Source organism: Dermacentor albipictus, chromosome 5 (genome assembly GCF_038994185.2).
Source record: "Dermacentor albipictus isolate Rhodes 1998 colony chromosome 5, USDA_Dalb.pri_finalv2, whole genome shotgun sequence".
Taxonomy (NCBI): domain Eukaryota; kingdom Metazoa; phylum Arthropoda; class Arachnida; order Ixodida; family Ixodidae; genus Dermacentor; species Dermacentor albipictus.
Genome location: NC_091825.1, coordinates 102,822,767 through 102,966,619, shown reverse-complemented (window position 1 = coordinate 102,966,619; position 143,853 = coordinate 102,822,767). Strand labels below are relative to the sequence as shown.

The 143,853-nt window shown below is 45.8% G+C and overlaps 5 protein-coding genes across 5 annotated transcripts; 2 read left to right on the top strand and 3 right to left on the bottom strand.

Moving 5' to 3' along the window:
- Positions 1–26,765: 26,765 nt before the first annotated feature.
- On the bottom strand, positions 26,766–44,078 carry Mpcp2 (Mitochondrial phosphate carrier protein 2). The gene is made up of 7 exons (XM_065437081.2): positions 43,800–44,078; positions 43,041–43,159; positions 42,757–42,936; positions 40,780–40,961; positions 35,927–36,099; positions 30,792–30,902; positions 26,766–27,068 (listed from the first exon to the last, which is right to left on the bottom strand). The coding sequence occupies exons 1-7, from the start codon at positions 43,942–43,944 to the stop codon at positions 26,905–26,907; spliced, it is 1,074 nt and encodes a 357-aa protein (XP_065293153.1). The 5' UTR covers positions 43,945–44,078; the 3' UTR covers positions 26,766–26,904.
- Positions 44,079–44,417: 339 nt separating this feature from the next.
- Positions 44,418–51,237, top strand: LOC135905940 (vesicle transport protein SFT2A). Its single transcript, XM_065437082.2, has 5 exons — positions 44,418–44,746; positions 44,828–45,079; positions 45,390–45,425; positions 48,665–48,753; positions 50,925–51,237. The coding sequence occupies exons 1-5, from the start codon at positions 44,675–44,677 to the stop codon at positions 50,962–50,964; spliced, it is 489 nt and encodes a 162-aa protein (XP_065293154.1). The 5' UTR covers positions 44,418–44,674; the 3' UTR covers positions 50,965–51,237.
- Positions 51,238–55,591: 4,354 nt separating this feature from the next.
- Positions 55,592–77,667, bottom strand: LOC135905941 (importin subunit alpha-5-like). Its single transcript, XM_065437083.1, has 9 exons — positions 77,478–77,667; positions 77,123–77,183; positions 76,930–77,058; positions 72,773–72,954; positions 70,540–70,795; positions 67,289–67,412; positions 63,443–63,897; positions 56,387–56,647; positions 55,592–55,805 (listed from the first exon to the last, which is right to left on the bottom strand). The coding sequence occupies exons 2-9, from the start codon at positions 77,174–77,176 to the stop codon at positions 55,716–55,718; spliced, it is 1,551 nt and encodes a 516-aa protein (XP_065293155.1). The 5' UTR covers positions 77,177–77,183; positions 77,478–77,667; the 3' UTR covers positions 55,592–55,715.
- Positions 77,668–78,552: 885 nt separating this feature from the next.
- LOC135905942 (protein phosphatase 1H) lies at positions 78,553–108,296 on the top strand. The gene is made up of 9 exons (XM_065437085.2): positions 78,553–79,353; positions 79,465–79,648; positions 79,709–79,968; positions 84,769–84,853; positions 91,577–91,695; positions 92,451–92,514; positions 98,315–98,422; positions 99,169–99,332; positions 107,253–108,296. Exons 1-9 carry the CDS (start codon positions 79,109–79,111, stop codon positions 107,575–107,577), a joined length of 1,554 nt encoding a protein of 517 aa, XP_065293157.1. The 5' UTR covers positions 78,553–79,108; the 3' UTR covers positions 107,578–108,296.
- Positions 107,682–132,132, bottom strand: LOC135905959 (uncharacterized). The gene is made up of 11 exons (XM_065437103.1): positions 131,939–132,132; positions 131,759–131,873; positions 129,287–131,670; positions 128,994–129,202; positions 121,459–121,838; positions 117,587–117,891; positions 115,910–115,962; positions 112,920–113,019; positions 111,777–111,845; positions 109,383–109,466; positions 107,682–107,819 (listed from the first exon to the last, which is right to left on the bottom strand). The coding sequence occupies exons 1-11, from the start codon at positions 132,130–132,132 to the stop codon at positions 107,720–107,722; spliced, it is 3,993 nt and encodes a 1,330-aa protein (XP_065293175.1). The 3' UTR covers positions 107,682–107,719.
- Between the last annotated feature and the right edge of the window lie 11,721 nt (positions 132,133–143,853).

The window sequence follows — 143,853 nt, the reverse complement described above, 5'->3', positions numbered from 1 at the left end:
CGTGAAAAGGACGTTCGGCTTCGGGCTCCCGCTGGTTAATTACCTCGTGTCAGTGACACGACGCCACCGCTCAATCGCTTCGCCCGTTCACCGCAGACTTCGTTAACACGTGAAAACGCAAAGGCTCACTGTGATCCAGTTTGACTTGTTCTGGTCTCGATGGGGGCGAAATGCGAAAACACCCGTGCACTTAGATTTAGGTGCACGTTAAAGAGCCCCAGGTGGTCGAAATTTCCGGAGTCCTCCACTACGGCGTGCCCCATAATCAGAAAGTGGTTTTGGCACGTAAAACCCCATAATTTAATTATTTTTTTTACTTGTTCTGGTTTCGGTATACATCAAGAGCACAGCGTTCGTCGAAACAAAACCATGCCGCTGCCTGCGTGACTATACAGCTGACGCTGGCACTCCTGCTGCACGCGCTCTATACTCGAATACTATATGTAAATGGTTGCAAACCATCATCCCCACCTTTCAGAGATTTTAATGCGATTAGTATTGTTCGCATTGCCAGACTAGTTTTCTTTCCAGCTATCAAAACATTCAGCTACGTACAGCCATATTAATGCAGGCCAATCCTGAAGGTAGTACAGCCTAAGATATGCGTCGTTCATGCGGGTGTACGCCATGGGTGTGCGCCGCTTGATTTCTTCCCCACTGTCGGAAGTAGGAGGGAGGGACCAAGCAAGCGATTTGCTCCTCCCCGCCCCCCCTTTCGAAAGCGGAGCACTGTCGGTTTCAGACTGGAGAAGCCAACGAAACAACAGCTGATTGTCTTTCAGACTACGGACCAGGTAAGCATCGTTCTTTTACTACGTATTCCCTGCTTGCGCAGTAAGGGTTTTCTTTCGGGCCTCGCCGCCACGCGCTGTAGTAGATGACGCTCGGCTGGCGCCACTAGCAGGGTGCAATTTTTCGGGGTGCGAGCCGCCTGCGGGACGCGCCTTGCACGCCTGCATTGCAGTGGAGACTGTCGCCGGGCGATCCGAGCACGTACCTTCCGCCGCTTGCACCATCCCGTGTTTGTTGGAGCCGTCTAACCAAACCATCACGGAAAACACAATATCAGCTTTGATTTTTTATAACTTACAAGCTGTAATCAGTGTTGCCATTTTAGCAATTTTCTCGCTAAATATAGCGATTTTCTTGTCTGTTTGAGACTAAGTTTTTGATTTAGCGACCGGCGACTTTTTAGCGACTTCCAAGTCAGGAAAGATGCGTCAAATATGGCCTTCTAGATCGCAGTTCAACATTCAAAAGCTGCATGTAAGTGGCCGAAAATCGCTGTACGAGGCGTAGGCTACGCGACCATGATGAAGCAACGGTTTCCTTCATGTCGGTAGCCTTCACATTTTAGTTATGCTCACAGAATTGATGTTCTTATTATCTGCAAAACGAATTTGAATGGGTTGAAATGCTGCGGGTCTGCGGTATCACTAAATGCATTCGATTGGCGGATGTTCGCAAGACTAGCAATAAATTAATTTACCAAAGCCAATTGGAATAAACTGCATTTTCAGGTTCAGAACACAGCAGGCGAATAATACAGACCGACTGTTTAGAAAAGATTAGATATCTAAGCGCCTGAGCTTGTTCACGTGAGTCTGAAAACGCTTCCGTTTCTTGCGCCTTTCAGACCAAACATTTTCTCACGGCGACTCTCGGGTAGATCAAGGGCGGAAGCGTAATATTTTACCTGCGTAAAGCACGGGCGATTGTGATCCCCGTTTTAACAATATGCGGCGAAGAACTTGGTTCTGCTATCGCGAATGTCGAGAACGAGAAAAATTTAGGGAAAATGTGGACAAAGTGTCTTTTCGCGCTATGAAAACTAGGTTATTTGTGTTATTTAGATTAGTGTTCTATTTGCAGTCTTACAAGCTGAAACTAAGCTGAGAATTTAATCTGTCGTCATCCATCATGTCAATGCATAAGTATGATACCACACATAGGTCTAAAAAAATTTTATTCTAAATCTACTCAGATAATTAATGCTGTTCATAATTTTCAAGTAACAATTAATAGTGGTAACCAAACTGACGCAATCTTTATGAAATTTAGCAAAACATTTAACAACGTTTCTCACAAAAGTGCTTCATAAATTAAATGATGTCCTCAAAAACACGTACGCGATTGATAACCTGGTTGTTGGCCAAACTAATAAACCCGGCAGCCATTATGTTGTTTACAAAAATCACTCTTCACGACTTTCTGTATACTCTGGCAACCCACGGGTATCCGTGCTTGGGCCGCTTTTATTTCTCATATTCATTAACGAGATAGTAACAGATACTACAGTTAGAATTTAACTGCACACTGATGATTGGGTTATTTACTCGGAGACCAAAAATGCTTCTGACCAATACAGATATAATCAGAACTTCCGGGAGAATTTTGAATGGTGTCAGTTTAGGCAAATGAAAATCAATTTTGAAAATACTGTTTATGACCATTAGTCAGAAACAAAAACTTTTAAAACGTAGCCATTGTGCAAATAATTTGTTTCTGATTGAAACAGCTCACTTTAAATAATTAAGACACTGGATGAATAATACATTTATCAGTGAAAGAACTTTGACCACGTTCCAGCTAACCCAAGCCGGGAACTGCTCTTTCTCCAGAGCTTTAAAATTATTAACCCCTGCTGTTCTGTTGCCAGCTTATGAGACTGTTGTCGTGCTACTAGTAAGTAGATTATGCTAGTATGCTGCTGGACTCTGGAACCCTTTTACTAAATGTGATATTGACGAAATAGATAAAATAAAAAAAAAACAAGATTCTGTCCACTTTTCATATGACAGTTTTAGACACTCTTCAATAACAGAACTTTTGGCCAAGTCTTATTTACCTACCTTCTCGGTGACGAATCGCTGTTCTCGTCTTATTTTTTTACAAGCTAATTAACGAGCGCTACAACATTGATACATCTGTCATTCGCACATGCACACGTGTTACTTACTTCAAGTACTCCTTATTTCCGAAAGTTGTTAACGTGGAGGGTCCAACTAATGACGAAGTTTGTCAACGAAACTAGTGTCGAGAAATAGTGTCATCTTTTTTTTTGCATGCTGTAATTGGTTGGTAACAACTTTATTTAGAGTCCTGCAGAGCTTTCGCCTACGGGGCCTTAGGTCTCCCACGTGGGTACGTCGAGGTGTTGCCTCGCGGGCCTGCTGGACGGCCCAGAGTTGGTCACCGAGGCTGGAGCTGTGCAAGGCAGCGGCCCCACCCTGCCAAAATATCCAGTGTGGACTGCATAACGATATTAAAAATTACATAAATAATAAATAAAGAAAAACCAACTACACCTTGTTGGTAAGTTCCCTGTTTATCGGTCACCTGCACGGACATTCGGCAAACGTGAAAGGTCTAAGTATATGATTTACACCCCTTAGCTTATAATATAGTGTTTTAAAACGCCTTCGTTATTTAAAATGCACTCGACAGTTTTAGCGGAAATTTTAGCGACGTTTCTGTCTGACTTCAGCGACACGCTTCAAAAAAATTTGGCCACACCGGTTTGTAATAGTTAATTGTCTGATTGATGACCAAGTCTGTCAATGACAATAACTCTCAATGACAATAATAATGAGGGAGAGAGATGGGGGAGTGTGAAATAAAAAAATGGAACGAATAGCTCCCCTCTGAATATGAAGAACAGGTATAGGCAAGTAATAAGAGGGACACTAAAAGAAAATATTATATCAAGCGGGAATGAAAAATTAGGCTTGTGTAATAATGAAATTATCATTCGATCGTAGCGTGAAGAGCGTTTTTGTAAGCAAAGAAAAATGACGAAAATGAAAAATCGAAGTCACGGCTACGATACCACTCAGCATTGACCGATTCAAAGTGAGCGTCAGAGTGGTAGCTCACGTAGAGATTACGTCAATCGTCCGCTTTGGCGTGGGCGATTCAAATTTAAGAGTAGTAGCGAGACCTTCAACGGCAATTTTATTTGTAACAAAGATTGATTGATTGACTGATTTATTTATTTGCTTCGTCACAGTACAGTGTAACAGGAGGTGGAGGGAAAAGCCGTTCAAATGACAGCTTGAGGGATCCTCCGCTCCCTTTCTGAACAATGGTAGCAGCTGAAGGACGTCGCAATATCACAGCACTTTTTTTTTTTAGTGACACATTGTTTTACGTAAAGATCAAGACATAAAGTAAAACTGAAAACATAGTTTATACACAGCTTATACAACGAAGAAAATTGCTGCAATCTTCCGCACTTAAATAAATTGCTACATAGTTTATACAACAAAAAGATTCGCTATAATTCTGCGACACTTAAATGAGACATACCTTTGCTAGTGTAATTATTTAGAATTCGCGGAAGAGTACATCGAAGATTCTGAAAGCCATAATTAGTACGAAAGTAAGGAACGTTCTACATTTCTGTATTTCTTGTTTCATAGGCCTTTTCCTTTAAGCAAAGATTCGCCATCTCCATGAACAAAAAGTTTGAGCGTTTGCAGCTAAGACAGTACTCTCTTAGTAGTCTGTATTGATATAGGTAATTCACTTTGATTATCCCATACTTTTTTAAATAGTGGGTAGCTAGGTGCTAGAACTATAGCGTTGTCTATCTGCCTCAGTATTTTCTTCTGTATTCTCAGTAATTTCGTCAAGTTTGTCCCACAGATATTGTCCCACAGAAAGCAATGACAGACCTTTAGATGAGTAATCCACCAATCTCACTCGGCTTAATATATTCCTATAGTGTCCCTCTGAGAAATAACTTCCCAGAAAAAAGGCGCAGTAACGCGACAACTAAAAAAAAAAGCAGTGCCTTCCACTCTGTGAAGAATGATGACCAGTGAAGCTGTGTATGTGGGCCCCTTAATGGCGGATTGCACCTCCACTGAAGGTCCGCCCGGCATTGCACTATCTTGCATTGCACGTAACATAATCCACAAACACATAGGTTGGTTGGTATGTAGGGTTTAATGGCGCAAAACGACTACGGCTATGATGCGCCAACCACAAGGTTGTGATCAATCAATAGTTTTGTGAAACGGACGAAAGAAATAAGGCCTTTTTTTACAGTTTATTTAAAATACGTGTGGCCTCCAAAAACCTAAAAACGTGATGGATAGGTACTAGTGCATGCTCTGATAGTAATAAATGTGGTTGAAATGTTGTTAGTGTTTTGCATGTAGTTCATAAAAATAATTTTGTCGTTCTTTCTCGACATGTGACAAAATGTGATTCACAGTGAGAGGTTCCTTGCAATGTTCACACTCCGCTGCTTTCTCCTCTTAGTAAAACATTGTAAGTGTGTGTGTCCTATACGACGACGACATAAAATCACTTCAACAAAGCGTTCTTGGTGGTGACACGACTTCCATTCTTGTAGAATAGGCCTAACGGTTTGGAGTTTGTTGTATACCCTGTAGTCCCATTGCTCCTGCCATGTTGAGCCGAATGCTGTGCGACATTTGTGTATACAATCTTTGAAAGGTACCTTCATACTTCGTAATGTTTTGTGTGTCGGCATTGCTGCTAATTTATCGGCTCTTTCATTTCGTGGAGCACCAGTATGGCTTAGTAGCCAGGCCAAGCGCATCATTTTGCCGTGTTCTTCTCTTCGCAGCATCCGCAAAATGTCTCCTAGAGAAGGTTCAAATTCGGATTTTAGATTTAGGGCCTTTATTGCAGTTAAGGAATCTGTGTATATAGCTGCATTTTTGTAATTCCCTGGTACTATTTCTTTTACTGCTGTAAACAAGGCGTATACTTCCGCTGTAAAAACGGAAGCAAACTGTGGTAGTCTAATGCCAGATTCCTAGTGTTTGGGTACTACGGCACTTCCAGTATGTTTTTGTGTTTTTGAGCCATCCGTATATAAGTCGATATGATCATTATATCTTTCTTGTAGTGCTAGGAAATCCTGCATAATGTTCTTGCGTGATGTTTCTTTTTGTGATGTGTCAGGGTAAAGTAACAGAAACGTGCGAAATCACATCCTTGGAGCTATTCTGTTCGGTGCTTGGGCATCGTTGAGAGCCTCGTTTGTTACCTTATATTCTTGGTATATTTCTTCAAACCGGAGAAAAAGTGGTGTTATGGTGTGCGGTTTATTTGTGTAGTGTACTCTGTTCGTGATATGAGAAACAATCGTGGGGGCATATGTGATTCAGTTGAGCTCTAGTTTTTAGGATAGGAGACTGTGAGCAAGGATCTTTGGTATTCCAGGCAAGGCTCATTGCTCTCGGCATATAAACTTTCGACGGGAGAAGTTCTGTACGCACCAGTTGCCGAGCGTATTTCGTGGTTACGTACGTGATCGAGATGTTTGTAATAGGACTGCCTTGCTGGCCCGTAAACTTTGAATCTGTAGTCAACTATACTGCGCACGACAGAGCAGTAAATACTTAAAATTAAGGCACATTCGGGCGGCACCCCAATGTTTCCGTGATAGAAGTTTCATGATGTTAAGCGGCTTGTTCACCTTCTTTTCTATGTTGTTAATGTGGGCAATAAAGTTTAATTTACAGTCAAAAACCAGTCCCAGAAACTTATGTTCTGGTTTAAGTGGTAGTGAGCTTTCATTTAACTTAAGAACAGGATCTGAGTACAAGCCGCGCTTCTGCGAAAACAAAACGGTGATGGTTTTTTGAGTAGAAAAATGAAAACCATTTTGACCTGTCCATTTTGTCAGTTTGTTCATCGTTAATTGGAGCTGCCTTTCACACGTGGGTATACTTGAGGCACGGCATGCAATTTGAAGGTCGTCAACATACAATGAATGTATGATGGAAGGCGGGATCACTGTGTTTACTGAATTCATTTTCACCACGAAAAGAGTTGTGCTTAAAATGCAACTGTGGCACGCCATTTTCTTGCATGAATGCGCGCGAGAGTACGGAGCCCAAACGTACCTGAAAACTTCGCTTTGGAAGAAAATCCGACAAACAGTTAAGCATCCTTACGCGACATCCCAGGTCAAAAAATACCGCTAGGCAGTGTTGTCTATGTAAGAATGCTTCACGTATTGTCTGCTCAAGACGCACGAGATTATCTGTTGAATGACCTTTCCTATAACCACACTGGTGAACATCCGGTAAGTTATCTGCTTCTAGGATGTGTGTTAATCTAATGGTTATTACGCTCTCGAATGATGTTGCCGTACATCTTGTAAGTGCTATAGGCTTATAGCTGCTTGGTGATGTTGTTGGTTTTACAGTTTTTACAAAGGGAACTATAATAGCTGTCTTCCATTTGGCTGGCATTCTTCTTGTTTCCCGAATCATATTAAAGAATAAGAATAATCCTTCTACGGCGGCCTGGGATAGGTGGGCGAGCATTGTGTGACGGATTCTGTCCGGACCAACCACTGTCTTCTTTCCTGCTCAAGATATTCTATTTATATCGTGGAGCGTTAAAGGGATATTGTATGGTTCCTCTGATCCTCCGGTCATCGGTAGTTTTTTGTTTTTCTGTCGCCTGTTTGTACTTTAAAGAGGATTGCTTGGAATTGTCAGAGCTGGATATCGTGTAAAAATGGTGTCCTAATATGTCAGCCTGTTCTTGTAGGGATTTCTCGGTGCCTGAATCTGAGAGCATAGGAACTGTGTATCTAAGAGCATAGGAACTTCCGAACCTGATCCCACATTTTTTTCGACGTGGTTGAGCTGCAGTTATTAATGTTATTTTATTTCTGCCAGGATGCTTTCTCTGCTTGCCTACGGGTATACCTTGCTTTAGCTTTAGCTTGTTTGAAGGTGAGCAGGCTAGATTGCGTTGGGTATCTCCTGAAAATACACCATGCCTTGTTTTGCTGTTTTTTAGCTATTGTGCATTCGTTAGTCCACCACATTTTAAGCTTTTTTCCTGCTAGTCCCGTGGACTGAGGAATAGCTTGTTCTGCTACAGAAAGTATGCATGAAATGAACCTGTCATTTATTTCATCTATTGTTAACTGGTCAGAAAGTTCGTTCTGAAGGGTAGCTTTCTCTGTGAATAGAGACCAGTTTGCTAGATGTAATTTCCAACGCGGCGGTCGAGAGGGTACGATTGCAAGTGGAGAGGTTAGTTTCACGACGGCAGGCAGATGGTCGCTACCATGAGGATTGTTTATTACTTGCCACGTAAAATCAACAAACACACAGCTAGAACACAGCTCCAAGTCTAGACAACTCATAGTTTCTGTGCTTAGGGAGCACTACGTGGCAGCCCCAGTGTTTAGAAGATATAGATTGTTAGTTAGAACTCTAGGGTCAGTCTTTCTACTTCCCCACAGTGTATTATGTGCATTAAAATCACCTACTATTACAAAGGGTTCGGGCAGCCATTCCACAATGCTCTCTAGATCTTTTACAGTGAACTGCGTATGTGGTGGGATATATATCGAGCACATGGTGATAGTTTTGTGCGACAGAATGGTGACAGCAGCGGCTTCTAAAGAACTATTAATCGTTACTTCTCTGGCAGCGATACCACATTGAACAACAATTGCAACACCACCCAATAGCCTGTTAGCCTGGGCGCGGTCGCGACGTATTACCGTGTAGCCTTTTAATATTTTTGTGTTTTTTGAACCTAAATTGGTTTCCTGTAGGCATAAAGCCGCAGGAGAGAAGTTGGTTAGAATGTCCTTAATGTCGCCTAAGTTGCGTATCAGGCCTCTGCTGTTCCACTGTATGATGTATGCCATGCTGAGAGACAAAACAAACGATCACTTTAGTTCACTAGCCGTGTACTAGAAGGCGACGAATGTGTTTCTCAAGTACCTTTTTTGGGGCCCGAAACTAGGTTTTGACCCTTTTTTCCTCCTCCGTGGGAAGGGAAGACGGTTTGCCTGGGTGGCCTGCTAACGAAAGCAGGGTCCCCCATGCCTTCAGTGTCCAATGGACACGCTTCCATCGATCGACACCGCTAGGGTGCTCATCACTACTGGTGTCCAGTGAGGCTGCTGGCCTCTTAAGAAGAGGCTGGCTCCTCAGCACCGTCGTTAAGGTCTGCTTTACCTTGATCTTGTGTTGGTTGCCACCAACGCTTGTCGAGGCTTGTAAACCTCTCTGGGAAGAGGCACTTTGTGCCTCTTTTGTGTGCTTGCATGGTTGAGGGATGGACTCGGCCACCATGTCCTGGAGTTGGACCTGTGTGCCCACAGAAACCATTTCCGGTGCCTGCCCCCTCTGCACCGCTTGAGTGTAGCTGCCCTTCTGGGTGAATGCCGTACGTTTGCATGCTTCTTGGTAAGAGACGTTTCCTTTTGTCTTGAGTGTTATCTCTTTTTCTTTTTTTCTATTCAGGACAGGAACGAGAGTGTGCAGCATGGGGACCCTTACAATTGGTGCATTGCAAAGGGTTCGTGCATTGTTCATCATCGTGATCGCTCTGGCCACACTTAATTTACACATGTTAGATTTCCACGGTATGACTGTGACCCGTGCCCGTACCTCTGGCACCGGAAGCACCTGCGAGGGTTGGGTATGTAGGGCCTAACACGTAGGTACAAGTATGCAGCTTTAATTGCTGCAGGAAGAGTTGTGCTGGCAAACTTTAGCACTACATTCTTTGTACGGATTTCTTTGTTGTCTCTACGGGTGATAATCTTTCGTGCAGCGAGTACACCTTGATCTGCCACAGCCTCCTTAATTTCCTCGTCAGTTCTTTTAAGTAGTTTTCTGTCGGATATGACACCTCGTGTGTTGTTCAGTGATCTTTGTGCGGTTACTGAGATTTCGTGTTGTCCGATTTTCTCTAAATTCTTTATCGTGTTGCTTTGCTCTTTGGTTTCTAACTTCGATGAGTAGGTCTCCAGAATTCATCTTTTTTTTTTGCGTTGTAGTTGCCACCGATGCATTGTCGGATTACATTACCTATCGGGAAAGGCGATATATCCTGGATCTTGGTTTCACTCATAGATGTGATTACGAAGAACTTCGTAAATTCATTCTTTTTATTGAAAAACTATTTAGTTGCTTCGGTGCGTCCCCTTTTCAGGGGCCGATCATTTCTGGAGGAGGGGGGGGGGGGGTCCTGATTCCATAACAACAAAATTCTATTCGGTAGCTGTGCTGGCCACCCGCCACGGAGTCTAACTAGGAAACGTGTACTGACGTTAGCCATATATCGCTACTATAACCCTGTAGTACTGACCAAGAGAGTTCATGTCCACAGGGTTAACCCTTGCCTCCAGGAAATTCGGAAATAAAAGAAGACATCAGACGACAGGACAGATGTGAAAGATAAAGGAAAGAAAAGGTGAGAAAGAGAAGGATAGGAAAAGGCGACTACCGATTTCTCATGGGTGGGTCAGCCCGCGAGTGCCGTCTACGTGAAGCCGAGACCAGAGAGATGTGTTGCCGCCGCCGAGGGGCCGTAAAGTTCCCAACACCCGGCATTGGCACAACCCCCAGGATCCCCTTTTCTCCGGACGCGACTAAGCCGCGTACGGTTAGACGCGGGAGGTTCCAAACCTCGTGTGCTCGGGTACTTGGTATCGCAACACACCAAACGCCTGCTCGCGCAGACGCCCCTGCGGGGCCACAAACACATACATACATACATACATACATACATACATACATACATACATACATACATACATACATACATACATACATACATACATACATACATACATACATACATACATACATACATACATACATACATACATACATACATACATACATACATACATACATACATACATACATACATACATACATACGTACGTACATACATACATACATACATACATACATACATACATACATACATACATACATACATACATACATACATACATACATACATACATACATACATACATACATACATACATACATACATACATACATCATCGCGGAAAGCGGTTATATATATACCCAGATAGATAGAAACATACACAGATAGCTAAATAGATACTTGGACCCCGGAAAGTGAGTGAAGTAGCCTAAGAATGGTAACGCATTAATGTGGAGAAGCCTGAACCTGAAAGCGAACAGAACCCGAAAACTTTTCGGTTGGACACCTTGCTCGTTGCAGTTCAGCCATTTCACAGTCGTCTGTGGAATGAATCGTTGATCCGTCCCATCGTGTGGCTCCAGGGGCGGCAATTCTCGGGCGATCACTTTCGGAGATACTTTGACAATTTATTTCTCTATTCTTTCGTTTTCGCGAAACCTGCATTGGACGCGTCGACGTCTACGAGCGACGGCGTTCCTGGCATGCTCGCTCGGCACACTGCCAGAATGCTGTGGCCTGCAGTTGACGGACGCTTCCGGCTCTAGTCTTGTGAAACCTCGCGAAATATAAAGCATCTCCCAAAGTTATCTCCCGAGAACAACCAACCTGCACCCCCTAGCTTAAAGTGCTTTTCTTTCTTTTTTTATTTTTTTGCATTAACAGAAACACTGCACAGCAAGCGACTTATGCCTGAGGTTGACCGTTTTATTTGCTCGCGTAGCTCGCTTTTCGTGGCTCGCTTTTCTTCTTCAAAGAATGTCGCCTTCCTACCCCGTAACCTCCTTTTAAGTGCGGAGTACAATCTCGCTTTCTGTCCTACTCGGGTGAACCCCTCCGCTTTTCCAACACGCACCAGTTCACTTCTTTCCTTCCGGCCCGACTGCCTCTCCCACGGGAGAAGCTGAGGATTGGCGACACTACAGTGAAGACGTCTCGGCCGACAGCTCTTGGAGGTCGTCCCGCCGAACGCGACCTCCAAATTTGCGTTCTTTTTTTTTCACTTTCCCAGCGACCTTAAACTGCCAAATTATGCGCGGTAAACAAGACGCCGCGTGCCCCAAACACGGAACACGACGCCCTGCGATGGTTCGTGTTCCCGAAGTTCGCGTTCGCCGAACCGAGTGCGCCGTCTCCACGCCTCAGAACCACTTCCTTGTGCGCCCAGGGAAGACGCGGCCATGACGAAAGTGTGCACGGCGAAGTGTTAAAAACAAAAAGGCCTTTCGACTGTGTGGCTTGTGAGGCAGTATTGGTGGTGGTGGGCGGGAACCTAATGCTCGCTCCACGTTGATCGCCGGATAAGCGTAATTATATGAGCCCCCTTGTAGGTATGGCATCTTCGTCTTTGCTGTAGCACAGACGGAACGATAAGGACAGAGAGAGGCACATTAGATAAAACAAAAATGATTCCCGTAGTGTCTACAGGTGGCGCAAACCCCCGCCTTGTAATGTCTCGCCAGCATGCTTGCGGAAATACGCCCGATCGCGCTGTGGAATTCGCACAATTTTTGCTTATGGCATTTATTAGCGCGTCCGTACAACTAAATTCTATATCACTTTTCTTTCAATCCCTAATTCTCATGTCCCACTTAAAGGGTTACCCAAGCGGACGTTCGTCTCGTTAATCTTCTTGGCTTAATTTGCTTCTTTCTACCTCTCTAGCTCAGGGGCGGTATTCTATAAGAGTTCATCTAGCGGACATGTCCATTTCGTCTGCTGCTGAAGTGCTGATTGGCTGCCTGGCTGCTGCGGACGCGCAGCGCAGACCCGCCAATCAGAACTTCAACAGCAGACGAAATGGACAGGTCCACTAGATGGACTCTTATAGAATACCGCCCCTGAGAAGCAAATTAAGCCAAGATCAGGCAGCTGAAGCCAATCAGCCAGGCAGCTGATTGGCTGTCTGGCTGCTGCAGACGCGCAGCCCAGACCAGACAATCAGGACTTCAACAGCACATGAAATGGACATGCCCACTAGATGAACTCTTACAGAATACCTCTCCAGCTGTATATTGAGGTCAGCCAACATGCTTCCAGTGGTAGCTGGAAACTTGCGAGTGTAAACCATTTCTGAGTGTAAACCATGCGTAAACATAAATCTCACCAGGACTGCGTCTTGTCTAAAGCTCGTGAATTATGTGGACTCTTGCCTCTTCCCCATCCCCATTCTTTACGTGTACGGCAGTCAACTGGAGAATGTGATCGGCATGTTTGCATGCTTATAAGTACAAATTGTTAGTAGTAACGCATGCTTGTAAGCTGTATTTACGCTGTTAACTGGGAAGTATCGAGTGTGAGAATCAAAGGGCAAACCGTCAACACTGAGGATGATTTGCAACGAATATTCGAGGACTTCAACGAGAAAAGTATGAGGGTAAGTTTAAGAACTAATATGTAAAAAAAGACAAAACTCCGATAGCATGGCAAGAGAACGAAGCCTCGTGGCTGGTAACCAGCCTCTTGAACCTGCGTAGGAATTTGTAGGTCAAGTATAGTCGCAGTGTGTAGGGAACATGAGAAGGAAAGTTTCTGATGAATTTCAGATTAATTAAAATATAGCATGTACTGAATGGCAATTTACTGTTATCTCTGAAAAGGGTGCAATTACTACATTGTGAGTACTAACAAACAAGCACGAGAACCTATAAAGGGCCGCCGAGCGAATGACGGAATTAGAGTTATGGACATAACGTTAAAAGGCTAGAATACAGCTGTATGGATAAACTTTTCCGTACCGTGCCCATTGGGCATCGTTAGCCCGTTATGGTGGTTTGTAACGCCGCTTTCGAGACCTTCTGCGCCGCTCACGGACACTGCGCTATTGGCGGCGAGGAGTTACGGAGTCGCCATCTATCGGAAGCGCCTCGCTGGCGTAGTATGAGAGATCACGCGGCGCGCTCCTCATAGGTTTTGCTGTCAGCGCTCACTGAAAACACCATGCGGAAGCTCTCCCGGACATTTCTGTAAGTACTTTCGAAACGAGAGAAGTTTTTTTTTTACTATCTAAGTAATAATATTGGGCAAACTGAAAGCACAGAATCATTTACGGACTATCTTTTTACCGAATACGTACAGTGAACGCCACTGCGCGCGGTCGCCGCGATGGAGTCTCCCGAACCTGCTTCTTGCGTGAAAGGTAGGTAAACGCTGAGAGCAAACTATGTGAAATATGTTCTTATAGTGTTCTTGTATAACTAAATGGAGCGTAATAGAATGAAGCCTCAATGCAGCGATCACACAGATTCGCAGCGACCGACTGCGCGTCTGCATGCTTGTCCGCGCACTGTTTCGCTTTCGCCGCGTGCGCGTTTTCCCACCGTGCCATGAGCTTTAGGCCGCAGAATATGAGCATTTGACAGTATACAAACAACCATTGGTGCGTGGGCGCTATCAGAGCTGTTCAAAAATATTTTCATTGTAGAGACTTCGACGCCTACGGGGACTGTGTGCCGTCGCGACGATTCAATCCTCTTTTTTTCTTCTAAATTCTTGGACGTTTCAATATTATTTCTCGAGTTGCGTCGCACTGTATGTTTATCGATGTTCTTAGCGTGCGATTTCCCGCTGCTTATTCTTGTGATCCAGTGCATTAATTCATAACACAAACATGACCATATGCCATGCCTTTTTTTAATGTGCTTCTTACCGCTCCCTTTCCACTCCAGTGAACTTGCCAGTATCTATAGCATCGACAAGTTCATAGACCAAACCGTCATTACATTAATCGGGCAGTGGACTCAGGCGAGCGTCTCAGTGCGCGTTTCCGAACATCGCAGACCCGGCGCCGTAGCAAAAATCTTCCTCGCGTCTGTGCTTGCTGCATACCCGTGTTGTAGCCGATGACTGTTTGCCGGTTTTATGTTTCGCGAGCCAAGCTTCACGCAGCTTCTTGTCCTGCGGCTACATGTGAATAAGGCTGACACCAGGCTCCGTTGTGTACGTCCGGCACTGCGGCACCGAGCAGTATAGTCTACCATGTTGCGCGCCTTCGAAGGCAGCCACTACCTATTGTAGTGCTTTCAAGCGTTCTAAAGGAGTCACTCGAGGCGAGAAAATCTCGGCACTAAATGCATGAGGACCGCAGCGAACGAGCGAACCGTTTTCAGCTCGCTTCGGCGCTCCCGAAGCAGCCGACGCGGCCGCTATGTCCACGTGATCCCTAATAGCACGTCACGCCGACGGTGGCACCAGCTTTTTTAGTGGTGGAGCTCGAGGCCAATAGGACTTGAAGGAGGACAACTATATTTTTTCGTTCCTAAGCAGTTCGTTTTCCCCTCACCCCCTCCTCCTAGGCGGTAATTTTAACGCAACAGCGTTAAGGAGCTGCGTCGAAAAGCCGGTGTCGTCGCCGTCGTTGGCCGTGAGCGAAAAACCCCGGAAGGCAATTCATAAATAAAAACAACTTGCAAGATTGGCTGGGTGAGAATCGAACCAGGGCCTCGGGAGTATGAGGCGGAGACGCTACCACTCAGCCACGAGTTCGATGGTTCAAAGCTGGACAAAAGCGCCTCTAGTGAATGCGGTGTTGCCTTAGAAACGTACCGTAGCAAGTTATACTGCGGTGTATATCGGTAATTATGAGCATGTAAATTACAGAAGTGGCAGTTACATCGAGTAGCGCAGTACGTTTCCGCTACATTCCTTCTGCGCACACGCAGATCCATCTTGCGGCAAACACAGAAGACCCCCTCCTCGCAATTTACGGCGCTGCCCCCACACGTGGCGCGCCACTCGCCCCATGATCACGTCCGCCTTCATGGCGCGTCGCGGCCCGGCTGTCCGTGTCGTCCGCGACGTTTGGCTCGCGTAGATCGTTTGAGTGGGCGGTGCGAACGGGGTGCGATAACGCTATCGCGTTCCACTCTTGAAGGCGAAGCTTAAGCGTCCTCCAATTTTTTTAACGCACTCCGAAGTTTTCGCGATCGTCAAAGTAGAAAGCAAAAATGGCTACCCGCAATCGATGGTTTGAAAGGCCGCTTTCGAGACCTTCTGCGCCACTCACGGTCACTCTAAGCCATAGGACGTGAAGGAGGAAAACTATATTTTTGTTTTCTAGGCAGTTCGCTTTTTCCCCGTCAGGCATTAATTTTTAAAAGCACTCTGAAGTTTCATCATCAGCCTATTTTATGTCCACTGCAGGACGAAGGTCTCTCCCTGCGATCCCCAATTACCTTTGTCCTGCACCAACCGATTCCAATTTGCGCCTGCGAATTTCCTAATTTCAGCACCCCACCTATTCCTCTGCCGTCCTCGACTGCGCGTCCCTTATTTTGGCATCCATTCTGTAACCCTAATGGTCCACCGGTTATCTAACCTACGCATTACATGGCCTGCCCAGCTCCATTTTTTTTCTCTTAATGTAAATTAGAACATCGACTATCCTCGGCCGTTTGGTCTCTGATCCACACCGCTGTATTACTGTTCCTTAACGTTACGCCTAACATTCTTCGTTCCATCGCTCTTTGCGTGGTCCTTGTTCTCGAACTTCTTTGTCTATCACAAAGTTTTTGCTCCGTATACTTCAACACTGGTAGAATGCATTGATGTGCACGTTTTTTTTTTTTTAATGATAGCGGTAAGCTTCCAGTCAGGATCTGACAATGCCTGCCATATGCACTCCAACCCATTTTTATTGTTATGTAAGTTTCCTTCTCATGCAGGGTCCCTTCTCAGTAATTGACCTAGGTAAACGTACTCCTTCACAGATTCTAGAGGCCCACTGGCGATGCTGAACTCTTGTTCCCTAGCCAGTCCATAGATCATTATCTTTGTCTTCTGCATATTAATCTTCAACTCTGTACTGTTACACTCTCTCTGTTAAGGTCCTCAGTCATTTGCTGTAACTCGTCGTCAGTGTTGCTGAACAGGACATATATCATCTGCAAAGCGAAGGTTGCTTAGATATTCGCCGTTGATTCTCACTACTAAGCCTTCCCAGTTTAATAGCTTGAATACTTATTCCAAGCATGCAGTAAATACCATTGGAGATTGTTCTCCGTGCGCCCGCTGCGGCGCCACTGTTAGGGGACGGCTGCTGATAGAGAGCGCCTTCACAGCTGCGTCAGCACGTGAAGATCTCTGCTTCAATCAAGGTGGACATAATGCGTTTTATATTTGGAAATTGCAGATAAAATCTCTAAGTCGTCATTAGAAACGCTGATTACGCCACAAACACCAACAGATCGTCACAGGGGTGCAAATCTGTTCTAGAATACGCCTGAACGCTATCCGTGACGATTGCCTGTACGATGCATGACTGGCTAACGCACTTCCATAGACAGGTTTTGCTTGAAGCAATCTATCAGTACTTTTATACACTTCTCGTAAACACATGTGCAAAGTAAAAACTTTACATAGGGAGAACTTGTACCGAGTTTCCCCAAGTAATGTAAACTAACTTAGATGAAATAAAAATGCTTATCGCGAATAATTATCAGTAGATTGTATTTCATCAGAACGAAGCCTACTGAATGCTGGAGCTTATCTAAAGAGTGCGCCCCTTTTAACGAAGTTTAACTTTTCCTCTTTCTTGCCAGTGTTCCTGACAAGTATGACTCGCGCAACAGCGCCTTCCCGCTCCCCATCCTGCTTGGCATCAAAATGACCTCAGGCTCTGTCCAACAACAAAAAAATTCTGGCTACATGCCTGCATGTCCACATTTAAGTCATTCATTAAAACAAACAATTCAATACAGGTGAAGTTGTCGGAAGTTTACAAGTGCAGCTGCAGCCAAGAAAAGTGCAGCCAGCACTTCAGCCAGCTGCTTGATACTTTTATTGCGCTGTCATAAGCAAGGTAGAATATATTCACAGGTATTCACAAACGGAGAACCTTTCTTGAGAGAGATTCATGCAACACCCTCAAGAATTTTTTGCAATGTTCCTCAGTGTGAACATGGTCCTTTCTCCCACATTAACTGCCGACACTGTGTGAAATGTGGCAGTAATGCCGACATCAGCAGGTGGCACAGATTGCTGCTTTTTTTAATCTCATGCTTTCATGACCCACTGAACAAAGATGCAAGTCATCTGGCAACGCTTAACAACTTCCATTTTAGGGTATGTCAAGCCTCCATTGTCTATATTTGCTATCAGTCCGTAGAGTGGCCCGGTTGCATGGTTCTAGTGCTTCCAGTAGGGTCTTGCACAATTCGCATGGCACCTGAAAACCAGTGTCAAATGTTTCATAAATCAACAACTTCATTGTGGTAAGGAAAGGTTCTACTCAGGGTGTCGTAACAGTATAAAGTTATGCAGCGCAAAGTTATGCACAGGCTTCGGAACCTCCAAAAACACTCACATTAAGGTCAATTAAAAGGTCAAAGCATTAAGGTCACAAACATTAGGTTCAATTTAAAACAAGATTTGTCTCCACTAGAAAAAAAAATAAGAAACTATTCATACCTTTTCTTCAGAAGCTCGTACAATGTACCCAGCCAGAAAAGCTACTGATGCTAGTTCAAGATCTGCTTCTGCATCAGACCATAGCGTTTGAAATTCCAGCTCACTGGAAAGCTCCCTCATAGCCAGTTCAATGGCAGCTGGCAGGGTACATGTTTGAGCATGTGAAATGACCAAACTCAGAGTGTCTTCATTTCATAAGAAGTGGGCGCATTTCCATTCCTTGCGGCTTGGAGAATGCCAACCTGAAAAAAAAAGGAAGTGCGCGTTTTAGATTAATGAAATTCAACATATGTTTTAGACAGTACCTTCAGCAGTTTTTCCGCTGTGAAAGGTGTAGTCCTGGTATCCACCTTATCGTTGTCGCCGTTAAACTGCCGAAAACAGCGAAATCACTGATTCTACAGGGTCGCTGTTTAGACCGCGTGTCAAGATGTAGCGGTAACTGCAATTAGAAAAGTGACCTGTGAAACACATTGATGTAAACAGCTGAAAACTGAGAAAAGAAATAAAATGACCTACTTCACACGGTCAAGGAGAAATTCAATCAGTGCCACTGTTGATAATGTTGTGAGCAGCGTCGCTTTATAGGTTTCTTTGGTCATTAGACTTGATCTGCCGCCTTGCATCTGGAGGTCTTCTAGATAACAGACGAAATCTAGTTCCAGTCAGAAGAGTCGTTCATTGTCTGTTGTGAAAAATGGTTCTTCATGCTGTCCGCCTGCCTTTACTGCTCCGATATCATGAAGGGCGTACCATTTCGCTATCATCTTCACAAAAGCGATTGTTGCCGAGCAATTTTTGAACTGGCATGCATCAGGATGGCATCATGGGTTTTCATGAAGAAACTGAAGTGTTCCTATTACTGGCGAAGAAAATATTTGAACGGCCCTGCGCACATTCATTTTTCCTTAAGTTGGATTCAATGTGTGCACGGGTAAGAAATCTGACTGGCTTAACCAACAACTGTGACTGATTTCAAGGAGTTTCTTTAAGTATGTATAAGCCACCTTGAATTTGTCCTTTGACGTCCATCATTTCTCGCTCAAGAAAGTTAGTACGAAGGTTTTTTATGAGGCGATTGGGGTTGAAAGACAAAAAGAGCGGGTAGCCTTTTCGCAGAGGGTGAGGCACGGCATCAACAAGGGTGCCATCTTCTGCGAGAACCTTGAAAAAAGCAACATTTGTTTGGTGGTTGTCGGTGACAATTCTCAACGCACGAAAACCCACATCTTCGGCTGCTTTCATGACTACTAGTGCCATTGCAGAAAGCTGGTCGCTCTTGAGGCACCGCGTGAAGAAATGACCAACTGGTATGACGTAGGCTGTTGACTGCCCTAGTAAGATGAAGCATAACAAGCAGTTTAGTCTCTTGAGGTACTGCACCTGACTGTTCTTGCGGCCCATGTCAACGAGACCAAATATTTCGTCCACCTGACGGTCATACACAACTTTTTTGAGCAATGGCGATTTCATCAATAATGAGTTAGCAGTAAGTAAACTTCCTGCTCCACAGAAAGCCCTTCATGCTCCACACGCAGCCGCTCCTTTATCAGTGTTATCACACCAATTTCACCAGGCGAGTGTCCTACATACCGTTGAAGTGTAGCATGACATGGAAGCTTCAAAAGGCCTCTGCTTCGAACATGCTCATACCCTTTATTTGAGCACGCTTTCCATAAAACACATTCCCGTAAGATACTTTCGTTGTAGGCGGGCTTTTCTTCCCTGAAGTGGCCACTTGGTTGCTGATAAAGACATCAGCTTTGTCTCCTTTTTCCGATCTTTGTGATACCTGAACAAAGGAATGAATTTCATTGTTGTTTTCATAAACTAAGAGTTTTTTTCATTTCGTCCCATTCAGACTGCAATTTTTTCAATTCTTCTCCTTGACGGGCAACTTTTTTTCTCAATCTCTTGACTGCTTTCTTTGACTGTTCCAGGACGTCCACAAGATCTAATGTAGTTTGGCAGGCCTGGTCAACAGAAAAACTACGTTCAGAGCATGATTTTAAGGCAGTCTCTGAAACTAGAGCTTCCACCTCGTCGCTGAGAAAGTGCAAGCCACTTTCAGTGTCGGGGCTTTCTCCTGAGCTGCCGCAATCATCGCCTGCCTCAACTACTGTGTCATCAGTAAAGTTTCTTCAACAGTGTTTCTTGGGCTGCACATTCTCTTCTTGCAGGTACTGTGGATATTTGCAAAACAGTCGGTACTGCAGTCAGAAGCAGGAGCCTAAGCTTCGTGTTCTTTTTATGGTCATTTTCTGTAAAGTGCAGGGAACATACCAAAGACCTGTCGCTCGGTTCCCACTTGCTTCCTTTTCCTGACACTCCTTGGCGAGAGATATTTTTCAGCCACGCTTCTCGACACTCCAAGTCGCAGGGGAACCCGTGATACTTCACAGTCTGGCCCTTTTTGGCATTTGTGTCGCAGAGTGGCACACAACAGTTGCGTGGCATCGCGCCACATGAGCGAGGCTGGCTACGGCACACACGCACACCGAAGAGCCTTAACAAAGCACAGCAAACACGGGCAAACTTGCTCACGCACAGGCACGTGAAAAGGCATGAGATGAATGCATATCGCACGAAGCAAACATGTTCTGACGCGAACTGATTTTCTCACACACACGCAAGCGAAAAAGCACAATGAATGCATATCGCATGAGGCAAACACCTTGTGACGCAAACCAACTTGCTCACACACACGCACGCGAAAAAGCACGAGATGAATGCATAGAGCACAAGGCAAACACATTCTGACGTGAGAACCAACGCCCGCTTAGCCCCTGCGCGAAGTCGCGAAAGTATCCCCGAGCAGTGGCGCCCTCACCAAGAAAAGCGGTCACAACTGTAAGCTTGGCTGAGACGCGCCTGCCTATTGTCCGCGGTGTGCCCCAGCTCTGCTCCGTCGAGGCCCGAGTCGGCAAAAGCGAGTCAGCGTTACGTGACGTGGCGTCGCAGTCAATGGGAATCTAGGCACCATTTTGCTGCTACAGACGCCGCCGGCTTTTTCGCTCGATGGGTCTTTGACGCTTTCACGTAGAAAAAGGGCAGTTTAGCCCTAATGTCGAAGCACTGAAAGCAACAGGAAGGCATCAGACTGAGTTTAAAGAATTCGCGAGGGCTATATGCTGACACATCACGGCATGCGAGAAAACAGCACCTGGGTAGTTTTTAGGCATTTCGGGGCACTGACGTGATTAAGAGCATTACCATCAGCATTGCAGGAGCCGGACCACAATGGTGTGCGGAAGTAGGCAGGAGGAAAACCCTCCGCTATGGTAACTTGAAGTGTGTCGTCCATTCCACTCAGACAAATGCAAATGTGTGGTATACACACAGCTGCCATAGGTCAGCGCACTCACTCACAGCTCCACTACTTGGCTCCACTACAGAGCCAACTCAGCGAACCACGAGGGTGCGTCCACTCAGCTTCCTTTGTAGTTTCACGTTTTGGGAGAGCACGAGTGTGCCGTGCATGCACCATCCATAGCTTGACAGAGTTGCTGTTAAGCCAGCACGTGCCATCGAACATCCACACAGTTGCTATTGCCATAAAACAGTATTAAAAAAATTACGTTCATCAAATGACTTATTTGTTCTTCAGCATAACAGCTTGTTCACACAAGCAACTTGAGGAGGTCTCGCAACCAATTGGGACCTGGGACCAAAAAGAGACTTATGACAGACATATGTAAACTGGCCTGGTCTGATGGAAACATCTCTGGTTGTAGGGTAAAGGATGAAACTGCTACATGGCTAGACTAAACACTACGCTACTACACACAAAAATCGGATTGTCATGTAGATGTCTGCTGTGAAACTGAAAACAAAGCTTGCGTTACCCATCTTGTTTCTGCATTACCTCAACATGTCATTTTTTGAACTCTGGTAACTTGTGGTACGTTTAGCAGATGAGCACAGCAGCTGGGTGTTGCAAAATATTTGGCAAGTTTCAATTTTTCAATACACCAAACAAAAACAAAAAAATTAAGTTATGGGGTTTTACGTGCCAAAACCACTTTCTGATTATGAGGCACGCCGTAGTGGAGGACTCCGGAAATTTCGACCACCTGGGGTTCTTTAACGTGCACCTAAATCTAAGTACATGGGTGTTTTCACATTTCGCCCCCATCGAAATGCAGCCGCCGTGGCCGGGATTCGATCCCGCGACCTCGTGCTCAGCAGCCTAACACCATAGCCACTGAGCAACCGCGGCGGGTGATACACCAAACAGTTCATTTTCAAATATGAATAGTTAGTGTGTAATACTTTATTCAAACCTTCGAATATTGGCCTACCTCTACACTCACGTACAACTTTCTGTGGCTATGAAGGAAAAGGTACGGGGACAAAGCTTTTGCACATGTGCTACCGCGCCAAGTAGTCACGACAGCATTTGACAGTACTTTTGGTTGCTCAGAACAGTGAAACGACACAGCTTCCACATGCAACAGTCTCACGTTTGTCCACATGCGGAAGGGAAAGGCTGCAAAATGAGTAAACTTTTACGTTCAGTGGGGTGTTTTGTCTTATTTAACTGTTGCTAATAAGGTGTTTATGTTTTCTCTTCCCCAGCTTAAACTAATGTGGATGAAAATGTGGGACTCTCTTCAGAAGTGCTCTCACTTGTGTGTGCTTTGCCTCTGTAGCTTTCCCTTCATAGCCAGAGAAAGTTGTCTGCAAGTTTAGTATAAACTTTACATTTTACCCATATATTTCCAAAATTTCCCATTTTTCTTGTAAAAGAACATGCGCAGCTAGCACTAGTGGTGCAAGGCGGGAGTCAACAGCAGAGCTTGTGATCACCTAGCTTTTCCGTGGTTTGCCTAAGTTGTTTGTAGGTTTCATGAGGTTATGCTAGGTTTTGCTAAGTTGTTTGTAGGCTTGTCTAAGTCGTTTCTAGGTTTTGCAAGCTTATGCTAGGTTTTGCCAACTTGTCTCGGCGGGCTTGACACTGGAAGTTTTCAAGCAGTTGCAGGCCGAGATTACTTTCTTGGCGAAGTCAAGCATTCAGGTGCCGACTCTCGTGTTCCCTGGACTGAAACTCGAGATGCTCGACTCGGTGTCGCCTCTTCTCAGCTGCAGCTTCGGCGCGGTGTTCGGGATCAGCTCGGCGGTGACGCATCGCTTCTCGCTTGGCAGTACAGCTCTCTTCCTGGTAAGCCGCTCCTTTTTCGGGCGTCTGGACTCTCTTTGGTCTTCTCATGGCAGCAGCATGTATACACGGAGTAGAAGGGGCAAGAGGTGCGTCACCACACTGGCTGTTCCGAGCTTTTACTCGCCTGCGACGTCACGGCTCCACTCTACGCACATGGGGTGCGAGGTTACCCGACTCAGTGCTCTCACAGGAGGTTGCTAGGCAACATGAGGCGGCACACAGCTGGGCTGAGTTTTCTGGTAATGCTCCACAGCAGAACTAAAAGCTTTAACAGCTCCGTTGTTAAAAAAAAAATTGCCACACCACTCAAAATTTTAGGAATAATTGCATGCATTCACAACTGAAACTAAATGCTCGCTACCTAGCGGCCGTACCAAGGAACAGCCGATCCAGGTTCAGGTCTGAAGCGAAAGAGGGTGTCCCATCATAGCATGCACTGAATGCCTTGTAGTTCTTAAATCATTGCAATGCCACTACGCCCAAGACAGAAAATGAAAAAGGATGGATGTCACAAGATTTTTGTTGTGTAGTATTATGCATGTCATTGTGGTGGAAAGACCACAACGTACGATTGCATCATTTATAGAAAGAATCGGAGAACACGCATCAGAGAGTGACTTGGATAAGAAACTTCCGCATTGGGAAAAGGTGACCGCTACCATACCAGTATCGAAACACTCACTCGGGTCGACTTCTTTATTTCCAGTGAGTAGACTATTGCTTTCCTTTTATTTCAAATATCTTGCTGGCATTTCAAGTTGCGAAGTACACTTTGTTCAGACAGGCACTTTGATAAATATGTCTGCTTAACCTTCATTTGGTTTTTGTTCCTTTATAATTTTCTGCTAAAGCATTAGTGCGACTAATGCATTAAGTAGCAGGAATATTCTCGCTCATGTACTTTTGTCTGCAGGCACAGTAGCAGGAATTATAATGGACTCGGAAGGTCTGAAGTCGATCATGACATGTTATTCTGCAAAGTGATATCGTTTTCATAGCATGCTCTAGTTTAGCAGCGCAAGCAGAAGGTGTGGTTTTCTCATTCAACACAGCGAGTTGCCCGTTTATTTGCCTGCAAGAAATTTAGAAGCAACTGCAAACAACCCTTGTTCCAGCGTTGGAGCGTTCGACCAGCACACATTACCGCTAGTTTGCATTCTGACACTGTGCACACAGCTAAATTCCATTACAACTGGTTCAATACCTTTCCAAGTCATGCATTTACACTAATACAACTGACTTTGCCAAAAGAAAACCCCCGCAACAATTTTGGAACCCTGTTTGAACAAAGTTGCTCCGATTGGTTGTTATTTCATTTCATTTATTTATTTTTCCCTTAAAGGCCCGAAGGCATTACATATTATATATTTACTTATCTTCATCTTTCACCAGGTTCGTAAATTTCTATAGGCGGCGTTCGCTATGTTCCCAAGGCCGGGCCCTACCTCGAACATTGCATACTGCGAGCGCAAACAGGAGGCAGTCATCGGACGCAGGCGACCTCATCACGCATCAGCGAACTATAGAAAGAAGATGCACCCCAACTCATAAATTGAACTGTTTTTATACCAAGACGCACTAACCAGGTAACATTAGCTTTCAGCCTCGGTCTATCAATGCAGAATATCCTTATACAGCTTCTGAAAACCCGATGGCCATTACTGCCTATATATTGAGATGCTCTATGCTGCAACACGAGTCACAATGTGGAGCTGCCTATGAAGGCCGACACCAGTCAAGTATCCCACCTGTAGCAGTGGAGCAACCTTGCGAACAAGTGCTTGCATCTTTCGGAGGCCCATTATGCACAAACACTCCCCTCTTTTTTATGCGAAGCATATTACGAGAGCTCAACCCAGCTCCTCAGGCGCGGCGGTGTCGCCTTCAATACCACGTGACACCGTGACATCACGACAGAGGAGAAGTGGCTTTGGCTCAACTCTTGCAAGGTGGGCTGGGTGGGAATCGAACCAGGGTCTCCGGAGTGTGAGACGGAGACGCTACCATTGAGCCACGAGTAAGATGCTTCAAAGCGGTACAAAAGCGCCTCTAGTGAATGCGGTGTTGCCTTAGAAACGAGCTGTTTCTAAGGCTCAGGCGTGCGTCGCTTGTTCAGGCGCACATTTCGTTGCCGCGCCGAACGCTGCGTTGCTCGACGCTCACCGCGTCCAATGTGGGGCGCGTAGTCGCTGCGCTGTAGCCCATTGTCGTACACCCCTTGGCGGGTCGACGGGAAAGCTGTCGCGTTCCACTCTTGAAGGCGAAGCAGAGTAACGCATGAGTTGTTTCTTCGTCTAGCCGAACCAAATATAGCCAAGCAACAGCAGTTCACCAGGCTAAACAGTGGTTCAACTAAAATAAAGGCTAGTATGCTTCGCATCCTGGGCTTAAGCTTAGCTAAGCCACAGCCATTTTTAACCTCCGGTTAGCTTGAAAGGCTGTCTTTAAAAATATTTAAAATTATGGGGTTTTACGTGCCAAAACCACTGATTATGAGGCACGCCGTAGTGGAGGACTCCGGATATTTCGGCCACCTGGGGTTCTTTACCGTGCACCTAAATTTAAGTACACGGGTGTTTTCGCATTTAGCCCCCATCGAAATGCGGCCACCGTGGCCGGGATTCGACCCCGCGACCTCGTGCTCAGTAGCCCAACACCACTTTAAAAATATTCGATGCGGCTCACTGGGCAGGTCATACGTTCGCATGCACAGTGTAACTATATCTGCATTTTCGTCACTCAAATCCATGAGACCAATCAAAATAAGGCGATGGGCAGCATGGACTCTCTCAGCTTCCATGAAATACTTTGATTCGACGCCACAAAAGAGAAACTTAACCACAGCACCAAGCGGAACAGCCGCCGTGAACCTGGATGTTGTAGCCATCTTTATTTTATTTGGAGAGTGCTGCCAGCTCAAGTAGCAGTTTCTGGAGTTTCCAATCCCCATCCCCTGTCCCCTAAAAAAATCTGAGTCGCCGTTCTTTCCTTCAGTGGGAAAATACAATTCTCATGTACTTTGGAGAGCATGCCAGATAGCATGGAGGATGGAAAAAAGTGTGGATTGGGAAGAAACATGGATTGTCGGACATACGACAATCACCTGCCAGCTTTTTTTTTTTTTTTTTTGTAGGAAAGACGCATGCAAACGTAGCATTTCACAAAAGTACTTTCTAGTTTGTTTCACTTTATTTTCAATGAAGTAGGTTAAACAAGCCTTTGCCAAAAATAACTCATTAGGTGGACTGATATAAAAAAAAGGCACCCTCTGCGATCAGTGCACATGAAATGGTAAAGTCCACATGTATAGACTTCGAAGCTTCAAATAATGCGGTGCGAAATCGCAAAGTGCACCGTAACCATCCAACGCCACATCAGCACAAACTATGCAAAGTGCCCCTAGTACTGCTACTGCTTTAACAGAAGGCTACCACTGACCACTGTAAGGAAGGTACAGTGGTTGATGTAAATAACGAGACAGAAGAGTCAGCAGTGTGGGAGCCATCCAGAGTTCTTTTCTCCGTCGAAGGGCAAATGTGATCTGTACAAGGGCAGCCAACAAACTACAAGTAGCAGCTGGGAATAATAACAATGGCAACTGGGCAGCCCCACTGGCCTAGTACACCTCGGTATCACTGCTGAGCCTTGGCCAGCTTGTCCTTCAGCGACTGGGGCATCTCCGGGGGCGGGGGTCGTGGCAGGCGCAGCCACACCTTTACACCGTCATAGATGAACCACTGCAGCGCTGTAAGCGTACCAATCATGATGATACGCGGCGTCAGGCCTTTCCAGAGACCTGCAAATGTGGTGAAACACCAAAGCGTCGGTTAGCAGGTGCTTGTGGTGGAGCGTACTTACTAATGCTACGTTTGGCTGATTCCGTAGCCTGCTCAGACGTGGTCTGCAACTATGAAGAGCCCTTTTGAGATTGGAGCGGCAAGTGCAGAGAAAGCACAGGTGCCGAAGCAAAACATTGAGCTACTCCCAAAGCAATTGGAGCAGCCACATGACCGAAATTATTTTGAATTTCAGTTGCACTCCCAGCTTGACGGGATGAAGCAAACGTATTCCCAGCACTTGATTTTGACCAGCTGAATCTAAAGCGTACCCACCAGAGCACACTAAATATACCAGTTGAATGTACCATTAATGTGCGTTTGCATAAGGTCAAAAAGCAAGAACACCAGATTCAACAAGCCCAATCAGCCCTACACGACAGGATACATGCGGCTGCTTTAAGTACATGTGGCTTGGTACAAGTTTGTAGAGGCCACAAATATGGAGTGGCAGCACAGTACAGTGCTGCCCTGCCAGCTCGTCCCGTTTCCTCACTGCTTTGCTCCTACAACAGTGTCATGCGAAGGCAACATAAGCTGGCACACATACAAGTGTGCAGTCCTAGAGACATCTTTGCAAGCGATGCGAGGGTGATTGCATGTGAACAAGGCTGATTGCAAAGCACCATGGGATAGAGAACCTTAGAGGTTGGGGACAAATGATGGGGTCCGTGCCAGTAAGTTTGGATCCTGCTAGCGTTTGATGCTTTGCGAAAGGTATGCGTACATGACAGACAATGTTGCGATGACCACATACCAACAGATAAATGTCACTATATCACTGATTATATTATCAACAGCCATATTATCTGTGGTGCAAGTAGCACTGGTGTCATAATGTAATGGCTGAGATGCTGCCATTTCTTTCCACGAGACTCATACACCCCCCACAAAAGTCACGGTTATTTTCTTTGAAGGTAAGCTTTATTAGGCTCTTTCTCCCCCATTATGTGCAGATGACTGTCTGATCAAGCTAAGTAGACCAATCGCGGAGACAGTACAATCAAAGGTGGCAACGTGGTGCGCTGATCCTGATACCAGAGTGCAATGTGTTCTCACGAGCGTTATAATGCAGCTTCCCAACTACGGTGGCGCTCTAAAAACCCCATGTGGTAGAAAAGACAAACAAAAACGATAAAATAGTTTCTTTTAACCCATTAGATGGCGCTAGCTGTCCAGAAGAGCAGCAATTGGAAGATTGGTGGAAGTAGGGAAACGACAAACAGAGGCGAGCAAAAACAAAGTTTACATAAGGGGTTCAAAAGTTTGGGTATAGAAATACAAGTGTTTTTTTTTTCTTTCCTTCTTTTACTTTTTTAATATAGATAGGACATTAGGCTATATAATAAGAGCTTGCTGGTGCAACCCACCATCCCGTTCCAAAGAGGATGCTCATGGCATCCATCCATCCATGCTCGGAGAGCGGCAAAAATTAGAATTTGTAGTTGTCTATAATGTGCTACCAATGTGAATAGACGCGTTACAAAAGTGTTATTGTGAGCGGCCTGCACAGTGCGACCACCCGGTGCTGCAGATCCCAACCAGCTAAACAAAGAGATAGTATTGCTGTAACCAAGTGCAAAACATTCAACATTTAAAAAGATACGTTCCCGATTATGCTGCTGCCAAAAATTTACACAAGCAGGAAAGTAGAATACAGTCGCCGACCAATTTTCCGGACTCCAAAAATTCGGACATGCCCGATTATTCGGTCAGCTTCGCGGCACCGCCATTCTCCCCATAGACCATAATTTTTAACAACTGCCGAAAGTTCGGACACCTTGCAACCTCTCGTCCGATTTTTCGGACACTCCTTGAGCCAACTCGGTCGACAGCACCATGCACCGACTCTGACCGGTGCATGGTTCGACTCGCTGAACGCCATTTTTGTTTTGAATGGAGCTTCCTTGCTGCCCCACGAAGTGGCGCTACTGGAAATCCCCGCTCATCATCATTGTTTCTGCTTGGTTCGATAGAGTGGCTCTGCAGCAGTTCCGGTTTCAGCTTAGTAAGCCATGTCAAGACAATCCAGCAGCTGATTTGTTTGTTAGCGCAAGACGCTGCGAGGGCTGCGTTTTTCGTTTGAGCGACTGGTGTCGGCATGGTGGTGTTTGCTTTGTCTGCTGTGTCGAGGTTTCGGTAATCCAACGCGGCATACGTAAACATCGCGTCAAGTGTCTAATGGCGCCGACAGTGCCCGCGCAGACTTCGCTGGGGAATGCCGGCAAGCGGGTACCAGGAGGCCTAAGATTTGTCGCCTTCCGATGTGCTCCCTACTGACGCACAAAATGTTCTGCCGAGACCTGCGCAGTGGTTGCATTGCGATTCCGGACACTGTCTCATTTGACAGTTTCATAGGTACTGACACTGCTGTATTGACATGTGCAGAACTCGACGACGGCAAGATCATTCGTCAGGTTTCTGCTGCACCGCCGGACGATGACCGAGTCGGAAGATGACGCACCATGTGCTACGCTGCTGTCGCATGCGGAGCGTGTACAAGCAGTGACTGAGTTTTCCGCCGCTTATAGTGACCGTACGACCCCCTCCGAGATTCAGGCTTATCTGATTGCGCGTAAACGGAACAGTGTGCAACGGCGCATTCACGATTTCTTCCAAGCCTACTGCCGAGCCCGAATAAGTGCGTGGAGATAAAGGATTTCATTTTTTTTTCTTAATCTGCTTTTTCGGACACCTGTTTATGCGGACATTTTCGCAGTCCCCGTGAGGTCCGAATAAACGGTCGGCGACTGTACACTCGGTTGCTGCTATATTAGCTCTGTATTTGTCTGGTTGCGCTCTCTGCCACCAGGTGGCTGCACCCTACGGGTCGCTCACACTGCCTCCACCCATTTGGCAAAACAACCAGTCCACCAGCCTTTACTTTAATACTGGGACAAGCTTAAGCTACTATGGTAGTAATCCTCTGGCGTGAAGTCATGGCCGCGAATGCGTAGATACTGGCTCCAATAAAATATCGACAGCCTGGTGCGCTGCAGTCACTCTGCTTGGTTGCTGCATTGCAGAGGGACACAATGTCGCAGCTCGACATGTCACCCGTCAGTGTATTTGCAGCCTAGAATGCAACAAGGGCGATTCAAGGTCCTCGCGAGAAGAAACCCTCAAGACCAACACTGACTGTCCAGCTAGCATCAACACAGCTAGTTGTAACAGAAGCCGACGACCTTGCTGTGTGCCAGGAGTGCTTGAGTGTAGCGACAAATAGTGTATTCTCTGTTACATTTTTTTACAGAAACAAATTAACCAACATTCCAACTATTATGAACATTTGTTCACCATAAAGTTTAAAAAATTATCAGTCACGCAACGTGAGCAGCCAATTGGGTTGCTTGCACGATTGACGTCAAGCATGCCCGCTACGTAGATGGTGTTGAGGCAGATGAAAGTTCAGGGGAGCGGTGCCGCTGCAATTGGTAGCAATGCACATGTTTAAAACCTTACAATCAAACTACATGCCTTACGCAGAGTGTTTAAATGTGTCAATGATCAGAAGGACCTAACCTAACGACTCATCGCATTTGTGCTACAAAATCGTCAAAATCGTTCCAGGGTCCCTTTAAAAGCATGCCCCTCTAAATAGTGCTTCAAACTACAACATCGTGTCAATGTGAGACCCACAAAGTATGTCTCCAACGTGCGCAGCTGTAAACGCGCAAACTCACCGGCCATGCCGAGTTTCTTCGCAGCCTCAATAGCAGTGCTGCCCTTCTCCTGGTTCAGCTTGGACACTACAGTGTCAGCAGGGTGGGACACAATGGCACAGAACACACCGGCTGCAAGACAAGGTGTAAACGGAGGTCATCAAACAAGCCAAAGCAGTATGCAGTATATTTGGTGCTTCTTAGCAATGCATGTATTGAAGCTGCTATTAGGAGTGCTACAAGTACAGTAATATACCTCGTTAACTCAAAGCAGTAAAAACAGGAAAAAGATTCAAGATAAGCAGATTTTCAAGATAAGCAAAGTTGCGGAAACTGCAGTGAAAAGTAGAGTTCTTTACAAAGAATTCACCCCTACTGAACAGCCTTTCAACAAGGGCTTATAAAATGGCTCTTCGTAAACGTTTCAAAGAAAGAAAAAATCATACCAGAGATATCAACCAGCTCCAATTTTAGGCACTGCCATTTTATTCGGAGCATAAAAACTGTGCAAGGATGGTCTGCTTCGCGGTAGCACTTGGACCTAGAACATCCTTGACACCTTGAGCTCTTGGACATCCTTGAGCTGCTTCACACATTGCATAAGTGGATCGTTCCTGCTACTGCACTCAACTTTACTTTGCAGCAAGCGAAGCTCGTTTCTTGCTTCGGCTTCAGCGTTTCTTGCACCGTTTGTAGCCATCCCAGCGACTTCAGTGCCAGTAAATTCACCCGGTACAACCTGCCCGCACATCACATACTCCTGAATGCTCATGTCGCTTTCTGTGGCCCTGTTTGCGGTAAGTCCGTGCCGTGTGTGTTGCATATGCAAGCAATATGAGCATTTATGAGTATGCACTATACAGGCAGGATTTATAAGAACGTACGCGAAACGTGCATTCTTATTCTAAGTTACGTAGAATAAAAAATCTGTACCGCATGCATTGCATGCAATAAAATTGTGCATAGAATAGAATAAAGTTAATGCAGAAACTACACCTCCGATGGTAAATCACGTGCATTGCATAAAGCAAACAAAACAAACTGCATCAAGTGTGCTATTTTGCATAGCTTGCCCCTGCAAGCCCAGAGCTTGCCCCTGCAAGTCTCTTCCATCACATGACGTAACACAACATGGTTGCCTGACATGGTTGTTATGCTGCTAGGTTATGACTTGACATTCAGGGAGAACGCCCACTTTGTGGTAGGTGCGGCAGCCTCACGCTAAGCTTGTTAAACGTTCCGGCAGCGGAGTTTCTCTTCCGCTCTCAGACAAGATTTCGATACAGCCACAATATGGCCCAGAAATACTTCCACATAAAGGGCAATAAATACGTGGCATGTATGAGAAATGGTTCGGTGTCGCGGAAAATTTCGACTTGGCCAATTTTTCGATATGCGAGTTCAAGTTAACAAGGTATTATTGTACATTTACTAAGGCTGTAGGCTGGGCAGGTTGGCATAACATACTTGCAGACAGACAGCGCAATAACCCCAGAACATGTAAGAGGTGCTCACACACACACACACACACACACACACACACACACACACACACACCAAATGCTGTGTGTGTACGAGCCATCCGTGTTGTGTAGTTATTTGACTACCTGTTGGCAAGTGCACTATGAGTACAGTTGAACCTCAACATAACAAATTCATGTTCGGAACAAATTTCCGCAACAAATCTACAGCCGGACCATGCAACAGAATTGGGCAAACCAAACAAGGCCAAGCCATGCTTTCAGCAGAGACTAGCTCTGTGTGCTTTTCATTGATCGTGACAGTGATCAAAGAATGTTTTATGCCTAATGATGTCCAGAGGAGCACATTTGTGACCTTTTTGGCTGCTCATTCACACAGCATACAAGCAAAAAAAAAAAATCTGCTTTCCTGTAGCTGATACGATGTCACATACTGCATTCTCAGTTTTGTCACACCGCAGCAGTAGAACACTCATAAAAATGAAACATGGCCATAAATTTTATGATTACTTTGTTATATCCATGTTATATCAAGGTTTGACTGTAGTGCAACAGGCCTGATCTTTGCAAGTGTGACTTAAGTTTTCATGAATGGCTTACACTTGGCAAATAATTAATCCTGCTAAACAGCCAGCAAACATGTTGCAATGCACACATAATCCTTCCATTCGGCAGAAGTTACCTTGACTCTTAGCAGCAGGCCTTAAACAGCTTGGATTAATATGTTCTTTATACTATGTACTTACCTAGTGCCTTTGGCCACAGAAGCAAGAAACATACACGACTAATCATTGAAGATGCATGCACGGTGACCAGTTACCAAGAGGACTAAGGCCGCATTGTTACTGATAATAAGCAGTAGCAGATAATTCCCCAATATGCAAGGACTAGTCAGCGGCTGAATGCATTTAAAAAAGCATTCTATTCAGGATCCGCTACCATAAATGCTCGCTCAGCATGGGATTTGGACACCACCCTCTATGGATGTGTCACTTCCCCCGACGCTCTCTTTTCGTCCAAAGCGATCGTTTAAAAGCGAACAAGTTGTCGAACAAGTTGTGAGACCTATGGAAGTTGTTAGTGTGAACGGACCGCAAGAAAGTGGTTTTCCCGACTTGACTCGCTTGATTGACGAATACCCCGACAATTTACCAACTTTTCGCGGTGGCTCAAAATTCCCAGACTTTTCCAGTTTTCCCCATTGCTAGACACCATGGGCTTGCGAAGAGATTCTTACCAGTACCAACACTGGTTAACAAGCGAGCAGCTCTTTTCAGTGCCTAAAGGAACTGTTACAAGCAAGAGGGTGTTGCTGCTCCCTAAACATGTCGAGCAGCTATCCTTTCTTCACGACAACATTAAATAGAGAGTTTTAGAATAGGGGCCCCAAACGTTTTGGGGCCCCAAAGAAATAGCGTCGAAGCCACTGCGCATGCGCGAGACGCAAACTGCGTTTGGGTTTTGCGTTGGGAACGCTATTTCACCGATTTAGCGAGAGCTCAAATACAGTGAAATCTCGGTACAACGAACTTCAGGGGACCGCGGGAAAATGTTCGTTATTCTGAAAGGTCGTTATAGTGAAAGCCCAAAAATTAGCCACAACAATAGCATTTCAGTAACGCAAGCGTCCTACCTTTGAAACGGTACCTCCTTGAACTCGTTTCTCACACAATGCACACGTGATCGTCAGACAAGGCACATTTATTTGAAATAGTCCGTGATCGTCTTCTGACGGGTGCAGCACAGACTCTGCAGCACGAACGATTCCAGACCGTCCGCATTCTTATGCACGCCTTCGGTCGCTGTGCCGCTTTTGGCTATAAATATGCGGAGTTTTCGCAAGCAGTCCAACGCATCTGTGGCCGACACGGACTCGTCGCGGTCTTCGGGTGCTGCCGTAACGTGCAGCAAGATTCTTGCTGGTGCTTAAAGATTTTCTCCTTATCTTTGAGAATCGTGGCGATCGTCGACCGCGCCACTCCACGTTCTTTAGCCACGACGGATTGTTTCTTCCCGTCTTCTATCTCGCGAAGAATCTCTACTCTCTCGCTCAAAGAAAACTGCTTTCGCTTCTTCGCCGTGGTTAGAGTTGTTGAGCTCATGGCAATGCGAACGCCGGCACGCACTTCTAACACAATAATATAACCAGAAGAAAAACAAGACTGACAGGCCTGATACGGATGACAGCACGCGAACAACTGAGAAAACAAGCAAGAAAAACGTGATGCGTCGTCACCTCCGCAACAGGAAAAAAAAAAAAAGGCCCACTTCAGCGTTAATTACTACTTTTTTTTTTTCTTCTGCCGCACCGTCTCAGGTTTTACAAGCCCATGCTCCCCTCCTCTCCACTCACAAAACCTGGTGCGTCGTTGCCTCCACAACGGAGAAAGAAAAAAAAGTCTCCGCCCGCATCTTTCTCCTTCCGCGCCATCTCAGGTTTTTGGGGAAGCAAGTTGCAAGGCGGCCCGCTCTTCGCGCTGCGTCGTCTGCTAGCTTAGAGCTCCGACTGCCGTGACGGATACACTGAAATCTAAGAATCCTCGCATTTCGGGATATGAGTTCGTAGTACTGAGGTGTTGTTAAGATGACACGGAAATTAAATAACGATCGTTATTCTGAAATGTTCGTTATTCTGAAGTTCGTAGTAGTGAAATATTTTTACATTGAAACTATAAGCAGTCGGCACGGGATTTCATAAACGTTCGTTAATCTGAAATGTTCGTTAATGTGGTGTTCGCTGTAACGGGGTTTGACTGTAGCGTTCCCAAAAGCTTTGCGTCAACAAACATGGCGGCACCCATCGAAGCGACGGCTCTCACCTAGCACCAAACTGGGTTCGATTCGCGATAACGCGTTAAGTTCGCAAGCTGGGGGAAGTGACTGCAGTTATCGCTTTCTCTCAACTAGCGTATGTTATGAAGATTGATTCATTAGACGCCGCTGATTCCGAATTCGAGTGTGGATTTTATGGCTCGTAGGCCTAACACGGCTAAGCTTGGCTGGTGAAGGCACGTAAAGTTGGTTTTGTTGCTCAAAACTAAGCACAGCTAATTGTTTGCTGCTTGAAGAATAACCTCTAAATTGTAAGTAAACGGGAATACACGCAAGTAAAAATTACTACTCATATCATAAAATGGAATATTCTATTTAATTATTTTTAATCGTTTTTCTTAGACGCCGTAGTGGCGCTGTCAGCGCAAGACGCTATCCGCAAACGCAAAGCCCTATTCTAAAACTCTTCACTCCTGCGTGCCCCAACGCTAACACCCGCAAAGCTCTTTGGGGCCCCAAAATATTGGGGCCCCTATCCTAAAACTCGCTAATAACTGCAGTTATGGTACTGCCAAGCAAAAGCGTCACACTAGAGAATTTTGTTCACAAAGCATGTTTCCTGTACGTTATGTGCTGTGCGATAAGCTTGAGTTTTGCTTTCGTACCTCTGGTTGCTGGAAAAAGAAACTGAATTTTTGCAAAAGTAATGATATTTGTATTCGAAGAATGTTCTATTCGATTCACACTCGGTTTTCAATATTTGTATTCATTTCGAAATTGAAAATTTGATATTTACACACCCCAACCAAAATGCTTTTTTTTTTTTTTAAGAGCCGATACGTATGTCAAGGTGTGACTGTTCCATAATTTCCCATAAACCCAACATGCAACATTGTTCCGTACCAATATATCCAGCAACGAAGGTGACCACCAGTTGCTCTGGCTTGGAACACTGGTCCCGTGGCTTGGGCACCACATGCTTGTAGAGGAGCTCAACGGTGCGCTCGAAGCAGGCAAACTTCATCATAGTGTATGGGATCTGTCGCATCCACAGTGGGCTTATACCCTTATAGAACCTGAAATGTTGCAGTGCATTTGTGTCAGAAAGAACACTGTGATAACAGTGTGATGTAATAAACAGCAGCATTTAGAATAAACTTTAGTGCAAATGAAGCAATTCATTGCAACCGCAATAACATAATTGCGCACTTGGCAGCGCTGCCACGCAACTTCTTTGCATTCCAAATGCCACACACCGTAGTCAACGGTAAATCCCCATCGCATGCCAGCGCCGACCTCATGTCACGTTCAATAACACGAACGATTTACAATTTTTCTTCTATGCTGAGCACCCGGAGTTTCTCTATCTGAGCTTCGGCATGACGCAAGTCCTAGCTTGCATGACGCCACAACGCTCTCTGGCATGGCACCGAAATGATGTGGCTTCATGCGCAAATGCACAGGGCACTTGGAGGCAGTTGTTCTGATCTCTGAGGCTTGTCCTGCCGGGCCGCCCGATGGGGATGACGCACTGCTGTGATTGGGCGATGAAGAATGGAAACGCTACGTGTTAACCAGTATGTACGCATTAAACTGGTATGGTTTATGCGGATACAAAATGCATTATGTTCAATGGCTGCCGAGTCGGGGGTTTGACTTTACTACTTTTAAAACAAAACTACTGTTTAAGCAGGTACAGTTTAACGAGGTTTTATGGTACTTCCCATAATTCCCCTGCTCATACAACCACTCCCATTGCAGCTCCCGTAAACACTAGCGCCTTAGTTCCCTCCAGCAATTACCGTATTTACCTGCATAATGATCGCACTGGCGTAATGATCGCACCCATGAATTTTTCCAAAATTCTATTTTCTTTTCTTTCTCATGTAATGATCATACCCTGAACTTGCCGCAGCGACATGTCGTGCGCCAACTCTAGCTAATGACGATCATGCTTGCCATCTGTCGAATGCTACGTGAACGACTCTTGACATACCAAGAGGTCGGCAGGCACCAAACATTCAGACGCTCCATTTCATTCTTTTCGTCACTTTCCACACTTCCCACGAAAAAAAAAAAGCTACAACCAAATTTGCCTTGGCTTTCTTTATAATGGTTGTGGTCAACAACAAAAAAGGGCGCCTTTCGATTCCTCTCGTCTGCACTCGTGGGCACGCAACAAATTGTGAGCGGCAACGATAGTAGCCACGTTCACACTGATACGTTAGAAGTGTACCGTATTCCTATGCTGATGCTTGCAACACAGCTAAGATATTCACCCTCCCTTAGCTGAAACGTGCCGTATTAGGATAGTAGTGAAGACAAACGCCGCACGTTTCGCAGCATGCCCGCCGTGTGTTTCTATGTCACTGGCAAGTAAGTGCACCCATCTCTGTTTTTGTCCCGTCAAAGTGGACATGGCTACGCTACTGCCACAGAATTGCCGATATTATTAATTACCGATGCCGAAGAAACTGTTTCAATGCATGTAATGTACTCACAAGAAGAAAAAAAAATCGCATTCGGCGCAATCGGCTTGCTCTGCCGGCTTGCCATTTTTGTTTTGGTGTCCCGCATACAGCAGCAGCCCCCCCATCTGTTGACCTGTTATCTCACAGCAAATGCGGGAGGAAATATTTTGTTTTTCATTTCACGGCAAATTTAACCAGCATAATGATCGCACCCCTGAAAATGCGTCAATTTTTTTTTACAAAAAAGTGTGATCATTATGCGAGTAAATATGGTATTGTATAAAACTCTATGGTACTAGCTATGCATACGGTGAAATGCAACATCCGTACATGCCACATGGTCACACTTTACACTTTCCAGATGGTGTCGTTTACATGGTATTGCGTCTTCACATAGTTCAGGTGTCTGCCTTAAGCAAGACAGTTGTGTCCACGGCAACAAATGTGAAAAATAAGCGAAAAGCAACAAACATGGCACTTTGGAGGTGGCTTGAGCCACCTTTTTGTCAGTAGTTTTCTCGGCATCAGCGTTTGTCTTGTGCGTGTCACTCTTATTATACGGTGCTTCGATGCTGCGTGGCGGTGGAGTCTATGGAATATAGCAACAGTGCATGTTATGCACCAACAGCGATGTTTTCATGGGTAGCTCATATGGTGAAAACTTATGAACTGATGGGTTGATGGGCGGAATGGTTAATTTTGGGGCTTTCACTATCCCAGTCTTTCAGAATGAACAATTTACCACGGTCCCCTGAAGATTGTTATATCATGATTTCACTGTATATGTGATATTGCCACAGCGTGCTTTCATTACATTGATTCCAGCAAGCAAACCCCTTTGAGCCTTTTTTTAATACGTTTCACATCAAGGAACATATTTGTGTGTGGTTAAGTACACAAGTGTTTTTTCAATTTTTCCACCACCACTGCTTCCAGGATTCGAACCCAAGACCTCACGCTCAGCAAGAGAATGCAGGTGGCTCAGTGGCTATGGTACAGTAAACCCTCGTTAACTCGAAGTTGTAAAATCCAGGAAAAATTTCGAGATAAGCAGAGTTTCGAGTTAAGCAAAGTGCCAAAAATTTCAGTGACCGGGTCACTGAAAGAGCCAGTAACAACCAGCACTGCTAACAAACGCCCCACAGCACGAGGGGAGCTTTTGCAAAAAACGCAGAATTCCCAGGAAAAAACTGAATTTTATTGTTTTGAAAAGAACTGGGTGATGCTTGCCTGCTTGGCGTTGGCATTCGGCGCGAGAAAAGCGTCCTCGAGCTGCTGAACACACCGCATGAGCCGTTGTTCGCCGCCGCTGCATTCAACTTTGTTGCGGAGCAAACGTAGCAGGTTTCTTGTTTCTGCAGTTGTCGGCACTTCTCGAGGTGGTTCTTGGTCAGCGTGATCACCGTCGTTCACTGCCAATTCAACAATGTCGGCGTCAGACAACATTCCGGTAACGGGCACGTCCGACTCGTAGAGCGCGTACTCTTCAAAAGTGAGTTCGCCGTCTTCGGCATCGCTGGTGCAGCCGGCAGCTTTGCGGACTTCGTCGCAAAGTTCATCGCAATCACTAAACTCGTCAGTGTCTGGCTCGAGCGATTCTCGCCGCGCGAAAATCCTGCGTGCGCGAAACAATTGGCAATCGTCAATGGACGCACTTGTCGCCAGGCTTCGGCGATCAGGTGGACTGCACCCAGCAAATCTATTTCGTACTTCTTACCACTGTCGTAAGAACACAAAATGCGGCGCAGCAGACTCTTCCTGTAGTACTTGCGAGCAACCTCAATGACTCCTTGGTCCATCGGCTGGAGCACGGACGTCATATTAGCAGGCAGGAACTCCAGCGTGACAGCCTCCAAGTTGTTGATTTTTCCGTGGCCGGGGCAGTTGTCCACGACGAACAACACTTTCCGGCCGTCCCTTGCCATTTTGCGGTCAAGAGCACGTACGTACTCTTCAAAGAGCGCTGCAGTCATCCAGGCCGTTTTATTGGCGCGGTAAGTCGCATCTCTCGAGAGCCGTGCATTTCGGAAGCACCTTGGATTGAGCGACTTACCGATAACAAGCAGCGGCAGTTTTTCATCGCCGGTGGAGTTGGCTCCGAAAAGTATCGTCACTCGGTCTTTGTGCTGCTTAGCGCCTGAGCACGCTTCTCCCTTCGGCGTGTATGTGCGGCTGGGCAGCATCTTATAGAACAGTGCTGCTTCGTCGAGGTTGAAAATGTCCTTGTCCGCGTAAGCCTTTTGCAGCTCAGCGAGGCGGTGGTTGCGCCAGGTGTCTGCAGCCCCTTCATCAACAGTGCCGCTTTCGCCGTGGATAGGCTTCGAGGCCACGTTATTTCTTTTTTTAAATCGTTCAAACCAGCCATTGCTGCAACTGAAGTCTGTGTGGCCCATCTGCAACGCCAGCGCGTCTGCCTTCTCCATCATCAATTGGGTTGTCACGGGAAGGTTGGCTGCCCTGACATTCCGGAGCCACAGCATGAGCGCTGCTTCGACGTCCGGGAATTTCGAGGCCCGAATCCGCTTCCGCTCACTGGAAAAACTTTGCTCGAAGCCATCGAAGACCTTCTGTCGATTTTTTACAACTGTCGAAAGCGTCGACAAGGGGATGCCGAATTCTTTGGCGATGCTTGTTTTGGATCTTCCCCCTTTCTCCACTTCCTTGATCAACGCGACTTTTTTCTCCAGCGTCAGAGACTTGCACTGCTTGGGGCGGGACATCGTCGTCGTCCGTTGACCACACACCACGCACACAACAAAAAAAAAATCGCAGTCAACGCGTCGTGCGCACAGCGCGACGAAACAAAGAACAGCAGAATCGCACACGCACAATAACGTTCGCACGTGCGAAATGCGGTGGCACGACTACCCGATAAAACCCATGAGCCCCCGCGCGCAAGCGGCGCACACCACGTGACTGCTTCCAAGGTTACTTGACGTGGTTGACCGAAAACGGCTGCATCCGCGGGAATTTTGTATTCGCCCTTAGATCGTGACCGCGTTCGGCACTTTAGTAGGAACCAAGCGCTCGCTCGGACCCTGTATCACCTTTAGGTAACGGCCTTTGCCTTCAGCCGTCCCGGTCAAAATTTCGAGATATCCGTATTACGCCCGAAAAATGCTTCGAGATAAACGGGTGCGAATATACATAACACCTATGGGTGGGGAAGGCGCGGCGTGGAAAACTTTCGACTTAACCGATATTTCGAGATAAGCGAGTTCGTGTTAACGAGGGTTAACTGTATTTACTGAACAGCCCAACAAGGCAGGACTGGTGCACCCTTACCCATTCAGCCCTTCATCCCTAAGGATCATGGGTGCCACCTTGCTGAGGTACGGGGGACAGCCAGGCTGGGTCTGGATGCGCACTTTGCAGGCCTCCATTGGGCACAAGGCAATGTCGGCGAAAAACTCTGCCGATGCACTGGCCGCGAGGTAGAGGGACGTCCGCCACAGGTAGGACAGTTCCTACAGATGGCGCATGCACGCTGGTTAGGTTCAAGTAATAGCCAAGGGGTATTGCTTACAGGGCATCTAGATCAGTATTCAGCAAAATGATCCAATCAACTAATAAACTGTGACCACTTTTAAGGGGACACTGAAATGCATGTCACTTTATTATTGACTAGCATTCCTTGAAAACTGCATTCTTTTGGGGGGAAAAGAGTGATTAGAAGGAAAGAAAATGTAGGCCACACATTTTTCAATTTCGTGCCAATACTTCGGCATTAGCATGCATGTGATATTGTGGATTTTAAAGTGTTTTCTCCTTTATTCGGTCAGTGCTCATAAAAAGTTTTTGGGCTATAGGATATTGTAATCTGTAATTTGGTCCTTCATTATGAAAAAAAAATAACAGCTGGACCTGAGCAACCACTCGGAATTCGCATCACCAAGCAGGTGAGAGAATATCAAGGCTATCTTCTGCCTGCATTTTTTTTTTTTGCATTTCTTGGTTTTACCATCACTCCTCTCACAATGAAAGTGAGAGAAACACTTTCTCTTTGCTATCGCATAATTTACTGATATAACCGGAACGAAATGAATACTAAAGAGAAACATCAGCAGATTACAGCTCCACAATTTATATACATACATATATTTTTTTTTAAGAACACACATAACTACCAAGAAGGCTTAGCGAGCCAGAAGAGACACAAAAACAAGACTGCCAGCAACACTGCCTTGAAGATCCTGTACCAGCTCTCTGTGACAAATTTCAACGGCATCTGTTTAGGCCTAGTTCATTGTTGACTGGTAAAAAGGGTGTACAGTATATCCTAAAGGATACGAAGACTGAGCTTAGCAAGTTTTAAGGACAATTACAGTACCACAACAGCCGAAATGCAAGAAAAAAAGCTTTAGAAGTTGGGACGACACACACCGACATGCAGCGTTCAAGTTACAATGTAGGATTCAAAGAATGGAATTAGGCTTTTTTTTTTCTAGTAATGAAGCTCTTTCCTTGCAATCAAACTGCAACAGCTTTCGATGAACACTGTCTAAACTGATTCAGTGTTTCTCATTAATATTCCTCTTTTGTAGTCCCTCTAATAAGCCTTGCTGCATATTAAACCTCCGATTCCAAGGTGACGTATAGCTTCACTTAGGAAAGGAACAAACTGACAACTAGGTCTTCATTGCACAAACTAGTGTAGGCAAAAGCAAAGACTCATTAAAACATGTTCAGTGCCTATTCACTGTGTCCTGTTTCTATTTGGCTATCATGCACAATGTAAGGACTGCTGTTTTTCATGTGCATTACACCAAACTGGCCTTAACTCTATTACATCGTCTTAGTTGCCAGTAGTGTCACATTAGTACTAATGTCATCTACCCTTCACATACTTATGCATTAGAGAAGACAAGTGTACATCTGATCTCATCCCATGCTTTTACAAAGCACCAGAAAATGAAGAGTTCCACTAATTTTCTGTTATATTCATTGAAGGGACTGGTCTTCCTAATAAGGCACTACTATAAAGCCAACTTCTGCTCGCACAAAACCTTTTCTTGGTGCAAATGCCTGAAAGATTTCATTACAAAAAGACATCAGTATTTCTGTATCAAGCTCGCTCATTCACCCAGACAGAAGGATTTCAATTTTTGCTTTTCTTCACATTTATGAACAAGGAGATCAAAAAAATACTGCAATGAACAAATGCAACACAGATGAAATTGAAAGCTTACAGGAGGCTGCCTACTAAATATCAGGTCAGATGCACTATCAAAGCCGTGCGTACAGCAAGAAAATGAGTGTTACCTCTCCAAGCATGTTGCTGTACAATATCTTGAACACTTCATAGAAGCCAAACTTGCCAAGCCCTTGCAAAGAATAGCCAATGGCTGTCGGTGCCCAGCCTCGGCCAAGACCTCTTGCACCTTCCTCTTTGATTGTTATACTGAACCCCTGAAATATGCCCTTGTATTTCCCTGGGTTGGTCTGCAAGTATAAAAGACACATCAAAGTATGAAAAGCTCTTATTCAGAAAATGACACAAATGCGAAACAAGGCACGAGAACGGAATTGAAACATGCGGGCCTTACCTGGATTCTGCATTTAACAAGATCCAGGGGGACAATGGCGGTATGGGTGATTCCGCAGCTGAGGATTCCTCCAAACCCGCAGAGGGCGTAGTACTTCAGTGAGCCGAACTCGACGGGGTCTAGACAGCAAAAAGAGCCACGTCAAAGCACACAAAATTCGTCATCGATCGCTCTTTAGGAAACGCAGGCAGTCAAAACGTCTGCGCTGCGCCTTCGTATGCATAAACAAATCTAGAGGCTGTAATCTAGGTGCGACCACCAGGCTTCACGTAATATATATATGCTGCGCAACTAAGAGACACTTTTTTTTTTAATTCAAGAATTCTGTTAACGAAAAACGCTCGCAATGGAGTGCGTAGTACATTTCAAGCTTTAGCTATCCATCTGTCAAGTTTTCATACATTTGCTTGCAGAAACATTTGGGGTACTGAGAACAGCGCATGAACACGCAAGCAAAACTAGGGTCGATTTCGATGTTCTGAGCAACGCGGAGCTCTATCAAAGCATAAAACACACAAAGTTCTAACGTCGGAACTTTTCAAGAGTTTCGATGGTAATAAAGCCCACTTGTCATTCAAAGGGTCGCCCCCCCCCCGCCGGCTACCTGTCCTCTATAATTTCGGTACAAGGTCAAGCGGCATTCCGCAGTGATTTACTCCAAAATGACACAGTAAGACGTACAGGGCCAAACCTGCACACTACCACACAAAGTACTCAGCGAGGTTTGAGAAATCCCTGGTCAAGTGGAGCGTTCCTCACCGTCCGAGGCGCAAGCGCTGAAGGTCCTTGGGACCACAGTGGTTGCCACCGGCGTCGAGTCCATCGACGAGTCGCATCTCGCCGCAAACGGTCTCACGAACGGGCTCCTCTTCGCAGTTTCCAACAGTTGACTAAAATTGTTCATCTTGGTGAGCAGTAAAAGTCCAATGTAAAGCAGACCAAGGCGGGAGACGTATACAAGGGCAATTCGACTATGTACTTAAGCCCGACCTTACGCCGAACTTCTGCGAAAATGGCTGTCGACCGGAAAAGAGGACACGTGATGTACTTTTTTTGTGTTGCCAGCCGTCGTCTGGTACTTGGTTCCCGCCAGAAACAGCATATAGAAACACTGATTCTGCGCGATCCCCAAAGGCGCTTCTTTATAGTCTTTAAAAAAAACGTTTAATTCAGAATTAAAAGTTCACAAAATGTGGATGTCAAATAATATTTCATTTTCATGCGAGAAAACGTAAGTCATGCTTCATTATTTAATTAGTTAATGCCTGATGTTCATTTGTGCTCCTAAAGCATCACCAAACCTTAAACTTATCTTCTTGTCCAGCATATCGAAGAGCCGACGCGTCAGTGTACGACATGGTGTACGAGCTTGTTTTAGTTTCTTATTGTACTATCTCATATGTTACTGACGTACCGGCAGGCTACCGAGGCTACGTTAACAGCCACCCGCTTCACAGCAGCCGTCAGCCGCTAGATGGGCGGCTGTAGAGGTTCCTTTACATCAGTGCAGTTGTAGGGGGGTTGTTTACTTGTTGTGCTGTGGTGCATGCAGGGGCGTAGCGCTTTCCGTTTTCGTTTTTGTAAAATAATGCGGCTGGACTGAACGCGTCCCTCGATATCGAAACGAACGAACGATGGACAAGCTGAAGAGAGCGCTGAGCGGCGGCGAGGAGCGTGGCGACGAAGAGCAAGGCATCGTGACTCAGGTAAGACATCGCCGTGTCGGCATATGCGTGACACGATGAGAAACATACTGCAGTGTACGCAATGCGTTCGGGCTGTTTCAGATCGTGGACACCACTAGTCTGAGCTGGTCAACGCGGGTGAAGGGGTTCGCCATCTGTTTCGTTCTGGGCTTCGTCTTTTCGCTGGTGGGCTCTGTATTCATGGCGTTCCCGGGCGGACTGAGGATGTTCGGCGTGTTCTACACCTTGGGAAACCTGACAGCGCTAGGCAGCACGCTGTTTCTCATGGGGCCCGCCAACCAAGTCAAGAAGATGTTCGCGCCCACGCGGGCCATCGCCACCTGCGTCATGTTGGTAAGTAGCCCCTGTCAAGAGCCATTGTCATTATAGCTAGGGACTCGAGGCTTTCATTAAGAGCTGACAGATGGCAGAATCAACTTGGATGTACTGGTGCAGAGTTGTGTGATTTGACGAGCAGCACATGACGGCTAACGAAGAAGCGCGCCGTGCATTGTGAAGGCGCCTTGACAAGTACACCTGTTCAAAAATGAAACGTAACAAGTAGCGCGCCAGGAAAAGCGCAGGACACTGGCAAAGACACTTCTTGATTTTGATAAAAGCGTGGAACTGACGGCGTACTCACACCGTTGACTGTTTTTTGCAGGCATGCCTGGTTCTCACACTCATGGCGGCATTTTGGGTGAGACACAATTTGATCTTATACCCGTTTTCACCTTGATCTGCTTGTGAAGTGGTTCACGCGATAAATACGATACTTTATCGCGCAACTATGTGTGCTTGTATTGAATTGATTATGTTCCGTTCCGTTTACGTACGCCAGAGTATTTACGGAGATCAGCACGCTAACGGCATTCCTACCACATTTTATCTTTACCGTACACCCTTTTAATCGCACACTCTTTTGACCGTGTACCCTTTTAACCGTGCGCCTTTTTTTAAACCCTTGACACTCGGGACACTTTCAACCACGATCGAGCCTTTGCACAATTTGCTGAAGGGAGCCAATTGCGATAGAGAAATTCGATCGCTTTCGAAAGTGCCCCTTATGAGCTGGGTAAACATCATATTGTGTTCGTCTTTTATTTCATTTTACTTTCTTTTTTTTATCTTCAAGCAGACATGGTGCTCTGGTAATTATGAGAAGCTAACTTGTGGTCACCCTCTTGTTAAAGCAGGCACAATGTCAACGCTTGCAATGAAAGTGTACAAAAACTTGCCCTCAACCATTAGTAATTGCATAATTATATAACCAGCATTAGACATTCTTTTGTTATTAGTAGACACCATTCATTTGCAGAGCATAACAGTTCCTAACTTAAGTTCATTACAAAAATATAACCTCAACTGAAACTTAACAGGCGGAGCATCTTATGGATGGATGGATGGATGGATGGATGGCGGCTATACCCTTTGTAACGGGCGGCGGCTGGCGCCACCTAGCCTTTTGTCCCCCCCTCCTATTTTATTATTATTCTTTTTTTTTGCCCAACCTAGTTTTTACTCCCCTCCCCCCCCCCCCCAAGATAACTATCTAAAACAGTAGAGGAAACATTTTGTCCCCGATTTATGTTATTATCTATCCCTTGACTTCCTCCACCAATCCTCTAGCCTCCCCTTCGTTACTGCCACTCTTTTCTCATCTATTTGCCCTCGTTCCCCGGGAAAACCTAATGCCCCTTCCATATCTGCCTCTGTTCCCTCTGCCTGGGTCGGGCGAAGGGCTGTGCATCTCAGCACTATATGTTCAGTGGTCTCCATTTCTGCTCCGCAAGCTGCGCACCGAAGGTCCACGTCTTCAAATTTATCCCTGTATGTTTTCGTCCTCAAAACCCCCGTCCTAGCCTCGAATAATAGTGAGCTGCCCCGCGAGTTATCAAATAAGAGCTCTCTCTTAATCTCCTGTTTTTGTGACCTATACATTGATAGCGATGGCTTTCCGAGCATTCTTTCTTCCCACATTTTTCTTTCCGTCTCCTTCACCTCCTTTCCCACACTAGAACCACTTTGGATCCCCTCCCTCGGCTGTAGGTATCTATTCCTCAGCTTCCTCGTTCGGAGTGTCCACTTTGTGTTCAAACTTTTCATGTATAGATATTTGTACACTTTTCCTGCCCACCTTTTTTCCTCCAGTGCTGAGAGTCTCTGTTCAAATTTTATTTTACTTATTGCCTCTCTACCTTCAAATGACGTCCATCCCATGTCCCCCTGCACTCCCTCATTAGGGGTGTTCCCGTGTGCTCCTAAGGCCAACCTGCCTACACTTCTCTGTCTCGTTTCCATGCATGCCTGAACTTCCGATTTCATACACAGTACTGAATTTCCGAATGTGAGGCCAGGTACCATAACCCCTTTCCATACGCCCCTAACCACCTCGTACCTATTATAGTTCCAAAGTGCCTTGTGTTTCATTACAGCCGAGTTCCTTTTCACTTTTTCAATCATGATTTTTTCCTGTTCTTCCAAGTACTTTTTGCCCTCGTTTAGCCATATGCCCAAATACTTGTATTTTTGAACATGATCAATCTTAGTGCTTTGTATTTCCAATGGCTCCCCCCTTTCTGCATTGTATACTATTACCCCAGACTTCTCTCTACTGAATAGGAGTCCCAATTTTTCTCCCTCCTCTCCACATATGCTCATTAGTTCCTGTAGTCCTTCTCGGGTGTCAGCAAGCAGTACTATATCATCTGCATACATCAGTCCGGCTAGTACTTGAACTACCTTCTGCCCTTCCAGCATATAGCTTATGTCGGTTCCTATTGTGCTCTGTTCTAGTCTCTTTTCCATTTGGCTCATGTCGCTTATCTCTGTGGTTGCCTCACAGAATTTTTCACAGAAAAATTTTCCGAGATGTGAGATGCTTGTTATGCTTGTTTCCAAATAGTAAAAGTGAAAATCGTAATTAAAGGTAACTGCGAGTTAACAGATTTTCAGTGTATTTTGCCATATTCTTTTGTGTTTACAAGTATTGACCAGGATTAATTAGTGACTCGTTTAGCTGATGAGTGGTGCATTGGTATATAAATGAGTAGTATGCTATGGAAGTAATATTGGCAGAGCTTGTAGTTGTCCAATTTTCTTATTAGGCAGCCTTTAAATAGCACTAAGCAGACAACGAGTGCGCCTGGTGGTCAGCATACATGACGGAAGTCCCAGCACTTCGCCTCCACTCAAATATTTCAGTTCACTGCAGGCAGTCGCAAGTAGCGCCCAGTCTCTTAGGTTTTTCCAAGGAATCATTTGTTGCAAGTCATGCATGAATTACGGCCAGTAATAACAGAGTCCCTTCTTCCCCCCCCTCCCCTCTTAATTGCAGTATTAACGTCTACTATTGCGAGCATCTTGTGACACGTCCACTCGTATTTCAAGCATAAGATTTTGCTTGGAGGCTGTTTTTTTGTATTCACACCACCTGAAAGTAGGCTTTTTATGTGGCTCAAGATTTAGTTAAAGTTGGCCTTGAAGACTGCCCAAGCCTGCAGCTAAATAAAAGTGTAACTCCATTTATAATTATCAATCTCACAGCCTACCTCATTGATAAAAAAGCCGATGTCTGTTCTGTCGTAGCAATACAAATCACCCAACCCTTTCCAAACTTGAGTATCAGTAACCCCTTGGGTGGGCACCCCGATGAAACCAAGCATGCAATCTCATTTAGCTGCATTGAAATTCAACCTCAGGCTGACAACGAAATCGTTAAAGTGTCCATTGTAGTCATTTCTGTAAAGGATACACAAATGGTCACAATAATTATTCAAGAGTCGACAATGCATGTTTATTTGGAACTTTCACATGAGGTGTGGTTGCCGAGTATGCAGTTGCAAGGAGTTTGCTAGATTGAAGTGACAACTTCCAAGAAATGATTGTGTGCTCAGTCTTTATTCTTATAACCTCCATGGGCACTCACTTGCCTTGCAGTGGAAAAATGCATTGCTGACGATCATCTTCTGCATAATCCAGTTTATAGCCATGACGTGGTACTCCCTGTCATACATCCCGTTTGCTCGGTAAGTACCACTTGAATGCTGCTTTCACATTTGACTATGCCGCAATGAAGCGTAAACTGAAGAAAAGAATATATGACATATTTAGATTCCAACATTCGCCATTGTAACTGTGTGCTTCAATCACAGATAGACTAGCGCAAATTTAGTGCTCATTTTTGTTGCAGTTTCAAGTAATTAGCTGAAGTGTTTTACTTTGTTTTTTCCAACTTTCAGTTCATGTTGGTGTTATATAACTTGAGGTGTTCAATCACTGCCTTCTTCAAAAGCACCTTGTAGTTCTACATGAATAGCTCTTGTCGTTTCTTTCAGCTTTCTATATTACCATTTGGCCCACCGTAGGTTACACCATAGAGTTCCTACAAAAATTACTAGGGGGAACTCTGTTGCTAGTGTCTATGGGAGCTGCAATGGGTGCGGTTGTACCAGCATGGGAATTATTGGAAGCACATAGATTTGCCTAAACTTCGTCCTTTCGGCTTCAAACGGCTTTGTGACTTTGTAGACTTGTCGTTTTCAACAGTATATCGCATAGTAAATAATTAAATAAACATCATTAAAATTGTCCGACGGCAGGATTCTAACACACAAGCCTGATATTGAAACCATTAACACGGACGCATGTATCGACACGCGAATGAAACGCCATTATGAATTTATTGCGGGCATGCCAGTGCCGTGAGACGCTTGGCGCATTTCAATTTGGTCACCTGGACAAGCTCAATCGTTGCAATTATTAGCAATTATGCGTGTTCCCGGCGTCTTCTGCACTTCGAAGAGCATAGATTGCGCTGAAATTTACGACAATAAGATTGATATAGCGTAATATGCAAAGCCACTAGAATGTCCGAATCCCATAATTCCCATGGTGGTGCAATGACTGCAGCGCCAGAGTTCCCTCTAATAATTTTTGTGGGAAGCTCTATGGGTTGCACCAAAAAGCTTGTTGCTGCCATTGTAGTTGCTTGATTTATCATTGTGAAGGTTGCTTAAATGTTTGTGTTGTGAACCACTAAGAGCAGCTATTAAGAACTTCAGTGCGAGCATATTTTTGTTAACCTGATATTGCATTCCACAAGGATTGGCTCTATGTTCAATATTATTAGCAGTATCATTGTAGCTGAAGTGATACTGAAGAGATGCCAGTGACTTCAATGTAACAGGACCAAGAAAGGTTTGATTGACAGAAGTAAACAGACCCATCCATTTTGTAAATAATCTCACTAGTGCTGTGAACTAAAAGGGCACACCAACAATAGCATATGCTATACTACCGTATAGACTCATGTTAGAGCCGCACTTTTCTTTCCCACAATATTGACGAGGTGCGTCCCTTGCATGGCACCTAACCTTTTGATCAAAATGGTGCTGGCACAGACGGCGACTTGTGCACACCCTGGATCCCCGCATGTACCATAACATTAGAGGTGAATGCATAGCGCACGAAAATTTGCCGATGCACGCACGCGTGATATCGGCGCACCAAACATATTTTCGGCTGCCAAGTCTATACAGTACATTGTTCTGCTCCAATTTGGAAAAGAATAGAAGGTTGAGGACCACAAAAGCAGTTTCACTGCCTTGGTTTGAGCTGTGCATAATGTTATCATGTTAACCTTCTATGGACAAATGTTACCCACAGGCAGCATACAAGAAAAAAAAAAAACATTTTCCTTACAGAGTTTTAGCATTAGTACGAAGTTGCTGGCTCAGTGTCTTTGGCCGATTTGTTGGTTTAGAGCAGGAACACAGGTCGAGAAAGTTAGCACGCAACTAGGAAGCTTAGTCAGAGGAGAAGGACCACTGCAAGATCTTCGGCTCTGGTGGTATCGCACACGTGACGTAAAGCAAATGAAATGTACACCTGTGGTTCACATATGACGAGAATGGTCTTTACAAATTCCAAACGAAGCCATAGGTGACTTGGGGTGAAGCTCACTTCATTTTCTGCCTGCTGGTTCACACCTATTGCTAAAGTTTACCTAAAATATTTGTTTTCATTGATTATGCTTATTCTCACTGTTCTTTGCTCATTTAGATTTAAAACAGACATTTAAAGTGCAAGAATTTCACCAGTAGCGATGACAAGACCAGTAGTCCTAGTACACACTCTCTTAAGAACATCGACTTGTCAGATTGTGTCTCAACTATTCACTCTGCATTGTCTCTCGCAGGGATGCTGTCAAGAAGTGCTTCCAATCGTGTATCAGCTGAACTAACGGGTGTCAAGTTGTGCCTTTCCTCTCAAGTTGTCACACATCCCTTGGGTTGTTGTTGTTTTGTGGAGTTGTTTGTGCACATTACCACAGTCATGATTGCAGAGACTTATTTTTGATATGTAACTGTTGTATTTCAGCCAGGATCACAGGGACTGTTGAATTTTCAGCCAGGAACGGAAAGACTCGTGTACTATTTCAATCAGGAATAAGTGTGTTGTGTGTTCAGAGAATAAATTTATTGTTGTGTGTGCCTACGTGGTGATAAAAAGCGGTTGAACGAGTTATTGCCAAAAATTTCTTTACACAGTGTCAAATATGGAATAGGACAGTTCAGTTCACACATGGATGGTCCTCAACATGCCAGGTTTCAATTATTGGAACTGGCTACTTCAGAGACTCGGCCACACGAAGCTCGTTTGTTAACCAAATGTTTGTCTTCAAGGTGTTGCGTGCACTTTTCCAAGTACAGTCGGCCACAAAGGTTTGCAAGGCATGGCTTCAATGACAAACATGAATTTCTACTCGGTTATGGCATGCGCCTACTAATTTAATGCACAACTCATTAGGTTGCAAGAGCTACTATGCACTTAGAATTTGAAGCTATGTTCCCAGGCTCTGCAAAAATTGATCTTTTCGCAAATATTGTGCCCGACTGAATTGTTCAGCACGCCCCCCCCCCCCCCCTCCATCTTCCCTGTATGCTCTGATAGGGAATATGATCTCCATAAATTTAACCACTCCAGTCAGGGCAGCAACTGACTATGCTCCAGCAGTTCCATGGTTACCAACATTACACTTGCTTCGAGCACGTTCATTCATGTCTTTCCTTGTGTTTCTGTTGCAAGTGTCTTGTCCTTGGGCAAGGGTCGCTAGCATTTGTAGATAAAGGCACAGTGGGAGGAGCCATGCTGCTGCCATCTCTGAACTCAAGATCTACGTGCCACACACCAATAAGAAATAGCGAGGAGTTGCAGAAATGTGACATGGCTCTGAAGATTAGGGCATTGAAGAGCTTAACACTTTTGCCACCTACTGACATTAATCTTGTTAACTCATGGCCCGACACTACAACTGCAAGGCACAAAACAAAAGCATTAATGGAGTTTCCAGTCTGCCTCAGGGCTGGATGAGCAACTGTAGCAATGCAATTGTGTAACACACACACATCCATTCCTTATCATTTGTCACTATGTTTGCACTCACCTTTCCTCTTCTTCAGTGCAGAGTAACAGGCTAAATTGTACCAGATCAGGCTGACCTTTCTGCATTCCCAGTAAATCAGTTATGGAAGGCAAGCTCTTAAATGAAGCACAAGAAAAAGGACTTTTTGGACTTAAGTTTGTCAAAACCACTTTCACTACGTATGGACGATAAGCAACATTTTTCTTTCAAGAGATGCACACACTGCACTTGTTCGAGTGCTGTAATTAAAATCTCTCTTGCCTGTGTGAAACAAAGGTTATATTCAAGACTCCAGACACCTACTGCGTTGCTTTTTACTGCAAACAGCAGTAAAAGCAGCCAGACTCTGGCTCCTTGATAAATTTTGAGACTTCCACATGATCTCGGGAACCCCATTTTTATGGAAAACAGAATTCCTGTTCCAAGCTGAAAATGGGAACCTCGTGCCAAGATGCTCACCCTTGATCTGATGAAGCTTGCATACAGGATATGCAAGACACAGTTGGCTAGGGAACCCTACATAAAGCTTTTTACTGCAGGGACACTATTTTTTGCACATTTGCTTCACGAACCTGCGAACATTGGACGATAGTTGCAATGCAATGCAAATGCCAGTGGAGCAAAGGAAGAGTGCATCTACTCAAATGTTGCAGTCACTGCATCTGGTGTGCTACACAAGGCAAGCCAGATGAGAAAAGGTTGCAGTTTTGCCCGAAAGGCAAAGCATCGATTGAGATAGCAAATTATTTGACAGCCATACGAAGTAAGGGTAGTAGTCTTATCGGCCATATAAACTTGTAAATATTCGCTTACTAATTAAATCAACAAGCACGGTGTTGCTAACGTGAACACATCTCGCTCGCTGTCAAAACGCTGGAGTAAGGAAGCACGGCAGCAGCAGTGAGCGAATTGACCTTTGTGCTGCCTCTCTCTTCAACACGAACAAAGTGGCGAGAACAGCACACACGAAGCTATCGGCACTCGGCATCGCAGAATGCTGTCAAGATGGGGCCCGTGCAGAACCCCTCTCCCCCGGTGCCTTTCGCAAGACTGAAGATGGCGCGCTTGCTCCCTACTTTCCTCCCTTGCGTGCACACCATTGAGCCACCGTCGTCGGCTCACCCTCACAAGCTTTTATGGCGAATTCTATTGAGAGAACAGGAGCAGAGCAGTGAGAGCCGGAACACTTGACCCACCACTGGAATGCGGCGTACATCCGAAGAGCAGGTTGGAGGGGGATACACGAGAAATCTACCATGTGACACAAGCAATCGACGTCCTGGCATTCTCTGAGAGAGAGTGGCAAAATACGTGTAATCGTGTTGTGGTTGTCAAGTGTTCACCGGTTTGCGGCCATGTATAACATACCTGCATTTGTGCAACACCGACGCATCCAGTGACAGTAGCTTTCGCTGCTGTCACCGTTGAGCATCGCAAGCAGTTCAGTAAAGTGAAGACACTTTGCTGCTGCTTTCCATGCATCAGACGAGAAGCAAGGTGGACTAGAAATGCCAGTACCTGTCACTGAATCGTTGCGAAGCTTGTTCATATCAACGATGTCGAAGTCACTGGGGCCAAAACAGCAACTACACTTGGCTGCCGCCATTTCCGCCGCACTCGCCGGCTGAAGCAATATAAATACAAATGAGAAGGATATGAGGAATCGCGCGACTTTCTCCGCACTCCCCTTTTCAGGCGAGAGCAGTGCGGACTGCTCCTGGCTGCTCTCAGCGCAGCGAAACTGCTCTTGTTCTACCACTGGATGACGGCGCTCCCACTCCTGTTCACCACTGAAACACGCCGCGCCTGGAAAGGGCAATTTCAGCGTGCTTTTGAGTGCTCCTGTTCTCCCACTGGAATTCGCCATCAGTCGCACATACAGCATGCAACACGTGGCAACTATGTTACCACCCTTAGGCTTTATACAAAACATCACGGCGATGGCAGAAATGCACCTGGAGTGTCCATGGAATTGCTATCGCAATAAAACCATCCACATCTATCGGCACCTTACACCACAGCAGCTATGCCATTGTGGTTGCAACGCTCGCTTTATCAAACAATGACCGAATTAACACGATTTGACCGTTCTCTGCCTTATAACTCGCCTTCAATGTAAGGCTGACTTCCTGCTGTGGTGGTTTTGAGCTACTTGACACCACAGCAGTGCGGTGTCAGTGGCGTGAAAGCACACAAGTGACAATACTGCAACATATTTAAATGCAAAGTAGTTCAGCTCACTTCACTCAGACCTCACTTCGAGCCCACGGAGGCAACTTGTCTCGATACCTTTCCATCAGTCATACAATTGACCCAACAAGTCTGGAACAGTTTTATATAGTGCAGTCAGCAGCCGTATCAGAGAAATGTAATGGCTCAAGGCTTAATTGGGGAAATGATTCAAGGGATGGGATATCGTGCCAAGTAATGTTCACTAAGGAAGCTTAATATACTTAGAGAGCAAATTCTGGCACGTAGCCAAACTCGGTCCCCGTAGGATGTCACTAAGATTTACCAAGTCCTGCACATTCCCACACGAGGTGATGCTCACTTGGAGTTTAGTACCTCCCTAGCGCACATATACCATATTTGCACAATTCTAATATGCATACTTTTTTTATTAAAAAGTGTGTTCAAGTTCATGTGCGTGTTACAATTGTAACTTATTCTACCCAAAATCAAAAACGTTACCTATTGCAAGGTAGCTAGCCACACTGCCATTGAACAGCTGTTTTATGCCCTGGTTTGCGGTCGCCATTTTCCAGTTCACCGTATGCCTATCGTAGCGCTTCTGCTCAACCACCTTTTGTGGAGGTAGTCCAGTGGCAGGATGAAAAAAAAAAAGAATTTTTTTCATTACGTGGCATTCTTTAAGCGTGAGGGGATCCTTCTGGCAGAACAGGGTAACCTGGCAGGGTCACGAGTGCTACGTTCTCAAGACATGCGTCGGCAATTGGTAGTGAAAAAGGAACTTTTAATGCATTATGTGGAACTGAAGATCACTTTTGGTGGTCGGCAGACAGCGAAAAGGAGGTGTCATCGGACTTTGACAGTGACTAGCTGCTAAGATTCAGCTGTATGCATGTTGTGCTTTTGTGTGTTTCATAATATTGTTTCTACGTGTTACGTGTGGACTCGGGTTTTGATGTGCATGGTAGAGTCGGCACTCAGTTATTGCTTTTTTTATATATACATTTGGGCAGTAGGATGGCTGCATGTTGCAATTGGGGGTGCAGTAGAATAGTGCAAATACAGTGGCATTCCACTTTCAGGGGTGATTGCCGGTAGTTGGTCTCATTCAGTTGGCAAGTGGCGACATAATTAAGTTATACCTAAGTTATTTGAGCTAAAGTTTCTCATCAATTCAAAGGTGAAGACGGGTCTGCATAATATGATCAGCTTTACTCTACAATGGAGCAGAACCAAATCACGAACACGCATTTCCAGGCATGCACACCTTTAATACAAAGTGTTTTTAAAAAAAAAAGGAAGAAAAAAAAAAACGAAGTTCAGGTGTTTAAAATGAGGCTATAAACATTCTGTACATGAGGTGCTGTACAACACTCAAAACGAGAATCCCTGGTCAGAGGTGGTTGGTGCTGAAAAGGCAAAACTGTCGCCGCCAGCTTCAGGTGCGAGGTTGTAATCTTCCGCCTGCAAAGTGGTGAAAAAGAAAAACAATAAAATCTGCTGTATAGGTCGGCCAACAAGATGGGTAACAAAACCTTGCTGCTCAATTTAAGGACACTTTCACTATAACTTGTACCACACTACAAAAAACATTCTAAAATATGTGCATATACAAAACAGCAGTACAGGCAACCAAAAATACGCAACCACTGGGGAACTCCGGCATTGAATACTTGGTTCCAGGATGCCAAGCTCCTCATGCTAGCTACGGCAGCCTTCCACCCAACACTGATGAAAGTTGATCTCATAAGGTAACATGATGAAGTTGGGGTCACTGACCAAGTCATGGGGAAAACACGAGAGACGTTTCATTTTTTTTTAGTGTGACCAAGGAATCTGTACGGGCTCGAAAATGTTTTTCTCTTTGACTTGGTCCGTGACTGAAACTTGTTAACATGACAATATGTAGTGTAGCACCAGCAGACAACACAGGCGTGAAAAGACCTCCTACATACGACGTTGCACATGTGTGGTACACACTACCACTTGCCAACGGCCAGAAAAAAATGACCCCCTCCCTCATGTGCGGCATTCAGGGTACTCACCTCTTCTGAGAAGTACTCCTCAATGATGGCAAGGGAAGCACGGTAGACCTCTGCATTCTCGTGATGCTGTAGAGCCTCGATTTTGTCCAGGCCCCCGGCTTCCTCAATCATCGAGCAGACATGATCTCGCTCGTTCAGCCTCTCACCAGCTGCCAGGAGGTTACGAATGGCATCCAGGGCCACCAGCAGGGTTTTGGGGTCTTGGACGGTGAGCAAATCGCAGACTGGTGGCAGCACACCTGCTTGCAGTGCATACACCGCCTAAAAAAAAAAAAAGAACAAGTCAATGCTGGGGTTTTACATGCCACAACCACGATTCAATTATGAGGCACACCATAGTGGGGGGTGTGCACATTAGATTTTACCACCTGGGGTTCTCTAACGTGCCCCTAAATCCAAGTATATGAGCACCTATGCATTTGCCCCCATCTCATTTTTTTTCTCCCATTAGCTTGCACTGCCTGGATCAAACCAGCAACCTCGAGCTCAGTAGCACAATGCCCACAGCCACTAAGCTACCGCAGCAGGTCATACACCGCCTCAACCTTAGGAACAGGAAGCACAGCATGTTATATTATTTTAAAAGGCCCCTCACCATGTCTGGCTATATTGAGCCGACAAGCGCAGTGCATACAATGTATGCATTGCGGAAAGAGCTAAAATTTCAAGTGAACAGCATTTGCCCCTTTTCCTCACGGCTGCCACGCTCCAGCCCAGAGGGTTGACGTATATGTGCAAGTTCACCTATGTACACGTCTCTGCTGCGACATTGCTCATAGCGACACATGACTGAGAATTATTCAAGGCAACATCCATTATTTGAGTTTGCCTCAATACACAAATTAAAGTTTATAGAAATAATAAAACACATGAATCAAACGTCTACGTGTTCTTGTTTTACTTCGGACTGCAGCAAGAGGTGTACTTCCACGTTTCGTCAGCTTATTCCCACATTGTGCAGTCACGCTCGCAGACACCAAAACCATGTCATTTTCTAGTGTTCCAGCACTCAACCATGCTCAGTGATCCGCTTGTGTATGCCTCGGTGTTTGTGTAGCACTCACTTATGCCGCTAGTCAGGTGTTCTCGTGCATAGAGCGCAAAATCGTAATAAATAAGACGAACTCAACAGCTCACGTGCAACACCGTCAGTGGAAGTACACAGAAAAAAAAAGCGAGGAATAGGAGTTTATTTGACACCACAAATTTGCGTTCTTGAACAAAACTTAAGGGGGGACGCGGGTGTTGAAATCGTGAAAAATGGTCAAAAACAAAAATTGCGTTTTTGAAGTCTTTAATGTCCCAACTATGCCTCTACAAAATATTATGGCTCAATTCCTACTCTATGAGCCAAAATTGAACGCCAAGCGCAAAGGTTTGCCTAATTTTCAAGCTGCCGTAGCTCCGCGAGACGCGAACCGATCGGCGCCATCTTGGTCTCGTTTGAAAGCTGGTTTCCCGCGCCCCTTGGCACGCTGTAGACCCTCATGCAGCGGAGCTTTGCTTGCTTGAGCAACATGCAGCAAGGTTTTTCACACTACATCGGCACTATAATCCATTTGTGCTATTGTTTTGGAAACGGACCATTCCAGTCCACGAAGTGCACATAAACAATTGCATACTTCCAATACTCTTGCCTCACGGTAACAAAGAAACACGGCACTGGGGAAAGTAGCCCATAACAGCTTCACTGTAAAGAAATGCGGGGCCCATGAAGTACCGTAAAAACCGGACTATAGGTCGGACCGGAATATAGGTCGATCCCCCAACTGACGAATTCTAAAAATGAAAAAAATCTTTTTCAGTGGCAAAAGTACCGAAAGACATGACACCCTTACCTATAAACAAATGCGACTCAGCGGGTTGCACAATGGTGACAGTATTTATTTTAATGCTGCTCGCATGTGCACCTGGCCAAGTTTTTAGCGGTATCGCGCGACCATCGACCCGCGTGCTTGTCAACACCGTATTAACGGCGCTGAGCAGCGAAACAAACGAGATACGCACATGTGTACACATGCCCTTACTTTCGCTATTTCGCCGCTCCGTGCCGTGATGATAAAAGGTGCTGACAAACACGCGGGTCGACGGTCGCGTGATACTGTTAAAAATTCGTCGGGTGTACAGTACACAGAAGGGCACGAAGTCCGCAAGCGCTCCTCTGAATCAGAGCAACACGTTTCGTTTGAACAGAGTCAGATGACGAGTGCTTCTCGCTGTCCAGTCCATAGGCGCGTGCGATCTCTACCGCTTTCAAACGAATGCATTCGACATCACGCAGCGATCTTACACGCAGCTCTCGGATGGACTCCGCAACCTTGCTTTCCAGTTCTGCAGTCCGCTGCGATCCGGCCACGAAATGACGTTTTCTTTTGGTTGCTGCAAGTTGTAATACGTTGCTTTTGCCTCCGCCACTACCGAATGCTATTTTTGGATACTCCAAGTTCGCGCTGTGCCGCCAGGTTGCCGTGGGCTTCCGCGTACTCAATCGCCTTTTTCTTGAAGGCGACGGTGAATTGACGTCGGCTTCCGCTCATTTTGAAACAAAATGAAAATGCAGCCTTTAATTAATATAACTTTGCAACAGTGGAAACGCAAAATGCCGGTGCCACAATGTCGCCACGCCCTAGAATAAAGAACCAACGCCGCGCTGCTGATGATGGCGATGGCGAAGGCGGCTGTTTACTTCGTCCGCCCATTGTTGCAAGACTTCCGTAGTTTTTCCGCCAATGTCCGGTATATAAGTCGAGGGTCAACTTTTCGCGATGGTTTTTTGAAAAAAAGTTCGACTTATGTTCCGGTTTTTACGATATGATGATCTTGAAATACACTTGGGCATAAGGCATGTTGATTATAGCTGGAATGGAGCTACCAGACAACTTCCCATGCATGTATGAATGCTGCGACGGTGAGCTGTACCATCCGCACAGGTGATGATGAGCTTGGCTCATAAGTGATGAGAGATTAAGTTGTTTTGTCAAGATAAAGGTAACATCAGGTTTTGTACACATCAGACTGACTGGTGTAGAAGTCAAAATTCCCACTAGATGGCAGGCCTTGAACACTAACCAGCTTACAATCTGCAACTGCAACATATGCACTAAAATGGCTGTGTGAAAGCGAGATCAGTAGAAAGGAAAAGAAAGGCAAAAATTTTACTTGCCAAAGGTTTAGACAAACATTCAGGCACACAATAAGTGCTCTCGGAGTGCTTCACACGCATCCCAAGATCAGGTGTGCCAGGCTATAGCCGAACCAGAAGAGTTGAGTTGAGTTGAGTTGAGTTGTTGTAGGCTACTGGTGGGTTTAGCCTTGCAGTTGCTGCCGGCAATTGCTCCACCGTAGCGACACTTAAAATAATTAAATCACGTAATCCGACACAGACCTCCCAATTACAAATGTTCACTCCTCAGTTCACCATGTTGAAGCCAAATCCGTGTCCTGTAGGTAATTTAACAGCAGGCGAGAGACCTCCTTCCTACACAACCGGTTCCCGCGCGGGAAAACTATGTCCTGAAGCGAACTGTGAGGAAGTCCGGTGTTCTTGAGAGATCCGAATAACACCCTCCTTTCCGCGTTATACACAGAACAGCACATTAGGTAATGTTCTATATCACCACACACACCACACGTTGAACATAATGGTGATAACGCCAGGCCAGTCTTAAACATCCACGCAGGGGTACGAGCAGAGCCCGTGCGAATGCGGAGCAGTAAGGTTGCTTGGTTTCTTTGGAGACCCTTGATCACACATGGCTTGTGAGGTGAGCTCCACAAAGAACTGAAGTGGCACGACACCGCTTCTCTGAAGAGTCTCCCGTCTTCTTGAGGCACTTTTCTCGAAGGATACCCAGACAGCGCTCTATGGGCGAGGCTGTCCGCCATCTCGTTGCCTATGATACCTATGTGTGATGGCACCCATTGGAATCGTATGGAGAAGCCTTTGACACTGAGATTTTGCACCGAACGTAGGGAGCTTAGAGATAAGGCATCAGTAGGGAATCCGTGCTCTAATCTTTGAAGGGCGGATTTCGAATCTGTAAGAATGACCACAGGTTGAGGCGTACAAAACCGTAGCTTTTTGAGAGCTGCCTCAATGGCAACGCTTTCGGCCGTTGTGGAGGACACGACTGCAGTGAGGCGAACGGACCAATCAAAGTTCAAAGAGGGAATGTGAAAAGCAGCTGCACTAGATCCTCTGACCTTGTCCACAGAGCCATCAGTAAAAATTTGAAGATGACGTGCATATTCCGTTTCAAGATGTTCCAGTACGAGCGAACGCGTTGCTGCCAAAGGAGAACTCCGCTTAGCACGAACGTGAGGAACTGCCAACGAACTATCGAGGCTCGCGAAAGACCAAGGTGGTTTCGACCTCTTAATTCGACCTCTAGCGTCAAGACCCAGGTAACCTAGAGTATTAAGGGCCAAGTACGCTCGGGACTCGGATCTCTTTCGAAGGCGCTGTAGAAGGGCTCGGCCAGCTGCCGTCTGTTTGAGGCGGCCAATTTGCATCAATAACCTTTGTGAAGCGACTAAGCTAAGAGGTCTCGATAGAGATTCATAAAGTACTGCATTGTTAGGAGCAGTCTTCGGAACGCCAAGAGCCCTTCTTAGGCCCTTTCTGTGCAGAACCTCAAGTCGTTCCAGCTGTGATATCGATGGGGAAATTAAAGGGAGCTGATACATTATTCGACTCGTCACTAGTGCATCGTGCAACCTGATCATTGAAGAAGGGTGATTTCCCCATTGTTCACTTGCAACTCTACGGATTACATTGAGACGCGAAGATATCGATGTCACAACCGAGTCCACAGCTCGTCGCCACTGTAGGCGGTAGTCGATAATGACTCCCAAAAAGCGCTTGTGTTTAAATTGTCGAAGACAAGATTGATTAAGGTCTATCTTCAGCCGCGCATACCTTCTTCCTCTACCTGGAAACATTATGAAGCCAGATTTTTCCACCGAGAGAGTCAACCCCACACCTTGAAGGTAATTTTGAACCGAAAGTAATGCCTGTCGAGCTATCAGAGCTAAACGCTTGTGTTGATATCCGGTTAACCAAAGACAGATGTCGTCCGCGTATATCAACATATGGACATGCCTGCAAGAAGAAGCAGAACTTTCCACATTTTATGTGCTGGGGGAATTGGAATAAGCGAAATTTTTATGTCTCTGATGTTACCATGGCTGAACGACAGTGCACCACATGAATGTCAGCACATGTACCGCTGGGGTCCACTCCGCATACAATTACTCTCTCAATTACTCTCTACAAATCAACTGCTGGATTATCTTGACATAGCTTACAAAGCTGAAACCGGAACTGCTGTAGAGCCACTCTATCAAACCAACCAGGCAGAAACGATGATGATGAGTGGGGTTTTGCAGTAGCGCCACTTCGTGAGCAGCAAGGAGGCTCCGTTCAAAACAAAAATGGCATTCAGCAAGTCGAACCATGCGCCAGTCAGAGTCGGTCCATGGTGCTCTTGATCCAGTTGGCTCAAGGAGTGTCCGAAAAATCAGACGAGAGGTTGCAAGGTGTCGGAACTTTCGGCAGTTGTTATACATTATGGTCTATGGGGAGAATGGCAGTGCCGCGCAACAGACCGAATAATCGAGCATGTCCGAATTTTTTGGGGTCCGGAAAATCAGGCGGCGACTGTATACTACTACCACTTTCAGCACCACTCCTTTCCCTCTCCTCATAAGCCATATCCTCCTCTTGTCAGTTCAGCTACCACTGTCGCTGACCACAACTAAAAACTAGGGGTGCGACAATATGCGAAAAATTCAAATGTTATATTATTATATTCGTATTCGAAACACATATTCGAAAATGTTCACATATTGTTTGATACGAATATTCGAATCAAATTGCATATATTGCTGGCTGTGCACGAGCAAACACTGCTTTTAGCATGTCTTTATCTAAAAATATTCGGGCAATTTTGTGCTAATTTTGTGATAACTGCGTTATGCTGAAAGTACATTTAACCTTTAAAAGCCTATACTTTGCGGAAAAGCCAGCTTCTCAGTAGCAAGGGGCACAGGTTTGCGAACAGTGAGGGTGCATTTTTTTTTTTTTTTTCAGCGCCACTTTTAATTCTGGGCTTGAGAGCAAGTGCGATGAGTGACGACTGACAGAGGGTCAAATACCTCCGAGTTTACAGGCACTTGATGCGGCATAATAAGGCTAAATGGGCTGGGGTGCGTTTGGCAGGCATTCTCAGATCATGAACAGCAGGTTGCCACTAACCCTCAAGAGAAAAGTGTGTAACGGCTGTGTCTTACCAGTACCCACGTACGGGGCAGAAACCTGGAGGCTTACGAAAAGGGTTCTAGTTAAATTGAGGACGACGCAACGAGCTATGGAAAGAGGAATGATGGGTGTAACGTTAAGAGATAAGAAAAGAGCAGATTGGGTGAGGGAACAAACATGAGTTAATGACATCTTAGTTGAAATCAAGAAAAAGAAATGGGCATGGGCAGGACATGTAATAAGGAGGGAAGATAACAGATGGTCATTAAGGGTTACAGACTGGATTCCAAGGGAAGGGAAGCATACCAGGGGGCGGCAGAAAGTTAGGTGGTCGGATGAGATTAGGAAGTTTGCAGGGACAACATGGCGACAATTAGTACATGACCACAATTAGTACATGAGTGGGTTACGCCCACTGCAGGCCTTTGCCCTGCAGTGGGCGTAACCAGGCTGATGATGATGAATAAGGCACTGGCTGGCGAGGTCAGCTAGTGGGAATTGCTAAATTTTCCAACATGAGCAAAATACCCTATGTTTTAGTATAACGGCTTACCAGTCTCGTTTTTTAACACTGACAATGCAATTGCAATGTTTCAGCATAACAAATTAACCCAACTTGCTAATAAATGCACATGCATATCATTATTCGATATTCAAAGCTAAGTATTCGTATTCTATTCGTATTAGAAAATTTTGATATCCGCACACCCCTACTAAAAACCTATAGGATGCTAGACAGAGGCTCCCCATAAATAAAAGAGCGCGAGAGAGAGAGAGAAAAAGCTGCGATTTCTCACCTGGCTGAGGGAGCCACCCGAGGTCAAGTTGGTGACAGCCCAGACGGCCTCCTTCTGGCTGCGGGCGTCCCCTGTGGCAAGCACCTCAATCAGAGGCTCGATGAGGCCAGCGTCCACGACGGCCTGGATCTGTTGCTCAGTGCCTGCGGTGATGTTTGACACTGCCCAGGCGGCCTCCTTCTGCAGGTTCGACTTTGGATGGCGCAGCAGGGCACGCAGAGGCACCAGTGCGCCAGCGTCGATTACGGCCTGCGTCTGTGCGTCGCTGCCCGTCACTATGTTGCCCAGGGCACGCAGGGCGGGCGTCACCACCGACACAGGGTGCTGCCCGCCGCCCAGCAGCTCCACCAGACGGGCAACCACACCAGGTTGCTGCACAACTTCTTCGATCTGCTCGTTGGCACCGTCCGTCAGGTATGACAGGGCCCAGCAGGCATCTGCCACAACCTCCCGGTCTGCACAGTGAAAACTAGGGTTGGCCACCTGCCCAACTTCTAGCTGGCGCAGCCTGTCTGCACCTCTGCCAGTGTTTCTACTTGACTGTTTCTATTGTGTGTTGCATGTGCTGCTGGTTGCTGATAAAACCTTCTCGTCTGCATGTGCTTGCTAACTTGAAAGTCCTGCCTGAGTGAGCAAAAACGGCACTTTGTATGCACAGCAACAACATCCTCCTTAAGTGTCCCTAGAGCTTCACTTTGTACAGTGGAACCCCATTCATACGTTTTTCACCGGACCAGGAGAAAAAAAACGAAACAGCTGGGAAAATGCAACAGTGAGGAAAGCTCCGAAAATGAATGAAAAAAGTGCAGCTTCAACTATAGACAATTTATTTCCACAGAGTGCGCTTAGGACTTAAAGTCTAGAATGGTGGCTTGCCGTTTCTTTCGCTCGCTAGAAATCGCCACACGTTTCTCAATAGCCTGGAAGGCCGCATTGCTGTCAGCGTCGCTGTGAGGTGCGACGTACCTGCGAGAAGGTCCAGAGCCGCGACGGCTTCTCCAAAACTAGGATTTGACAACTTCCCGGCATCATGCGGCTCGTGCTCCTCGTCGTCACCACGCCACGGCCATGGTAACGGACGAAGGAATACCGTATTTACTCGCATAATGATCGCACTCGCGTAATGATCGCACCCCAAACTTGCCGCAGCGATATGTCGTGTGCTAAGTCTAGCTAATAATGATCGCGCTTACCATCTGTCGAATGCTACGCGAACGACTCGTCAAGACAAGCCAAGCGGCCTGCACGCACCAAACATTCTTAAGTAGATGCCTCATTTCATTACTTTCGTCACTTTCCGCACATCTATGACAAAATGAGGTACAACCAAACTTGCCTTTATTATGGGTTGGCTTTATAATGGTTGATCTCAACAAAAACAATAAAGGCGCATTTCGACTCTTTTCATCTGCTTTTGTACTCGTGAGCACGCAACAAATCGCGCGCGGCAATGATAGTAGCCACGTTTACTCTGATACGATAAAAGTGCACCCTATTCATACGCCGACGCTTGTAACACAGCTAAGATATTCGTCCACCCTTAGCGGAAACGTGCCGTATTAGGATAGTAGTGAAGACAGATGTCGCAGTTTCCGCAGCACGTCACCCATGCATTTCTATGTCACTGGCAGCTAAGCGCGCCCACCTGTTTCTGTCCCCTCAAAGTGGACATGGCTACGTTACTGCCGCAAACTTGCCGATATTAACGATATTATTCATCACTGATACGGAAGAAACTGTTTCAATACACGTAATGTACTCACGAGAAGAAAAAAAAATCGCGTTCGGCGCTCCCGGCTTGCTCCGCCGGCCGCCATTTTTGTTTTGGTGTCCCGCACCCGCAATCTCGCATCCCGCAGCAAAAAAAAATTTTTTTTTCGCGGTAAATTCAACCCGCGTAATGATCGCACCCCTGAATTTGCGTCAATTTTTCTGACAAAAAAAGTGCGATCATTATGCGAGTAAATACGGTGTCCGTGGGAAATTTTTCCCTCTTTGGCGTAATCATGCTAACGTGCTAACGTTTGTTTAGTATTGCTGTGGAGCGCGCGCATACGAGCAGCCCGGTTGCACGCAGCGCGGCGTGGTTTTGCGAGAGATGTAAACAAGAGAGGAGAGCTGGCCCGATAGGCAGAGCAACGCCATGAGCAACGCCAACTTCCGGCTTCACTTTAGCTTCGCAAAGGGTGACGTCAGGGCCTCTCCGGAGTTCCCTTCCTCTGCGAGTCGACCCGTCCAACAACCATGCGGTGACCATAATCACAGTGATGATAGTGAGAGCATTTTTCACGAATGGCCACCTAGTGGCGGCCTCTCAAACTGGCGTGTAGCTACTTGCAGCCAGTTCCATAGCCAAGCCCGGCCAAAACTCGTCAAAAGCCAAAATGGCGGTTAGAGCGCGTTGCCTACTTCGGCCCAGGCAGTTTCGGGGTGCTAAGTTGCGACCTATCATGCGGGAATGTTTTCACAGCTACTACGTAACAGCGGGGTTCCTTATACATTGGATCCTATGGAAACTATGCCGGGACCAGATGAAAACGACGTAGCAGCCCAGAAAACGCAGCAGTGAAGAACGTAACAGCGGAGTTCTACTGTATAGCCTTCTAAACATTCTGTTTGCCATTCCAATACAATAAAACCTTCTCAATTCAAAAAATTTGATAACTCGGACTCGTCCTGGTCCCGGGGCAGGTGTGCACATTTATTAATGCAATCATCCGTGTTAATTCGAAGTTATTTGGCAGCACATCGCTTAATTCGGTCAACTGTCTGAGCTTGGCGAGTGCCGAGCGCTGCAGAAGAGCAATAACTACGCTAGCGTCCAACCAAAACAAAGCAGCGTTGCCATAGTCATCAACGGAAATCGTACGTGAATGGCAGCAATGCCAGAATGCTTCGTGTTTAGTTGTGCATTTCAAGGCTTTTATTCATGTGTTCACCGCTATGCATAACACCATATTGGCCGTGTGCCTTCATAACTACGTAGTCGCCATTCATGATCACATCGATAGCAAGCACATCCGGTTTATCCGCAGCGGTTGCAGCAAACAATTTTGTTTTAACTCGGTGCACACATGGGCAGTGCCTTCAGAACCACAAAGTTGCCGGCCACGATCGCACCGATAGCGGCCACGGTTTTGACCGCAGCGGTCACGGCAAACAGTATTTTCATTTTGACTTGGTGCGAAGCTTTGTCAAGGATGAAAAGCAGCAGCAACGTCGCAATGGACAAACAAGCTGTTGGCGACCTGCTCACTGCAAAAAAATAATTGGGTTAAGTACACAGTACAGAAAAGCATGTCTCAGATGAATACATGCACTGCAGCCGCGCTGCAAAGGAAGTCGCGAAGCCTTCGTTGCTGAGAGCACTAATCAATCACGAGATCACGAGAATTGCAGCATCCGCACTGCTTTAGTGCAGCACAGAAGCAGCATATGCCAATTCATTCAGTAAATAAAAGCATATTGACGTAGTAAAGCATTTGTTTAGTTTTCTTGATACCTTCAATAATTTGGCATTTGGTTAATTTGGACACTGTTTACAATCGTGTGAAACCTAAATTAACAAGTTTTTACTGTAATTCCATATGCTTCATGTATGCATAATTATTGTGGGATCTATGTAAATGCTGCATAATTCCTATAAGAATCATACAGAAAATATGGTAAATTTTGAAAAGCATATGGAAAATTCCAGTAGGGACTTTTGAAGCCTCAAAAGCGACTATGCCATACAATGCAACACAATATTTCTGCCATGTATTCAGAATGAACACTCAATGCGCAATAGGAAGGAATGGAACAGTCCTGCAGGTAAGTGTTGCTGTCAGTGACAGGGACACATACCAGTGTGATGGATGAGCTGTGCCAGAGTAGGCAAGCATTCACGGATGGTCTCGAAGGGTGGAGGTGGGTTCTTGTTACGGCACAAGTTGGAGAGGGACCACGTCACATTGCGGATGAATGGTGCCTGCAGCAATGTCCGTGCATATGTGACGATTAGCAACCAGCACAGCAGGCCTCCCACTGGTATGCCACTACAGTTGACTGCACTTTAATCTACTCCATTGGATTGTGATTAACTGTTTCCAATGTTATTTAAACAAAGAAAGCAATGCGGATGAGTGTCAGGATGCCCAGTTTCACTTATGACCTTTTTCACTGGTCGATTTGGAGCAGGATTTCTTGCTCCATGGCAACGAATCCAAATTTCACTGGTCTATCTGGAGAGGGTTCGTGTTTTCTGCTGGTCGCGTCACTTCCGTCTTCAAGCGAAATCTGTACCTTGGCGGTACGCACGACATTGTGTTGCTTTGCAAATTGGCTGCATTCGGTGCAGCCGTAGAGCTCGCGTTTAGCGGTGAGAGGTCGGACGATAGCGGTTACGAGGTGATGCAGGTGCTGTACGAAGCCTATGTACATTGTCCATGCACATTGTTCATGCACAATCCTTGCAGGCGCGAAATCGAAATGACGGACTGATTGCTTCAGTCAAATTACGCACAGGGGACGGAGACTTTGGTTACCGTGGAAACGTAGAGGGCGGAAGTCGGGCACAGTTTCGGAACCAGTTTATGTGACATGTACGTAGACTTCCTGTGTGATCCCCCGCAGAGCGTTTTTTGCGCTCTGCTGGCCAATTTGGATTTGTGAAAACCTAGCGCTCGCTCGAGGATTTCGGCGGCCACTCCAGATCGACCAGTGAAAAGCACCATTATACTGTATTTACCCAATTCTAAGGTGCACCTTTCTTACCCTGCAAGAAAACAAGTCTGAAAATTGACTCATTACAATCAAATATGAAACTGCATTCGCAGTGTTGACAGCACTGTACTGTCTGAGCCAGTGTATCGTCACTGTTGTTGCAACATAGTGACAGAATAATATTTTGTACATGCCTGCAGCAACTATATGGCACTTTTACTACAAAAACTAGTTCAAAAGTAAATTACTTTAAGCACTAAGCAGGCGCCAATGAATTGCCAATGCATTTCTGGCATTCAGGAGATTCGCATGCATCTCGTCACCCGACAGACTGGTTATCAAGGCTTTGGCCACCATACCGCTCACAATCGTCGCAAAGTCGTTCCAAAAATGCAGAATATTAAACACAATAAACTGCATCGAAGATTACATGCCAAACAGTCAAACCTCAACATAACGTAAGTGTGCATGCCATGAAAAACTTGAATTGCAAGTTTTGTGGATTCAAGGATAAGTTTCAGCACCACACTATACTGTACACTGGTCCATATGGACACTCCCCAGCTAGAAGAACACCAACTGAAGGCAGCATAACAGGCAGTGAAAGACACCAGGGAGATGGAGTGTACTGCCCAGCTAGAAGAAGAAAAACACCTGAAGGAGACGCCACACGGCGTGACGCCGTCTCCCAAGGTGAAGCAAAACCTGTGCCACGGAACTCATGAACCACTGGCGTTCAAAAGAGCGCAGGCAACCCTGTCTCAGTGCCAAAAGATGACAATGAAGTGTATGGTGCCCTCTATCTGCCTTTTGAAAGAAGCTATTGGAAATTACATAAGAAAACTTCAGCGCAGTAGAGGTTACAGCTTGAGTGTTATTGTGAACAAACATTAGAAAGAACTCGGAAGCAATATTTTTTGTAATTTGGGCAGTAACTAGCATATATAATGTGGTCCTGTACAGAGGGTTGGGGGCCAGAAATTTTCAGCAGTAAAAATAATTTCCTTTCCAGGACATTCCCGGTGGATAGTATCTCGTCAGTAAGCACTTGTAAACAAATTGCAAGAAGGTCAGGCCACAATAGCGCGGTTATGAGCACCAGCATATGCAGTGCCGATCGCACGGAGAGTAATGCATCGGCGTGGCTCGTGGAGTCCCCGAGATTGGAGAGTGTTGGTCACGCATCGCTGCAAATCTTGGATACCATGGCTGGCGGCGCGTAGTGCTCGCAGGCATCATTAGATGGCACCCACAAATTAAGAACGAAAGAGTAAGAAGTTACAAATACTTGTCCTGATAAAAAGTAATGTTGCCTTTTTGCCAGAAATGCAGAGAAAAGGTTCCTAGTTTTATTGGTGTCACACTCGCTCAGGCAATCATGAACAGATCTCACTCGATCACGAACGCTCCACGATGACCCCCTCCTCCCAACCTCCTTGCTCATGTTTCTCGGAGTGCTCAGAGCTGCCGTGCACTTCACGGCCTCCACAAATTGTTTGCCAATGCCACAAATGGTACAGCAGCACTTCCTGCATACTGCATCGCTGCGCGTGAGCATCGAGGGCGTTTTTGCCGCTCAATCTTTTCACGAAGAAGGGCACTCGCAAATAGCTTTTGCCTCGGCCAAGATTTACTAGCAATATACAGGCTCTTAAGAACATGCTTGAAATTGCCAAAAACCTCAATATAGCAAAACTAAATCATGAAGATATGTTAAACTGCAGAAGAAAACAAATATTTTTCAATGAAACTAGGATCGGCAAATGAAAATAGTTTGTTACATAATGAATTTCGCTAAATTGAGGCTCGTTATATTGACATTTGGCTGTAATACACATTCAGTGATAGAGAGCGGACAGTGATGTCGGTGAACATTACCTCTCCATAAATTTATATTCTGAGAAGGCAAATTCAGCAGGTTGATAGCAAAAACTGAAGGATCTTTTTTTCCCTGTTGGAAAATAAAATTCACTTTAGATTTCAACTGATGAACCTGCATAAACTGGGTGTGCATTAGATTCAGGTAGTGTTAGAATTGGATAAATTGATAAGCGAAGTTGCTTGCAAAAGTTTGCCAATATTTTTCGCTTTTACACCAAATCTAGGAGTTTGGTAATTTCCTTTCAGCGGTGTGCTTGGTATCAATCAGCAACACATGTTACCTTGCTTATTTGTAACTTTTGTAAATTCGTTGAGCGTGTGTTTCGATTTGTCGTGCTAGTAATGTCCGCCTCTTCAAACAAACCAGCTTAAGAACTTTTTTTCATTCAATAGAACTTAAAAACAGTCACCTGTATATCTGTTGCACATTAGCAGTGGCAAGACCATCTTTTGTTTGCTTTGTTATATCGAGGTTTGACTGCACTACGGCTTATTCGTGCGAGGCCACTCACGGGGGTATCTGGCCGGGCAAGTGCCAGCAGGGGCTTGAGGATGCCAGCCTGCAGCACAAGGTCCCGCAGGTGGGGGCCATCGCCTGCAATGTTTCCCAGCGCCCACACGGCCTGCTCGCACACATTGGCATGGGACGAGGCCAGCAGCCGCACAAACAGGGGCACCGCGCCGGCTTGCACCAGCGTGTCCGTCTGCTCAGCTGTTCCAGATGCAATGTTGGTCAGGGCCCAAGCCGCCTCAAACTGCAGCGACGGGCTGCACGGAGCAAGCACCATTACCACAAGAGGCACAAGATGTTCATGCTTAGCCCTTTCTGGGCCAACGATTCTAGTCGGAATCGTGTTTTGGTCGCATAACACAACACCATTCAGAGAAATATGCACGTCAGCAATACTAAGTGCATAATTTGTTGACTTTGTCCCGCAGATAAACGTTTCTCCCCGGTACTTCACAAATGCCCATGTGTTGCATCATGGTGACATTAGGGCTGTGTGCTGTATAGTATCTGGAGCCTGCTGCGTAATTGGCCTTCAAATAATCTGCAGCCGTACTTCACAACACTACAATTGTGAATTGGGAAGTCTAAAGAAACACAAGCTGTTTACACCTTGAGTTGCTAGCAGTTGAAAAAAAAACTTTGAATTAACTGCTAAAGACGCCAGTGGAATCTTTTACTCTTCCCTGTCTTTTGTCACTCATGTGCACATAATAAAATTTTTACTTCATTTAAAATTCTGACTCAAAAGTGTTAAAGTCTCACCATTGACACACTTTGTCAATCAGCAACGCAGTTTCACATGCACCTATTTCACACTACGTGTTGAACTGCTTCTTACATTCTTTTATAGTTAAGCTGCGTCGGAAGAAGACGCCCTCGCTTCCATTGTGTGCCAGAAGAGTGCAGGCAAGGAGGGAACATCAGGAAGATGGGAACGTTAGTGGCACATAAACCTGGTCAGTGGCATAGGCTGTTTCACTGCACGGCCCAGGCTGGGTCGTGCAATCAAGTGTAAAGAAACAGCACACAAGAAGAGCGCTGCGTTAGGAGGATGGCAGTTCCCGAATCAGCCAAATTGGGTCTTTTTTTTTTTTCTCCTCTCTCTTGTGCTTCTGTGACAAAATTCAGATTGCTAGGTACTTCTGGTAAGCCATCATTTGCATTCGGCACCACAACCCATAAAGAACCAGGGAGGTTCATATCTACCCAGCTGGAATGCCAAGAGAAGGGTGCCTTCAACATTATGGATGGCGTTCAGCTCGCAACCCTCTTTGATGAGGGGCAGAGGTAAACAACATCGGGACACACAGCAGATGCTTGTACAAAAGGGAACCCTTTTCAAGCCATACAAGCATAACGTACATGCACAACTCCCAAATGCACCTTATGGCCTAGGCCATAAAGTGCATTTGAGAGTATGTAATTCAACCATTTGACCACCGGTGACTGCGGTAGTTTCCATTAAATGCTGCCTTCTTTCTTTGTGAGAGCAAGGAAATTTTGTTACAGTGGAAGTTAATAAATGGCGTTCTGAACATTAAGTAACAAAATGTCTAATACTTTGTAGCATTGAGGATTTCGTTATACAGCCGACTTCTGTCAATTCAATCCAGACAGAAGGCTCTCGAGTCCCAGTTTGACCTTGGCTGAGCTTGAAAGTCAGATTAACGGAACCAGGCATTTTCTGGGTTTGTACCTGGAGTGGTAAAGCTATCGCTCTAAAAAACCCTCGCTGTCCGAAAACCTGCACCGCTTGCTATTAAGAAGCTGTCTTTCCCGCGCATCTGAGACGTTTAGTGGCTAAGTGTGCTTTACAGGCAAAATTTCGCTAGAAGCACAAAATTATCGCAAAATTAAGCACAATTGTGCCTCAATATTCTTAGATTACATATAAACAAATGCTAAGAAGCGTGTTTGCTCTCTCGCTGCCAGCAATATATTCGACTTAATTCAAATATTCGTATCGAACCAAATATTCAATCATTTTCAGGTGTCTACCTTTTGTATGGAATATGAATATTAAAGAAATAATATTCGATAACATCCGAATATTCACACCCCCCCAGTATTTTACTATTTAACAATAAAATTGTAAAAGCTGCAAGGTATGCACTGCCCATCCCTAGCAGCATAGCTGAGCGATTGCGGTGGCAGAGTTCCTTCAAATCATTTTGGTAAGGAACTATGAAATCAGGTTGATGACCACAGCTGCACAAGGCCACATCTGCACTTACCAAGAGTCATTAGACAGCGCCGACACAAGAACCGGCACAACTCCAGCCTGAATCATAGCGTCTATGGGGGGGTGTCGCTCCCTTGATAGCATCTTGCGCACTGCCTGTGTTGCCATCAGTTGAATGTCTGGGTCTGGGCTGGTCAAACCAGCAACCATTTCCTCCACGGATGCAAAGGAGCCCTGCGCCGAAACCATTGGACATGTCAAAGTCAGCTCTTGGGGGCTAGACTTGCATCACAGGCTGAAGCCAAAGGTACACAAATGATTCAAAATTGTAGAGCCACTGAGGCAGATTCTTGGTGCCATCATTAACAGTATAAAGCTTTAGCAGAGCGTTACTGTCTTACTGTTACCGATACTGGATGCCATGACTGCACGTGCAGTGTTTACTGGGCTCCAATGTTTACCAGGTGGCTCCTGCCAATTTCAGTGACTAACAATATGGCAGTGCCCAGGCCGTCTGCTACAATCCTAATTGGACTGTGTTTGTTGCTCTGTCATGACTGCAGGAAATAAAATGCAAAATCAGCCATGGCTGTCTCGTCTCAAGCCGATGAAGAAGGATTAACTTTGTTTTGTCATTACTGTGATCAGTTGTTTGTTTTGATGCTGCTAGCACTAAAAGGACAACATTGAGGTGGGAAAGTGTCAAATTGCAGCTAACAGATGGTGCCACAGGACTGCGCAGCGTCGATAAATGCTAAATGCATGAGCCGTGAAGATGTGACATCCGATAACATTTGCAGCAGCACTGCTGATGAGAAAATTAGAAACCGGCTCAGAAAAGCTAATTATCGCTGCCTGGTAGTTAGATTCAATGTTACACTTATTGGAGTGGTCGTAGCCATGAATTGCACAAAATGGAGCATATCTTTATGGCACTTGGGCCACATTCTTGCACGATAAGAGCATATATTCAAGCACTCGCAGCCTTTTTAATTTCCTTGGTTCCTTGTATACCAAAATAACCATGCAAGGTACTGAAGGCCACAAGACAATAGAAGCTTTAGCTTTTACAATATTCAGTAACGCAGCCAGACCAGGTGTATTTTCCGTGTTTCCTTGTATATAAGTAACCACACAAGGTACTGAAAGCAGACCGGGTGTTTTAACGGAGTGGCAGAGGTGTAAACTTGAGCTGCCTGCACAGTGCAGCCCAGCTTAACCAGACAAACGCAGATCATATTGCAGAAACCAAGAATATTTCACTTTGCTACTGTGTTAATTTTCGGCCGCAACATGATAATGCCGCTTCCGATGACTTGCAGCAGCAGTGAAGCAGAACACACTTCATTACTGCAACATTAGCTCTGTGTTTGTCTTGACTGACCCTTGCGCCACCATGTGGCTGCACTGTGCAGGTCATTCACGTTTGCGCCTCCGCTCCTCCGGTAAAATGCCCAGTCTGTTTGCATTTACCAGAATACCGGACATGCTAAAGTTCCCTAGTATCCGCGAATGTGTGCAAGGCGACCCTTTGTGCCTCCATTCCCCATCTCTTAGCTTTTCACTTGGACCTGACATCACTATAGTGACCTCATGTAGTGGTGCAAAACCTAACAAAATTTCATTCTGGGGTTTTACGTGGCAAGACCATGTTATGATTATGAGGCATGCCTTAGTGTTGGACTCTCAATTTTCATCACCTTTAACATCTAAATCGAAGTATATGCACATCTTTGCCATTCCCCCCCAATAGGGCTTGAATGCGTGCTCACGCTAGGTTACAGTCCGACATTGCTACGTGGTGCAAACCGGCTTTGTCCTTGACCAGCTTGGCCAACAGACAGTAGCCACATCCAACTAGCACATTCTGAAGCAATATCAATTAAGTCTGCAAAGGCATCTAACCAGGAGCCACCAGGAGTAAGCGTGCACGTGGTCTGACCTTAAGGGGTGACGCTCCTTGAAACAATGTGTTTATTACTTGCACTATAGGTTTCAAAATTCAGCCTATTATAGAGTTTCCTATGCAGATTTCAAATATGTAATTACTTTTTGTGTGGCTGTTATAGTGTGAGTTATGCGATGCACAATGGCAAAACATAGTCATCTTTGCGGGCACTTTTTTATGTACTAAATTTTTACAAAAAGCAATGTGCTGAAGCTTGTTTAGCTCTTTGTATATCATCAAGTGCCGATATCGAGCCAAACAGCATGTACAATTACTAGAACCATGTAAAAAGATTACAGCATTTCAACAAACTTTTTTCCCTCGATTCCCTCAAATATAACCTTGTACTTTTTCAACTACTGCTGGGAGATATTGCTACTTCAAGTACGTACCAGCACTGTACATACCTTGAAGAGCATGTATGCCAAATTTCGTTTGTATAAGACAATTCTAAATGTAAAAGGTTATTTTCATGTGATTGCAAAAAAAATTTGTTCAAGTGCCCTAATGTTTTTTTTATAATTGTAGTAATTGTAGATGCTGTTTGAATAGATATCAGTACTTAGCAGTCTACAAAGACCTAAATAAGCTACACAACAAAGCTTCTTGCAAAAACTTATTACGCAATAAAATGCCCACAAAATCACTATTTTGCCATTGTGTAGGACATAACTCAAGAACTATAGTGGCTACACAGTAACTAATCACATAAGTGAAATCTGCTTGTAATGGCAGATTCTATAAGTGTGTGGATTTTCAAATCTCTAGTAGAAATATTTGAAAATGTTTTTTTCAAGGAGCGTCTCCCTTTAAGTTCTACGCGGCTCGAGGCTAGTTGAGCATTCGAAACTTGTTGAATTTAAATAGAAATTCTGTTTAATTTCTATGTGGGCGGTCTTAGCGTGAGAAGATGATAGGTTCTCCCGAAAGTACATAATTATTAAATTCGAAATTAGATTTTTCCTTACTTCAGCCTGTTTATTCAACTTCGTCATTAAAGATATACAGTAACAGTAGGAAGAAGCGCACTGATCTAAACACCCTTCTTGATTGACGTCAGCAATTGTCCAATAGCAGCCACAAATAGGAACCTGTTATATTATGAAAAAAGGCGTCCAGAAAAGAGAGAAGCAGGGTTCTGTTGAAAATAGTGTCTGAAAGGCAACTTCTCGCTCCGCTTGCGAGCTCCACGTGCCGCGCGCGAGCGCAAAGCTTTGCTGAGATGTTGACAGCAGCATATGCTACCCGTGGACTGTTTTTTACGAAGTCCGAGGGGTGGTTCAATACCACTTTATACAAGGTTGTCTATTGTCAAAGGACCGAATTTCCTAGCTAACAGCAGGTCCTTGTGTGCGCCTTCTAAGAAATTAACTATATATGGAACTCGCCTACTGTGGAGATTTGCCCTTAACACGACAACAGCTTCATCTTATTATACACCAAATCAACTGTGGGAAAATCTTGCAGCTTAACAATTGCAGTGAACAGTAAGCACACAATCTCAGAAAGAAAAAGGTGACACTCACTTTAGCATATGCTAAAGAGGAAAGCCTGTGCGCTCACAAGACATTAGTTGAATTACTCCACATCCTCATTCGAATGAGTTGCTGCTTCCTATTGTTTTCTCCCACCAAAGTTTCTGGGTTCGTGTGCTTTACCTATATTTTAACACTAAAGGTTGCGAGTTCGACCATCAATTTTGGTGCCATTGAATTTTGGTATCGCCAAAGGTTGAGGGTTCGAATGCGTTAACACCAAAGGTCATGGGTTTGACCATCAATCGTGGCACCACCAATTTTGGTGCCATTTAATTTCGGTCCCACCAACGGTCGAGGGTGGCACTATCAAGTTTGCTGCAATAACGCCGAAAGTTAAATTTTACGATAACGCCAGACAAGGTCTTTTTCGACCCATGAGCCACTTAAAGGGTTCGCCACGACATCAGCACGAAAGACGGCGCAAACACTTGCGTCACGCGTGAACACTTGCGTCACGCGGGCAGTTATATAATCATCGAAGCGGTGTCACCATTGATTGGGGAGGCCTATGGGGACACATCAGCTGTCTAACAAAGATTTATTGTCACTGGGCAACCGTGCAAGTCACACTGCTTGTTTACAAGCGCGAGCTGTCTACACACATCTCCAAAAAGCGACGACATTCAAAGGACCGCTAATCTTCGTGCAACCACAACTGCGGCAAGCACATAAGATTGCGGATGATGGTCAAGCAATGGAATTTGGCGCCACCATAACGCGTACCTTGTTCTGTTCGTGTAGTGGACTGACGGGGTCCTCGCTGAAGCTGACATTTCGCCTTTTGAGAATCTGCTCGTCCTTGCGCTGCTTGCGAAGTTCCACGCTGACTTCGTTTCTCCGCCGCCGCATTTCCTGCAACATGACGCCGCCACCGATACAGCCACACGCCCAGCCACAAATGCTGTTGTCATCTTACCTGCTGGTCTTTGCCCTTGTTCTTGAAGTTTACTATTCGGTTCTGGGTAGGCATGGTGAACCTGCACAGCGGACAAAAGTAATCATTCGTACTACGCAGACGAAATGCGCGGCCAAGATGGTCACTACCGAGCTTAAATGACAGATGTAAGTCTTGCAATAGGCGTGCAAGACTCTGACTAAACAACAGTCGTGGCTACATTCCTCGAAGTCAGCAGCACAGTCCCGTTCAACACACCGAAATGCCGCAACAGACTCGGCTGTATGAGCCCTTCACTGCCTTCGCACGTTTCATTCGCTAACCCTAAAGACTGATTACAGCAAGCCTCCAGCGAGCCAGGAGACGGAGCTCTTACAGGTTTTGGTTTTTCTTGGGGAATCACAGCAGTACACGGCGACTAACTCCGGCTGGATCACGCGTGTTCTTCGGAAACGAGGGGCTGCCCGTCAAACTATCAAGTCAGCTCGGCGTTGAAAACGGCCGAGATTTCAAACACCACCAGCGCAGCAGCGCTCAACACCGCAGCCGCTCTCTGATTGGCGGAAGAGCCGATGAGAGACAACCCTGTGGACAACCTCCGATAACGAATAACAGTTGCGGAACAAAAAGATGCTTGCAATGGCTTGCGACCCTAGCGGCTACAGATATCATTGCGTCATCTATTGACTAAAATACGTACTACACGGTGATTATAAGTTCAAATTTATTGCACAAATTGTCTTTCTTACGCGACCACAGGCTACGCAACTACGAAAGGGATGAAGTAATTTTATTTCTTGGAATGTTCTGCGGCCACTACGTGCGTAATGTTTTGCTATGGCTTTGGGAAGTGGCGGCAGACGTTAGTCTTGTTTCGTTGGTATCGAAATAGGGGTGCCACACGGCGCTCTTTTTATTGCCATCGAGCCCGATCCGAATCGAATTTCTCAGTTGCGATTCGCCTCTTTGCTCCATATGCTTTGCTCAATATGGGAGAGGGAATTTCGATCTGGATCGGGCTCAATTGCAATCAAAAGTGGCAGTATGACACCGGTATAACATAGGGGTTAGATGTTGACGATGTGAGAATTAATGCATGTAGCAGCCTAGATTTTGCCTCAAATCACCCTGAAATGAATGCCGATCGTCGAATAAAAAGCTCGTGATAGGGAAAATGGTAGACTTTTCTCTTTGTCTGAATTGGTCTAAAGATGGCACCATAAAATAAATATGGCACGATGGCGCACGGCGTGGTTGCTTTGCGACTCGCGATAGCAATGGCGAGCAGGTGAACGGAGCGATCTGAACCAGTTTCTTTCGGCGATCCGTGGAGTCTGTGGCTGGGGTGGGGAAACGGATTTTGTGATTGTAATGACCGGCCCCTGATTAAAAGAAATCTTAATAGTGACGCCATATGGTGACGCGATCACGGCGCCCCCTAACAGCACACTCAAACCAGTGGACGAGTAGTATGCTATGCTGCGTGCTGGCTGGCAGTTGCGAAGTAATGAAGGCGTTGGTAATGTCCAGCTGTACGGACATTGTGACACGTGCAGTGCAACCTGCTGCAGCGAGAAATGCATGAATCTCACCACTGACCAGTAACGCAACAAAGTGGCTGGTGTCGTTGCATAACATATGCGGTAACATCATTTTTTCCCGTCTTGCACCGATTTGGCCAGTGATGATCATTCAAGAGAAGCCGTATACGCTACCGCTACATATTGATCGTAAACCAAGTTTGCATCAGTTTGCGCTTGCTGCCTACCACGCAAGTATCGCCTCGCCGTGAGCTGAGCTTTCCTCGCTTGTCAAGCCGCTTGACAAGCGCGTACAAAGGTCCTGTGTTTACATCACGTGGAAATTGGTTGGCGTCACTTCCGCACACGCCAGCTCGCAAGCATGGCAGCGGGTCTTTGCTGTCTTGGCAGCATGATTTAGAACAGACCTCTGCGATCGGTTTACGCGATGCAGTAGGCGCCGTCGAAGGCCCGGTCGTCGACCAGCATGTTCAACCGGGTCAAGAATGCCCTCTACAGCGTAGTGGGCGGCCTCGATGCCTTGCCGGCAGTGAGGGACGGCGAAGCGCCCGGCGACGGTGACAAGCTACCACTCAAGTTCAAGTACACGAGGCCTAGCTTCCTTCAGCTGACCACCGACGACGAAGTGCAAGTGTCAGCCGACCATGTCATCCGGCCTATCATCGTGCCGCGGGACGTGAGCAAGATCCCGTGGAACGCTGGCTATGCAGAGTGAGCGGCGCGGGCTGTGGGGTTGGGGTAGGGTTTCGGTGCGCGGGGTGTTTGGCGAGTGCATCCCATTCATTCTGGCGGTGGGCGGTCGGTGTGCCGCTGGTGGTGCAGGGCCATCAACGCAGGGAAGAGCCTGCGCAACGAGGACCAGGCGGCCGTGTACCGCGGCGCTGTGCGGCGCGGGGCGCATGGCGACGGCGCGGAGCTGCCGTGGGTCTACTTCGCGCTCTTCGACGGCCACGCGGGTTCCGGGGTGGCCGTGGCCGCGTCAAACGTGCTTCAGCGGGTGCTGCAGGTGAGCGCGCCTCACCGAGCCGCAGCACATGTTTTTCACTGGTGGCGGGGCCGCGCGCAGGACAAGCTGATGAGCGTGATGGAATTGCTGGTGCCGGACGGCGGGGCCCAGGCCGCACCCGAAGGCGGCTTCCTACCCTTCGGCGACCGCAAGATCACCGCCGACAGTCTCGTGATCGGCGCCCTCGAGACGGCCTTCTGGGACATGGACCAGCAGATCGCGCGGGACAAGAAGCACTACAAGATGACAGGTGGCTGTACCGTGCTCGTGGCGCTATTCATCCTTGGGAAGCTGTACCTGGCCAACGCCGGTGACAGCAGGTACGGTGGAGGAAAACTACTGGTTTGTTTCTCTGGGACCTGCTGCTTTGGCTCAATCGTTGCACCTCTGTTTCTCTTAGAAATGCCGCGCCGCTTCAGTGTTTGTACCATGCAGTTAATATTTGTGTCGCCAATGAACTGTCCCGGTTCTTCCCTGATGCAGAGTACTGAACAGCTGATGAAGCATATGTTGCAATACAACTTGATGGGAAGCACTGTACTGCCGCGCATACATACAGATCTAGCACTTTTATCAGTGATCTGCCACCATCGGCACATATCACAGGCATGGGGCACGCTTTATTCATAGCTGCTTTACTGCAATGGTCACACGCTAGGTCACATGAAAGTTCAATTCACCTTTAGTTGTGTGACATTAGTTCATCTTTCTAATGTTTTGTCAGGACAAATATATTTTGCTGGGTATAGCATCTCTAGCACTAATGGCTTTACACATTGGCCAGATTTCAGGCACTTAGAGTATATGCCATGCCACTAAATTGCACTAGCTATGCCTATTGTAGGGGCTGATATTTTTGAACATTTATTATTCAAGGCTATGAAATATGTCAAAAGTAATTATAGCATCTCAGGTGAAGAAAGTGATCAGTTATACTGGGAAATTATCAAATTACTGGCTGCTGTCAGCTCATGTTTTGCTGGCTTGTAAACATTTATAACTGATAACGCATTCAAATGGGATACAGTGACATATTTCAAACTTGGAACTCCTTGTTGTGCCACGAATGTGGCTCATTTTGAGAAAATATGTCAAACCTGTTCTGTCAGTTATGCTCTAGAATTTACTAATCATGTGCCACAGTAGCAATGACATTCTCCTGCCGAGCACAAAGTTGTAGGTTCAATTCCGAGCTGCTGCAGCCACACTCTGATGTAACCAGAGTGCAAAATCACCTGCAAACCTTGCATGCGTGCATATTAAAGAACATCTTAGGCAATGGAAGTTTACCCAGAACAGTCCACTATGGCACTTCTCTTAGCCCATGTTTTGCATCTTAGTGTTAAACCCCATAGTTAATTTATTAGTTCCATCAGTACTGCACCATCTTGCCCTACATGCATCTAGTTTTGCTTGACAAGAGTATGCTCCTATAAGAGGCCTTCACCAACTATATAGATGGCTGGCACTTGAAAAATTGTATTGATCTGTTTAGTCTATCACTACTGCTTATCTGTAGCAGTGGAGTGGTGGCTGCAGATTGTTGTCACAATGTCACAAACACCGATATGGCGTTTGTGACATCATGGGCTCACCATTTATACGAAGACATTGAACCCACTTAGTATTGTACTTGGGACTGCAGATAATGAAACGAGGAATGTTTCGTAATCTTTTGCTATAGGAACATGCTTACACGTCGCTAAGACAATAAATTTGAGTAGTCTCTGTTGGCAGATTGTCTGGTAGTAACCTGCACGAAACACCAAATTGTTTGTTTGAATGCACGATGCACTGTGTTGCTTTCTTCAGTATTGTTTATAGACATTTCCATTGAGAACTCCCTTGGTGTCACCATTATGCTCTTTGAAATCTTAGAAACTACTCAAAAGCACTAAGAACAATAGTAGCATGTGCACTTTGCACCCATGCACAACATTCCAGAGGGGTGTGTTATTGTTCCAATGGAAAGGTGTATGGTTCCATCAAAAACTGTATTTATTTAGTCAGTTACAATTAAATGCACAGATTGTTGCAGTCGCAGGAAAGGTGCGAGTGCAAAACACACTTCGACCTTCTTTTCTAGAACAGCACTCGCCATGCTGTACTCCAGCAGTTAAGCAATTTGCACCTGTTGTGTTCTTTGGCCAAAACAACCAATGCAAAGAGAAGTTCTCTGGATGGCCGCAAAGTTCGAAACGCAGTTGTTCATTACTAGCACACTGCTTCTAGTGCAAAGAATTGGCGAGCAAGCTTGATAATGGCATGTCTCATCTCTAGGCTTGTTCATTAATTAGCAGTACAGAATTAATAACCAAATCACTTTTTCCCGTACCTGCGCCATGCAGATGCATGCATTTATTTGATGTCCTTCCTTTTTTTCTTCTTTGTTCATTACGTGATTACATATGCCTTGTGGAAAATGCCCCGAGAAAAAAGAAAGTTTGCTTTTCACTGACTCTGTGTTATGTATTTATAAATGTCGCTTCATTGATTGCATGTGTACAAAATGCTAGGGCAGTGCGGTTGCTATGGGAAATCTGCCAGCAGCTTTTTTGCCGTTTTGTACTCTATGTACTGTTTAAAAAGTCAACTCGAACATTGATATATCGGTGGTGTAATGAAGTACTAAATCTAATATTTCTCTTTCCAATGTCAGCAAGTAATGCATATATACTTAAAGGAATATCAAATGTAACTACATTTGTAACTACAAGTGTTATCATGAACACGGTAGTTTAGCAAACATTCTTTCCTTGTCATTGTACTAGCTGCATCTGTTCATGTCGCTCTTGAACTAAAAACAATAAAAAGCACCAGCCAACACTACCCAGTTGTGCATCATTTGCCAAGCATTTCTTTTTATAAATATGGTGGGATGGCAGTTGTTCCTGGCGATCATTAAAATTGCATTACAATACAGGTGGCATGCTATGCCATTCACATATAGAAATGACGCCTTTTGTAAAGCTTCAAATGGATAAAAGCTTGCGACATTTGTCTCATTGAAAATGTAAAAATTTCTTAAAATATTTATTGCAAGCACCAAGGATGGTAGAGAAGAGGCAAACCACCATACATTGAAAAACTGCAGACAAGTGTTGAGTCACATGTAAAATCATATTTGAATAAACTCGCAGCTACACAAAATGATTCCCCCCCCCCCCAAAAAATATAGTTTAATACGCAACACTTGTTCATAAAGTGTTAAAGGTAAGAGTGTTCATCTATAGTATTAAGCCTTAGGTGTCACTGTAACAAGTGCTGTATAGGAACAGGCTATGATTGTATATGGTGTGTATATGGAAATGGGCTTTTTTGTAAAGGCTGCTCAGGGACAATGGATATGCATCCACAAACCCATATTAATTACTTTTTCTTGCTACAGAACCAAGATACCTTTTGTGTACTCCAAAGCAAGGTGAAATGTTAAGCTGAAGTAATGCAATCTCGACATAAAATTTTACTGGATAAGCTGAGTTCATCGAAAAGGTTGAGATTCCGAAATGTGTGACCTCATGATAGAGGCCAAACTAGTAAAATGTTGGCCCATTGTTTCTCGAGGAACTGTGGTGTTTTCACAGGGCAACCAAAGTCAGAAAATGGTGCTTCTTAGTTTGCTGCACCGTGAAAGTTGAATGTCATTAAATGGAGTCACTTAAAGATAAAGACATTAAGCTAAGCGAGGAACATGACAGATAAAACAGGATTTTGTTATTCTCTCCATACTCATTGTGATGTATCTTTGAAAATTGCTGAACATTTAATGCATGCATGTAATATATTTAAGACATTAAACAAACATATTGTTTGATGAGCTTGCTAACTTGAGCTTTCTTCTTTGGTGCTCTTATATGGGTACTTTAGGCTTGATATAGTTGCGTCAAAAAAGCATCCCTTACTTAAGTGGGGAGAAATTCGTGCTGTTTTTGGGAAGTACAGGACCTTTTATGGAATACGTGTGACAGGAAACGTAAATGGTGGTAGTAACACTCATGGCTACAATTCGTGATGCTTTGTCCAACCTTAATGCCTTACGAAACATTGTCTTACGTAAAGGTTCCTGTCAGAGGAAAATTCTTAAAGAAGAAAGGACTGGATGTTTCTGATTACAGCGCTGCTAATGCTCTACACCAGCAGCTAATTAGCTTGTAGTTAGTCACTGCAATAGAAGCTTTGTGTTCTCTCTGATTAAGCTTGGCCTCACAGGCTGACATCATCAACACGGCTGCTCAAGCCTGTGTCACTGGTAACCTGTTTATTTTTCAGCTGGTAATACTTATGTGGACAGACTAGAGATGCAAATAGTGGGAAAAGAAACAAAATTTTGCAGAAGGAAAATATATGTATTTCTTTTTGTTCTTGTGCTCCTAAAAAATTGGTCAAAATATCTAGCCCCCAAAACAACAACATAAACTTTTAAAAAAGAATGTTCAGAAAGGGGACAAAAAGGGGAAAACAATGTGGTACAGTTGATCTGCATAGTTTACTTTAAATGTTTTGTTTGCTTATGTTTGTGTTTTTCTTTTATGCATTTCAAGACGTTTACAATGTGTTTACAGAAAGCTTGTTTTGATGTCATGTTGACTCTGACAGATTCGTTTAATCTTGGTATTTCTGGATAATTGGGTAAGATGTACAATCGTACTTGGATATAACGACTTATTGTGCATAACAAGCTGCTGTAAAATTCCCATTTAAGATGTTTTAATGGCATTTTCATATTATATATCGAATTATTGATAAAGCAAACTATTTCACAATCCCCTTCGAGTTCTTTGTATCCAGGTTCAACAGTATTGGTGGTGTGTTCATATACTGTACTTGCATAGCATACAGTTTCACCTTACTACAAATATTTGTAGAGGACAGTGTGAAACCAAATTTATTTATTTTTTCTGCAATAACATTCAAAATTTTCAAAATAATAATGGCACTAAAAGGATGGTACAAAGAACTTGAATCACACATGGCAAATGCAGGTCTTTGTTCAACCTTTTTATTGCTGTTATTATGTCTTGCCACTCCAATAACTGTTTCACCCAGCTGTCGGCAATAACTAGCTGTAAAGCATCTCGTGGCTTGATGTCCTGACACATGTGTGATTCGTGTGCGTGTAGGGCCGTCATCTGTCGTGGAGAGCAGGTGATCCCCATGTCTTGTGATTTCACACCCGAGACAGAGAGGTCACGGATCAAGCATTTGGTGAGTTACCTGTTTTGCCACAGTGCATGAAGAATTGTTGCATTGCATAAAATATCAGTCAAGAGTAGATTGCAGCTTTACTTAAAAAAAGAAGAAAAAGAAGCAAGCTAAGGCTGAAGCTTTGAGGATTGATGGACTCTTGGCTTTGTAGTGTATTGGATCTGCAGAATAAATACTTATGTGCTGATGCATGGGAAAACAAACAGATGCGCAAGTGCTTCCTAAATAGAAGAACTGATGTGCAGTGGTGACAGTCATACAAAACTGGCAGTTATTTATACATGTAGAAGTGCATATTGCTTTGTTGCTAATGTGGACTTTCTTTATAGTATAAATGAAGCAATATTGTAATTACTTTGGGAAAAATTCTGACACTAAATGTCTTAGCGTATTGCGCTGTTGAAACCAAAAACACAGAGCCTTCTGTCTGCTTCATTTTGGTGTGCTCTGACTCAAACTCAAACACCTGATTCAAACCTTGACTGACTGACCCTGACTGACTCAAACCCTGGCTCAAACACCTGGCTCAAACACCTGGCTTAAAATCAGCAGAACAGAGTGACAAGAGATGGAAAATTGTTTCAATGGCTGACTTAGCTTAAGATGATGTCATCTCATCTTGATACATTTGGCAGAAGAGAACATAGCGGTGGAGTAACTCTACTTGTCAACACAGGAACACAACAGGAAAGACAGTCTATCCATTGTCTCCCACTCCCTGTTACTTGACTGGAAGGGACCCAACTAAAATTTATTCACCTGGCAGTTACTGCCATCCTTGCCTTCAGGTATAGGAGTGAGAGCTGCATTCTGCCTGAAATATGTTATGACAGAAGATATGTCAAAATTTGTCTGAATAGCATTGATGACAGGTACAGCCAGTTGGTTAAAATCACAGTATTTTAGCATATCATTACTGTTTTACCATTTACCGTTACTGCTTCTTCCCAACAGTGCATGCACAGTAAGCTTTGCACAGAAAATAAAGGAATTAATAGGACACTTGCAGCACAAACCATTGCTGTGAATCTATTGGGAGCGAGAGCATACTGTGATGCCGTCTGCTGTCAGTGCCTGAATGACGTGTAAAATTTTATCAGGTGCCGGAGCGTCTGTTTCAGTGCGGTCGCATGCTTTGTTTTTCGTCATGCTGCTGTGGAATTTTAGTTGTCGTAGTATTAGATATCCGGGCTTGTTCCTTATTTTGATTTAAGGTTTTATATGCTGTGTGAGAAATAGTGTTCCTCCATGGTGATGTGGGTCAGATTCTGCTCTATGGACTTTCACAAAAATAGAAAGAATGGTAGCTTCTACAGAAGCTCAATGGTAATTAAATTTTGGTGGCAAATTTTAGAGTGTGCATATACATGTACAAAATAAGTTACATGTTTAAGAGTAATGCTGTTGAATACGTGTAGTATGCGATTATTGCAGCCAGTCATGGTGCCCAGCAAAGCTTTATATCTTTTGAACTAGGTAGCTATTCTGAGTAGCGAGAAATAGCTATTCAGAATTTATTGGCATAGGTATTATATTCGAGCGAACAATGTGTGCACACACCTGCGTCACATCATTCAGATCAGCTAGATTGGTATCTTCGGCTCTCTGTGTCCAGGAATTTCGACTTTATTGCCCGCATACCTTACTGCTGTATCCGTACGTCACTGAACTTACCAACAATATAATTGGTCAATAAATCCCTCTAGTGGCTTATGTTTATCGCCTGTGCAATGCAGAGCTTTCAGGACGCGTGCGCCTTTATTAGCGTGCATAAGTTGCATATTGTGCCATGTAATCATGTCTCCTTCACCCGCACCCCAGTGCATAATAGTATAACAAACAATATCTGGAAGTAATTTTCCGTTTTTAGCGTAGGAAATGCCCGAAGAGAACAGAAAAAGAAAGAGAACATGAAACAATAAAGTTAGGTGGGGAGTCATAATATTTTTATTTGGTACTGTAAAATTTACATAAGTTTATCTTATCTTTGTATCATGTAGTAGTCAAAACTGTCTTTATTTGGGCTGTGGATGAAAAACATTTTTAAGAAATGAGTCCAATATATATATATGTAGATATATATATATAATTTTTTTTTTTCCACTACACTCCAGGGCTCGTGGCCTATGCCTGGGCAGGCATATTCGCCCAATCTCCCAATAACTCGGACCTTTCAATAAAGTTATTATTCTTTTATATGGCAAACATTATTACCAACTATAACAGGGACAGTGCCTTGAAACACTGACAACCTTTGACAAGTAAACTTACTGGTAACAAAATTTCGAGAAGGGATCTCTAAACAATTAAGGCTGTCGAAAAAAAATCTGACCTGTTTTGCATAGACCAGGTCTTCGCGTTGCGAATTCTAAACAAACAATGCAACTAAAACAGGAACATATCCCAGCCTTGGGCTAGATATGTTCCATGGTGAGGGTATTAAAAAGCACTTAGAAGGCCCCAAGCAACCTTTTTCTTTTCTCATACAACAGTTAGTACTATTCAACGACAAGGGGCAATGCTTATGAACAATCAAAATAAAATCAACCTTCTAAGTCACGCGATAAAATCGCCACGCCCACTCTCGCTGTGGCGAAGCAATGTCACGGGATCCCACTTTCGACACAAGAACAGTTGCAGTGCCAGCACTTCCAGTGGTGGCCCTCATGCCCAGTTACAAGGTCTCAGCACACCGTGACGTGTGACCCACTACAGCGATGGCGGGGGATCCCATGCGCATGATGATTGCGACTTGCCCATCCAGCTACACTAAAAGGCTCTAACAGGACTGCGGTGTGGTTCTCCAGTGTGGCAGCTGCAAGCGTTTTGGAGGCAGCTGTGTTTGTACACTCGAGGATGCAAGGGCATGCATCTCAGTTGTGCACTGGACCTTCAGACCACTTTATCGTGTTCTTTCCCATTTGTTCCACTCTTTTACTCGTGCAGCTTTGCGCCCACTCCCACGACATGCACTTCTGTGTCCTCTTTCCCCTTGCCTCCTTTGCGACTACCATAAGCCAGCTTTTCTGCAAGGCATTGGTGTCTGGTGTTTGCGCTCTCTGCTTTCTGATAGAGCAAAAGACGTTGTACACACACTGTGTGAATGGACGATACGTAGACTATTCTCATGTCTGTCCTTGCCTGTTTGTGCTGCGTCTACTTGCAGCATCCCAGCAATTAACTCAACAAAATGTGTTAGCTAAATATCTAACATTGTGTTCAGTGCAAGCCTAGGTATAAGTTCATGCTAGCCAGACTGTGAGCAGAAAAATTTTACACTGTGTAGTGTTCACAAACAGGGTTAGCTTGCAGAGCAAGCTTTTTTTTTTTTGAATTCTTTGTTAACTAATGCACCATGACATATTGGTGTTTTCGAGCAATTTAGAACACGAATTGCTTTTTCAGCTGGTAATCTCATTTGTGCGCACACAAAAATAATCTTGCATTTATTTCATACAAGTATAGCACATATGTTGACGCCGAATTAGTTGGCATTGCATGGATTCCTTGAGGAAGTGAGAAGACAAAAATTATGGTCTTTTTTCTTCTGCGGAGCCTTGTACACAGTGGGAGCGCCTGTAACTGCACATTTCCATGCAACATGAGAGTGCAGAGTTTTGCGCATGGGCATTATACATTAAGCACTAAAATATATGCTTTTCCACTAAGTGTCTCTGACACGGTACTAGAATTTGATTCCTCAGAGGTGTCATTAGTCGTTTAAATAAATGCACAAGTTTGCAGACTCTTTTTTTTATTTCATTATTGTTAAAATCATGGCTTTTCATAGCTGTGCTGCTAATGCTGTCGGTGGGTGACACACAGTCAGCAATTATTGTTCAGCCCTTTACTCACTGTAGTATCTTTGGAGAAGTGTCTCATAAACACCTTCTTTTCTTTTTTTCGAGCTTCTGATAAATGAGACAAGAAACTACTTCAATGTTGTTATTGTATTTGAAGGAAATATTGAAAAATCTTTTGATAACCAACCATAGGGACTCACATATCTTTTGTAACATCAGTACGGTGAGTGGTTGATCAACTGATCAACCAGTAAATTGATTGAGTTATTACTCAACGAAACTCTTGATATATTGATATGTTAAAGGGACCCTGAAACGATTTTGACAATTTTGTACAAACGTACTTAGTCGTTAGAGTAGGTCGTTTTGATCATTGATAGATGCTTCCAAGTTTCAAGTTTCAAGTTTCATTGCTTCATTCATTAGTGGTACATATATGCAGTAGAAGTTATACAGAAAGAGGTCCCACAGTTATAAACTGCAGTGCTCCGTGTAAAGCGTTTAATTTATTATAAGGTTTTAAAAATGTACACCGCTGCTGATCGCGGCACACTGCTCGGCTGAATTTTGCGCCGCCCCTACCCATTTGACGTCATTTGCCCCAACTATTCGACTGGCTGCCCAGGGCGCGTTACCAATAATTTTTCCAACTTCATGGTGAACAAATGATGCTCGTATCAGTTGGAATGTTAGTTAATCTTTTTCTATAAAATGAAAGTAACAGAAAGAGAATGCAAAGAAAAATTTCTCACTACATTTAAGCACTTCCGGCACACAGCAAGCATCGTCTGCTTGTGTTACAGCGTGCTTCATTTTGACGAGAGCTCTGCGGTCAAAGTTGGTCTCAGTCTTTTCGTGAGCACCATGATTCAACTTTGTTGTGTCGTGGGCTGCAAACGTAGTGACTGGCAATATGTCAAGCTGCTACACTGTGTCTCTCTGCAAGGCAGCAGACGAGCGGACTGGCTGCAGCGCATCGGACTGTTGCTATCCGATCAGCACCAGGATTTGCGCATTTGCAGTCGTCATTTTACACTAGAGGATTACTACCACTATAGCGTTTCACGAGTCCGGTATTTAGGTAAACGCAAGCGCAAGGGGACAGGGCTTGGCCATTTGACCTTGCCATTTCATGGGATGAGCAGAAGCGCAAATGTGAATAATCTGCACAGCGCAGCCACCTAGTGGCACAGAGCTCCACCACACACAGTAGCAGTAACAAAAGGTATTCTTCTTTGATGCTGGTGTAAATTTTTCGCAGGAGTGTAATCGTTAACACATTGTTTTTGTAAATGTTTAAAATGGTTTACACTTGGTTAGAGCAATATTAGTGCTTTGTTTGGCTGGTTAATCTCTGCACCAACAGGTGGCTGGACCCTGCAGACATATCATCATCAGTTTGAGTTTATGCCTCTACCCATCCAATGAAACGCCCAGCTCACCTGTGGTTACTGGAATACCAAACATGTTTGGCTGTGACAGAATGCTCGCAATGCACACTGCTTCGATAGCTCTCGTTTGGGGTTGACTGCCTAGCAGCTGGCGGAGAGTTTAAAGAGGCTTCGCGCACTCACTTCTAGAGAACTGGAGATCGACGACACCATGTGCCATCATGACGCAGAGCAAGTGAAGGCAGAGCTTAGCCCCGATCATTCGGCAAACGGGTGAAGGAAAAAATGCATGACTATGGAGGAGAGTAACTCGTAATTGTTTGTAGCTCTCTTAATATGAGATGCTTCACACAAATTTTGATGTGAATGATTAACTTTAGCTATGCCCTACGCGTCTACGAAATTTGTCCAAACCGTTTCAGGGCCCTTTAAGCATTTAATAAATCAATAGCCCTATCATCATACATGCCAACCTTTATAACATTGTTGTAAAGTGCTCAATTTTTAGGGCCTGCTTACAGTGCTCTTACAATTAATTATTTGCATCCAGTTTAGGTCGAAGCTCAACTATTTATGCATACCTTAATTAACCTATGTGTAATAACCTCTGAAATTTTGGCCACCGTTACATGAATTATGCACAAGATAAGCTTCACAAAACTTCTGTGGTTGCTTAGTGGCTATGGCGTTTGGCTGCTAAGCACGAAGTCGTGGAATCGAATCCCGGCCATGGCAGCCACATTGTGATGCGGGCGAAATGCGAAAACACCCATGTAGTACTTAGATTTATGTGCGCTTTAAAAAACCCCAGATGGTCCAGATTTCCGGAGTCTCCCACTACGGCGTGCCTCATAATCAGATTGTGATTTTGGTACGTAAAACCCTATAATCTTTTTTATAACTTTACAAATATATTCATTCGCCTGTGTCACAGATTATTTCAGATGCACTTGTAGAGTAGGGTGTCCATTCAAACTGTTCATACAAAGCAAAGCCTATGAATTATTTTTTTTGCCACAATTGGGTGCATTTTGGCTTCCAGTGTAGTATTTGTCAAATACTATGGTTGGCAGGTCTGTGTTTTGCATACAGGCATCTACATACATGCATACATTTACAAGTAATGTTTGCTACCACTCTGAGCAGATTGTTCCTTTTCTTTTTCACGTTACAGTTTCTGCACTTATGCACATTGTATATTGAATTGCGTTGTTAAAGTGTACTGTAAATAAATGCATTTGTTTTTGTATTTTTTATTCTTTAACTGCTACATGCTGCTAGTGTTCAAATTCTGGTTTTAGTGCTGTTGTAGAATGTTATTGTAGGCGAATTGCTTTCCATATCCTGTGCTGCAACTCCATGGGCTTGAATTTCTGAGGGGAGGCGGTGCCTTCTCAAGGTTCCTCGATTTGCAGCGTATTTTGTGAACTGAATTGTTGTTCTTGTCGTCATTGTTGGTTGTTGTTGTTGCCCAGTGCATGGCTGCACAGCAGCGCTGCCTGTCGTTAATCCCTGGGCAATTTTTGCAGGGCATGCAGTGTCCAGAGCTGCTGGGCAGTGAGTTCACCCACCTGGAGTTTGTGCGGCGCCCAGTGCGATCTGACCTGGGCAAACGCCTGCTGTGCCGGGACGCCTTCATGACAGGCTGGTGAGTTGGCTTCCTCGCTTGCATTGCGTGGACAGCATACGGCTTGTGAGCCAGTTTATTGTCAAAGAAACAGGGCGATATAAGTGAATGGTCAGACTGGTTGGGTACATTTTATTACAAAGGGAATAACGCTTCAAGCCAAAGCTTGAATTTGTTACACCCAGCTCAGCTTCTGCTCAGGGTCATTGTCGTTTTGATGGCTGGCCAGCATACAAATGCAAGTTTGGAAAGATCATGATTCAGATTCACAATCACTCGAACGCGATTGTAGGTACCTGCCTACCTCCTCCTTGCTGAACACGTGAGAAAAGCCTAGCACTTTCACTATACGGTTTATTTATTTTGTCTCCGGGCTGAGGCATTACGGGGTGGTATCTCAACAAAAATGTTGAGCACATTTTAGCGCTGTACTAGAGTTACAATAAATCGTTAATAAGCGCTTTGTTGAATTCATTGGCTTCAATAATGGAAGCGATACGATGGTTCTAGTCTGTGCTTGTGAGAATGAGAGGACAAGCATTCCTGCACGGCAACATCACACCTTGGCCGGCCCAGTCACTAATCACTTGTAGTACTGGTATTTTTTTCATTGCCATTGTCCAAAGCAAAAACACAGTTGAAAAGATGCTGGCCGGAAATGAAAGAAACTTTTGTGCATGGATGTGCCACTATTTTCTTTTCTTCATCATTGTGTTGGGCATCAACGAAAGTGAGCATCTTGACTCTCACTTTGTGTACCTTCTCACAACGCGCAGGGCCTACAGGACAGTGACGCCTGAGGATCTCCGATTTCCGCTTATTTATGGAGAAGGCAAGCGGGTAAGTTTGGCACAGATGTCGACCTCGTTTTCAAGTTGCTTGCTGTAATGCAATCAAGCCCAAGCCACATGACACGGGGAATGGAAGCAGGTTGGCGTGCGTGCAGGTAACTTCGTTGCATAAATATGAAGGTGCAGTTAAACCTCGATATAACAAACTTTAACATAACGAAATTCTCGATATAGCGAAGTATTACATTTTTCATAACATCTTGTCTGTAGAACACCATGTATTTAGAACCTCAATATAATGAAGTGTGTTTGTATGCATTTTCAATATAACGAAAGTTCACTTCTGCCAAAGGAATGGTGAGACAATAAATAGAAACTTCCGCAGATGCAGGTGGCCAAAAGATTGAATTAAAAGCGGGTGCCTTGCAAACTCACCTCTCAAATCGCATGCCACGAGCGATAAGAGGGACGCCAAAGTGGAGCCGCATCATGTTCCAAATAAAGACCAAGTGTGATAAGATCCTTATTGTGTCCCGCGGCGCACTTTGTGCTTTAGGTGCGAGTGAAAGTGTGCAAGGATGAAACAAGAAAGATGGTGGCATCATGAGTGCCACCTTCCCGTGTGTACAAAGGAAAGAGGGTATGGGACCGAGCTCACGGTAACGCAATCAAGCGCGCTTGAGGGTCTGGGCAGGGGAGTTGGCGTGCGGGGTCTCGGTCATGACTGCACATCGCTGTAAGCGAAGCTTTTTTATTTGTTTATTTTATTTCATAATACCCCTAAAGGCCCCCGAAGGGGTAATACATAGGGGGAACTGATAGATGAAAAAATGTGAGCTTTGCGTGTTACGGAAGAAAGCTAAAGTACACAAAAGTTATAAAAAAAAATTTAGAAAAAGAAACACAAAAGTTATACAAAAGTATGATGTCTAGTAAAATGCACAAGTAAAACAATATACAAAATACATTAGCCAAGTAAAACTCAGATAGAAAATACAAAACTGTCTGAAAAACCAAAGTAATGGAATTAAATAGGCACAATGTAAAAGAAGTAAAACGAGGTGTTGCTCAAAACTGCGTCAGTTGTCATGTTAACAAATTGATGATACATGAATACACTTGTACAATTTGCACACAGAACCGTAAGACAAATCATCAAAACAATATATACACTGAACAATGTAAGAAGAAACAGTGCGTAATGGATATTTGTGCATAACATAATGGAGCTGAGCACATAAGTGAGGGAGACCAAGCGTAGCATTTGCTCCCCGCTGTCGGCGCTTTGTATGATAGCGCCGTCCGTCCCAGTGCGGGTGACACTATCAGCCACAGGGGCGGAGTGCACATGAAAACTTGGCTGACTTCACTTAATTTGTACTGCCGATGTGAAGATATCAATGTAGCATGAAACTATCATTCAGTGCCAACTCCCAAATTCATCAAAACGATTGCCCGATAATTTGGAAAATTCTGTGGCCCCTTACCCTGTAAGAAAAATCTATTGGCGACTGCACTTATTTGCATAAAAGGCTGAATTTCAATACAACGAAATTTTGATATAACAAAGCAAATTGCCAATTTTACCTGCTTTGTAATATCGAGGTTTAACTGTATACAGTACGCCCCACCCCTAACTCCTTCGTTACCACGCCTATTCAAGTTGATCACCGGTGATCTATGCTTTAAATCACCAATTTCAACATGTGGAGCCGTTTCTTATTGACTTAAAGCTATACAGTAGTTAGTACAGGCACTGTACTTTCAGAATCAGTTTAAGGCTAAACCCCATGAGTGCGATCTTGTGTGAGACAGCAACGAGCGACGGATCGGGCCGTCGCGTGAACAGATCGCTCGGTCTTGTCGCGCGATCGCTCGGTTCTGCAAATCTAGAATTTGTCGCTCGTCACCCGGAAGTGCTATGAGCGACTAGCCAATAGCGCGAAGCCGGAACTGGATGTACATAACTCAAGTACTTCCGATTGTCGCACGGACGTGCAAGGGTAAGAACCTACTGCAACACTTTCAGAAATATTTTATGCTGCTTTTTACAGTAAAACACATCAACTTAAGTTAATAAAGCACGCGTCACGCTAGTTTCGGCGCCTATATTGCTGCCCTCATACCGGCAACACTGGGAAGACGTCGCTCGAAGTCATCACTCGCATGGGATACAACTTGTAGGTGACGAGCGAACGCGACAGCCATCTACATCGCATCGCTTGTCGCTGTCGCATGCAAGATCACTTGCATGGTGTTTATACTTTAAATGTTCGCACTCCAGCGGTATTGTGATTTTCGACGAACCTTTCTGCGAACTAATATGCGTATGTTGTAGAGAAAAGAGGCGTGGCTGTCACCTTCTGCCGCGCTCGAGAAAAAAGCATCGTGCTCACGATTACGCTGCACTAGCATCAATATGTTGTAATCAAATGAATCCCAACAAGTCAAGAAATAAATTATATCGTCGGCTTTGCCATTCGACAGTGCTAATAACATGTGGACCTGGCATTTTCAACCAGCTTCCAAGAGCTAAAGGCACTGCTGGTATCACTGCACAGTTATCAAAAGTCGCTCCCATGGCGTCGTCCCGTGCGGCTGCATGGCGATGCAGCCGCGCATTAGTGATGGGGACTCGAGTTATGATTTCGAAGATGACAGCAAAACAGATTCAAGCTCTCACAGCGACGATGTGCTCAGTCAGCATGGAACATCCGCAGCTGTTTAGCGGCGAGTTTCCTTTACAGCCTTGAGCAGTCTCCTACCTTATGCGCACTTATCTGCCTATCTTTTTGTACAACCTTGGAGCTCTACTGATCATCTTCAGGGTGCATATTTCACTTGGTTATGATGCGCTGCCATCGGCAGCAAAGAAACTTCTCTTCGTGCCACGACGGCCGCCCGTAGCACATCTCGGCCCAGCACTATAAACCAGTGCAAGACAGTTTGCAGTGGCGTGGGATTTCTTTCTGCTCTTTTTCTCTGCAGAGGTGTTAAAGACAATCTGCAAAAATGCACATAGATGCTTAGATGCATAATCTTGTAGTTGCCCAGCTACGCTGAGAGCGATCGGTGCCAGAAGAGGTACGTGACTCAAGACGAACTGTTGAAGTACGTTCCTTGGACTGCCGATGCCGAAAAGGCACAACTGAAAAATGTGCTACGAGGACTACAAAGTTGAACAAAAACCAGACGTTTTGTGGGAAAAGTGCAGAGTGCACCTATGCTTCACAAATCCACGAACTGCTTCACTGCATGGCATGAGCGATGAACTGGTCTTAGTTTCTTTTTTGTGTCCGAAGAGTGGCGGTGTAAGCATTAATTTTTTCAGCCACGATGCCTGGGTTATTTATCTTTGAAATGTATATTCTGAATTTTCTTTGATATTGTTTTTGTAGATATCATGTTTTTTTGTTGTTGTTGTTTATTGTTTTTTATTATCAACTGGAAGCAAAAATGGTGCTTTCTAGAATTTTTATGTTTTACCTAATAATTTTTTTTTGGCTACGTATCTTTCTTTTTTAAAGAGCATTTCATCATTCACAATATGCTATGCTGCTGTTGTGCTTGATTATTATTTGTAGTGGTAAATAATATTTTTCCAAGACCTATAAAATGGCCATTTTCTCGCGGTAACAGTATAGGTAAGGGCCGCTTACCAGGTCAGGCCATATTGAACTGACTATCGCAGAGCATACAATGCGCGCTAACGATCATATTTGCAAAGTATTACATAGCTATGCCCCGCGGAAAGGTTTGAAATTTCAATCTGAACTCTGTTTTCCCTTTCCCTCGCACGACGGCGCTCCAAGCTGGACGGTGACATGCACATGTTCCTGTGCCCACGTACTCATGTTTGCAGTGTAACGTTAACCATAGAGACATGTGACTTCGAGAATTATTCAAGGGAACATCTGTTATTTGTTTCATCTGTTCCTTGAATTGAAGAATTGAAGAATTGAAGTTTAGGGAAATAATAAAACACACAAACAGAATATGTGTGTGTTTTTTGCTTTACTTTGCAGAAAAGCAGGAGAGATGTACTTCTGTTTCGTCTGCTTGTTCGCACCTCGTGCAGCAGTGCGCACACACACTGAAACTGTAATTTTCTGCTGTGTTCCGGCACGGGATCATGTTCTGGGATTCCCTCGTGTCTGCTTCAGTATTCATGTCGCACTGAATTATACTGCGGCAGTTAGATTATCGTAAAGCCAATCTGTGTGACAAACGAAAGCGCGGACCATGCATCACGTCACTCAATTTCTACTCCGCGTATAGCCATTGTTGGTGCTGTGCGAGTTTACCACAGTTGGTGCCGACGGTAAAGAGCAGGCATCTTCCAGGTTTGGCGTGATTTGTTACCTGTTGAAAATTCTTAAGTAGGGAGGGTCACGGCAAGTTTGTATAACGCTTCCCACCCCACGGAACGCATGGCACTCCTTTTGTGCCGAAAACGACAAAGTGAGGTGCTCGCTTGCATGGCATTACGTACGAGGGGCTCTGCAGCACATGCAGCACCACGCAGGTTTTCATTTACGGAATCTTCGAAAATTCAAACACCACATATATTCAATTTGCAAATCGAATTATTCAAATGTTCACTCTTTAATTCGATTTGGTGATATTTGCATATTCGTACATTCCTAATTGTGAAAGCTCATTGAAAGATAAGGTATTTTACACATTAAGCTAGCGGCAGCAAGTCGTGTCACTGGGCAGACTAGCGAAGTGGTTAGTTTAGGCATGGGCCACCTTCCCTTTTGCGATTGTTGCGGAGTCGTTGGATAAACGCGGAGCATCAAACGTGCTATGGGCCACATGGAGGACAAGGGGCTGTGGTTTTTCATGGACAGCGATAAAGTGCTTTCTGAGAGTGATGATGATGTATTTTAAGTAAATAAAGCCCTCTTTTGTGATGGTAAGGTATGATGGTTTTCTCTTCTTTTTTGCCATGATCAAAGGTGTGCTACATATTTATTGACAAAAATTTTGTGTGCAGTTGATATGTCTGTTTGGGAGGTCTAGTGCCTTTTTTGCATTTATTTTCTACTCTGAACATATAAAAAGTGGGTGTGCATTCGATTTGGGGTGTGTTAGAATTGAGACAAATTGTGCCAAATGAATCACTGGTGTGTTTTGGAGTTTTTTGTGCCTCTTGATCAATTCAGCCAATTTCGTCGATATCATCAGGATCGGATTAACTGAAGTCATCTGCACCTTTTGTTGCGAGTTATAATGCGTGTGGCAAAAAAGAGGTAAAAATTGCGTGGCTTTTCTTTCCTCGTCTCTTCACAAAAAGACAATAGCCATGCCATTAGCCCAGTCAGTGCCATTGCCCTTCTCAATGCCACTGATTGTTGCTGCTTGTCACAGCAGGGTTAAACAATACGGGCTAGGATAACGTAAAGCTATTCCAATCTGTTTTTGTTTTTATTCCAAACCTCCCTTAGCCCTTTGTGACAGGTCAAAATTGCTTGGGCCCTGCCCATATGGGCAGATCGGAACAGTTTTAGGTTATCTCGGCCATGGACAGTACTGATAGGCTTTCTTTAGCTTTGTAATTAGGGATAAGTGAAAGCTTGTTGTGGTAAAAGATACGTCACCTGGACCCATTGGCAATTAATCTTTTATTTTGCTTCTAGTTGCACTTTCTTTCATTATATATGAACAAATGTTCTCTTTAGTTGCATTTCCCATATTTTTCTGTTGCACAGTGATAGTGCAGATTTATCAGATTTATGGTGCACATTTTGGTTTTGCCAGGCCAGAATTGTTTATCTTCATGTTGCCTGGAACCTTTATTTAAAGGTTGCAATCATGGAGTGAACTATGCTCTGTGTGCCTTGCAGAGCCGAGTTCTGGCGACCATCGGAGTGACACGAGGCTTTGGAGACCATGATCTCAAGGCGCAAAGCAGCAATGTGGACATCAAGCCATTCCTGACTCCAGAGCCCGAGGTACACGTAGTATAATGTGTTGGCTTGCTCCATAGTGGAACCACATCAGGCATGTTTACTGCCAGCAGTAAACTGACGTTTTAGAATTGGGCTACAGAGTGGGAAAGCACAAACAAGGTGATCACTTGCAGTAGCTTTATTCAAAAAGGCACAGTTCAGCCAAAATAAAAAAAAAGAATGTATTGTCATTAACAAATGAAGCCCTACAGTAAAATTCAAATTCAGACAGCTGTATTGGAAGATCATTGTTCTCAAGGCAGCGGACATGTTTACGCACGGAGGAACACAGAAGCGGTCAAACGCAAGCGCTCATCTTTGTCTGCTTTTGTGTTTGCCCATGTGTGCAATAATGGCTGATAAGCTAAGCCACCAATGCGTCCTCAGCAAGTTCATTGGAAGGTCCTATTTAAGACGGTGGACATATTAGTGTGCTCAAATAAGACACTGACATTCGATAGTCAGTTTTTTACAGGACAAGATGAACTGCATCTTCATAATAACTTCATTACTGAAATGCCAGTATATTTCATGTTCGTGCTTGAATCCTCTTTGTGGTTTACCTGCCTTCTGCGATAGTGCATGGGAGCCTCCTGCTACAGGAATGCAGTGTCATTGGTAGGTTGTAAAACTGATGATATGTACAAATGCTTTCTTTGGATGCTTTCTGTTTATGAGGAAAAGAACGAACTCTGTGTTCATGTTAGCATCAAATAAGCGCAGTAATTCAACACCTGTGCATCCTGCAGGTTCGCATCTTCAATGTCTGTGCGGAGGAGCTTACAGATGGCGACGTACTTGTCATGGGCACAGATGGCCTCTGGGATGTGCTAGCCAATGACAAGGCAGCTCAGATTGTGCTCAAGTCACTCGACCACTTTCCTGCTAGCGACACTCAACGCTTCAAGTTCAGGTAAGCAGGCAAGCCTGCTGCTGCGTCCTGCTGTGGCACTGGATTCAACCTGGGATCAATCAGTTAATTTATTTATTAGTTAGTGAAGCTCTATCAAATTAATTATGCAAAATTCTTTAGTATATGAAATTATAAGAAATTCATTATGCTGCGAAAGTTTGTGTCAATTTTTCCTATATCTGGAACCGGTTCTAAACTCCCCTGATGGCGGGCTTCAGTTCTTACATTACAATCAGTGGTCTGACTTTTTTAGCGCAAAGCACCGTCATGGCAGAGCACCAAGAATGCTGTTGTTCGTAGGCTCCCACTGTTGCCCGCAACATGTGTATTAGCTTTTCACTTGTTTCCCATCCCAGTTTTTACATACGAAAACTGTGACGGTGCGCTACTAACATAGCATTGTTAATCTGCATTTCTTACATTACCTGCCATTGTCGTGGCCTTCCACAATTGCACGATTACTTGTGGAAGCTGAGAACAGCTGCGAGTGCTCAAAAAGAGGCTGTTATTAGAGTAGAATCTCAGTGATAGGAATCTCTCGAGACGGGACAAAAATGTGTATTACCTAAACATGTAAAAAAAAAGGAAAAATAAAAAACATATGGAAATTAACTATTTCGTTGCCGCGAAGAAATGGCCGTTCTTTATAGGTCTCTGAAAAAATTATTTACCACTACAAATAATGTTCCAGCACACGTTGCAGCATAGCATATTGTGCATAATGAAACGCTCTTTCCAAAAACAAAACAAAAAATATATTAGGTAAAACAAAAATTCTTGAAAGCGCCATTTTTGCTGCCAGTAGATAAAAATAACAATAAAGGCATGATATCTATAAAAATATTAATATCAAAGAAAATTCAGAATATACATCTCAAAGATAAATAACCCAGAAATTGTGTCTAAAAAAAAAATGCTCAGTACATGCCGTTCTTCGGATACAAGAAGGAAACTAAGACCAGTTCATCGCTCATGCCATGCAGTGAAGCAGTTCGTGGATTTCGTGAAGTATAGGTGCACTCCACAATTTTCCCACAAAACGTATGGTTTTTGTTCAACTTTGCAGTCCTCGTAACACATTTTTCAGTTCTGCCTTTTCGGCATCTTCTGAGCACTGTCCGATGAGAAGTCCAAGGAACGTACTTAACCAATTCGTATAGAGTCATGCCCCTCTTCCAGAACCGATCGCTTTCAGTGTAGCTGAGCAACTACAAGATTGTGCATCCAAGCATATCTGTTTGCACTTTTGCACATTGTCTTTATCACCTCTACAGAGAAGAACGCTGGAAAGAAATCCCACGCCTTTGTAAACTGTCTTGCGCTGGTTCGTGGTGCTGGGCCAAGATGTGCAACAGACGGCCTTCTTGGCGTGAACGGAAGTTTCTTTGCTGCCGATGGCAGCACATCATAACCAAGCGAAGTATGCACCCTGAAGATAATCAGTAGAGCTCTCAGATCGTGAAAAAAGATCGGCAGATAAGTGCGCACAAGGAAAGGACCATTCAAGGCCGTAAAGGAAACTTGCCGGTAAACAGCTGTGAATGTGCCATGCTGACTCAACACATTGTCGGCGTCAGAGCTTGAATCTGCTTTATTGTCATCTTCGGAATCAAAGTCGAGTCCTCATCACTAAATTCAAGTACGGGTGCAGCATAGTTTCTAGCAAAACACTTTTCTCGTGACGCGACCACACGGGACGACGCCATGGAAGCAGCTTTCAGTAACTGCGCAGTGACACCGGCAATGCCCCTTGCCAGGATTTCACGAAAGAAGCGTTACCGAAACTTCTGGAAACTGGTTGCAAAAGCCAGATCCACATGTTGGACATGCGGCAGACCTTTAGAAATACACTTTAGTGGAATAAAACGACCCAGACTCCAAACCAAAGCTCACTAGTGAACAGGTGGTGTCATTTTCAGTTAATTATCACTGCTCAGCACTGTTTGATGGCAAAGTAGGCAATATAATTCAATTCGTGACATGCTGGGACTCATTTGATTACAAAGTTTTGATGCTAGTGTGGTGTGATCGTAAGCGACATGCTTTCCTCTCGAGCATGGCAGAAGGTGACAGCCACACCTCTTTTCGCTACAACATACGCACATTACGTATTTACTCGCATAATGATCGCACTCGCGTAATGATCGCACCCCTAAAATTTGTCGTCAAAATTCGATTTTTTTTATTTCCCGCGTAATGATCGCACCCCGAACTTGCCGCAGCGATATGTCGTGTGCTAAGTCTAGCGAATAATGATCGCGCTTACCACCTGTCGAATGCTACGCGAACGACTCTTCAAGACAAGCCAAGCGGCCTGCACGCACTAAACATTCTTAAGTAGATGCCTCATTTCATCACTTTCCGCACTTCCATGACAAAATGAGGTACAACCAAACTTGCCTTTATTATGGGTTGGCTTTATAATGGCTGATGTCAACAAAAACAATAAAGGCGCATTTCGATTCTTTTCATCTGCTTTTGCACTCGTGAGCACGCAACAAATCGCGCGCGGCAATGATAGTAGCCACGTTTACTCTGATACGTTAAAAGTGTACCCTATTCATACGCCGACGCTTGTAACACAGCTAAGATATTCGCCCACCATTAGCGGAAAGTAGTGAAGACAGATGCCGCAGTTTCCGCAGCATGCCCGTCATGTGTTTCTGTCACTGGCAGCTAAGCGCGCCCACCTATTTCTGTCCCCTCAAAGTGGACATGGCTACGTTATTGCCGCAAACTTGCCGATATTAACGATATTATTCATCACTAATACGGAAGAAACTGTTTCAATGCGCGTAATGTACTCACGAGAAGAAAAAAAAAATCGCGTTCGGCTCGCTCCGCTAGCCGCCATTTTTGTTTTGGTGTCCCGCACCCGCAATCTCGCATCCCGCAGCAAACGCGGACGAAAAAAAAAATTTTTTTTTTCCCGGGAAATTTAACCCGCGTAATGATCGCACCCCTGAATTTGCTTCAATTTTTCTGACAAAAAAAGTGCGATCATTATGCGAGTAAATACGGTAGTTTGCAAAAAGGTCTCTCAAAAATCACGAAATTGCTAGTGTATGAAAATTTAAACTTCTTCTGAAAGTACAGTGCCTGCACTAACTACTGGATGGCCTTATACATATAAGAAACGGCTCCAATAAGTCTAAATTGGCATTCTAAAGCATAGTTTACCGGCAGTCGATTTGAATAAGTGTGGTAAGGGGCAACGAAATGGCTGACTTGCTCAAAATTCTAAATTATTTTTTTTCCCAGTACTCAAAACTCACAGACCTTCCTGTATCTCATGGCGAAATATTTAGAAGAAATAAGAAACAGAATTTGAGAAAAGTGCACTTTTTTAGGGTGTTTCAAAACCAAAAAAAAAGGTCGGGCTTCGGGAATAGCTATTGCACCACTGATCGTGCAAGCACAGCTTTATGTTGACGCAGCGCTACCATCTCGGTATTGCTGTAAACATGAGAGATTGGAGATTCAAATAATCTCAGAACTGTATTTCTCCATGCAGAAATAAAAGCAACAAAAGCAAGCACATAAAGGGAAAACTAGCGTCACATTTGTTATTGCGTTCGAACGTGGGGAGCGGGGGGGGCGCAGTCAAGGCAGAATGACGGAGGTCGCCCTGGCAACAGGAATGTAACCGATGCATTGGTGCAGCACTCTGCTAGCCTGATAACAGCCAGTGTCTGGTGCTAGTGGTACGCTGGCGCCTCCTCACCAGCTCCGGCAGAGATCATGCGGTGGCTCGGTTGTTCATACCATCCGCCACAGCATGAAAAGCAATTGCCAGCATTCGAAATTTAGCATGTTGTAAGCTATTGGAGCAACGACTTGGGCTGGGACTTTCGAAAAATGCATATTGGGCGTGATTGTATCACCAGGATTTGATTGCATAAACCATTCGACAAAAGTGCCAGATGAAAATCAAAAGGTTTATTTAGTGTTATTCATGGACTCAACCACTCCAAATAAAGGTGTTTAACATTCACTCTAACAACCAGAAGCAATGGCAAACTTCATATAGCAGGATTTCAATAGTTTGTTGACTTTCTAATCAACTTCGGTTAAAGTTTTTTAGCACAGTAGCATTTTGCCACATTTGTACTGCTTCTGGGAGCAAGCGTTATCGTATGCTACATTTTCTTGTATCACACATTCTCTTTTCGTAGCCCCCTAATAAACAAATCAATGTGTTTCTACTCTAATACTTGTTTCATAAACGTGTTATAGTAGTTGCAGAGGGGGAAAAAATCCAAAGCGTTTTTATGAGCAAACATGTAATGCATTTACTTGTAGTTGCAGCATCTACAGAGGTCGTATGAGCATATGCAATATCTGTTGACAAGGGTTTCACTTCCAGCATTGCTTCTTTTACTTGTGTCCAGTATCAATTTAGCACCTTCAGTCTTCTGCCTCCCTTCTTGTCCATCCATTCCGAGTCACTAGCATGTCTAAAATATTTTCCTTCTGCACTGTGAAAACAAGCAGCATTCAGAACACCATAAAACACTTTAAAAGTAATTTACTAACAAAAATATTACAAATGAAGCCTCTTGCGCAAGTTTGTACATTATAGCAGCCATGCTTTGCCAACACAAAGATGCTTCGTTAGAGCTGGGCTCATCCAGAATGCAGATGTGGCTAAGGTAAGGCTGTCATGGAGTACCTGTTTAAAAGCTGGGCAGATATTCATAAAGTTTCTATTATGTAGGCGATGTTAGTGATTTGCCATGGCAGTGGCAAACATCTCATTAACATGCTGATTGCTATCATAGCTGCCAACAAATGAAGAAAGGCTCCTGTGTAACAGAAGCTTTGAGAATAGCCTTAAATTTTGCTACTATCATCAACCTTATCAGCCTCCATGTAATGAGCAGCCTTTTCAATTATGCAAGTAGCTTTTTTTAGTCCCTTTTAAGCATGCATCTATTTTAACCCTGTGTTGTATGTGATGTGCCACATTCCTCATCTGGCAGGATTATATTAAACAGTAAATGTAGGCAACAATGCATATGAAAAAAAAAAAGGAACACTGAATGTTTGAGCTCTTGGTCATGCAAAATTTACCAGCAGCTGTACGTAACAACTTGGTTTCTCACTAGTGGCATTGATTTTTTTTTTCATATCTGAATTCTGTGTGCTTAATTCAGTGCCTTCTAAAATGCTCATAGTTTTCTTAAGAAAAGTTGGAGAGATAGAGAATGGTAAGTCATCAAAAACTAGGGAAATGGCTTAGTACTCTGGTTACATCGATAAATGCATAACTCTTAGATGGCGTTGGTGCATTTTTCAAGCAAATAGGAAGTGACCTAGTTACATTTGGTCAGTAACTGTAGCTGTACAGATGTGGTTAGTACAACTGAATTGCATTCACAACCAGGTAACTATAGCTAACTTCGTTGCAACTTTAAGGCAGCATTTTGCAATAAGTTGTTTCCAAGGGCTACCATGCACTGTGTCCTATGCTTCAAAGTTGAGTACAGCACCAGATTCAACATGACTTAAGTAGAACAAAGAATCGGTCGGCAGAAGAGGGACCTCAAAATGTGCACAGTGAGTTTCACACACCATCAATCACATGTAACCTTCTCACATCATTCAGTTTCAATATAGTGAACCATGTTATTTACTCTACTGAATTGCTATAGTGTCTCAGGGCTGAAGAATTTTCAGCCCTTCAACTCTCAAGCTCTGAGCAGCACTCATTTCACCACTTTGTCGAACGGGTGCGAGTTCTGCTTGTCGAGGCCACACGTTTGTTGCTTTTGTCAGTTAGAATTAGCCGCACTCATTCATTCAGGAAGTGTGCTTAAGATGATAAACTCATGCTGTTTATTTTAAGAGTTTGCGTACCTTCTATCATCATGTTTTGAAAGTAAAAACTTCCACGTGTTTTAGTGAAAGGCTCTTTTTCTAAGTAGCGTTCAATATTTTGGCTCAGTGCTTTCAAGTGAATCATAGATATATTTTCGGAACCAGTGTGTTGTCCATATACATTTCAATTAATGAAGTATTTTGGACATCTTTTCTTTATTATTTTTTTAAGTGCAGAGCTTAGAAAATTAGATTCTGGAGTTTTAACGTGCCAAAACCACGATCTGATTGTGAGGCGCATCGTAGTGGGGAACTGAGCATTAATTTTGAACCCTTGGGGTTCTTTAGCAGGTACCTAAATCTAAGTACACGAGCATTTTTGCATTTCACCCCCATCGAAGTGCAATCATTGTGGCCGGGATCGTACCCACGACGTTCAGTTCAGAAGTGCGATGCCATAGCCACTGGGTTACTGCGGCAGGTTTCGAGAGAGCTTGAGGGTCAAAGGGTTAATTCAAGCACAAGGATAGAGGCATGCAAATAGTTTGGGACGCCAGGCAGATGGGAAGAGCACAGACTACCACTTCTTTTATTTTTCCGAAGAAAAAGACGCAGCAACAGTGTTGTATTCACCCGAGGCGGGAGCAACAAAACGGCAGCAAAATTTTTGTTTGTCATCATATTATACATGCTATATAAGCTGGCTTACCACCGCAGAATACAAGTTGAGGTAGCCAATCTCATTCTCGTGCAGCAAAACCGAAGGCGCGCTGATGCACTGGGGGAGGCAGTACCTTCATTTGATATGAGCGGCCGTTAAAGAGCGAGCGAATAGTTTCATATACACTACAATCCAGTCTGCTCAGCAAAAGTCATTTAATCTGTACATGCATAATGCGTCTTGCCATTTGAAACGGGCATCAGTACAGTTACCGCATACTGCATGAGGGAGGGAGGGGCGGGGTAGTCTTCTAGTCCTTAATAACTTGCTCAAGGTCTACCTAAATGTGGTGAGCAGTGACCAGTCTCGGAAAAGTGAATGCATCCGAAAGGCCATTTCAAGAGTAGTATTGTAGGAGCCCTTCTTACTACTTTAAAGTAGGCAAGCCGAACTTTGTACAGTTAGTAAAGCGTTGAGGAAAATTGAGGCATTGCGGATTATTGTAAGCAGTGCTTGTCTGATGGACATCCACTCAGGAAGTGCATGCCGACTCAGTTTTGAAATGCATACAATTAGCTGGGAAGGAAAAGTAAGTATAGAAATTTTCGCTAACCAGATTGTATCGTTAACGTGAGTGACATTTAAAAGAATCCTCTCACATGAGACCAAGATTACTGTATTTGGTGAAAAAAGCTTTTTATGTACTTGTCTTCACTAGTTTTATAGCTAGTGAAGGTTCAAGAATAGAATTTCTAAATCAGTGGTGGACGGAAATTATTTACAAATCTGAGAAAATATGAAAGCGGTTAATAATAATGTGCAACACATTTTACTGTTGTTTGGAGAATTCTTGATGAAGCTAAACATAGTTAAATGATCAAAGTAATAGCGTGGGCAGCCAAGTCAAAACGTTGTTCTCACGCGAGTACACATCCTTTGGTGCTTGCATGCCGAGATGTTGAATACTCTTGCAAGGTGCCGTCAGTGTATCATATGCCAAAGTAACTGTGGCAGAAGACACACAGGCGACGCTTTGCAGGACCCAATCTCAGGAGTAAGCGAGCAACCGCGTATCACTTAAATCCTTTTTTTCTTTTTTGCAGAGAATAAGTTATCTCTATTGTCCCGGCGTTCATTTGACTAAATACAGTCACGTAACATTTGAGCTTACAACATGGATTAGCAGCTGCTGCTGTATCAATTTGAGGAAAGAGGAGGGGATGGCAGAGAGAGAGAGAAAGGAAAGCGGAAAGTGTGGGGGTGCGTGCCCTCGTTCCCCCGCCTTCCGTGTGTGCCGGTCTGGTCCACGTCGTCATCGTCGTGTCATAGCCATCGGTGCGGCATTGGTCGTGCTGCCCGAGACCGTGCAGCCAAGTCTAGACTAGAAGTTCCTGGTCTTGCACGGCAGAGCAGTCTGTGAACGCCGTGCGCATGCGCAGGTACATCTCCGCCGCCCAGGACCTGGTGATGTACTCCCGGGGCAAGCTCAAGGAACGGAGCTGGCGGACAGTTGACAACCGGGCAGCCACCATTGACGACATCAGCGTGTTCGTGATTCCACTGCGGGGCTATCAGGAGGAGCACCATGCCTGGGTGGCTGCCACGCGCCAACAGCAGGAGGCACAGCTGTCGCCGGCACAGCCACAGCAGCCGCCGGCACAGCCACAGCCACAAGCACAGCTGCAACCACCACCCCGGACGTCATCCTCACCACAGTTGTCACCACCGCCATTGCAACCGCAACCGCCAGCTGACGTCTCCTAGGCTTTATTCCTTCTTGTGATCGCGTGTGTGTTTGTGTCATATCTTCTGCTCCCTCTCTCAACTTCGTGCTTGCTAGACACTCCCCCAACTGGCGCCATCTGTGTGCGCCTCTGGAAGAAGAAACAGGGGCCCTCCACGGACCTCAAGGCACTTGCACTTTCCTCCGGCCCGTCAATGGATCTGGGCCACGCCGCCGCCGCGGCTGTAGCTGCTGATGCTGCACCACCGCCGCCGATGATGCCCTGCGAAAGCACACGGATGTGTCAGTCACTCCACGGGCAGCACATCGGGTGGCTTCTTTTATCATATTCTTTTTTTTTTCCCCTTGATTTCCTTGGGACCGTGCTCTGGACTTCCAGGACTCACTGGTAATGAAAAGACGTGGATGAAGAGACTTCTTCATTTTTTTATTATTCTTTTTTTTTTGCCTGTAAAGAGTATGTGAGTTATGTCTAACACGAGCGTCTTTCCATGACCTGCAGACAAGCCCAGTTTCTCGCGCTTGCTAAGCATCCCTGCAACCATTCCAGGGGAGTAGATAGAAATTGCACAAGAGGAAAACGGGTTGGGTGCTCGTGCACGCGTTATACGTGTACGGCGTAAGCAAGCGGGCGTGATGTGTGTGTGTGAAGGCCTGCATGTGCAGGCTTTACTATAATTCTTTATTTTATTTTTTCAAAGTGGACGGCTGGAATAAAGCAAGTGCTTGGGACACCACACTGCATTTGTTTTTCTTTTCTTGTCATGCACTGCTTTGTGAATATAAAACTGCAAGGTTCAGTGCTAGAAAATGAGACACAGCTGTAGAGGGCAGGGGGGGTGGCAGCACACACTAACAGCTGACCCAATGCGTCATGAGGTAATGAATGTCCTGTTGTTCTCCTATCACGCTACTTGATTTGAAGGTTAAATTACCGCTATTAATTAGTAAGATGTTAGATATGGCCGTACCTCATACGTACATATGTACATGCTACTGCTGAGTGGGTGAAGAATGCTAATCGCCCAAAAATGTCTTCGTCAAAGCTAGCTAGACCTTTGGGGGAAAGGCGCCCGTTAGTCACTGTCTTCGTTTTACGAGTGACAGCTGGTATGTCAAAGGCGCTTAATTTTGTGTTTCATTGAAAATGTCACTGTGCCAATGTTAAGCGTCACATTTCACTTGCTACCTGCCAGCCAACTGTGCTGCAATATCGTGTTCATGCAACCATTTTGTGCATGGCTAAGACAAAACAGTGCCTAACTGGGACATCTAAAAGACAAATGCGAAGTTCTGGAACTCAATTTGTTCACTGTCTAATTGCTCGAACATTACTGAGTTATGAAATTCGTGGGTAGAGGGAATGCAAATTTCGGAAGATGTATAAATATAGGTTCGTTAGAATAATCGCGCCGGCATAATCGCTGCATGAAAGGTAATCTTCAGTATTACTACCCATCGTGGTGTAGCGTAGTGGCTATGGCGTTGCGCTGCTGAGCTGGAGGTCGCAGGTGCGATGCCAGCCGCTGCGGCCACATACTGATGGGAGTGGTATGTGAAAACGCGCACACCAATCAGCAGGCCGCCATTTGCCTCGGGGCCTAGCATGTTATATATTGAATTACCTATATATCGAAATTTTTTGTGATCCCCTTCTGATTCGAGTTATCTAGGTTCGACTGTACATTTAAATCATTCACACGGTGAAAATTAATCCAGAGTTTCCCACTCTTGGTTTTGCCGTGTGACTCTCCAGAATTGAATTTCAACATAATCATGGTGATGTTTGCTTAATTTATGTTGCTTATGCAAGGTATTGACTTACGCATCGTCATTGGTGTGTGAAGACTGAGCAGGAAATAGAGGTGCAGGGTCCCAGCCAGCTGGTAAATGATTGCCAAGGCACGTCCTGTGGACGTGCAATCGAATGTTGCTTTCCTAAGCCATGTGCAGCCATGCTGATTGGAGGAGAAAATGACTAAATATGCCTCGTGTAAAAAAATAATCTTGACGTGACAGTACCGGGCCATGCCACAACATTAGGGGCCTTTGAAGGCCCAGTTAGTGTGTGTGTGTGCGGGCATGTATAAGAAGATAAAGGGTCAAACAAGTGTTGATGCTAAAGAAGACAAAGTCAACGTGCATGGTGGTTCAAATGATTTAATGTTCAATATAACTATTCTGTCTCATTTTAATCTTCATTATTCACTCATGTGGTATCTTATTTGCATCATATTTCATGCATAAAGATGTCAACCTTGTCTTCCTTAGCATCAACCTTTGGTTGACCTTCACATTTTAACCAAGAGGCCAGGTGGGATGATCCTGGAGATAATGCAGTCTAAGGTACTATGTTAAGTATCGACTCAACATCACCTACTCTGTGACTATTCTCGCTTTGTGTGTTGTCGAGGCTCACATTATGATACCTCTTGCGATTTGCTGCAATGCTCTGGATGCACACAAGGGTATTCTTTTCTGGAAGTGGTTACAAGATACGTAGATATGCCAACCTGTGTGAAGTTGGATAGAAAGACCCTGTTTTCAACACGCTTAAGGATGCTGGTTCATTCCACGGCTAACACCCTTGCCCTAGAGGCTATAGAAATTTTGCTGTGATAGCAATAAGCCCTAATTGAAAACTATTCTGACCACCTGGTCCGCACTGAGATTTCTGACACAAGAGTTTGAGAGTGATAGATGCTAAGTTTATTTCGTGCAGTTTTCATGTCGTCTGTTGCAGCTGTTAAGATGTTTGCTCGCCACAAAAATTGCAAGAAAGAAAGGGAAACTTCAGTTGACCCCACCTCAGGAGCTCCTATCTAAATACTAGATGGTAACGGTGAAATCGTTTTTCTCGACAATCACTGAACCGTATTTGATGAGCTTGGCTATATCTAAAAGAAGTTATAATATGATGACTGTAGAAGCAGACTTTTTGCTTAGGCCGCCGATTTTTAAAATAAAAATTGTTGAATTATGCAAACTCAGAAAAACGAGTTTACAACTCTATAGCTCAGCATTGGGAAGCGATATTACAATTCTGTAAACTGCCCCTAATAATACATTTAAAGCAGACAAAATTGGTATACACCCCTCTGAAATGCCACCAATTTGCAAGTAAGACTTTTGCGAAACCCTTGTAAACATATTGTAACAAATTTACGTAAGCTTTGAATTCATATGTCAAATTTGTCGGCTTTCGATATTCTAATGGATGCAGTTTTGGCAACTCCAGAATACATTACTTGTGCTGGCAACACTCCAAACGAACAAAGATGGCTACGACATCCAGGTTCATGGCGGCTGCTTTGCTTGGCACTGCGCTCACGCGTTTCTCGTTCATGGCGTCGAATCGAGGTGTTTCGTCAAAACCAAAAGGGTCCTTGCTGCCGATTACTTTATTTTGATTGGTCTCAAGGATTGCAGCGACCATACCGCGAAAATAGTTGCACTGTGTGTGCCAACGTCCAGCCTGCCCAGCGAACTGCATTAGGCTTTTTTTTTTTTTAAGGCAGCCTTTCAAGCAAGCCGGAGGTTTCAATAAGGGGGTTGTTTGTGTGTAGTGGGCTTCTGAAAGGCGTAAGCACTTGTTCAAGGTTGCTCCACTGATACAGGTACTATACTCGACTGTTTTCGACCTTCATAGGCAACTCCGCACTGTGACTTGTGTTGTAGTATGGCAAGTATAGCATCTCACAATATACAGGCTGTCTTGCTTTCAGAAGCTAAATATGGATATTCTGTACTGCGGCTAAAAAAGTGTAATGTTACTTGGTATGTATCTTGGTATAAAAACAAATGAGAGTTCCCTTTGTGAGTCGGGACCGCACCTTTCTCTTTGTAGTTAGCTGACAGATGTGATAAGGTTGTCTGTGTCCGATGACTGGTGCTTGTTCGTGCTTGCAGTACACAGTGTTTGAGGTAGGACTCGGGCTTGCGAACACAGCAGACACCCGCTGCCCATAGAAATTCTCAAATCATAGTGAAATGCGAGAAGTGAATAACAATCAATCGGACGAAGTTGTTTCTTCCAACGGGCCTTCAAAATTTAGTGAAGGTTAGGTTACTCAAAGTCACTTGTACTAGTGTAAATGCATGACTTGGGAACAAACTGAACCAGTTCTGTAATAAACTGACTAATCAGCGCATTGAATGAGAAAACATATCTTCTACCTGCCCCACTAAACTAAAGTATGCTATGAAAATTATATGTCACCTCATGGCACAACATGTGTCATGATCAACTTCAGACCTTTTGAGGCAGTTTTCATTCCTGCTGTCGTGCCTGCAAACGAAAGTACATTAACAAGATTATTCCTTCTGCTTAAAGCATTAGTAAAACTCATGCTGGGGCAGAAAACTATAAACAAACAAAACCAAATGAAGCTTAAATGTACATCACTATAATTTATTAAAGCGCCTGCCTAAACAAATCACACGCCGCAATTTAAAATGCTGGCAAGATATTGAAAGCAATGTTAGGCTCGCCAGGAAGGAAAGTCCAGAGTGAAGCGTTTCGAACAAACCAGTATAGCATCAGTCGTCACCTTTTCTCAATGCGCAGTTTCTTACCCAAGTCGCCCTCCAATACCCTTCGTCTGCTTCTTTTGCAAAAAGATGAAATCATGCATTGCTGTCTTTCCATCGCGATGAGACACATAATGGTACACTGCAAGTCCTTCGACATCCCTATTTCTCCATTTTCAGGCTTGGATTTGAGAACTGTGAGGCATTCAGCGCATGCCGTGATAGGAGGCCCTCTTTCACTTCAAGCTTGAACCCGGATCGGCTGTTTCTCAGCATCACCACAAGGGGGCAAGCATTTAGTTGGAGTCGCCATTACAGAACTGCGATGTCTGTTTACGGTGCAGAGTTACAGATTTGTAAACCTCGTGCTTCTATTATTTTTAACTACTTATTCTCTACAATTTTTGTCCAAAAAAGATTTCAGTCCCCGAATCAAAATTCTTCTTGCTATAATTGCAACAAATTTCATTCAGATTGGTCCAGCGGTTCTCTCAAAAGCATTTCTGTGATTATATGTATTTGATTAAGGCAATCGCAGTTGGCCCCGAACTAAAGCTTCCTCTTAACACCCTTTATACACCCATTAGTTAAAATATATAGTGTACAGAGATGGAAACGAGCCTGCAAGAGGTTGATGTTAATGTCGGCATGATACGCTGTGCAAGCCACCGTTCTCTCCTCTATTTTCATCAAACGCCATCTAGTGGTGGCCACTACGGGACAGTCAGGTCTTTTTGCTTCCTTTTGTCCACATAGTCTGTCAGCGCTGTAATATTCCAGTGAGAACACTCGTCTATTCAGATATGGAGACCTTGCAAGAACACTCACTGACCGGTAGGGGCGTAACGATGTCGGCGGTGACGCTTGTAGCATCTCTGCTGTCGACTGTGGCCACTCGTTGGGTGGGCTCCACTCGAACCGCGTTCGCCTGCCTTAAGAGAAAATGACATTCACAGCTTTAGCTGCCTGCCTTGGCGAACCACAGCGTATGTATTGTGTGTATACCACTGGCACACTTTAGTTACACATTTGATGTAATTAGACATGATGCGCAAAGTGTGCCTTTCCATAACCCCTTCTCTTCTCCAATGTACGACGTGCGTAACTTCACCACACTTAAAGGGACACAACTGGTTAGAATCTGTATGAGACGTTAATGGAAATGAAATGTCCATTATTTGTAGAGACAGAATCCAGCTTGTTGTTCACCATTCAAGTAGGAATTATAATTTTAAATTGGCAAAGGAAGTTTCAAAAAACTGAGTGGCGCGACCTGGCTGCGAAGTCTTGGTACTTCGGATGTAGTATGTGAGATTACTGTACGTAAGTTGACTGTTATTAAACAGTTTTAGTATAGCGTATGCTATACCACTGCATACGCTATAAAATAGCGGGTCATCACTGCGCATGCGCAGAACGCTAAAGGACACATAGCATATAGCGTACGCACGCTATTTCTCAGATTTATCGCTAGCGTCTTTGTGTGGTTTGAGGAGTTTGCGTGAAACATGGTGGCAATCCCGGCTGCCCACTTCGATTTGAATTTGGCATTGCTTTTGTAAAATGCACTTAGATCCGAAGATCTCACCGGCCAACTAAAACTGTAAAAAATGTGTGCTGTTTAGCGTATGTTACACTATAGCATATAGTGTTCGCTAAACCAAAACTGTCTGTTAAGCACAGCGAAATATTGCTTATCATTGCAGGTCATATTTTATTAGGCTTTAGCGCTTGATTCTACACATATTACGAAGTAAAAAAAAAATCGCCAATGTTTACAATACTACCTAATGCGAATTTGAGTGCAGCTGTTTAGGTGTTATGAATTCGCAATACATTGTGGCAAATTGATTCACAATGACAGGGTCCTCTAGGCGGCGTTGAGCCTCTGCTTGGGCAGCTTGTTTAGCAGCAGCGGCAGGCAAAGCATTTCCACTGATTGCATCACTCATTGTTCAGAAAAAAAGCGTGAACACGGGAACGCCTGCAGCGTATTCTTTAGCGGCACAGGCAAAGCAGCGCATACGCAGTGGGTTCGAAGCCAACGCCAGTGCTTTGTCCATATATGGTATCGGAGGACGCGCTCGCCGCATGCCTGGTCACTGCCATTGAGCATGTCTCTTGCAGCACTCCAGTTTTCTGCTCACCCTTCTGCCATATTCTCCTCCACGTTCCTCCTCGTGATTCCATTGCACCCTCCTTCTCCTCTTTCCTCCTCCCGCTTAATTTCCTTGTTATCGCCGTCTTTCATCCTCCGTTGCGCTCTGCGTTTGCTCTTTCATCCTTCGCTATGCTGGTTCGTTCGGTAACGAGAAATGCCGATGCTCAACACAGGAACAGGCACCTCAGAGCTGCACTCTAAAAGTGCACGCTAATGATAGTCAAGCGACGCTGCCTTTGTGGTAATGAGTGGAGAGGGAAAGCAAGAGTTGTTCAGTGCATCCGGTGCACATGAGGGCTGTTGTACACGCGCGAATTCGCGGTTTAGTAACCCAAGTTCTGTGGTCTCCGTGGGATAAAAAAAAATGTCATCGACGAATTGTGCCATGAATGGGTGCCAGCATTGTAAAATTGACAGTCACTTAAGTATCATTATGTGATTTGAATGCGAGAGCATTATGACTTCTCTAATTGGTTACGTCCATGGTACATGATGTCATACACTGTCACGTGTCCTTCACAACTCTACCTTAATCCACCTTGATCTAATTTGTAGAAACCTTAATCCACATTATTCTACCTTGCTCTAATTTGTACGTACCTTAATCCACTTTAATCCACCTTGCTCTAATTTGTACCAACCTTAATCCACTTTACTCCACCTTAAGTTCTCACTTTCACTTCACTCTAATTCCCCTTAATTCACTTTATATTTCACATTACTTACCCATAATTACTACTGATTAAAGTTATACCATTTACTATCTTCTTTATGACTACTGACGTTGTACAAGACAATAATGATGTCATGGACGATGGTGATCGTTGGTACTGTTTGTTACTATTTGGTACTATTTGGTCAGGCCGGATTTTCTGCCTTATGGGACATATAATGACTGCACATTAATAATAGCACAACTGGCATATCCTACCACTTGACTTGGATTTTAAAAAATGCACCTGGCACATGCAGCCAGCGAAAGCATTTCCTTCAAGATCAGCTTGTGTTACTTGGAGGGAGCCATCACTGGGACGTAGATTAGATTCGGACACCACCTATTATTGTACAAATAATTCAACGCTTCAGAGAACAGGAACCGCAGGAACATCGGTTTGATAAACAAAATATAACTTTCTTACAGCCAGAGCCGCACTTGTTGTCTGCTTCCCACCAATGCCGGCATATAATCACGATCACGCTCACCTATCACTGTTTCGAGCACATTTATTGAGCACAACTACATCATCAATGCAGATTGGAAAATTCTGATAGAAATTGTTCGACTGTGCTTTACTGTTTACAACTACGTAACTGTATGACTGGACATTTAAACCACTAAGCTCTCCATTGCACTAAATAAATGGGTACAGAGTGCGGACTTGGCAGTCTGTGCAAAGACCCCTCAGTTGTCGGATCTCAAAATCCAGTGCGAATATGCAAAAACTTTCTCAATATTTTGGTCACAGCTCTGCACTTATGCTCAACATTTGCCATAAAAGTTATGCCACTTGATATGGCGACAACTGATCATTCGTCATTGCAGCTAAGGATATTTAGTATAAACTCCTTGGTTGCAGGCTCGCGGTGTTTAAAATGGCGGCACAAGGGAGTAACAGTCAACAAGGTGGCGTTCACTCTGTGCAGCAGTTGCAGGCACTTACCGTGCTGGCGTCGTCGTTGCGTGGGTGCAGGGCTGTCAAACGAATCCCAGTCGCTGCAAATGGCAGTGTAATATTTCAGAAACAGTTGGACATAATCTACACGAACTACACCATCAGCGCTGGGTAGGGTTTGAAAAAAGTGACGAGTTAGCGAACCGTTCGCAGCACGTGTATGTCGAACAGCGGATTTCAAGGCCTGTTTCTGGCCGAAGTCGTATAAGCACGTACTACGACCTATGACAAAGCAGTAAGCCATAGAATGTTCTTTTGAATAATGCCTGTCTGCTTATCCCAGCGCAATTGTCGTGCTGCGAATGGCCGCTCTGTGACAGGATTGAGACATATTCAAAATTTTGGAAGGCAGCACAGAAAGAAACAAAACAAAACGAATTATGCAGTTCAAACAGATGTATATACTGGAACTTGCGTTTTAGTCTTTCCTTTCCTTAGCCTGAACCAACAACTTACATAGGTACACAAATAAAGGTAAGACGCGCCCTGCCCCCTCTCTATCTGCCCCTTTTTCAACTTATTTTGATCACGCAAGTCCACCCCCCGGTGCTAATCTGGACCCACTCTTGGCTCCAGCCCTCTGCTAAACCTAGCCTGCCTCTCTTTTTCTGAGGCCGCTTGCCTGTAGACTTGTAGTGCGTACGTTGCTGCAGCCCCTTCAGAGTAAAACATCGTTTAAGGGCATGCTGAAAGTAGTACTGAAAGCTGGGGGCGAGTTAGTGAGTGTTCATGGTAAAACTAGTTTGCATAAAGAACGAAGGACACGGCTAGCTTACAAACAGGCACAGTTCTTTGGGCGCGCTTGTTTTGCCATGAATGCCGATAGTAATTAAACATCCCGAATACGCACACAGCTAGATACTATCAAAGAGTGCCGTTTCCTTGAGGTGAGGTGGCACACAGCAGGCAGTACGTGGTCATTCATTGCCAATGTATATTGGCTACGCATTGACGCATCTTTAGAAGGTGAGGTTATACTGTGCAGTGCTCACGTATGTAAACATGTCCATGTGCGACCAAGACAGAGATGTCATGGATAAAAAGAAGAGAAGTGAATGTAGAACGGCTGCTGGTTTTGGATGGGTGATGCAGGCCTGTATAGATTTAACGCTGAGTTTTGGATGGGTAATGCAGGCCTGTATAGATTGAATGCTGAGTTAGTTCCCCCCTCCACCCCGGTTTCCTCGTGCATTTCTTCGGGGGAGAACGTTTCAGAAGTGCAAGTCACGCGACTGCGAACGCAGCTACGGGCATTACGGCAGAAAACGAGGTAGAACGACCAGTGGCGTAGCTAGGTCGTCTGGCACCCGGGGCCGATAGCTCTTCTGTCACCTCACCCCCCCCCGCCGGGTGTAGTCGAGGAAGGCGAGGATATCGACAATTTTCGGGTGTCTTCAGACGTATATGACACGCCCCCCTAATGGCTCCGTGCACCCGGGACCCACGGCCCCCCGGCCCTCCCCGTTGCTACGCCACTGAGAACGACGCTCTTCGATAGCAGAAACCAGAGAATATGGCGATGGCGAAGCGTAGGAACGTTGAAGGCAATGACGGTACGACCATGTGGGAGTATAATGTGCGCACGCATTGTAGTCCGCGTGCGCGAGTGCGTATATGCGACCCTGTCTATCGCTCGATCTCCACGCGTGTGCGCGACGTGCGTACCTCTGCACGAGCAGCTCGACCTCGTCGCCCGTGGTGTGCGTGTCCATGATGCGCTGCACCTGCTCGTACGTCTTTCCCGTGAGGGGCACTCCGTTCCACTCGAGCACTCGGTCCCCCTCGCTCAGCTGTCCCAGCGTGTCGGGCCGGCTGACGCGGGCCACGTAGGCGCCCAGCTGGCCGTTGCTCATGCGCTTGCCGCCCACCACGCGCACGCCCAGGCCTCCACGGCGAGGGTCGCGCGTCAGCAGCACGCGCCGGGCGCCGCCCCGGCCGCCGCCGCCGCCCACCATGTCGGGCTCGGGCTCCTGCAACGAGCATCCGCACAAACTCAGTGGTCTGCACTTTAATGAATGAATGAATGAATGAATGAAGGAAGGAAGGAAGGAAGGAAGGAAGGAAGGAAGGAAGGAAGGAAGGAAGGAAGGAAGGAAGGAAGTGAAATGAAAACAAGAAAGGGAAATGAAAGAAGGAAGGATGGAATTAATTATTCATACAAGGTGCGGACGTTACAAGAATCTGGCTGCACGATTTCTCCAATTACCTGATGAAACCTGGTGGGAAAATGACAGCTCGTAAATTGAAAAGAAAAGAAACACAAAACGTGGATATTTATAACTATGACTAATATGTCTGCTGCTGTCACCGTCTGACGAACTTGGAAAGGGCCTAGTTAGAACACGATCATTCTGTGATCAATTTTCAGGCGAAGCTGGCCTAATGAGACGCAAGGATGTGCACAAGTGCATTCACTCGCCCTAAGAAAGGCCTAGCCAGTGTACATGCTGCAGTGAATTAAGCAGATTGCTGAAATAATTGAATTGAATGACGTAAGAATGTAATTAAATACAGAAAAAGATGTGTATGTCATTATGTCAACTGTTCTACAAAAATACTAGTTTTTCAGGATTGTGGGCTCTACGCGGAGTTTAGCGTAATACCTGACATGCGCTTGAATGAAGGATTGGTAGTAAAGAAAAGTGTAAAGAAAAGCGGGGGGGGGAGGAGGGGGGAGCAAAGACTAAACTAGGCAAGCTGTTGAAGTTGGAGCTTCTCAGCTACTCTCCTGAACAGTGACTGGAAAGCCATAATGACCAGACTTCTCCTATCATGGTGGACACCAACACCGGCGTCGAATACTGTGAACAATAACACCTAGCCCAACCGGCGCATGCTAGATGAGGACCGCCAAAAGTGTGGGTATTCGTTTAGGCGCGGTGCCCACACATCTCGGCGGTGAAAGCCAATTTCTGTGGCGCTGGAATGCGGCGATGTTTTCAGATCAGCGGCAGTTTGGAATGCCGCTCTCGTACGAGCAGCCGTCAGTATCGATCGCGTCCGGCCAGAATAACCGCAGCAAGGAAAAACCCAACAGAAAAATAATGTATTCCGTTCTCTCTCTCTCTTTCCGCGGCTCGCCTTTCCGGCCCAGGAAACGGCCTGCTGAGCGCTGTAATAAACTTGCCAGCGGGTCTTTAACGTCAGTGCATTTCGCTGCTATTGCCTTTCGTCAAAGCGGAAACCAAAGTTTCGACCTAACCAGTCGGGTCGCTCTCGATTTTTTCGCTACGCTCTGCGGCCGCTTACAAGACACCGGTGAACTGGTTCGAGCGATCGGCAGCCCAACGGACCGCGAACAAATTTACCAGTTGTACATGCAGTCCGCACGGTCGGAGACTTTAATCTGCACATAGCTCCAATTGACATGTCCCTCGCCACAATTTGGGGGAAAAAAAACATGGCGTAGTGTTGCCGCGGTCACTAGTCGGGAAGCTCATCTTCCACGGCTTTCTCAAGTAGATTAAAGGACCTGACTTTTTTAACACGTGCCATTGAACCAAGTCTAGCTATACGCCCTGCCTGTACACAACAGGAGTAGTAAGATAGGCAGGTAAGATATTACACGCTCTGCGCGTAAACGCTAGCTTCTCCATTATAATTGTCTTTGTGTGGCGAAACCCATTTTAGGAATCAAATATTTATACACGCAATGCACGCAATGTGCATCAAATCTGGCTTCCCTGTTATAATGGTCTTATTGTGGGGAAGCCCGCTTCTGAAAGCAAGGGATCATTCACGCAGCGTGCGCGAAAGCTGTCTTCTTTACAGTGTATGTATTTGTCTGGCGAAGCCCTACTTTGCGATTCAGTGTCCGTGCGCACAGCGTGCATCAACACCAGCTTCTCCCCTATTGGTATCTTATTGTGACGAAGGCCGCGTCTGAAAGTAAAAGTTCGTACGCGCGCCCTGCGCGATAGTTTTCCTCACCGTGTGTATCTTTGTGTGGAATCAAATGGTGATTCGAATAGCATACTTGGCATACTAAGACCAGTTTTCTTTCCGGCTGTCAAGCTAGCCACATTTCCCACCAAAAATGAGGGCCGTTCGCGTGGGCACGCACCACTGAGTATGTAGCGCTCTTTGAATGAGCCTCTTTGATGTCAACTTGGGTCACTGTCTGTCACTGAGTGCGCGCGGACTCCACTGCGGCGTTGCCAGAAGGCGCAGCGCGTCCAGAGTGAAGAGCGCGAGAAGAGACCGGCACGCCTCATACGTGACGCGCTTCGGCTATTCGCACATTTTGATAGCAATTGCAGTTGAGTTCCGTCCAAATTTTTAGTGCCAGCAACTTGCAGCAAAGCTGGCTTCTCCACAATATTTATCTTATTGTAGTGAAGCCCGCTTCTGGATTTAGCTGTTTGTGCACGCAGCGTGTTAAAGCTTGCTCCTGTAGTAAAGCTTCTTCCTGGGCGAGTTCGTCGATATACATTCAAGCCATTGTAGCGCAAATAAACACAGGCAAAAAAGCGGAGGGGACACCAGGAACGCTTACTCACAACTGGTTTATTGGGTCGCCCCAGAGAAACAGGAAGGAAGAATCTATTATTTCCTGTTATTTCTGGGGCGACCTAATAAACCAGTTCTGAGTTAGTACCCGCGTCGTCCTGTCCTCTTCTTTGTCCGTGTTTACTTGCGCTACAACGACTTCTTGCTTCTGTAGTGCGTTATTATGATAAAGACCGCTTCTGGGAATTCTATGCACGCAGCATGCATCAGATTTGGGTTGTACATTTGTAGGGAGAAGCGTCTCTCTGGAAACCCTTCGTTCTGTGGGCACGCGTCGTCAGCGCGGGTTTAACGCTCACGACACAACATAAGGTGCATACTCCTGGTGCCAGTCATTGCAGCATCTGTAGCGGGAGCAATTATGAGACGCATTAGCTTATCAAAGATTTTAAAGCTGGACGAAAGCGCGTAATACCGGTGTCACAAGGCCATTTTCGATTACGATCGAGCTCCATCTGGATCGAAATTCTGGACCGCGATTGGCTCCCTCCCGCAGATTCAGCCAAGAAGCCAACCGCGACCGAGAAATTCGATCCGGATCGGGCTAGATCGCGATCAAAAGTGCACCGTGTGGCACCCGTATAGATGATGGAGCGATCAAGTGGGTTGTCACAGGCAGGGTTAACTTTGCAGCAAGATTGGGGGTTGGGGGGCGACATTGGTCCACTCGCATGACGCGTGCGATTAATGTAGCGCCACTAAGTTACCGCAAATAAATACCGTGCGTCTCCCAGAAACTGAGAGAAGTTGCGTGACGAGTACCTCGTTATAAGCTTTGGTCTATTTGAAGGTATTCCACAGGGCCACATTGAAAACCACACTTGGTGCAATTTGCGTCACAGAACGTCATCTTTAGACGCAAAGTCGCGCACTTCGATGTCTTTTCCGTTCACAAGGTATGTCTGACAGAGAGGAGACGAAGATCAGCCAGTTCTAGGAACCGGAACGCCGAACCCGACTGCTCGCTATCGCTACTCCGAGTGCTCGGCGCCCCTGTTCTCCCAGTGGGCACCAATATCGTAGGTCACCTGAGGCATCATGTGGTGCAGGCGCCGCCGGCGGGGCATGTCCGTCAGCAGCGGCATGGCGGGCGGTTCCTCGTCCTCCTCCTCCGACGAGATGGGCGAGTCCGGGAAGGTGGACGCGATGAGCGCCATGCTGCGGTCCTCGGCGCTGGCGCCGCATTGCATCAGGCCCCCGCCTCCCATGAGGCCCACCCCCGCGCTGCCGACCATGCCGGCAGGCGGGTGCATGAGCCCCATCGAGTCGTTGGTCATGGGGCCCGGGGAGGTGGCGGGCCAGCGGCGCCTCTCTTGGCGTAGCACCTGGTCGATGGCCTCGAGCACGCTGCCGCCCGTGCTGGTGGCGTTGCTGACGACGCTCAGCTCGGGCGACACTCCGGTATCGCCTGCGGCGTAAACGCATTCACGCACGTGCGTGCGAGTATAGTTGTACGCGCGTGTGCATGACGCGACTTGAGAGACGGCAGAGCAGGACGTGCTACGTTCTGGACACTGTTAAATTCAGCCACATTGTCGAGTTATGTAATGACGACATTTTAAGCCGACCAGAGAGGCAGCCCCATGGACAAATAAGAGCTGACAAGATGGTGAATTGAACAATGTGGCGAAGTTTGGCAAAGTCTAAACTAGCACCCCAGGTGCAAAAAAGAAAGAAAGAAAGAGAGAAAGAAAGAAAGAAAGAAAGACAGAAAGAAAGAAAGAAAGAAAGAAAGAAAGAAAGAAAGAAAGAAAGAAAGAAAGAAAGAAAGAAAGAAAGAAAGAAAGAAAAAAGTTTGGTGATTTCTGTGGAATACTGCGAGGCGGATAATTTTCCTCGAATTCCTTTTCTTTCTTTTCTTTTTTTTTTGTCAGGCGTGATTGGCTTTAGAGCTGTGCAAAACCAGAGCGAGTGTTTCTGATGGTGTACCGCTGCCGCATCTGGTTGTTGTGGTTGTGGTTGGGAGTTGCCTTCACGAAAGCTTATTCAACAGTAATTGGAATGGCTGACAGTCCTGCATGTGATGTCTGCGAGGAGAACACTGACCACCTATTGTGCCACTGTCATCAGTTTGAAGCCCAAAGGCAACCTATGTCCAACGCATTCAGGAAGCTAGACGATCGTCTTCTGAGTGAACAGACAATACTAGAACGCCGTCCCCACCGATTACCGGCTCAGAATGCAATGAATGCACTTTTGTGCTTTTTGAGAACGTCTGGCTTGTGTGAGCGCCTTTGACTCTGTAGTGCTGTCCATGCACGTCTCTCTACCCCTATCTCTATCTTTCTCTCCCTTCTTTCTATTGCGCTTCTCCCTTCCCACAGCGTAGAGTAGCCAACCGGACTCTTGACTGGTTAACATCCCTGCCTTCCTTTTATTCTCTCCCTCTCTTAATTCCTGGACATATACAGTATCCCGTCATGAAAGACATCATTACTCTCTCGCTTTACGCAAGCCAGAGAGGCAAATATAATCGCATGCTTTTAATTCCCCCCCCACACACACACACCTCCGGAACTTTAAAAAAAAGCAGGCCCTCGGAAGCCATGAGCCATCCTCCTCATCAAAAAGAAAGAGAGAAAAGAAAAATATATATATTTATCCATTCATTCAAGGAACCTGTATTCGTTTTCTTTGTAGCAATGTGCTACGGTAAAGCTGATGACAAATTTATATTTCATATGGAGAGAATACTCTGCCGTGTAGCCGAAGAAAGAAGCCACCGGCATAAATAAAGCAAAATAAACCACCGGATTGCGGAAGAATATAGGCGTGCGGTTAGAGAAAAAACGTACCTACGCAGACCTATCTTCTTCCCGCATTTCAGTGCTTTGCATTTGCAGTTACATCATGAACTTCGACCTACTCGTCCAAAAGCTATCCTGAAGGAGTCACTCCTCAAAAGCTTCCCACTGGAAGTCGAGCAAGCGTGAATTTTTAAAATTTATTTATTTATATTTTGCTTAATATTGCACATATGTATAGACCTTGCAGCTGGCGATGAACACCGGTGTGAGTTTGATAATTTATACCTACTGTATATGGTACAGCGGGCTCTCTCAAGTGTGACCGTTCCTGCTCGGATGGACAAACGCATATACTGCCGAGCTACGTCTCTCTGAACGTCGCGCGCGAGGCTAAATTTAGCTCCGATTGCGTAATGCGTGCCGCAGCGACGGTGCCATCTGCGCTCGCAACACGTGTACGGTCCGAGCATTCGCCTCTGTCCTCTGCACGACGATGCCAAAGTGAGGTGTGTGGGTAGTTTTGCTGCAAGGATATAAGCGGTAATGCTATAACATGTTTTCGCTACCTCGGTTTCAACAAGAGACCCCACCCCGTTTGAGCCTTTTTAAAACGTTCCACGTCAAAAAATAATAATATTATTAAAATAAAAGAAAAGGAAAAGAAAAAGAAAGAAAGGATAAGAAAAGAAGGAGGAAAGAGAACAGGAGATATACAACTTGCCCTTCAAACGTAGCTTTTTCGCAGCAACAATATTTATGCAGGACAGCCAATTTGATAGGCGGGTACGTTTACGTTCTATATTGATAACCGGTGAAGAGCCACAGCGATATAAAATAAGTCCTTTTCAGTGGTGCTCTAAGAAGGGGATATTTACGCATTTTAGGTTGTCCAACAAATTCATCGCTACCACTATAACGTTCGTAAAAAAAAAAAGTGAGTGCTCACAAATGTCTGAGAGCGCTTTAGTAGTTATTTACTAATTACACGTGATTGTTCGGCAACGGGCAACCCTTCTTATTTATTTCTATTGTAACCAACTAGTGAGACGGTACGAGATGTGATCCCTGCACGCCCGCATTGCTTTAGTGCAGAGTACAAAGCAATCTCGTGCGGAACACAGGAATGCTGCGGACACAGAGAAAGACGTCAAGAGAGAGAGAGGGAGAGAGAGAGAGAAAGGCAAAGGAAAGACAGGGAGGTTAACCAGAGATTATCTCCGGTTGGCTACCCTGTACTGGGGGAGGGGCAAGGGTATGCAATAGGTGAGAAAGAAAGAAGGATAAAAAAAGGAAAAATAAAAGACGTCAAGCTCCCGCTTGTACTGCACGGCTGCACGTGCCTTGTGTAGGAATCACGCTGCTACCTGTCCTTATTCCTTCGTTGAAAAGTTTTCTTTGTTGCGAATTTAGGCATTGTAGACTCCGGCGAGTGATGGTATGTGAATGAATAAATAAATAAATAAATAAATAAATAAATAAATAAATAAATAAATAAATAAATAAATAAAAAGTACCGAATGTTGTCTAAATCGCTACGCTACTGGTCCAGATATAGGCCTCCCTGATCGCTCCTGCCCACGGTAGAATGACAAACTAAAAGAAAAGGAAAACAACAAGTGAAAAAAATTTTGTTGCGCCGAAAATTCACTGTATGGCTGGAAGTTGGCTATGGTTAACTCAAAATTACAATGAAACCGTTCGTCAAGCTCTAGTTATATAGCTGGCTGTCACTCCCCAACCACAGTACTGGCATTCAAAGCCTGAACTGTACGCATGCATTCTAACTCGGGAGAGTTAACGCTTCCTTCTCTGACCATTCGGGTAGTTTCATCCCGTGCTTCGGCACCGGATGCGTGTCTCGTCGTGAACTGACGTTTCCTGCGTAAGAAAACTTTACTGATATGGGCCTGTCGGCTTCCCTGCGCGGCCATAAATAAGGCGGGAGAACAGCGCGTTGACTGTGTAAGCAAAACAAAACTCGGCTTCCCTACAGCGCCCTCATAAAAAATAAAATAATGGTGATGAAGTAAGAGTCGTCGCGTCTACGCTCTTTGTATTGCGATAGTTCCGTCTGGAATGTTTATTCGCTTCCTGTGATGGTCAACACAGATTATCCGCGAGGAGCCGTTCATTTACACAGACGGCGCACTGTGAGTGAATTGCGAGACTAGGGAATTGGGGAAAACATAGAAGAGGCCCCGAAATATTTAGCACATACACTTGCGATCCCCGACTTGACGATATAAAGATTCTGGATAGGATTTCTTCTTTTTCTTTTTTTCATATCAACGAGTGGGAGCGATCCGTCCCATCAACGTGTGCAACAGAGAGGAGTACTTTCTTGGCGCGTACGTCTAGTCATCGTTCCGAAAGCCCTGTTCCGCGCATGTGGTTTTTGTTTCTTGTGGATCCTGCATATTTAAACGGCCCGTGCCGGTGAATAAACAGTGCGACTTTAGCACTTGTTCTTTGAACCCGCCCCGTGTGATATGTCTTGCGCTATACCTTCTATCGACAAGTATGTCTAGCATGCTAGACTGTGAAAATGCTTTACTAATTAGCTGAGCTTTAATGTAAAGGAGCGAGAGTGCGAGGTTCTGCAGCTTACAAGTGAGATTGCGTCGTGCGGCAGGTTTAGGCGGTCCACGTGGTTCAACTAAGTAACGACGAGAGTTCATCGTATATATGCCGAGTTCACTTGGCTGCGACATCGATCACTAGGAGCTATGCATACTCCGTCTTATTAATTCCGTGCAGTGACACGAACGCTAGGGCTCGCGTCAGCCAATCGGCAGCAAAAGCCAGCTGCGCGTTCCAGATAGCGGGCGATGGTGGGGAGGGGGAGGAGCACTGCGCATGCGCTAAGAGCATGTTGAGCGGTGTCCCTCTCACTCGTTCGCCGGCTCCCGCATTCCCCAGAACAATATGGCGGTCACCCAACAAGCGTTGCAAAATTCTGGCGTGTTTGTTTTCAGTGCACAATTCATTGCGCCGTGGTAGCCGGAAACGACGCAGCGGATTGCTTAACGCACTGGGCCCTGCCTCTCACGCATCACTGGCCATTTCAAAAGGCACAGACCTCACGAAGCAACTCGTGGCTCTTCGCATTGTCTTCCCCCACCCTTTGTTCGTTAAAGGGACGACACTAAAGCAAAACAATAAATTAGTTTAGCATAATAAAGCTTTGTATGAGAACTCTGCGGGCAGACATTTGAAAATAATAGTTTGATTATTAGATGAGAAAATGAAGGTCGAAGCATCAGTATTTGAATTTCGCGCCGAAACCCCAACGCCGGTACGTCAGTGTGACGTCAGGGATCCCAAAGTATGTCTTCGCATTTGGGCCGCGTTGGCTGAGTAAACGTTCCCGAAACTTGCCATGTTTAATACCTGGTTCCTTTAGGACACAATGCAGTCAGTCTGTACCGCTATATAGTTAAGTAGGCCCTAAAAGATGCCATCAAATTCCATGACGTCACAGCGACCAGGTGCGGGAACTCCAAGGAGGCGTCGCCACCCGTCTTTCGTTCTTGCGCTTTTTCTGGCTTTCCAAGCGTCTTATCGTGATAAGAGTGGTGTTGTTGGCGTCGTGAAAAGGTAATATACTGTTAGAGGAGAAATCATTTTCCTCTTTAGTGTCCCTTTATAAGGAAGACATCTCACGAAAGGGGTAACGTACTGGCGCAAAATACGTGAAGAATGGTGGAAGAGAGACGGGACACAGTGCTCCAGCTATCTTCGCGCATTTTTCACGAAGATACGTTGCACGTCGCGAAAGAAAACCGCCTTCCTCTGCCGTCGTCGCATAGAGTATGTACAAGCATCAGCTTAGCTGCACAAGATTCGGTGCTAATGTTTACAACTCGTTTTTCTATCGCATTCTTTTTATGCGAAGCATATTACGAGAGCTCAACCCAGCTCCTCAGGCGCGGCGGTGTCGCCTTGAAACTACGTGACACCGTGACGTCACGACAGAGGAGAAGTGGCTTTGGCTCAACTCTTGCAAGACGGGCTGGGTGGGAATCGAACCAGGGTCTCCGGAGTGTGGGACGGAGACGCTACCACTGAGCCACGAGTACGATGCTTCAAAGCGGTACAAAAGCGCCTCTAGTGAATGCGGTGTTGCCTTAGAAACGAGCTGTTTCTAAGGCGTGCGTCTCTTGCTCAGGCGCACATTTCGTTGCCGCGCCGAACGCTGCTTTGCTCGACGCTCACCGCGTCCAATGCGGGGCGCGTAGTCGCTGCCCTGTAGCCCATTGTCTTACACCCCTTGGCGGGTCGACGGGAACGCTGTCGCGTTCCACTCTTGAAGGCGAAGCAGTAATGCATGAGTTGTTTCTTCGTCTAGCCGAACCAAATATAGCCAAGCAACAGCAGTTCACCAGACTAAACAGTGGTTCAACAACTAAAATAAAGGCTAGTATGCTTCGCATCCTGGGCTTAACCTTACCTAAGCCACAGCCATTTTTTTTTACCATTGCGTCATATTGTACATGATACATAGATTTTGGTTAGTAGTCCTTCTCGCTGCTGCAAATGTAAAATGTATTTCTTCTAAACTGTCGCGATTAATTCGTTATGTACCTTGAAGCTGTTATTATGTTTCTACAAGCTTGCTACATGTTTGTGTATGTGGAGTCATGTACGTGTTCAGCTGCTATTTGTGGGGGCATGGGGCTTTGTAAGGCTACTGATCTCAAAAGCTTTTTCCGCCGTTCTCCAGCATCGCGATGCCGACGAAATGCATCGGCGTTTCAGTTACTTTTCCGACGATAACGCTGTTTTATGCATTGAAGCTCAAAAGTAACTGCAACACTAATGCACTTCGTCGGACGCTTTGAAAATTAATGTCTCTAAACTGGTGCAGTCCTGAAAATTAATTCCAGTAGATACGCCTTTCGAACTCACTAGGTACAATTCGTAGATGAAAATATATGCCGTACAATAATTAATGAACGCTAATTACTGTAATTATGTTACTAATTCAATTAAGTATTTTTGATTTCTCGTAGAAGTAATGGCCGCCTCATCAAATAGTTTAGATCAAGGGTTAGAATTGTACTATCTGCCACAGGCATTTTTGAAAAAATCTGGTGCAGTTAAGGAAACACCATGCGTGTCAGTGTATATATATATATATATATATATATATATATATATATATATATATATATATATATATATATATATATGCATGCTTTTTTTCGCATGCAGAGGATTCTTCAGCGAGTGTGAACGATTACTGTACAGCCTGTAAAGTTTGTCGACCTAAGCAGCGTAGCCTGCTCCACTACGCAAGTGCTCGTGTTTTATATCACTATGTCCGCGGGGTGAAAATTTATCGTTTGCAGTGGACGTTTCAAAACATTCGTAAAGTTTTCGAAAAATATTCGCATTTCGATTATTCGATTCGATGACCGAATCGAATAAGACATTATTCGATTCGTTATTCGAAAGTTTCGAATATCCGCACATCCCTAGAAAATGTTAAAACAATTATTTTCCATGGACCATGTTCTTTGCCTCCTTAAACGCTCTCTATCGAATACTCTGTCCTGGCTTTCTGCATGGGAGGTCAAACGGCCAAACGAACGCTGTACAGGTGCCCGAGATGGGATGACGGGTTTCCAGAGGTGCACATCAGCCACCTGTAGAACTCGCAGAGCAAGCCAGTGCTGACATCCTATTGCGTTTTCTGTTAACGAAGGCAGCTGGCCAGAAAGCGTCAGCTTTCAGTTACAATCGTCACGTCGCGAAAGCGATTGACGCTTTGCAAAGCAAATATCGCGTCGGTCCGAGAAGCGCGGATGACTCACCTTGGCGCAACCGTGCCAGCTTGTAAAGCTCGGCGTGCAGCCGGGCGTTCTCCTCGATCTGCTGTCTCCGCTTGGCAATCTCGGCCTTGATGGACGCCTTGCGCTGCTCGCAGGTGTCTTCTTCGTCCTCGGAGCCGTACGGCGATGGATGCCACGAGCGCGGTTTGCGACCCTTGTCGCCGCGCCGCCGCGTCCGCCACGGGTCAGGCCTGCGCGATAGACAGGGTGAGTGTGCGGGGCACGTGCGAAACACGGACGGCGTTGTGCGCCGCCGCCACTGGGTCGTCCCTCACCCGGAGGCGGTGGCGGCGGATCGCCGCGGTTCCGGGGCAGCGGTCCAGGACTGGTCGGCGGCTCGGCGCCGCCCCGACCAGCCGAGCAGCGCGGCCAGGTCGCCCTCAGAACGCATGTCTCGATCGCGCAACTCCAGGAGGCGCCGCCGCTCGTCGGTCACGCTGCGCAGCTCCTCGCGTAGCTGCTGCTTGAGCGAGTTCATGTACGAGGGAAGACGGCTGCCTACAGTGCCGACGTTGCCCATGGTGCCAACAGACCCCATCGTGCCCCCAGTCCCCATCGTTCCAACACTTCCCATCGTGCCCACGTTCGTCATCGTGCCTACGCTCCCCATAGCGCCCACAGTTCCCATAGTGCCTGCGCTCCCCATTGTGCCCAGTGTGCTGATCGGGCCCGTCGAACCCAGCGTGCCGATGGAGCCCATAGAGCCGGTGCCAACGGAACCCAGGGTCCCGAAATTTCCGAAAGTACCGAAAGTACCGGTTGTGCTGGCCGTGCTCATCGTGTTTACCAAGCCGGCCGTGCCGATCACACTGCTGACGCTGCTCATCCCGCTGACTGCGCCGGAGGAAGCAGCCAAGCCGCCGTCGACAGAGCAGGCCCGGGGAGGTGGTTGCGGCCTGTTGGGCCGCTCCGGTGCCGACAGCACGCGTGCGCGGTCCTTGGCGCGGCGCGCAGGCACGGGCTCCTGGTCGCGTGGCAGAGGTGGTAGTCGCCGGCGCACCTTGGCGTCCGGCTCGCTGCTGGCGGGTGACTCGGCCGGCTCGGGAGTCACCGACGGGCTGCTCGCCGGCGGGGCTGCCGACAGGCACCGCGGCGCCGGCACGGGAGGGGACGGCTCGGGCAGCTGGCGGCGCGGCGTGCGCGGCGGCGATGCCAGACTGAGCGCCTTGTTGAAGTCGGCCAGCATGCCCGAAATCGTGCCGCTCGTGGCACGCGGCATGCGACGCTCCTCGTGGAACTGCTCCATCAGCTCCTGCTCGGCTGCCTCCAACGAAGGCGACACGTCCAGTATGGGCGACAGATCGCTCACCGGCGACCAGTCGGCGCGACCCGGCAGCGGCACTGTGCGCGGGATGCCGCCTCCGCCGCTGTTGGCCAACTTGTCCTCGGCGGCCGCGTCCGCCTCCATGGACTCTGCGTTCGCTTCGCTGCTGGACGCGGCGACCGCGGGCAGCTCCTCCTCGTCGCTCTCTTCCTCGTCGGCCGACTGCGTTGGCAGCGGCTGAGGCGGCGGCCGTGAGGCGAGCGCCTGCAGCCTGCGCTGCTGCTCCTGTTGCATGCGCTCGAGCCGACGCTCTTGCTCCGCCTGGCTGAGCTCGGCCTGGCGCTGCTCCTCCTGTTCTCGCTTGTGCTGCTCCATCTGCTCGCGCTGTATCCGCCGCCGCTCGGCCTCCTGCTCGTCCTCCGCGGTCGGCGCCGGCTGCTGCTCTGTCGGCACCGTGGCCGTTCCTGGGACAGCTCCCTGCTGCGCAGCTGCCGCAGACTGGGCGTCGGCATGTTGCGCAGCTGCTCGCTGCTGTTGCAACTGCTGCTGCATTTGTTGTTGCATTTGTTGTTGCATTTGTTGAATTTGTTGTTGCATTTGTTGTTGTTGCTGCTGCTGTTGTGGTTGCTGCTGCTGTTGCTGCTGTTGGTGCTGTTGGTGCTGCTGTTGCTGCTGCTGCACCACGTTGGTCTGCTGCATGGTTTGACGCTGCTGCGTGGCAGAGGACTGCAAAGAGGCACGTTGTTGCACGGGAGAAGAAGGAGGCTGCTGCTCGGCGTGCTGCGTCGTGGCACGCTGTATCACGGTAGTGGTGGGCTGTGTGGGTGTTCCAAACTGCGTTGTTGCCGCGCCGTACTGCGACGAGGTAAGCTGCGGCGTTGTAAACTGCTGCACGGCAGGCTGCGTGGCCACCGGTTGCGTTGCGGCAGGCTGCTGCGTGGCGGCAGGTTGCGTAGCGGCAGGTTGCATAGTTGCGGCGGCGAACTGCTGCTGCTGGTACTGCGGCTGTTGGTACTGCGGCTGCTGGTACTGCTGCTGCTGGTACTGTTGCTGGTGGTTCTGCGGCTGCTGGTACTGCTGCTGGTGGTTCTGCTGCTGCTGGTACTGCTGCTGGTGGTTCTGCTGCTGCTGGTTCTGCTGCCCGGTGGCGGACTGCTGCAGGGATCCGGCACGCTGCACGCCGAACGTGGCGCGCTGTTGCGCGGGCTGCTGCGGGGCCGCCGCGGGATGCTGCTGCGGCTGCATCCCGCCGGCGGCCCGCTGGATCTGCTGCTGTTGCGTAGCCGCCAAAGGCGGCGCCTTGGACATCGGGGCCGGCTGCCGGAAGCCATCCTGGCGTCGAGCCTCTTGCGACTGGCGGAACTTGGACTGGCACTCCATGCACACCCATGGCCTCTGCGACCGGCGGGCGGGGGCGGGGCAGGTCGCGGCGTGAGCGGCGCGGCGCGCGCGGTCGCCGCGGCGGAGACGCGCGCATCCTCACCTTGCCGTCGGGCTGGGGCAACGCCGAGCCGCAGCGCGCGCACGCCGCGCGGCCGCAGTCCACGCATCGGCCGGAAAGCTCCAGGTCCGAGCCACCGCACAGGGGACATCGCTCCCTGCGCACCCAGAGAAGCGCGGTCTCGCGCCCGGTCTCGCCGCAGTGGCTGCAGCGAGCGCTTACCGCTGCGGCGGCGGCGGCGGCGGCGCCGGCTCCTCCAGGTCCTGGGCGCGGGCCATCACCGACAGTATCTTGGCCCGCTCGGCCTCGGACAGGCTGCTCAGGTCGAGGTCGGGCGGCGCGGCGGGGCCTCCGCGGGGCCCCGCCGCGGCTGCCGCCCGGCCCGGCGGCAGCTCGGCGCTCGCCTCGTTTCCCATGCCCAAGATGGCCGCCGCGAGGCCTGCGCGGCCGTCGCCACTGCCGCGGGCACAGGGCGCAGGCGCCGGTCGAAGCGCCGCGCTCCGCCGCAAGCCCTCCAGGAGGCGCGACGACAGCGGGGCTCTCCGTCGGGTAGACGCCTGGCGGAACCAGACGGTAACCGCCCTTCGCCAAAAAACTGAGGTGGGCGCGAAGGGTTGAATTCTGACGTGGCGATGTTGAAGGAAACGTACAATGCCGGTCTCGAGGACGCTAAAGTGAACGCCATTAACTACGGCGCGGGCCGGCTACAGAGGAGCGAGCATAAATTAACAATGTTGTACGTAACACCGAGAGGCGGGGAACTTTGCTTCATGCGGAAAGGGACAAAAGGAACACTTAGCCACGCGTGAGCATTCGACTAAGGATGAAAGTGGCAATGTAGGTATTGTAAGAGAAAAAAAGGTTCATACGCGATGATTTCGTAAAACTGCATAAATTAAGCTACAGAATGCACTTACATTAACGTAGCGTAGCTACCTCATACGCAGAAAACGTTCGTTTGCGTTTGTGTACTAACTGACAAACCGGTCGGGATGCGACTGCTCCCGCAAAGCAGGCCGCTCTTTAAATGTGGCTTTTCCGCATAAAGACTAATGATGCGAAAAAGCCAACTTTAAGGCTATTCCTATGTATTTCTGGGCGGGTGCGTTCATATGCGATATAGTTAAGGCGATGAAGACCTACAGCTACTGAAAATGCGCACTTTTCAGCGTTTCTTCTCACAACAAGGCCATTTACGCATTCCATATTGCATAGCCCTTTCGTCGCTACTATTCTAACGCTCGTCAAAAAAGTGAATGCTCACAAATGTCTGGGACCGCGCAGTTATTTTCTAACCACCGGATCGTTCGGCAACAGTCATCCTTTCTTTTTCTGTTCTTATTGTGACTAAATACTTAGACGGAAAGAGCGCTTTGGAATAGTGACTCGGGAATATATTCGGCAGAGATGTCAACTATGACGACCAATGTTGATTCGGCACGAAGTCGAAGCGTGGCAGTCGACACAATCCTTCTGCCGCGACGGGATTTCCATCCGACCTTTCCATTACGCCGCCGTCGTTATTGTATCGTAAGGCTCCGTTCTCATACTTAGCTTTAACCTCACGAATCAGTTAAGAAAAGCAAACCGTTATTCACCCCCAATGGAGATCAGGCTGAATGCCCCTGCGCTATAACGCGTTTTTTTTTTTCCGTAGACATTGTGTCACAAACGCGCTGTGAACGTTATTTACATTATATTTGCACGCGAACACTCACAAGTGAACTGCACACTACAAGTATACTGAAGGGTGCAAATGAGGAACAAAACTTGGGCAAAAAACAAGCAGGAGTGAAGCCACTCAGAAACGCGATAAAAGGTGGTAACCACGCTACGTACTTAAGCAGCCTTTCCTGGGAAGACAAACCTCGTCGAACGAAGTGGCTCTGCGTGTCTGTCGACCATACGGCTCCTCCATAATGAATACAATCCGACAAACATAAACAAATCATATATTAAACGCTACTGATATGAACTTTCTCACTAGGAAGAACCGGGGATACCATAAGACATGATGGAGCTGCAGCTCTTTGTGTGCGTGCGTGCGTGTGTGTGTGTGTGTGCGTGCGTGCGTTCGTGTGTGTGTGAGCGCGCTTGTGTGTGTGTGGTTCGCTGTAGAATGTCCCAAAAATGAATTGTTTAATGAAAACAGAAAAAAAAAACAGTGACGTGCAGGGTTTGGCGCGCCACGCAGTCTGGCGGCGACTGCGCACGTATTTCGTATAGGCCACAGCAGGCAATACTTTACCGGACGAAGACTATACGTTGCGCAACATCGCAAAGAAGTTATTCTTGGCGAAGTACGCTGTCAGAGACATGTTATTGAGTTCAGAGCCGCGGAGGGATCCCTCAAGACCGCTTATTTTCTTTTACCACCGTTATCGATTGTTGCTTCAGGCTGTTCTGCTATTGGCATCGCTGTTGGGTAACTCTTATCTATTGCGCTGCGACGTGCAGGTTAATGTTACGAGCCGTTCTCCGAAGAGCGGAACGATAGTGTACGTCTTTCAGAGATTTTAGACTTAGCTCCTGCTATTATTTAAGCTGAAAGAAGAGGCGATTTATTTGTATGTATGTATGTATGTATGTATGTATGTATGTATGTATGTATGTATGTATGTATGTATGTATGTATGTATGTATGTATGTATGTATGTATGTATGCATGCATGCATGTATGTATGTATGTATGTATGTATGTATGTATGTATGTATGTATGTATGTATGTATGTATGTATGTATGTATGTATGTGTATGTATGTATGTATGTATGTATGTATGTATGTATGTATGTATGTGTATGTATGTATGTATGTATGTATGTAACGCAAAAATTATGAATTTTTTTTACTCCATTCCTACACTACTCAACTAGAGTTAATGTAGAGCATACGTATATAGAGACCACTCCACCCGGCAAAACACACACGCGCCTGCCGCTGTTCGCAAACGATGAAGCATTTGTGATCGGAAACTCATTCTTCGCCGATCAAGGGATATCAGTTCACGTGCGTTGCCAGTGTAGGGGTTGTAGGACGGGACGTCGGGAAGGAAAACCCAAACTTGGGAGGAATTTATTCTACATTATATACAGGGGACGTGAGCGTCAATTAACAGTCGTGCAGACATTACGGGCCGGCAGCAACTCGGACGCTGCGGCCCGTGGCAAGAAGTTCGAGAGAGGTGAATCAGGGAATCAGGGCATGTCCCAGAATCCTCAGGTCTCTCTGGAAGGCTTCTTATAAGCCCTTCGAGCACTGCAAGTCACGTCATGTTTGACCAATGGGAGAGTCCACTCCGATGACGCCACTTGCAGCCAATGGTAGGCGCCCGTGTCGCGTGGCACACCTGTCGGGGCTCTCTGCGGTCTTGCCACGCAGACTGGCAATCCACTTGTAGGCTGGAGAAGGAGCGGGGGGGCGCTCGTGCACCTGCTTCATTGTCGGATGCCCACCTGCTAATCCCGGCGGCGCAGGAACTTGTTGGCACGTAAACTTGTTGCCTCGGCCGCTTCTCTGGAATGCGCTTTCCTGCTTTTGCATTCCTCAATTAGCTGTGCTGTAATCCGATGTGGTCTGGGGAACTCGAAGTAATCGCAGGAACCAGCTCCATATCTAACAGCTCGTCCTCGCCCCGGTAGTTCTGAATGGCCGGTGAACTCAATTCGCTGGCCATGAGGAACGCTGATAGAAGCTGCAGGGTACTGGGGTCGAGCCTCGTTTGACGAACTTCGGTATCCTTGGCCCTGGAGAACAGACGTCAAACAAACAAAACAACACAGCGCTGCCCCACGTGTAAGCGCAGGCTCTTCGCCCCTGACTCGCCAGGCTATTACTGAGTCTAAATCAACCCTGATCTTTTAGTTCCCCAATTTCGACAACAGTTCCAACCACCCTTCCAAACAGCTATCCATTTCTCCTTGATTGCCGACAAGACCAGAGTACTATTGTTGTTGCAAAACAAAAGGGTCGTTGACGATGCAAACAACAAATGAAAACAGCCGAACATAACTTAAGTGGCCTATCCACACGAACAGCATGTTTCCAATCTATCGCAGTGGCGTACTTATCGAACGTATTGGCGCCACTGAATAATCTGGTCAACCTCACAAGTACGTAATCACAAGCGCACTAGCCTTGTGGTCACTAAACAAAACGCGTACTTGCGTTGAAGGCAAACTTTTCACTTACGCTTACTCACGTTTTTTCCCTGAAGGTCCTACAGGACACGTGACGTAAACGAACAATTAAACTCGCGGGACTTACACACTCCGCAGAACTCTTAAAATGATGCGTCTTCTACTAACTCTTTCCACGCACGTTCACTAAAGAAGTCAGAATACGGCTGCCCTCAACACACACTAGCAACCCAGTCATAAAGTCTGCTTCCTTCCGTCCACACAGGACACGCGCTAATGGAACTAAAAACGCTTCTTCGTGCAAATCACGCACTTACTGAAAACCTACGCGCTTAACCTTGCAAAATTCAAAACGCTTAAAAAAGAAAGAAGGTTAATTAACACACGCGCTTTACCATAGGCCTCTGAACGATAACCTTGACCCTCAGGTTACTCACACACACAAAAAAAAGCCTATCTGCTTATTAATGAGCATCTCGCGAGACTACATGATTACATAAACCTCATCTTTCAAATCTCGGAGCTTGCTCAAACCAAAACATAAACAAAGCTCAAACCTTACACATTGAAAGAAACTCTAGCCTAAAATCGCGAAAACTTTCCGATGCTCAAAATAAAATACAAAACAACACGTTTTCCTACTACGGAAGCTCTCTTGGCCTCTCATTCCAAACGCTTACGTCTGACTCATACTTTGAGTCGTACCCGGGGAGGGCGTGGTCTGAAAGCTACTCTGGCTGCCGAGAGACAACAAAAGGGCTGATTCACTATCAGCTCCCCCAAGACGTTACGGTCTCCTGCCAATTTGCGTCCTCGCGCCCCGCTTTCAACACAAACTCGATTGACCGCGTCGCTACTCCCCACCTGGTCTCGTCCTGCCACATTGCGTTTCTTCGAACTGCACGCTGAGCTATGAAAAGAACTACGGAACGACGAGGAGCTTAACTGCCTCGTGCCCTTTGTCCGCGTCCGTGCAGAACATTCTTCGCGGTCTCCCTTTGACCTGTGGCTCGAACGTTTAGGATGCGTCAACATCGTCAGTGACGACCGCACCTTTCTCCTCGCGCCCTGCCCTTTTGGGTTTCTCGCCATCTTTGGCGGCGCTACATTAATTACCGTCTCTCGGTCTTTACCGCGCTTCTTTTTACGGCGCTTTCTCTTTGCACTCGTTTTCATGTCGCCTCGTGCCTCGTGCTGGCCGGTACACATTTCGTCGGCCCGGATCGGTCTCTTACCCGCACAGTCTGAGTGATTTACATTTAAATCTACTCTCTCTCTGCCTCGACTGGCGGACAGCTCAACCGACTCTGGCACAATGCAGCAGGCTTTACTCGAGTAAGACAACTCGCACTCTTGCGAACTGCCCTCTACTACATTGCCCAGCGCACGCTGTGAATCGGCACACAGCCCGTCGGTATCGATCGCTGTCTCACGCGCACAGTCCGAATGATTAACTGAATCATCCCTATCTAGGCTATCTAGACTGGCGGAGAGCCGCACCGATCCCTGAACAATGCAGTTGTATTCTCTTGAGCTACGCAGCTCACAATCCTGAGAATTACCCTCAACTGCATCGCTCAGCTCGCACTTCACTTCTGCACGCACATCTGGCTCTACATGGGTGCTCGCTTCTGTCTGGTCAGCAGTACCCCTTTCTTCGCTAGCAACCTCGCTAACATTACCAGCGACGCACACACGCGGTAACTGTGCCAATTTGTTCGCAGCTGGCCTAGCTGTCTCCACAGTCATCTGTTGGCACAGCACCTCGTCGCTCTCCTTGCGGCCTTTAACGGCCTCTGTTGCCACTAAGGCATCGTTAGCAGCTAGCCTTTTCCCTTCACTTATTAATCGGCAGTCAATCTCACAGGCACTATTCTTTTCGTCGGCTTCTGGCGAAAATCCGCTAGACACTTGCTCTGTACTTCCTACATAATTCTCAGACAGCCGTTGTCTCTGTGCCAATAACTGATCACAATACTGTATCTCTTTGATCAGTGCTGCCTTCTCTCTCTCATACTTTTGCTCTCGCTCACGTTCGCGTTCATTCTCACGTCCGTGACGCTCACACCTAAGAGTAAGTTCTTGAAGCTCCTGCTTCCGTTCATTCTCGCGTTCTTCACGCTGACGCTCACTCCTAAGCTCACGACGCTCTCGCAAACGTACACGACGCTCCCGCTCCCGTGGCTCCTGTATCACTTCCCAAGCAAGCTCAATGCTTTTCTCATCATTGCCACTATCTTGAATCGCCTTTATGATAGCTGGCGTTTTCATCCGTTCGTCCGCCTCAACTCCCAAATCGTCGCACACCAACAACAAGTCTAGCCTCGTCAACCTTCTAAGATCCATGGCAGCTGCCCCGACAGGTGGTTAAAACTGTTTTCCTTAATTAATTTGTGCAAACACACAATGCATCAAACTCCCGATCCCCAGAACTATCAAAATTGAACACACAACCTTTGAGTCTGGCGAATCATAAGGAAAAAAACCACGCGCTCACTTACGGTTACAGCACCCTGCCATCCGGTTCATTCGTCCGCTGTTCCCGGTTCCTTCCGGACTCCCTGGGTCGAAGGCTCGCTCCTTCTTCGATACTCCCAGTCTCTTCGGACCTTTTCCGACGAAGGCTCTCTCTTCTTCGTTCTTCCCGGTTCCTTATGATCTTTCTCGACGAAGGTTGATCCGTAGCGCTGCCACCAGCTGATGCATTCGGAGGCGATCCTACCGCTGCCAACCAGATGTAGGGGTTGTAGGACGGGACTTCGGGATGAAAACCCAAAAAACTTGGGAGGATTTATTTACATATTATATACAAGGAGGCGTGAGCGTCAATTAACAGTCGTGCAGACATTACGGGCCGGCAGCAACTCGGACGCTGCGGCCCGTGGCAAGAAGTTCGAGAGAGGTGAATCAGGGAATCAGGGCATGTCCCAGAATCCTCAGGTCTCTCTGGAAGGCTTCTTATAAGCCCTTCGAGCACTGCAAGTCACGTCATGTTTGACCAATGGGAGAGTCCACTCCGATGACGCCACTTGCAGCCAATGGTAGGCGCCCGTGTCGCGTGGCACACCTGTCGGGGCTCTCTGCGGTCTTGCCACGCAGACTGGCAATCCACTTGTAGGCTGGAGAAGGAGCGGGGGGGCGCTCGTGCACCTGCTTCATTGTCGGATGCCCACCTGCTAATCCCGGCGGCGCAGGAACTTGTTGGCACGTAAACTTGTTGCCTCGGCCGCTTCTCTGGAATGCGCTTTCCTGCTTTTGCATTCCTCAATTAGCTGTGCTGTAATCCGATGTGGTCTGGGGAACTCGAAGTAATCGCAGGAACCAGCTCCATATCTAACACCAGGTACACGGGACGCGTTTCCTCAGTGGCAAGACACATTTTTGTTTCTTTGCTCGTTTGTCTGTCTGTCTGGTTTAAAAGGAAGCTTCAGCTCGGGGAGCTCCCGTCTACGAGCTCCTCTGCGAATTTAGACTCAGTCGTATTTATAAATTAAATGTGAGTACGAATGATGACCCCATAGTGCAATTAGCAAAGCTTAGAGAGAATATAACTATGTATAACACTCGCCGTCCTGAACATTAGCATATCAGTTGTTGCCGCACTAATTATGGGGAAAAAAGCTCCAGTTCACATTACCCGCACTGCTAAATGAGCCTATCAGTAATGATGATCAGTAATGTGGAAAGTTGGGCGAGTAGGCGACTAATCATCATGCCGTGTGGGTGAAAAAGCGCACTGAACAGGAAAAAGCGGAGAGTGTCGTGTTCCCTTGTGTTCTTTCCGCTTTGTTCTGTTCAGTTCCATGCTTCACCCTGTTGTGCCATTACCACAAGCCCGGATTCCGAATCTGCAAGATGCGGAATTTATCCTGCGAGCGCCCTAATTCTCCCTTGACAAGCCATGATGCTGAGCCGTCAGGCAGCGGTGTCCTGCGGAAAAGCATCGGCGGGCAACATGTCCGAACGTGTCACCAAGTGCCAGACAGCCCGGCGCCGCACCTCCTTTTGCCTGGAGGTCACCGCGCGCGCGAACTTCGAACCGGGTGGCCAGCGCGGTCGCTGGTTGGACCTCTCGGACGACCGTCGAGTGCTGGCTTTGTATTGGGCCGTTTGAGTGACAATGGTTTCTCGGGGATTATAAGGCCGCGACGAGCCGCCTGGAAAACCGGATCCGCCGACCCACCGGGAGCAGAGTGCCGCTCTCGACTGGAGTGAGATGTTTTCGCCGGACGTCGCCGTGCGGGGACAGTCGCGTTTGCTGTGAGCTCTCGGCCCCAGTGCCGACCCGTTCATGTCCTGTATAATGACCTGTATATAGTGTATAAAGTCCCTTTTGTTATTATCACCGACGCCTGACTCGGAGTCTTCGCTAGCAACGCTCTGTCACGAAACGGGTGACGAGCGCTACGGGACCACAAAGTCGTAATAGTGGTGCAGCGGTGCAAAGTCGTAACAGTCACCCACACGGTATGGTGTGTAATGATGACATAGATCTGCCCTTTCGTTTTTTGAAGAACTTGAAGACATATTCATGCAAAAATAGATTCGGAGTAGCCACTTTACTCGATTTTGCATGTAAAAAATTGTGCTTTGTCTACATAGATTACCATTACATGCGCTCTAATTTCTTGATTTTTTGTTGTTGTTGCTTACATCTGTATACACTGTTCATTATTCTTATTTATAGTAAGAATACTCATGAATGCTGCACTGAAGCAGTGCTTGTATTTATCTCTATTTATGTAACTGACTGTCCCGAACTGCCAATTATGGATGTGACCACCCCGTCAAGCTGCTTAGTTTAGCAGATTTTACACGTTGCTCGTTCCTTTGTAATGAATAAAAAGTCGATTTGATTAGATGCGCGGGAACTGAGAAATCGTTTTTCTCTGCAATCGCTGCACTGATTTTGACAAGGTTTGTTGCATTTAAAAGTAAAAAAAGTTATGATCTAGTGAGCGGATCTTAATAAATTGGCGGGCAACATATTTAGAAAAATTATTGAAAATTGCAAGATTTCAATAAAATGAGCGATCAAGTTTACAACTGTGTAACTCAGCAAGAAAATAGTGTCACAGTTATGTAAACTGCAACTTATAATAAAGCTAAAGCTGACAATACATTATAAACCGCTCTGAAATACAACACGAATTTGTTAGTAGGAGTTTTACAAGGCCCTCGCAGACATTCTAACAATTTTACGCAGGCAGTAAACTCTGTCATCAAATTGGCTCGCTTTAGATACTCTAACGGATGCAGTTTACAGAGCTACGGTTTTGTAAGCCTCGTGCTTCAATTTTTCTGAAACTTACTCATTTTCGAAAATTCTTGGCACAAATCGTAGGCCCTATATTTAGAATTCTGCTTGGTAAAGCCACTAGAATACAATTTCTTTCTCTCAAGTTCAACAGATTTCATTAAGATCGGTCTAGTGCTTGTCTCATAAAAGTACTACGTTTTACATGCATTTGAATAGGCGGTATTGGAGCTGGCATCGAGCCACCTTTGCTACCGATCGTTGACCAGACACTAGCAGATCGTTATGAAAGAGTGCGAACCTAGCTTAGCATCATGTATAATGAGCACTAAAAGCAGACAGACGACAAAGAAAAGGGGGCGGGCACGGGACGTATACACTAAATGGGCCCTTAGCAAGCCCTTTTAAGTCATACTATAGCTTGACAAAATGTTCATTGATCTCTTTATTATGTTTTATTATCATTTATTATGTTTTAGTTTTCTTGCGATATTTGAGGTTGACGAAAGGATAGTTGACCTGGCGCCGGTAGAGAATGCTGTCCATTCGTTAACGTCCGTTATAAAACGTTTTTTTTTTCTTTATAGTAGCCGGTATCGCAATGATGTAGTTAAATGGCATCCCTATGCACGGCTAATAAGCTGCACCAGCAGCTGTGGTATTGATATAAATGCCTCAATTCATCAGCATGCTACGTTCTTAAAGGCTTGCGACTCTTGTACGACAGCTTCCGGCGCTTTCGCATTGTCACATTAATTGTCAACGATTCGTGTTCACCTCTGGCTATCAAGAGTTCAAGCATTCCGTCGCCTCTTACCCCAGCGAAAGTTCCAATAGATATCTGTATTAGTCTAAAAAGGCGTAGATAATGTATAAGATATTTTTTAGTCTAACAGGAGTTTACATAAGTCTTTATAGTACAATAGCTGATTAATTCTAGCCCGTTAAGAATTTACACTGGGTACTTATCTTCTGCATATAACTTTTATTAGGTGCACATTTCGAAGTTATTTGTATTCGTTCATATACAGTGCGATAAGTGTGACAGTGCCTGATGATAGATTAACAGGAGTACGTCTTAAATTTGCCGTCAATGTATTAGAATTAATTAGATAAAGCTTTCTGTCCTAGCAAGTTGTAAAAACACCAATGCAGCAAATCTAGTATGCTATTGTCTATCAAAATAATTTCTATTAGATTCCAAATATAGATATTGGTTGTCAACTTGGTTCTCCACATAAGAATTTATTCGACCAATAAGCTATAGAGTTGTCAATAACCTTCTATAAACTGCTAGTCGCTTTTTTTTTAAATTTCGGTTATAGGCTCGGGACTTTGGCTGCCCTAACTATCACCTACTATTTACTTTAATTTAAAGGCAATCGCGATTTTTTCACGCGGCATTGCGTCTTACCGCGCCGCAGCAGTTAGTGCAATAACACAGCGTGACAGTAGCTCGTTTCGCTCCATTGTCTTTCGCCGCCCAAAAACGCGATCTACAATCACGGGCAAGACGGTCGCTGTTTTCTAAATTCTGCTACCCTTCGATCGACTGACCAAAAATATGCGCGAATCGCGTCGCAATGTCCCAGTTCGAGCTTTCACAATGCCACGCGCATTTCGAGTTCAGCATTTAAAAAAGAAAGAAAGAAAGAAAGAAAGAAAGAAAGAAAGAAAGAAAGAAAGAAAGAAAGAAAGAAAGAAAGAAAGAAAGAAAGAAAGAAAGAAAGAAAGAAAGAAAGAAAGAAAACGGCAATATTGAATCGCCACACCGCGGTGGAATGAGTTGTGTAACAGTAAAATGCATTTTCTTAATTCCGATTTCAATGCGAACAGCTTTATTCGACTCTTTCGCTCGCTTTCGTGGTTGGCGGTCGGAATTTCACCGTCGATGAAAAAACGCCGATGCAAAGTGTCACGTGCTCCTACTACACAACCAAGTTGCACGGCGCATAGCTCTTTGTGGTAAAGAAACTACATAAACAAGGATAAAGTTCCTCAGAAAGGCTGGCCAACGTTTCGGTAGTTGGACCTATCTTTGACCTATCTTGGCCTTTGACAAATATAGGTCCACCTATCGAAACGTTGGCCAGCTTTTCTGAGGCACTTTATCCATGTTTATGTAACCGCTACACCGCAATGTGCTGCTCCATCTGTCGGCCCCCTGCTTGATTTTGAATAGCTCTTTCGAGACACACACGCGTGCTATCAGGTCTGAGATTAGCGGCGTGACGTTTGAAGGATGTATAGGTGCTGCTGTGGAGCGCTCAGCAAGGACAGCAGTCCTTTCCCAGCGCCTGCCCTCTCTCCGGCGAGAGAGGAGGATGGCAGTCGCACGCCGGCGTTCGCGCCGCTGGAGGCGATACAGGCAATACAGATATAACGAACCGCCTGAGTATTGTTGCGGCTCAGGGTGATCCTCCCTGCCTTCTTCTTATCTCTTTCCCTCCTCAGGGTGATCCTGGTTAACCTCCCTGCCTTCTTCTTATCTCTTTCCCTCCTCAGGGTGATCCTACCGCTTGCCACTGGTTTGTTGTGCCCCTCTGGGCGATCCCTCCGTTAGCAACCAGCTTGTTGCATTTGAAGGCGATCCCACTGCAAGCGACCTGTCTCTCGAAGCTCCACCGACATTCCTTATTGGGTAGCGTGGCGTTGTCGGCGAGCTGCAGGCTTCCGGTAGAGCATGGCGACCGAGCAAGGGCGAGACGACGTTTTGCTAGTGCGAAACTTGCACTGTTTTA

What these genes read in the sequence shown, in the direction of transcription:
- Mpcp2 (XM_065437081.2), bottom strand. Translation starts at nt 43,944, where the DNA reads ATGAACAATTTTAGTCAACTGTTGGAAACTGCGAAGAGGAGCCCGTTC. An exon ending in CAGCGCTTGCGCCTCGGACG is followed by an intron (nt 43,160 to 43,799) that starts GTGAGGAACGCT and finishes TTTGCTGTCTAG; the next exon opens with ACCCCGTCGAGTTCGGCTCA. An exon ending in AGGGATGAAGGGCTGAATGG is followed by an intron (nt 36,100 to 40,779) that starts GTAAGGGTGCAC and finishes GCAACATTTCAG; the next exon opens with GTTCTATAAGGGTATAAGCC.
- LOC135905940 (XM_065437082.2), top strand. Translation starts at nt 44,675, where the DNA reads ATGGACAAGCTGAAGAGAGCGCTGAGCGGCGGCGAGGAGCGTGGCGAC. An exon ending in AGCAAGGCATCGTGACTCAG is followed by an intron (nt 44,747 to 44,827) that starts GTAAGACATCGC and finishes GGGCTGTTTCAG; the next exon opens with ATCGTGGACACCACTAGTCT. An exon ending in CACTCATGGCGGCATTTTGG is followed by an intron (nt 45,426 to 48,664) that starts GTGAGACACAAT and finishes CTTGCCTTGCAG; the next exon opens with TGGAAAAATGCATTGCTGAC.
- LOC135905941 (XM_065437083.1), bottom strand. Translation starts at nt 77,176, where the DNA reads ATGCCTACCCAGAACCGAATAGTAAACTTCAAGAACAAGGGCAAAGAC. An exon ending in CACTACACGAACAGAACAAG is followed by an intron (nt 72,955 to 76,929) that starts GTACGCGTTATG and finishes GTTTCGGCGCAG; the next exon opens with GGCTCCTTTGCATCCGTGGA. An exon ending in ACAGCTCATCCATCACACTG is followed by an intron (nt 63,898 to 67,288) that starts GTATGTGTCCCT and finishes TTCACTGTGCAG; the next exon opens with ACCGGGAGGTTGTGGCAGAT.
- LOC135905942 (XM_065437085.2), top strand. Translation starts at nt 79,109, where the DNA reads ATGTTCAACCGGGTCAAGAATGCCCTCTACAGCGTAGTGGGCGGCCTC. An exon ending in TGCTTCAGCGGGTGCTGCAG is followed by an intron (nt 79,649 to 79,708) that starts GTGAGCGCGCCT and finishes GGCCGCGCGCAG; the next exon opens with GACAAGCTGATGAGCGTGAT. An exon ending in TTTATGGAGAAGGCAAGCGG is followed by an intron (nt 92,515 to 98,314) that starts GTAAGTTTGGCA and finishes TGTGCCTTGCAG; the next exon opens with AGCCGAGTTCTGGCGACCAT.
- LOC135905959 (XM_065437103.1), bottom strand. Translation starts at nt 132,132, where the DNA reads ATGGGAAACGAGGCGAGCGCCGAGCTGCCGCCGGGCCGGGCGGCAGCC. An exon ending in GTCGAGCTGCTCGTGCAGAG is followed by an intron (nt 115,963 to 117,586) that starts GTACGCACGTCG and finishes TGCCATTTGCAG; the next exon opens with CGACTGGGATTCGTTTGACA. An exon ending in ACATCGTTACGCCCCTACCG is followed by an intron (nt 111,846 to 112,919) that starts GTCAGTGAGTGT and finishes TTTCGTTTGCAG; the next exon opens with GCACGACAGCAGGAATGAAA.